We start from the raw sequence: 144,179 nt of genomic DNA, 5'->3' as shown, positions 1-144,179 counted from the left end.
ATTCACAGCTGACTTCTACCAGATGTACAAAGAGATGCTGGTACCTTTCCTTCTGAAATTATTCCAATCAATAGAAAAAAGGAAATCCTTCTTAACTCATTTTATGAGGCCAGCATCATCCTGATACCAAAACCTGGCAGAGACACAATAAAAAAATAAATAAATTTCAGACCAATATCCCTGATGAACATCGATGCGAAAATCCTAAATAAAATACTAGCAAACTGAATCCAGCAGCACATCAAAAAGCTTATCCACCACAATCAAGTTGGCTTCATCCCTGAGATTCAAGGCTGGTTCAACATATGCAAATCAATAAACGTAATTCATCACACAAACAGAACCAATGACAAAAACCAGATGATTATCTCAACAGATGCAGAAAAGGCCTTCAACAAAATTCCCATCAAGCTACCACTGACTTTCTTCATAGAATTGGAAAAAACTACTCTAAATTTCATACGCAACCAAAAAAGAGCTCGCATTGTCATGACAATCGTAAGCAAAAAGAACAAAGCTGGAGGCATTATGTTACCTTACTTCAAACTATACTACAAGGCTACAGTAACCAAAATAGCATGGTACTGGTACCAAAACAGATATATAAACCAATGGAACAGAACAGAGGCCTCAGAAATACTGCCACACATCTGCAACCATCTCATCTTTGACAAACCTGACAAAAACAAGCAATGAGGAAAGGATACCCTATTTAACAAATGGTGTTGGGGAAACTGGCTAGCCATATGCAGAAAACTGAAACTGGACCCCTTCCTTATATCTTATACAAAAATTAACTCAAGATGGATTAAAGATTTAAATGTAAGACCTAAAACCATAAAAACCCTAGAAGAAAACCTAGGCAATACCATTCAGGATATAGGCTTGGGGAAAACCTAGGCAATACCATTCACGATATAGGCTTGGGCAAAGACTTCATGACTAAAGCAACAAAAGCAATGGAAACAAAAGCCAGAATTCACAAATGGGGTCTAATTAAACTAAAGAGCTTCTGCACAGCAAAAGAAACTATCATCAGAGTGAACAGGAAACCTACAGAATGGAAGAAAATTTTTGCAATCTATTCATCTGACAAAGGACTAATATCCAGAATCTACGAAGAACTTAAATAAATTTACAAGAAAAAAACAAACAACTCCATCGAAAACTGGGTGAAGGATATGAATAGACAATTCTCAAAAGAAGACATTTATGCAGCCGAGAGACTTATGAAGAAAATGCTCATCATCACTGGTCATTAGAGAAATGCACATCAAAACCACAATGAGATACATCTCACGCCAGTTAGAACAGTGATCATTAAAAAGTCAGGAAATTACAAATACTGGAGAGGTTGTGGAAAAATAGGAACTCTTTTACACTGTTGGTGGGAGTGTAAACTAGTTCAACCACTGTGGAAGACAGTGTGGCGATTCCTCAAGGATCTAGAACTAGAAATACCATTTGACCTAGTGATCCCATTACTGGGTATATACCCAAAGGATTATAAATCATTCTACTATAAAGACACATGCACACGTATGTTTATTGTGGCACTGTTCATAATAGCAAAGACATGGAACCAATCCAAATGCCCATCAATGATAGACTGGATAAAGAAATGTGGCATATATATACCATGGAATACTATGCAGCCATAAAAAGGAGGAGTTCTTGTCCTTTGCAGGGACATGGATGAAACTGGAAATCATCATTCTCAGCAAACTAACACCAGAACAGAAAACCAAACTAACACAAGAACAGAAAACCACTCACTCACTCATAAGTGGGAGCTGAACAATGAGAACACATGGACACAGGGAGGGGAACATCACATACCGGGTCCTGTCGTGGGGTGGGGGGGTTAGGGGAGGGATAGCATTAGGAGAAATACCTAATGTAGTTGACGGGTTGATGGGTGCAGCAGATCACCATGGCACCATCGCACATATATGTAGCAAACCTCCACATTTGCACATGTAACCCAGAACTTAAAGTATAATTAAAAAAAAAAAGAAAAGAAAGACAACCTATGAAAGGAGAAAAAATATTTGCAAATTATATGTGAGACAAAGGACTTGTATAAAAAATAAATAAAGACAGACTAATAAAAAAAGAAAAGAACCACATAAAATCAGAGATGTAAAAGGAGACATTACAACTCATACCGCAGAAACTCAAAAAGATCATTAGTGACTAGTATTAGTAAATACATGCCAATAACTGGAAAATCTAGGAGAAATGAATAAATTCCTAGACACATACAACTGACCAAGACTGAACCATGAAGAAATCCAAAACTTTAAAAAACGAATAACAAGACCAAAGTCATAATAAAAAGTCTCCCAGGAAAGAAATTCATGGGATCCAATGGCTTCACTCCTGAATTCTACCAAATATTTAAGGAAGACTTCCCACCAGTCTTACTCAAACTATTCTGAAAAATAAATAAGAAGGGAATACTTCCAAACTCATTCTATGAGGCTGGTATTACCCTGATATCAAAACCAGACGAAGTCATATCAATAAAAGAAAACTACAGGTCAATATATCAGATGAGTATTGATGCAAAAATTCTCAACAAAATATTTGCAAACTGATTTCAACAATACATTTAAAAGATCATTTATGATGACCAAGTGGTATTTATCCCTGGGATTCAAGAATGGTTCAACATATGTAAATCAGCCAATTTGATACATCATATCAATGGAACAAAGGAAAAAAACACATAATTACACTGGATGCTGAAAAAGCTTTTAATAAAATTCAACATCACTTTATGATAAAAATTCTCAAAAAAAAAAAAAGATATAGAAGGGACATACCTCAACATAATAAAAGCCATATAAGACCCATAGCTAGTGTCATACTGAATGAGGAAAAACTAAAAGTCTTTCCTCTAGGATCTGGAACATGACAAGGATAGACACTTTGACTAGTGTTATTCAACACAGTACTGGAAGTCCTAGCTAGAGCAATCAGACAAGAGAATAATACAGGGCATCAAAATTAGAAATGAAGAAGTTAAATTACTCTTGTTTGCAGATGATATGATCTTATATTTGGAAAAACCTAAAGACTCCACCAAAAAACTATCAGAACTGATAAATTCAGTAAATTTTCAGAATCAACAAAATCAACATACAAAAATCAGTAGCTTTTCTATATGCCAACAGTGAACAATCTGAAAAAAAAATTTAAAGTAATCCCATTTACAATAGGCACATATAAAATTAAATACCTAGGAATTAACTTAAAGAAGTGAAAGATCTCTATAATAAAAACTTTTAAAATACTGATGAAAGAAATTGAAGAAGACACCAAAAACTGGAAAGATTTTCCATATTCATGGATTGGAAGAAACAATACTAATAAAATGTCCATACTACCCAGAGCAATCTACAGATTCAATGCAGTCCCTATCAAAATACCAATGAAATTCTTCACAGAAATAGAAAAAACAAAGAACAAAACTGATGGAATCAGAGAACCTAATTTCAAATTATACTACAGAGCTATAATAACCAATGCGGCCTGGTATTGGCATAGAGACAGACACATAGATCAATGGAACAGAATAAAGAATTCAGAAACAAATCTACACACCTACAGTGAACTCATTTTCAAAAAAGGTGCCAAGAGCATACACTGGGAAAAAGACATTCTCTTCAATAAATGGTGCTGCAAAAACTGGATATCCATATGCAGAAGAATAAAACTAGACCCCTTGCTCTCACCATAGACACAAATCAAATCAAAATGGATTAAAGACTTCAATCTAAGACCTTACACTATGAAACTATTACAAGAAAACATTGAGGAAGCTCTCCAGGACATTGGTCTGGGCAAAAATTTCTTTGAGTAATACCCCACAATCACAGGCAACCAAAGCCAAAATGGACAAATGGTATCACATCAAGTTAAAAAGCTTCTGCACAGCAAAGGAAATGATCAACAAAGTGAAGAGACAACCCATAGAATGGGAGAAAATATTTGCAAACTACCCATCTGACAAGGCATCAATAACCAGAATACATAAGGAGCTCAGACAACTCTACAGGAAAAAAAAAATCTAATATCTGATTTAAAATGGACAAAAGATCTGAATATGTATTTCCCAAAAGAAGAGATATAAATGCCAAACAGGCATATAAAAGGGTGCTTAACATCACTAATCATCAGAGAAATGCAAATCAAAACTACAGTGAGATATCATCTCACCCTAGTTAAAATGGCTTTTTTCAAAAGACAGGCAATAACCAGTAAGAAATGGGGGTGCCCCTGTGTAAAGAAAGCTACCGAAGCCTTACATTTGCACCTTAGCCTCAATAGCTAGTAACCCTAGAGAAGCAGCTTGTTGGAGCTCATCTGCAACTCCTGACTCTCAGGAGAAAGGTGGGTTTTAACCCAAAATTATGAGTGAGCTGTTGACTCCAAAATGTACTTGGGAGAAAGGCCAAGCAAGAGGTCATGGGTCAACTAAGCATTACCAAGCAGAAAACACAGTGCACTGCTTTTCTTTTAGTTTTTGTCTTTTCTTTGCTACACCTTTTACTATTTCCTTTTGGCTTAGAATGTAAAATCAATTGTTAAAATTTTGTTCTGAATAAATATTTATTTTTTGTATTGCTAAAAAAAATGACAGGCAGTAACAATGCTGGCAAGGATGTGGAGAAAAGGGAACCCTCCTACACCATTGGTGGGAATGTAAATTAGTACAACCACTATGGAGAACAGTTTGGAGGTCCCTCAAATAACTAAAAATAGAACTATCATTTGATCCAGCAATCCCACTGCTGGTTATATACTCACAAAAAGACATCAGTGTACCAAAAAGATATCTGCACTCCCTTGTTTGTTGCAGCACTGTTCACAATAGCTAAAATTTGGAAGCAACCTAAGTGTCCATCAACAGATGAATGAATAAAAAACATGTGGCACTTATACACAATGGAGTACTATTCAGTCATCACAAAGAATGAGATTCTATCATTTGTAGCAACATGGATGGAACTGGAGGTGATTGTGCTAAGTGAAATAAGCCAGGCACAGAAAGCAAATGTCACAAGTTCTCACTTATATGTGGGATCTAAAAGCCAAAACAATTGAACTCATTGACATAGAGGGTAGAAAGATGGTTACCAGAGGCTGGAAAGGGTAGCAGGAGGGTGAGTGGGAGATGAGGATGGTTAATGGGTATTTAAAAAATAGAGGCCGGGCATGGTGGCTCATGCCTGTAATCTCAGCACTTTGGGAGGCCGAGGCAGGTGAGGATCAACTGAGGTCGAGAGTTCGAGACCAGCCTGACCAACATGGAGAAACCCCGTCTCTACTAAAAATACAAAATTAGCCAGGTGTGGAGGCACACGCCTGTAATCCCAGCAACTCCGGAGGCTGAGGCAGGAGAATCGCTTGAACCCAGGAGGTGGAGGTTGCGGTGAGCTGAGATTGCACCACTGCACTCCAGCCTGGGCAACAGGAGTGAAACTCTGTCTCAAAAAAAAAAAAAAATGAAAGAAAGAATTAGACACAGTATTTGATAGCACAACAGGGTAACTATAGACAATAATAATTTAACTGTACATTTAAAAAAACTAAAAGGTTATAATTGGATTGTTTGTAACACAAAGGATACGTGCTTGGTAAATGGATACCTCATTTTACTTGATGTGATTGTTATGCATTGCACGTCTGTACATGTCAGGTACTCCATAAATACATACACCTATTATGTACCCACAGAAATTAAAAATTAGAAAAAGATTACATAAAGAACTCTTACAACTCAACAATAAAAAGGTAAACAATCAAATTTAAAAATGAACAAAGGATTATTTTCTCCAAAGACCATTTCTCCAAAGATATACATATAACCAATAATTATACAAAAATGTGTTCAACATCATTAGTCACTAGGGAAATATAAATCAAAACCACAGTGAGTCAACTGCGTGACATCCCTGAAAGCATAATGTTTCTTTCTCCTCATTTTGTTGCATTTGTACATATTGTATTCACTGTTTAGAGCATCCTTCACCTCACCCCATACTCTGTGTTCCTTGCTATATCCTGCTTGTCTTCAGAATTCATCCCACATGACATCTCCTTATGGAAGCCTTCCCTGACTCACTCCTTATTTAATTTATACTGGGATAGTTCCTCTGAAGTCCCAGAGAAATCTGTATTTACCTTGGTCACATCCCCTAGCATACTATGTTGTTGTTGCCCTAACTTACACACTCCTAGTTAAGAGTCCTTTCCAGCAGAGGCTCTTATTCATTCTGCATCCTTCATACCCAGTACCTGGACTGACAAAGAGTGATGCTTAGTAAATTGTTGTTCAATGACTTATTGAGCCATTAGTCCCATCAAAGTGATAAAAAAAAAAAATGGAGTTGGCACCCCCCAAAAAAACAAAAACAAAACTGACTGCATTAAAAACATTGAGTGAAAAAGTGATTTCCTGGATTATACACTGACCAACCCATCAGATAAATTTCTACAAAAATGGGAGAACAACAAAAATATGGAGGGCCCAGGAAATAACACAGAATATGGACAGAAACACTTGCAGTTCAAAAATGGTGATTAAGAAGCAAGCTGGCTTCATTCCTCCCCCTGTTCACCCCCCAGAAAACAAAAGACAAATATATAGCACCAAGATTGTCACCAGTAATATCTCAGAACCCAAACATGAGGATGAAACAGTTCCCAGGGCCACAGAGAAATGAAAAAATCTCTGAGCAAATGGTAAGAAAATGAGACTTCCCTATCCATGACACTCGTCCTCCCAATCTGCCCAGTACCAAATGCACGGAAAATTTCCCACGACTCACGGTTTCTACACTGGAAAAAAGCGAGATCAAGATGGACAACAGATTCCATACCATCTTGAGTTCCCTGGCAGAACACCTGCCCTGCCTCATCCCACAGGAAGAACCAGGAAAGCCTGAAGTGGGAAATATCCCTGAAGACAGTCAGAGACTAAAAGAGGAGGCAAGACTACCATCTCCAGTCTGGGAAACTTGGCTCTGTAACTCATCCAAAGGAGATGCTAAATCAGAGTGGCTGTTCACCAGTAACATGCTGTAGGAGATTTGTTCCATAAGTGTCCTGGGCACAAACCCCTAACCAGCCTTCCCACACTACTGGGATATACCATTTGATACTGCAATTCAGCACTGGCAGTACTCTGTTTATTTACTAAAACTCAGGCAAACTGGGTTTAAGGCACCATGACTGGTGCCAGAAAAGAGGCAGTGACCTAGAATTAAATAAAGGAAGGGGGAAAAGAGGAAGGAAGGAAGGAAGGGAGGGAGGGAGGGAGGGAGGGAGGGAGGGAGGGAGGGAATTAACAGAAAAATTGCAAAGAATCTCTATGCAAATGTATCTCATAAAAACCAGAACAAGGTGAGAGGTGACAATGTGCTAGCAGCCCTCACTCTCAGCACCCCCTCCGCCTCAGTGTCCACTCTGACGGCGCTTGAGGAGCCCTTCAGCCCGCCATGGCACCCTGGGAGACCCTCTCTGGGCTAGCTGAGGCCGGAGCCCCCTCCCTCTGCTTGCCAGGTGTGGAGGGAGAGGCGCCGGCGGAACCGGGGTGACAATGTGCTAGCAGCCCTCACTCTCAGCGCCCCCTTGGCCTCAGCGTCCACTCTGGCGGCGCCTGAGGAGCCCTTCAGCCCGCCACCGCCATGGCACCATAGCAGCCCCTCTCTGGGCTGGCTGAGGCCGGAGCCCCCTCCCTCTGCTTGCCGGGAGGTGTGGAGGGAGAGGCGGGGGCGGGAACGGGGACTGGGGGCTGCGTGCTGCGCTCGCTGGCCGGTGTTAGTTCCCGCGGGCGCGGGCGTGGGCTCTGCAGGCCCCGCACACAGAGCGGCCGGCGGTGCCGCTTAGCACCCGGGCCAGCAGCTGCGGAGGTTGTGCCGGGTACCCCAGCAGTGCCGGCCTGCCGGCGCCGCACTCAAAGTCTCTCTGGGCCCTAGCTGCCTCCCTGCCTGTGGGGCAGGGCTTGGGACCTGCAGCCCGCCGTGTCTGAGCTCCTCCTGCTCCCGCGCAGCCTGAGCCTCCCCGACAGGCGCCGCCCCCTGCTCCGTGGCACCTGGTCCCATCCACAGCCCATGGGCTGAGGAGAGCAGGCGTTGCTGGGGACTGGCAGGCAGATCCGCCTGCAACCCCCGTGTAGGATCCACTGGGTGAAGTCAGCTGGGCTCCTGAACCGGATGGGGACTTGGAGAACTTTTGTATCTAGCTGGAGGATTGTATGTGCATCAATCAGTACTCTGTGACTCTGTGTCTAGTTCAAGGATTGTAAATGCACCAATCAGCACTCTGTCTACCTCAGGGTTTGTAAACACACCAATCAGCACTCTGTGTCTAGCCCAAGGTTTGTGAATGTACCAATTGGTACTCTGTATCTAGCTAACCTAGTGGAGACTTGGAGAACTAGCACTCTGTGACTCTGTCTAGCTCCAGGATTGTAAATGCACCAATCAGCACTTTGTATCTAGCTCAGGGTTTGTAAATGCACCAATCAGCACTCTGTGTCTAGCTCAAGGTTTGTAAATACACCAACTGGTACCCTGTATCTAGCTAACTAGCACTCTGTGACTCTGTGTCTAGCTCAAAGATTGTAAACGCACCAGTTAGCACTCTGTCAAAACGGACCAATCAGCTCTCTGTAAAGTGGACCAATCAACTCTCTGTAAAATGGACCAATCAGCAGGATGTGGGTAGGGCCAGATAAGGGAATAAAAGCAGGCTGCCCCAGCCAGACAGCGGCAACCCACTGGGGTGGCATTCCACGCTGTGGAAGCTTTGTCCATTTGCTCTGCAATAAATCTTGCTGCTGCTCACTCTTTGGGTCCACGCTGCCTTTATGAACTGTAACACTCACCGCGAAGGTCTGCAGCTTCACTCCTGAAGCCAGCGAGACCATGAACCCACCGGGAAGAACAAACAACTCCAGACATGTTGCTTTTAAGAGCTATAACTCTCACCAGCAGCTTCACTCCTGACAGGGAGATCAGGAACCCACCAGAAGGAAGAAGCTCCAGACACATCTGAATGTCTGAAGGAAAAAACTCTGGACATACCATCTTTAATGAACAGACAGTTCTCAAAAGAAGACATTTATGCAGACAAGAGACACATGAAAAATGCTCATCATCACTCGCCACCAGAGAAATACAAATATCAAAACCACATTGAGATATCATCTCACACCAGTTAGAATGGCAATCATTAAAAAGGCAGGAAACAACAGGTGCTGGAGAGGATGTGGAGAAATAGGAACACTTTTACACTGTTGGTGGGACTGTAAACTAGTTCAACCATTGTAGAAGACAGTATGGCGATTCCTCAAGGATCTAGAACTAGAAAAACCATTTGACCCAGCCATCCCATTACTGGGTATATACCCAAAGAATTATAAATCATGCTGCTATAAAGACACATGCACACGTATGTTTATTGAGGCATTATTCACAATAGCAAAGACTTGGAACCAATCCAAATGTCCATCAATGACAGACTGGACTAAGAAAATGTGGCACATATATACCATGGAATACTATGCAGCCATAAAAAAGAATGAGTTCATGTCCTTTGTAGGGACATGGAAGCAGCTAGAAACCATCATTCTCAGCAAACTATCACAAGAACAGAAAACCAAACACTGCTTGTTCTCACTCATAGGTGGGCATTGAACAATGAGAACACTTGGACACAGGAAGGGGAACATCACACACCAGGGCCGGTTGTGGGGTGGGGGGAGGGGGGAAGGATAGCATTAGGAGATATACCTAATGTACATGACGAGTTACTGGGTGCAGCACACCAACATGGCACATGTATACATATGTAACAAACCTGCACGTTGTGTACACATACCCTAGAACATAAAGTATAATAAATAAAAAGAAAGCTTATTCAAAGAACTAATAATAGAAAATTTTTCAAAACTTAAGAAAGAGATAAATATCCAGGTACTAGAGGATCAGAGAACACCAAAGAGATTCTACTTGAGAAAGACTACTCAAAGGCACATAAAAATCAAACTATCAAGGTCAAGGAGAAAATCCTAAAAATAGCAAGAGAAAATAAACAAATAACATATAAAGAGTCTTCAATTTCTCAGATGACAGATTTCTCAATGGAAACCATATAGGCCAGGAGGACATGAGATATGTTCAGAGTGCTCAAAGAAAAATACTGGTATCCAAGAATATTGTATCCAGCAAACATAACTTTTACATATGAAGGAGAAATAAAAGTCTTTCCCACACAAACAAAATGGAAAGAATTCACAATCAACAAATTCATCTTACAACAAATGTTAAACAGAGGCTAGAAACAGTGGCTTATGCCTGTAATCCCAGCACTTTGGGAGGCCAATGTGGGCTGATCACGAGGTCAGGAGATCAAGACCATCCTGGCCAACATGGTGAAACCCCATCTCCACTAAAAATATAAAAATTAGCCAGGTGTGGTGGTGCACACTTGTAGTCCCAGCTACTCAGGAGGCTGAGGCAGGAGAATCCCTTGAACCCAGGAGGCGGAGGTTGCAGTGAGCCAAGATTGCACCACTGCACTTCAGCCTAGGCAATAAGAGCAGAAAAGAAAGAAAAAAAAAGAAGTAAAGGAATCTCTTCAAACAAGCTGAAAGCACAAAAAGCACTGAAGTCCAAAAAGGAAACACATGAAAATATAAAATCCACTGGTAAAATTAAGGACACAGACAAATCCAGAATACTCCAATACAGTAATTTGGTATACAATCCACTCATAGCTCTTGTATGAAGCCCAGAAGACAAATATATCAAAAATAATAACAGCTACAGCAACCTGTTAAGAGATAGGCAACATAAGAATATGTAAATAAAGACAATATAAAGTCAAAATATAGAGGTCCCCACATTTGCAGTTAACATGTTGGAGAGTTTTTTCATTTTTTCTTGATTTGTTTGTTCCTATTCTTTTCTTTGTAATCTAAGTCGTCATCTCTTTAAAATAACTTGTTATGTCTATAAGATCCTTTTAGTAAGCCTCATGATAACCACAATGTGAAAACCTATAATAGATTCATTTTTTAAAAGAAAAGAAACAAATTAAAACATACTACCAGAGAAAATAACCAAAAAGGAAGACAATAAGAAGAGAAAAGCCACAAAACAACCAGAAAACAAGCAACAAAATGACAGTAGTAAATCCTTACTGCCCAATAAAAATACTGACTTAGACTCCAATTTTCCAATTAAAAGCCATAAAATGGCTAAATGGATAAAGAAACATGACCCAAATATGTGCTAACTACAAGAAACCCACTTCACCTATAATGACATGCATAGACTGACTGAAAGTGAAAGAGTGAAAAAAGATATTGCGTGCTACTTGACACCAAAACAGAACAGGAACAGGTATACTTACATTGTGCAAAACAGACTACAAGTCCAAGAGACAAAGAAGGTCACCATATATGGTAAAAGAGACAATTCAGCAAGAGAATATAAATGGAAAATCTATGTATGATAAAGGAGACAATTCACCAAGAGAATATATCCATGCACCCAACATAGGAGCTCCCAAGTACATAAAGCAAACATTAATAGATCTAAAGGGAGAGATAGATTTCAACACAATAATAGTATACAACTTCAACAACTCACTCTTAGTAATGGACATATCATCCAACGGAAAATCAACAAAGAAAATCAGAGTTAAACTACACACTAGAGCAAATAAGCCTGACAATAACAGATACTTTAACCCAATGACTGCAGGATACACATTCTTTTCATCAGCACAGGGGACATTCTGAAGAACAGACCATATCTTAGGCTACAAAACAAGTCTCAACAAATTCAAAAAAGTAGAAATCATATCAAGTATTTTTTCTTATCTTAATAAAATAAAACTAGAAATCAATAATAAAAGGAACCTCAGTAAATGTACAAACATATGAAAATTAAACAACATGCTCTTGAAGAACAAAAGGTTCAATTACAAAATTTTTTAATTTATTGGAACAATGAAAATGGAAACATAACATATCAAAATTTAGAATGCAGCAAAAGCAATAGCAAGAAGGAATTTTATAGCAATAAAAGCCTATGTCAAAAAAGCAGAAAGACTTCAAATAAATAACCTAACAATGCACTAAAAGAACTAGAAAAGCAAGAGCAAACCAAACTCAAGATTAATAGAAGGGAAAAAATACTAAAGATGAGAGTAAAAAATAAATGAAATTGAGACTAAAAAAACAGAGGACAAACAAAATTAAAAGTCTATTTTTTGAAAAGATAAAAATGACAAACTTTTAGCCAGACTAAGGAAAAAGAAAAGACCCAAATAAATAAAATCATAAATGAAAAAGGAGACATGATAGCTGAGAATACAGAAATACAAAGACCATTAGAGATTATTATGAACTACCGTAGAGTAATAAATTGGAAAACCTAGAAGAACTGGATACACTCCTGGACACATAAAACCTACTAAGATTGAACCATGAAGAAAGAGAAAACCTCAGCAAACTAATAACAAGTAATGAGATAGAAGCCTTAATTTAAAAAAAGGTTTCCCATCAAAGAAAAGCCCAGGCTAGGCATGGTGGCTCATGCATGTTATCCCAGCAGTTTGGGAGGCCAAGGCAGGAGGATCATTTAAGGCCAAGAGCTCAAGACCAGCATGCACAGCACAGCAAGAACCCGTCTCTACAAAAAATAAAAATTAAAAAAAAATTAGCTGTATGTGGTGGTGCATGCCTGTAGTCCTAGCTACTTGGGAAGCTGAGACAGGAGGATCACTTCAACCAAGGAATTCCAGGCTGCAGTGAGCTATAATCACACCACTGCACTCCAGCCTGGGCAAAAGAGCAATGACTTGTCTCTACTTAAAAAAAATTTTTTTTAAAGCCATGACCTGATGGCTTTATTACCAAATTCAACCAAACATTTAAAGAAAATCTAATACCAATTCTATTCAAATTCTTCACAAAATGTCGAAGAGGAGGGAATCCTTCTAAACTCATTCTGTGAGGCCAGCATTACCCTGATACTAAAATGATACTAAAATCAGACAAAGACACAAAAAGAAAGAAAACTGTAGACTAATATTACTGATAAAAATAGATGCAAAAATTCTCAACAAAAACTACCAAACTGAATTCAGCAACTTATCAAAAAGAACATTCACTGTGATCAAGTGGGAGTCATCCCAGGGATACAAGAACGGCTCCACACATGCAAATCAATAAATAAAATACATCACATTAACAGAACCAAGAACTAAAACCATGTAGTCATTTCAATAGATGCTGAAAAAGTATTTAATAAAATTCAGCATCCTTTTATGAGAAAAAACCCACAAACTGGGTATAGAAGGAACATATCTCAAAGTAATTAAGGTCACAGTGACAAATCCACAGTTGACTGATCATACTGAACAGGCAAAAATTGAAAGCCCATACTTTAAGATCTGCAGCAAGTCAAGGATGTCAACTTTCACCACTTTTATTCAACATAGTACTGGAAATCCTGGCCAAAGCAAATAGGCAAAAGATAAAAATAAAGCATATTTAAATTGAGAGAAAGAAGTCACATTAGCCTTGTTGACAGTTGACATAATCTTATACTTAGAAAATCCTAAAGACTCCACCAAAAAAGGATTAACACTGATTAACAAATTCAGTAAAGTTGCAGGATACAAAACCAACATACAAAAATCAGTAGCACTTATATACCCCAGAAATCAAGAAAGTAATTCCATTTACAATAGCTACAAAGAATATAAAATACTTAGGACTCAATCTAATCAAAGAAGTAAAGATCTCTACAAGAAAAACTATAAAATACTGAAGAAAGAAATGGAAAAGGAAATGCAAAAATGGAAAGACATTCCAGTTTATGGGTTGGAAGAATTAGAATTGTTAAAAATGACAATTCTACTCAAAGCAATTTACCAATTCAATGCAATCCCTATCAAAAAATCAATGACATTTTTCACAAAAAATATAAAAAAGAATCCTAAAATTTATATGGACCCACAGAAGACCCCCAATACCCAAAGCAATCCTGAGTGAAAAAACGAAAGCTGGAAGCATCACACTACCTGATTTCAAAATATACTACAAAGCTATAGTAAGTAAATCATCATGGTATTGGCATAAAAACAGGTATGTAGACCAATGGAACAGAATAAAGAACCTAGATATATATTCACTCATTTATGGCCAACTCATTTTCAACAAAAGTGCCCACAATATACAATGAGGCAAGGACAGTTTCTTCAATATATGGTGCTGGGAAAACTGAATAACCATATGTAGAAGAAAAAAACTAGACCCCTATCTCTCCCCATATACAAAACTCAAACAAAATGGATTAAAGACTTAAATCTAAGACTTGAAACTATAAAAATACTCAAAGAAAATATTGGGGAAATGCTCCATGGCATTGATCTGGGCAAAGATTATTTGTGTAAGACCTCAAAAGCACAGGCAACTAAAGCAAAAATCAACAAATAGGATTATCAAGCTAAAAAGCTTCTGCACAGCAAAGGAAATAATCAACAAAGTGAAGACATAACCCACATAATGGGAGAAAATATTTGAAAACTATCCATCTGACAAGGGATTGAATAGCTGGAATATATAAAGACCTCAAACAATACAGTAGCAAAAAAAAAAAAAAAATTCAATTTTTAAATGGGTAAAAGACCTAAACACAAATATCTCAAAAGAAAACATACAAATGGCCAACAGGTATATGAAAAAATGCTTAGCATCCCTAATTATCAGATAAATGCAAACCAAAACCACAATATGATATCATCTCACCCCAGTTAAAATGGCTTTTTTCAAAAATACAAGGAATAATGAATGCTAGCAAGAATGTGGAGAAATGGGAACTCTCATACACTGTGTTTGGAAATGTAAATTAGTACAGCTAGTATAACAATTGTATGGAGTTTCCTCACAAAACTAAAAATAGAACTACTATATGATACAGCAATTCCACTACTGGGTATATATCTAAAAGAAATGAAATCAGTATATTGAAGAGATGTTTGAACTGTTACGTCTATTGCAGCATTATTCACAATAACCAAAATATGGAATCAACCTAAGTGCCCATCAGTGAATGAATGGATAAAAAAAGTGGTATATATAAACAGTGGAATGCTATTCAGCCATAAAAAGAATGAAATTCTGTCATTTGCAGCAACATGGATGGAACTGAAGGTCATTATGTGAAGTGAAGTGAAATCAGTCAAGCACAGAAAGACAAATATCACATGTTCTCATTCATATGTGGGAGCCAAAACAGTGAATTTCATGAAGATAGACAGTAAATTGGTGGTTACCAGAGGCTGGGAAAGGTGGTGAGTAGGAGGGGATGAAGAAAGGTTGATTAATGAGTATAAATAAGCAGTTTGATAGAGGAAATAAGACCTAGTGTTTGATAGGTGAGTAGCGTGACTACAGTTTACAGTAACCCATTGTATATTTCAAAGAGCTATAAGAGAATAATCTGAATGTTGTTAGCATAAAGAAAAGACAAATATTTGAGGTGATGGATACCCTAATTACACTGATTTGGTCTTTACAAATTGTATAAAGGTATTACATTACCACAGGTACATCCATATGTATATCCATTATGTATCCACAAACAAATAAAATATTTTAAAAAGAAGGTGGAAGACCTAGATTCCTTTCCACTTAAGTAAGGAAAGATAAACAGTTGGCAATGTTTTGCCTGATAAGAGGAGTGAAAACTATGCACATGTTTAATAGCCCATTCTACTTGACCATATATTTGAAAAAGTGTCCTGTATGAAAGAGAGTACACTGATTCAGGTTTTGAGATTAGGGGAGTAGCGACAAGGAGTAAGGTAACCATCAATGGAACAAATGAGAGAAAGATAATATGAAAGTAGTTTTTATTCCAGTAAACTTAAAAAAAAAAAACTTTTAACACTAAAGTGAACTTCTGTGATTTTCCTGTCACAAAAAGATATTTAATGGTAAGAATAGCAGCTAAATAGTAATTATTCCAGTACAAGCACTGCATCAAATCCTTTACTTGTGTTGTAATTTAATCCTAGCAATATTTTATGCAAAACACACCAGAAATCATCTTTACTGATACTTTTTTAATTTTTGTTTTTTGAGATGGAGTCTCACTCTGTCTCCCAGGCTGGAGTGTGGTGGTACGATCTCAGCTCACTGCAGCCTTCAATTGCCAGGTTCCAGCGATTCTCCTGCCTCAGCCTCCAGAGTAGCTGGGATTACAGGCATGCACCACCACATCCAGCTAATTTTTGTATTTTTAGCAGAAATGGAGTTTCACCATGTTGGCCAGGCTGGTCTTGAACTCCTGACCTCAGGAGATCCGCCCGCCTTGGCCTCCCAAAGTGCTGGGATTACAGGCGTGAGCCACCACAACTGGCCAATACTTTATTTAAATAAATATTTGACAACATCTATCCAGTTTAATGTATTCTACAAAAGAAATCCCAAGGACACAAAATATTTTCCTTTTAAAATGGTTTAATATATGCACACATAATGTTTTATGTTTTATTTTCTTTTTTATCTTTAATTTTGTTATTGCTATTATTCCTAAGTTGAATGCTTTCATTATTTTTCAATCTTTTATTTTCTAAGAAAAATGCATTTTAAAACTGCAAAATTTCTTCTGAGTATTGCTTTGACTATGTCCCATTTGTTTTGATAAGAGTCCTCATAATTTATTTCTAAATAGTTTTGCTTTGCATTTATACCAAGAACGTAGAGGAATATTTTACACTTCCAAGTGGACAGATTTACATATGTGTGTTTATGTGGCTAGCACTTTTGATAATTTCCATTTTTATTGCATTGCACTCGGAGAATGCAACTTGTATGACCCCATTTACTTTGGAATTTGTTGATATTTTCTCTGTGGCTCAACATATGAACTGATTGTGTAAATTTCGGTATTTTTTTTAAATGTGTTGTCTCTGTTGAATACCAAGTTTTACATATATCTATGAGATATGTGTATGTTATTCAAATGCTATTATTATATAATACCTTCTTTTTGTGATTTAGTCTTAATTTTTATGCATCATTAAGTTCTCCTTATATTTCTATCAGTTTTGTATATTTTGAAGTTGTTAGATTCATGAAGTTAAGTGACTTCTTAGTGAACTCTACTTTTTTTTTTTTTTTTTTTTTTTTTTTTGAGATGGAGTTTCACTCTTGTTGCCCAGGCTGGAGTTCAGTGGCACCATCTCAGCTCACTGCAACCTCTGCCTCCTGTGTTCAAGCGATTCTCCTGCCTTGGCCTCCCGAGTAGCTGGGATTACAGGCACCCACCATGCCCGGCTAATTTTTGTATTTTTAGTAGAGATGGGGGTTTCACCATTTTGGCCAGGCTAGTCTTGAACTCCTGACCTCGTGATCCACCTGCCTTGGCCTCCCAAAGTGCTAGAATTACAGGCGTGAGCCACCACATCTGGCCATGAACTATACTTTTAATCAATATAAATATGTCTCATTTTTCCTTTTATGCATTTGGCCTTAAATTCCATTTTATTTTATATTGATACTCTAATACCGGCTTATTTAAACTTAACTTTAAATTTTTGAATAGTGTTATATTCACAGAGTTCAACCTTGAAAATGTACAAAAGCTATCTAAAGAAGTAGACTTTTCATTCTGGTATCCCCCAGACACAGAATTTCTCTCCCAAGACACAGTGTTATCTGTATGTTGAATATATATCTGGATTGGGGTTTGGGCAGGGAAAGCAGACATGTGCTTGAGCCACCATCTTGATTCAGACTGTGAATATTATTCCAGTGGTGTGAATGCAGCTAGAATACATTCTCTTGCATCAGCCTAGAGTTGCAAATTCACATGTTGGGCCCAAGGAGAATGTCTTGTGGTCTATCTTAGGCCCTGTGGTCTAGGGAAGCCATTCTGTATTCCGCAACCTACGCCATTTTCTAGCTTGGTGATGGGGAAGGGAAGTAGGAAGGCGGGAGTCGCGGTAGAATCCGAGAGGTGTTGACATGGATTTGGGCCCTGAAATTATCCATTTTGAAGAAATTTATTTCTTGAAATACCCACTCATGAGAGACTTCTGATGTTTCAAGACTATTAGGTTCAACAAAAATCAACCAATCAACAGTTTTGACTGATACTATTGTCTCGATGTGGATAAGCCTTATAGACACAAGCTGGTTTCTCCTCCTGAGGAGCTTAAAATTTAGAGGGGGCTAAAAGTATTCAGAAAACAAGTAATAACATGAGGAAACATAAAACCAAATGTATGCCTCAGGATCATCCTTTTGGTCTCAGAAAAGCGGTAAATTCACAGAACTCCTATATACATATGTGAGTAATATATATGCCTATATATCTCTCTCGTTAAATGGAGCATTATTTCCTGCTGGCTGTTCTTTGCACATAGCATTTGAAAAACAGCCCCATGATGTTAAAGGGAATCACACCCAAAGTTTGATTTGTATTAGCTGGCCATGGACAGTTGTACCACAGATGAAGAATTAACTCCTCTCTTTCATTTATCATTTTCTTATTTTTTCCTCATTCTTGATGTGATCCAGTCTTCCTTTTATCTCTCTCCCCATCCCTTTTCTTTCTTTCTTCACTATCCTTCTTCCACTACTTCTGATGAAGTATTCTCAACAAGCATTCTGAACAAACCCTCCTCTGTGGGCCTCCCCCCTGAGAAATTAGGTGGCTGTGTCAATGCCTCTGATGCCTATTTTTACACTCGTGTTTGTCCGGAGTCTGACGTGGTTTATCACAGTCTCTCCAAAGGCCTATTGTTCAGCACTTCAAGAAGAATGTTGTTATATTGACTGTTAGTGCGTCAGCCCGGCTCTCTCTGGAGGAGCTCTTGGATGAAATTAGATAATTTCCATTAGGAGACCGTGCATTATTAGTCCCCGGTGCCAAACTGGAGAATGAGCCAAGATGACTATTTCTGGCCAGGCTCACCCCAGGAAGGAACCTTCTTGGCTTTAATGGGATTTTGCTATTGTTGGTTGCCTTCTGTTTGACACCAGGCCAGCCCAGGGTTGAAAATTGTTTAGAAAGCTGCATGAAATATAATAGAGCCCCAGCCATTTGCTGAGGCACATTCCTGCACAATGTTTATTTTGAAGAAGGGAAAAAAATATATTGTCCTTGGCAGACAACAATTAAAAAAAAAGAAAGAAAGAAAGCAGTAACTTGAATCTCTGACCATATGCTTCTTGTTGCCAGTTGTGTTTAAAAACTCCCTGCTGGTATCAGAGAATTTCACACTAAAGTGATAAATCTTTTGTAATATTTATAAGCATATTCACTACAGACCCAGGAAGATATTTGAAGTCATCAGGACTTTCAAGTTTGAGGCTGTTTTAAATGGGTGGATGATGAGGAGGGGAGGACTGAAAGAATATTCCAGGCTCACAGTGGTCCCAGTCTGGGCCCCAGATGTCGAGTTTACAAAATTCCCTCTGCCCTTCTCTCTGGTAAAAAAAACCTTTCTCACCCAATTCTAGGATCTGAGCCTTTGTGAGCTGGTTGTGTTCTGAGCAGAGTTAATCAATAAAGTGGTGGAGGATGGTAGAAATAAAACTCTTATTCAGTATTAATGACATTCTAAGGATCGGATTTCGATCAGAGTTGTGGTGGGAGTTTTAGGGCTTTTTGATTCAATAAAAGCTGGCTCATCATGAGAGTTGACTATAGGGCAAAAGTTGTCTCTATTTTGGCACTGCTATGGCAAGAAATGCCTAGGAATATTGAAATGTTGGACACCTTTGAATGAGATTGAAAACTGCTTTCCCTAAATTGCTTTCTTACAATCGTGCTTAGTGTTGCAGGCTTAGCCTTCTTTTATTGTCCAGTCCCTTTGGCGCTAAGTGTGCATGCAAGAAAATGGTAAACAGAACAAGACAAAACAAAACCTAAGGTGGGGTCTCAATAGACAATCCTTGAAAAAGCAATTAAAATGTATTTATAAGAATTCCTTCGCTGAATTAAAATGCTGTTTCCCAAGACTGTTTAAAGATATAATCTTCAAGTCAAGAAGCCAATTCCATCAATTGACATTTAGATGTCTTCTGACTTGTTTCCTCTCAATTATTAGGCTTTAGCCTTGGCCGTTTCCTCTTTAGTTCTTTCAATAAATAATATGCACAACTAAGTCTTGACTGTCAACAACAATGGGGGAGAGGGGAAGCAGAGATAATTAAAAGATAATCACCAAAGCTAACCACCAAATCAACTTTAGACATAAATGTCATCCTTTTCCCATGAAATCTTTCATCAGAAATGCTGACCCATGGGCCAAAACTCACTGATGGGTGGTGTGTGACCCCTGCACAAGAGGAAAAGGAGACAGGCAATTCCAAAATGCATGTGGCTCATATATAGACTCTCCTCTGGCCCTGCCTAGATAACTAGGTCCTGTTTTAGCCTAAAGGAGACCAAAGCATCCACGGTGCTAGGAATGAGTTTCACATGGCAGACAGAATTCTAAGATGATTCTCAAATTCTTGCCCCATGGCAGGTGGAATTCTAAGACGATCCTCAAATTCTTGCTCTATGGTGTACTTGCTATACATAATTCCCTCCCTATGAGTGTGGACGAGTCCTATGAATAGGGTGGGATATCATTCCTGTGATTAGTCTACACTATATTTCAAAAAATGAAGAGAGTTTGCAGATGTAATTGAGGTCCCAAATCATTTGATTTTGAGTGAACCAAAAACAAGGTTATCTTGCAAGGGTTTGACTTAATCAAATCAAAGTCAAATCAAATTAAAGGAGGCATGTGTCCTTCCTCAGGAAAGAGGCACTGCCTTAGTCCCTTGGAGCTGTTATGGCAAAGTACCACAGACAGAGTGACTTGTAAACAATAGAAACGTATTTCTCACAGTTCTGGAGTCTGGAAGTCCAAAATCAGAGTGCCAGCATGGTTAGGTTCTGGTGAGGGCTCTCTTCCTGTTTTGTAGACAGCTGCCTTCTCAAATGACAGAAAGAGAGCTAAAGAGCTCTCTGGAGTTCCTTTTATAGAGGCACTAATCCCATTAATGAGGGCTCCATCCTCATGGCCTAATAACCTCTCAAAGGCCCCATCTCCTAATACGATCACATTGAGGGTTAGGATTTCAACATACAGATCTGGGGGAGACCACAAACATTCAGTCCATAACAGATGCTCTCCTGCAGCTCTTAAAAAGCAAACAGCCATGCTGTCAACTGCCTCTGGAGGGAGGCAGCATCTAGGAGTTGAGGACCTTGGTCCTACCCTAGGGAGGAACTGAATTCTGCCAATACCCTACATGAGCTTGGAAGTGGATCCCAAGCTCCAGATGAAAATGCAGCTGACCAGCACGTTGTGCCTTGTGAGATTCTGAGCAGAGGACATAGTTAAGCCATGCCCAGATGCTTGAATGATGAAACCATGAGATGGTAATGTATGTTGTTTTACACCACTAAACTTGCTGTAATTTGTTACACTGCTATGATAGATAACTAATAACAACCACCCTGGGGACAACGTGACCAGTTCCGAAGGTCTGAAAGCTCTGAGTCCGTTGATGCTGCAGGGCTCCAGTTGGCAGTTTATCTGTGGGGTTAAACCTACAGGGGGCTGGAGGCTTTTCAGAGACCGTGCCTGAGATCTCTCAATTGCCTTCAGATGGACATGGCTGGTTGCCTGGGGTTCCTGAGGTCTTGAGGAAGCATTAGCTATTTTCTACCTGAAGCAGCCTTGCAGAGAGTGGAAATGACACACCATGAGGCCACACCAGTCTGGGAAGGAAAGTGCCTTTTGATATTTATTAACCATGTAACTTGGTCAAGTCATTTAAGCTCTTGGAATCTCAGATGTGTCAAAGGGAGATAATATAATTTTTAGAGTTATTTATAGAAGTAAATAAATAATCTGTATGAAACACCTAACCCAGAGACTGGAATATAACATGAATTTTCTTTAAACTTAGCTTAAGTGTTGTCAGACAGCCTTAGTTCAATTCTGCCTCTGCTGCTTGCCAGTATGTTACTTAACTGCTCTCCGCTTCCATATGATCGTGAATAAAATGAAAATCACATTTGTACTTATTGTATACAGTTGTAAGTATTAAATAAAATAATTCAGGTAAAGCACTTATCATCTGCATGGCACATAGTAATGTTAATCTGTGTAGTTATTATCCCTTCGCTCCCAACGCCCAAACTGGAATTCTTCACTTCCTCTTCCATAGTCTCATGAACTTTGAATTTCTAAGATAGCACTTCTCATATTCTCAGATACCTGTATTGTAAGAAGTTGCATGCATTTCTTTCTCTCCCACTCTACCTTTCACTTTATGAGGCAGGAGCCATAACTGATTTATTTCTGCAATCTACCCAGAGCCTTGTCTATTACCTTCCATGTAGCAGATGATCAAAAGCATTAACTTGACTGAAATTTGAATTAAATTGAACAGAGCTAATGGCAGATAGGTGCTGCTTATGCACCCCAAGAAACACCAGTGACCTTGCAGAATCATTTGGTCTTTTCTTCTTGGTAGATCAAGTTGGACCAGATCAATCTGTCCCTAGCTTTGGTTGAAATATCCCTACATAAAGAGTTGTTCATATCATTCATCAATGGACCAAATGAGCATTTATTTTCTGGGAGATATACATCTATAGCATCTAGTACATGCTTTGATGGTACAAACCAAGAGGCAGAAGTCAGATTCCTCTTCTCAGAAACCTCCATGATAATGCAGGGAACAGTCTCCTAGTCCAAAACTCCTTTTGCTCTAATGTTGCCCCTGCCCCAGCTCTGTTCATACCTTCTCCTCTGAACTCAGGAGAGACTCCCCAAAACAGCTGCTCGCCATCCTCAGCCACACGACCCTCACATAATTAAGACCCATTACTGAATCACCCTCAGCCCTTGCCTCACTTAGGTTCTGCCTGGAAAACAAGGATATTGATGATGACCTGCCTGGTAGGGTGACTGTGAGAAATAACTCATTAAAATGGCTGCACAGTGCAATGAAAAGGCCAGAGAGTAAGATCAAGCAGCTCTCCCTGGCACTCCATTCATTTTCAAGGGAAAACAATTCCGGATCAGAGCTATAAAAAGAATGCCAAAGATAAAGCGAGCCTCTCTCCCCACCTCGGGTTATTTGTTTTCAATGAGGACCCAGGCACTTGCCTGCCTCCTTTTCAGCCTTTATCACAGCACATTTCTCATCTGTTCTTTTATTCATGCTGGGTCATTTTCATTGTCTCCTGCTCAGAAATGTTTGATAAGAATCTAGCTGAGTGGCATTAGGAAAATCCGCTGCTCAACAAAGGAACCTGCCATTGTGACCCACGCACTTCAAAGCTCTCACAATATCTTATTTTTATTGTTTCTTTATGTTTTTCAAAAGTACGAACAATGTGGTTTGCGTCCTAGACCATCTGTGAGAAAATATATTTCTCATTAGTTGGATCCTGAACTGCCAGTGACTAAAGAAAATGTATAGTAATTCATGTTAAGGTTTGTAAAAGTGCTTAATAAACTTTTTTCTTCAAAGTACAATAGCACTGATTAGGTACTTGGGTAGAAACCCAAGAGTCAAGATGTCACAGCTAGATTGCTCCTGAGTTAATTTAGCATATCTTTATTAATTCAATATAACTGAGAGTGTAACAAATGCAAAGTATTATGATAGGCCTGAGGAGAGCAGGAAGAGCCTATGCTTTTCATAGGAAGGGCCTGACATGTCTATCAAGTATTACAGAAAAGGGACCAATGAATGGTATGGACAGGCTTCACAATTATGAGGATTACTCTAAACAGTGCACAGGGCTAGTTTAACAGATCAAGTTAGTCAAAACAAAATTGATAATACATTACAGAGAATAGGAATTAAAGGAAATTCTCCAAATAGCAAGGAGGCATAAACTGAAAGGAAATGGTAAAGTGGCTCCTGTGATTTGTTCACAGAAGTAGAATTAATTGGGCAAACTCAGCAAAAGGTAGTTATTCTGAACTTTCCTCAGCTCAAATACCATCCTTGGCCTTCTCCAGTGATATACTAACACTTACTCACTGGGGTTAGTTTCCTGGACTATAAGGTGAGATCAGAGGATGTTCCTAGTTCCTATCTCATTCAAACTATTTTCCCAGCATCTAGCAAGGTGCCTGGTGCACAGGCAAGTATGTGTTTTATGAATGAATCAAATGAAACCCTGAGACTAAATGGCATCTTGAAAGGGACTCCACGTTATGTTTCCTTTCTTCCACCAACTCCTGTTTTTGGGACACCAGTGGCAAATATTTAACTTAATCATATTTTTCTGTCCATGTCATATCGTCATCATCATCCCTTGCAAGGCTCCTTTCTTATGTTATTTTCCTTTATTATTTTCTCCTTTTATTCTTCCAGACTGACTTTCATTCATTTCTCTCCCATAAGCCCCTACTCCTGGTTATCTAATTTATGTTCTTAGTTAGGTCCATACCTGTAAATATCATGATATTATTGCATATATGTGATTAATGTACACAAATAGTATTTACCTGTGGATCTCGTTATATTCATTACTTTTTCATGCAAAAATATATTTTTGAGATTTAGTCATGTTGTCCTTTGCAGATAGATAGATTGATAAGATAGATGACAGATAGATACATACATACATACATACATACATACATAAATACATAAATTTAAAAATTCTGACTCCTGCATTGTATTCCATTATTTGTGCCTGACATCTTATAACTCTTCCTTCCTTGGGAAGAGACTTATGGTTGCCTTTAACTACTCACTATTTCAACTGCCTCTACTAAACAATCTTTTCCCTGTGGATTTTGTTGGTAACTTATAATTTTGATACAATTTCAAATTTAAAGAAAAGTTGAAAGAAGAGTGCAAGAAATGCCCATATACTCTTTACCTAGATTTATTAATCATTTAATATTTTGCCCCATTTACTTCATTACTTCCTATTTCTATCTATTTATATGTATGCACTTTTAATCATTTGAGAGTAAACTGGATATAGCAGCCCCTTTATCCCTAAATATTTCAATGTTTATTTCCTTAAAAACACAAACATTCTTTTATATGTCACAGTTCCATTATCAAAATCTGGATATTTAACACTGACATAATACAATACTATTATGTAATCTACATTGTATATTCAAATGGTAACATTTGTCCAAGTACTGGGCACAGAGCTATTCTGCTCTCCCAAACCAGTATCCAGTCCAGGATTATGCACTGTGCTGTATTGGCTTATCTCTTTAACCTCCTTTAATTTGGAACAGTTTCTAAGCCTTTTTTCTTCACCTTGACTCTTCTGAAGAGGACAGATCAGTTATTTTGTAGAATATTCTTCAGTTTGGGTTTATCTAAAGTTTCTTGATGTAAGGTGACAACTGCCATATTTCTCCACTGTAAGGGTAGTATTTTCGCCTTTGTGACTAATAAGTAATATTTTGCAAGATCCTTTGAGACAATGTAAATGTTCTTTTCTTCCCTAAATTTTCACTCTTCCGTTTTAGCACCCATTGATAATTTTCTAACTCCAACATTCCTTCTATTGTAAGGAAGAGCTTGTTCTTTACCCATTTTTATTTATTTATTCATTGACTGATAATATCAATATAGATTGATGGATTTTCATTTTGTTGAATGAGTTTAATTTATTAGTATTCAATTATAAAATTATAATAGATTTGGTCAGTGACAGCCACTTCAGGTTAGCTCCAATATGGTTTTAACATATCCTCATTACTGGACAAGCACTTCCTGACTTTTTGGCACAAACAAGATGTTCTAGGCTCATTGTTGACCTCTGCCCCAGTCCTGGAATCGGCCTTTTCTCCAAAGAACTCTGATTTCTTTTAATGGAAGGTGGTATTTAGAAACCAAGATCTGGGCATTAGATAGAATCATTGCCACTGATGTGGCATGGCTTTTAGGTCTTTTCAAGTGATGGTGGCTAGGAAATACATATAATATGTAATGTATTTTATTACACTGATGTTCAGACTGATACCACTAATCTCAATTCAACAACACAGGGTACATTCTACTCATCCTTCTTGCTGTGTTTGTAACTCCAACAATGGGAAATCTGGCTCCCGTTATCCTCAATCTTTTTGCTCTTTTGCTAACCATTACTATTTCAATAAGCAAACTTCATAAGTTTAATGTTTGCTTACAGTTCTTTTTCATATACAATCTTTAGAAGTGAAATGCACAGATCTTAAGTGTGCAATCTGATGAGTAAATGAATGTGCAATCTGATGGCAAATGAAATCACCCATCCAACCACACAGCTATCAAGATATAAGGCATTTCCATGATCCCAGAAAGTTCTTTTGTCAACCACCTTCCCACTAGCAGCCATTTCTTATATTTTATTTTTTTCACCGTAGATTTTTGTCTGTTTTCCTGTTCTTGGCCTCATATAAATGGGATCATAAAGTATCTATTCCTTTTTGTTTTGCCTCTTGCTCAGCATGTCTGAGACATTGATCCACGTTGTTGTGTGTGCTAACAGTTCTTTCCTTTGTATTGTTCAGTAGTATACCATTGTATGACCATACCACATTGATCTATCTATTCTTCTATTCATAGACATTGGTTTCCAGTTATTGTCTATTATGAATAAAGTTGCTATAAACATTCTTGTAAAGTCTTTTTGTGGACTTACATTTCACTTCATTAATCTTCCAAAATAACCAATTTTTTATTTTGTTAGTTGTCTCTATTATTTTTCTATTTTCTATGTGATTGATTTCTTCTCTTATCCCTAGCATTTCTTTCTTTATATTTACTCTGGGTTTAATTGTTCTTCTTTTTCTAGTTGCATAAGTAGAAACTTGGGTTTTATATGGCCTCCCAGAGGGCTGGGATTACAGGCATGAACCACCGCACCCGAATGACTGATTGTTTTTTAGCATTCCATTTTATCTCCTCTACTGGCTACTTAGCTTTGCCTCTTTGCAAAAAAATTTGCTAAACAAATTTTTTGTTTAGCAGTTGTTCTAGGGATTGTATATGCATCCTTAACTTATTACTTAGGGCTAATATTGCATGAAATATAAGAGCATTGCAACAGTATAATTCCATATGTCCACTTCCAGCCTTTGTGCTATTGTTACATACATATTATATCTCAATACATTATAAACCCCCAAAAAGAGTACTATAAGTTTTGCTTTAAACAGTCATATATTTTAAAGAAATGAAAGGAAGAAAAAATATTTTCATCCTGCTGAACTCTTTATTTCAACTATTATATTTTTTCTACCCTGTATTTCCATTTGGCTCCTATTCGTAATTTATTATCTGCTTCATGGTTCCAACATCCTTTATTAGAACTTTGAAAATATTTATTACATTTATTTATATTCCTGTTCTTCCCAGACCCTTAATTCTGCTTCCTCTGGTGTATGTCATTCAGTTTTTGGCCTTTCTTTCCTGATGCCTGTGTTCCTCAGAATTCTCTTTTTTTTCCTTCTGAAATCCTATCAGCTACCTTTACGGTTAGTATATACCTTGGAGGAGAGTCAAATGCCTAGATTGTATAGCCTCCAAGTGAGTTGGGAAAGGGGCACGCCTCTAAGCACTTCAGGGTGATGTTGCATTCCGCTGTAATTCCTGGGTATGTAGTCATGCCCAGAACCTCCACTCAGGCACTGCTCTCTTCAGAGGCTGTCTTTCTCGGTGGTAATCTCTAAGCCCAAAGCATCAGCAGGACATTGCTCTCATATGTCATACTGCTCTTATATTTCATGCAATATTAGCTCTAAGTGATAAGTTAAGGATGCATATGCAATCCCTAGAACAACTGCTAAAAAAAAAATAATAATAATACAAAGCGGTAAGTAAAGGAGGTAGAGGAGGTAAAATGGAATGTTAAAAAGGTTTTAGTAAGGGAATCCTCAGAGTGGCCTGTCCAGCAAACCTCTATTTACTATCCTACTCAGGATCTAGGATCTTATTCTGTTGCCTTTGAGAAGCACAACTATTTTCCTGTCCTGTAGGGTCAATGTGGTGGGCAGTGATCCACCCAAATAAACATGAAGGAAAGATAGAAACCAACTGGCAAGCACTTTTCAGGCACAACTCTAGTGTGTTAGTCAAGGTTCTCCAGAGAAACAAAACCAACAGGAGACTAACTGGCTCACAGGATTATAGGGGCTGGCCAAGAAGTCTCAAGGTCAGTAGTCAGCAATTGAAGACCCAGGAGAGCTGAAGTGTCATGAACAGTCTGAGTTCAAAGACCTGAGAACCAGGAGAGTTGATGGCATAAATTCCAGCCTGAAAACTGGCAGGCTCAAAGCCCAGGAAGAGCCGATGTTTTAGTTCAAATCCAAAGGTAGAAAAAGACTGATGTTCCTGCTCAAATAGTCTGGCAGAAGAATTTTCCCCTTTCTCAGTCTTTTTGTTTTAGCCAAGCCTTCAACTGATTAGATGAGGCCCACCATATTAGGAAAGGCAATCTGCATTACTCAGTCTACTAATTCAAATGCCAACCTTATCCAGAAACATCCTCACAGACAAACCCAGGATAATGTTTGATCAAATGTCAGGGCATCCTTGGTCCAGCCAAGCGGACAGAAAATTACTCATCACACCCAAAGTGTCTGTGACATTTTGCCCTCCCCCACTCTCACCCTTACCATGTCTCCCACCCTCACCATGAAAATCTCTACAGTTTTTCTCTTTGTTTTCAGGATCTGGCAACTTCCTCTCACTTTAAGATTGGGCTTTGGGAGGAAGCCAATATCCTGTGCTAGTTCACCACCTTTTTTAAAACTAGAAGCTTTCAAAGCATTTAATTTCTACCTGATATAGGAAACTCCTAATTGTAGGATTACTCTAAGACATTTCTTTAAAAGGTACAGAAGACTCATTAGCAGTTTTCCAACCTCTCTGACCTGAAAGAAATATAAGACGAAAGCACCGACTTGTAATTAATCAAGTTGTGTCTGCCTGGTTTTCTGTGGGTGTGTTTGGTTTTTAATAAATGGCTGCTAATAGTTGAAATTCAATATACTAGCCATAAAAGAAATGTGACAGGTCATGGGCCAAAAGAAGTTAACTATAGGAAGTGGAAATTTTGAATAAGACAATGAGATTCAGTGAGTGATAAATATAGTATATCATGTGAGCTTTTAGTCCCAGAAGAAAATCATTTTATAGACTTAAAAGTTATTGATGGTGCCAGATTTCCCTTCCCCTGAGGGAGCACTTCCCAGCCTTTCATCCAAACCTTCCCTTGCTCCACACCCTCCACTCCTTTTCCTAGTGGGTTTCTGAAGTCCCAGTTAGAGAATGCTGCAGGGTGAACAGGGAGGCGCAGTGTGTCAGCCTAAAAAACAAATCCAGAGAAATCTGCCAAGCATCAAAGTGCTGTTAAAACCTGGAGCTGCACTCTGGTGTGGTCAGTTTGTGTTTTATGTTGCATTTCAAGATGTTTGGAGTCGCCCCTTGGTTCTTGAAGAAGAGGGAAGTAGATGAGATTTCCACTGCACTATTACTCATTCCTTTGTCCTGTGGAGAGCAGAGTTATGGCTACTGTTGCAGAAGGAGGCATGATTATGTTTACTTATATATTTCCTTGTGTTTTTCTTCCTACCAGACCAGGTGGTCTCAGAAGAGGCGACTGGTTGCCAGGATGCACAGTCTGTGAAACCCAGAAGTAACTCTGGAGATCCTCCAATTCTCTCTCACTTTACAGTGGAGGAAACCGAGGCCCAGATGGAGTCAGTAGTTTACTTGAGATCTCACAGTTGCAGAAGTGAACTAGAAGCCAGGTGATCTGATTCCTAAACCAATGGATTTTTCATTACGCTGAGACTTCACTTTAAGATTTTCCTTTAAGTCCTTTAAGACTTTAACCTGTTACATGAGAGTATGTTATTCATCTTGATTTGTTTGGGTTTTTTGTTTGTTTATTTGTTTGTTTTTTTGAGATGGAGTTTTGCTCTTGTTGCCCAGGCTGGAATGTAAATGGCGTGATCTCAACATACTGCAACCTCTGCCTCCCAGGTTCAAGCGATTCTCCTGCCTCAGCCTCCCGAGTAGCTGGGATTACAGGCACCCGCCACCACGCCTGACTAATTTTTTTGTATTTTTAGTAGAGACGGAGTTTCAACACGTTGGTCAGGCTGGTCTCAAACTCCTGACCTCAGGTGATCCGCCCACCTCAGCCTCCCAAAGTGCTGGGATTACAGGCATGAGCCACCATGCCCAGGCTTTGATTTTTTTTTTTTTTTAATGAATTAATGGCCTTGGCTTACAGAAGTAATGCTTTTATTCCTATTTATTTCTACAGTTTGCTCCTTTAAATTATTCCTTTATTGGTGGTGGGGAAGTTACTGGGTAGAAATAAAGTAGCCTAATTTGAAACGACTAGCCTTAGCTTTTATTTTTTGATGCAAGGGTTTATAAAGCCAGAGTTGAGGAAAAGCTAGAGATGGGGCACAGAGACCTGCCTGTGCTTTCCCAACCCTGAACGACACACAGTCAGTGGGCTGTTCACTCAGTTGTCAGCCTATGTGCTTTCCTAGAGCTACTGTAATGTGTCAAGTTGTGTACAATGCTGGGCATATAAAACTAGACTATATGATTTCATTCTTTAGGCAGCTGAGAAGACACAGTCCAAGGCATCAATTTCTTGCCAGCATGTTACATGCCATAATGGAAGTATACACAGGTGCTGTGGAAGCAAAAGAGAGACACCTAGCCCAGGAGACATTGATTATATCACACTATCGTTGTCATTTACACATGTGTTGGGTCTTAGTTATTTATTCTCCCCAGCATCCTACATAATACCAGCTCATGGTAGTTGACAAATAATTGTTAAATGGAAAGAATGTATAGCTAAGCATTACAGATTTTGTAAATTCAGTCTAGAATCAGAAAGGACCCAGTACTTTGCTTACACCCACAGGTAGCCAACCGGCAGCCACAGGCCTGAATCTGATCCACTGTCTTCTGCTCCTGCCATGGTTTCTGTTTTTGTTTTATAATTGAGCCATCTTTAGTTAAAAATGCTAATTTCCAGCTTCTCGTGTAAGATCAGAATATCTGAAAACACTTTACGCTTATTCCAAAATGACTTCAACTGTTGGAGCTAAGTAGAACTTAGAGCCTATAATGATTAATTTTATATGTTGATTTGACTGGGCTAAGGGGTGCCCAGATGGCTGGGAAAACAATATTTCTGGGTGTGTCAGTGAGGGCATTTCTGGAACAGGTGTGAATCAGTAGACTGAGTAAAGATGATCCACCTTCACCAACGTGAATAGGCATCATCCAGCCCATTGGGGGATCAAATAAAGCAAAAAGGCAGAGGAAGGGTGAATTCTGTCTTCCAGAGCTGGGACATCTTCCCTTAGATACCAGAGCTCCTGATTCTCAAGCCTTTGGACTTTGGGACTTATACCATCCATTCTCCTTGATCGTATGCCTTTGGATTCAGACTTAATTACGTCACTGGCTTTCCTGTTTCTCCAGCTTGCAGACAGCAGATAGTGGGTCTTCTAGGCCTCCATAATTGCATGAGCCAACTCCCATAATAAATCTTTTTACATATCTATCCAATGGGTTCCATCTCTCTGGAGAATGCTGACTAACACAGATCCCCTTAGATTAAGCACGAGCCCTGAGTTGGCCATTGTCCTACCTGTCATAATGAGAGAACTCTTCTCATTTGTGTTATGGGTCCTGGAGGCATTTGATTATTGGTCTGGACATTCACAGGAAAGCCATGTAGGAAATGCAAGCATACCCAGGAAAACTAGGAGAGAATTCCTGGAGTTCTAAGGTCTTGTAGAAGTGCAGTGTCAATGAATGCAGAATTGAGCCAAGCTGGAGAGAGGAAGGCTGGCCTGCAGGAGAAGAGATCCTTTACTGGTACCTGAATTGGCTCCTGCCAAGGTTATCTCTCCCAGTGAGGAAGCTATGCCTCTAGTTTCTCTCCTGAAAAGGGAGATTTTCAATCAACCCTGGCTTTTCATAAACGACTTGGGGCTGCTGGCTGAATAGCCTGTTGTTGGGGTTCACCCATGGGGATCTGCAAGGAAGCCTGAATCTTCTGATCCATCCAACCCCTCTTTTTACACTTGAAGAAACTGAGGCTGAGAGAGGGGAAGTGACTTGGCCAAGGCCACACAGCAAGGTCAAGATCCAAGACTAAAACCAATTGTTTCTCTGTTTTGCTTATTACTACAGCACAAAAATAAAGAAAAAGGGAATGGGAGAGAAGAGGTAGGTGTGGGGAGGCGATATGAAAACATGGAACAAGTGCTCTGCTTTTAGAATAACTAGAACCTTGAGCCCAGAAGATTTCTTTTCTTTTAATAAATAAATGTTTTACAGTCTTACTTCTGTGGTTGGTGGGGGAAAAAAGTCCTTCAAGTCCCCAAGGAATGTTAGGAAAAACTCCATTAGATTCTAGTCTTCAAATCTGAGTCATAATAACTATAGTAAACTCTGAGAGTGTTTCCTTGGGGTTTCTCTTTTAGGGTGGCGAGGAGGCAGCAAAAAGAATAGGCAAGTTTTCACAAGAAAAACTTGTAAATAGGCAAGTATAACAAGAAAATGTATAAACTGGGATGGCTTCACCATTAGGCACAGCCCAATTGTGCTTATGTGTCTAGTCAAGAAACTCTATCTCGAGTTCCAGGGGAAGAAGGTGTTGGGGATGAGGGAGTAGGATTGGGTTGGGGGTAGTAGACTACATAAGGCCTCATGCTCCTTCCCATGGAGGGGATGTGTGATGGTTAATATTAGGTGTCAACTTGATTAGATTGAAGGATGCAAACTGTTGTTCCTGGGTGTGTCTGTGAGGGTGTTGCCAAAGGATATTAATTTTGAGTCAGTGGACTAGGAGAGGCAGATCCACCCTCAATCTGGGCGGGCACCATCTAATCAGCTGCCAGCACAGCCAGAATAAAAGCAGGCAGAGGAACATGGAAGGAGTAGATTTGCAGAGTTTTCCGGCTTTCATCGTTCTCTCATGCTGGATGCTTCCTGCTCTTGAACAACAGACTCCAAGTTCTTCAGGTTTTGGACTCTTGGATTTACACTAGCAGTTTGGTGGGGGCTCTGGGGCCTTCAGAAGGCTTCTCCGTCAGTTTCCCTACTTTTGAGGTTTGGGGACTCGGACTGGTTTCCCTGCTCTTCAGCTTGCAGATAGCCTATTGTGGGACTTCACCTTGTGATCATGTAAGTCAATACCACTTAATCAGCTACCCCTCATTTATAATCTGTCCTATTAGTTCTGTCCCTCTAGAGAAACCTGACTAATATAGCATGTATATGTGCTGTTCCCTTTGCTTGGAATGCTTGTCCCCACTCTGACCCTAAGCACCACCGCATGCTTCCTTCCCAGAGCTCAGGCGGTTATCCTCCAGTGCTCTGCTGAAATGTTCCTGGGCACCCCGCACTCTACTTCACAGCACTCATCACATTTGTCACTTGTGTAATTTGTTGCTTATCCCAGGTTTCTGTATTACATGATAAGCTCCATTAATGACCGTGGTGTCTGCCTTGGTTTTGTTCATGATGAGCACAGTGCCTGGCCCACAGTACCAGTTCACTAAGTATTTAGCAAAGCGCTTTATGAGGTCATCCCTGGCTCCAGCACCTCACAATCTTTATGGTGACTGTTTAGAGGGCAGCTAAGCAGAAAAAAAAGTTTTCAACAAGGCTGTTTCTGGCCTGTTTTCCCTCTTAGTACTACATGGCAAGTCACATCTCCAAACTGAGGAGTGTGCCTGAAGAGTCAGGTCTGACAGAGAGAGGACTTATTGCCCTAGGTTTAAACAAGCAATCTCGACACAACTTCCAAAGGCACTGGCTGCTTGGAAGAAGTGAGTCCCTTGGGTCATTCCCTTCACTATTGTGGACTCATGGCTGAGCAGGACAGAAATGTTACACAGGTGGACTGAGAACAAAATGATTTCAGATATGGGAGCCCCAAAGTGGCATCCCAAGGACAGGTGCTCAGAATTACAGGACTTGGTTTTCTGTTGAGCTATTTCTGTCTTGGATAATTATAGCATGAGCTCTTGGCCAGTGGTGGGAATTAATCAATTTTAATTCTCCCATAAAGATTCTGTTAAGTAAAAGAAAACCATTCGCAAACTGGAGTTCTCTGAGTTATCGGTAACAACTTACTTTGCACACACCTCATAGCACACTGGTTAATAGCCCCCACCAAATAACTAATATTTAGGCACTGTGCAAATGTATGCAAAGTGCTTTCACGTATTATGTTATTAAATCTTCACAACATCACAGTTAGGTATTAGCACCATCTTACCTATTTTGTGGATATCCAAACAGAGGTCTTCAAAAGTTAGAAAATCTGCACAGTCACAGAGCCAGTGGAGCCACAGCTGAGGCATGGACAGGCTCCTCTCCTACCACCTGCCAGGCCCCTCTTGCCCAGCTCATGAGGTCCAAAGTTTTCTCAACAAACTGCTTGATGTCGATGTTGGAACCCGGAGCATTGCCCTGCAGCAGAAAGGCAGGCCTGGACATTAGCATGTCAGCATGGGGCCAATCTGATAATTTCCAGTTGGGGTCTAAGAAAAAGAAAAGCTCTCCACATGCCAACAACATTGTTATTAAGCTCTCTTGACCCAGCTACCCAACAGTGACCCTAAACATTTGGTCTCTCCAGTGTGTGTATGGGGGTAGGGGGCAGCTGGGCATGAAGCCTTGTACACTTTGCACTTGGAGAGGTAGGGACAGGGGTCTAAATTAACGGAAACCTTGCCCAGGGGCTGGCTTTGGGAAGCATGCCCTGCAGCCATGTGGAAGTTCACTGCATTAAGGTGAATTACACCAGGAGGGGTGAGTACAGGACAAGGAAGTACAAGTCGGGCCTGCTTTTCAAAATCACCCTGCAGGCTGTTGTCCCCAGAAGAAGAGATCAACCTCAGGGGAGACCAGAGTTCTAGACACAAAACAAAAGAGTAATAAGGGAGGAAGCAAATGAAGTTGCTTATCTCATTTATTTATTTTTCTCTCCCATTTCCGCCTATGTTCCTCCAACTGAACTCCCCCTAGTCTCTGGTTTCCTGGCCGCTATCTGGCCAATAACCTCCACATTAGCATCCCCAGCCCCTCTGTGCCCCCTGTAATCTCTTCTCCAGGCCCTGCTGAGGACTGTATTTACCACCACACAGGATTTCCGTAGGTGATAACAGCAGGGCCTGGTTGGCTTTTCCCTCTGTTCAGAGCCAACCCTCGGCTTCTTGTGGTGTCGTCTTACAGCAAGGGAAGAATCTTAATTTCTCCCAAGAATGTGACTCTCTTTAAATGTCTTACCTACACCCAACAACTAAGCAAGCCTCTTGATGAGCAGCCCCTCACTCTCCCACTCTCAACACTGTGGATTGAGAATTTACATTTTTTTAAAAATGCAGGGCACAGTGGCTCATGCCTATAATCCCAGCACTTTGTGAAGCTGAGATTGGAGAATTGTTTGAGGCCACAAGTTTGAGACCAGCCTGGCCAACACAGGGAGACTCTATCTCCATAAAAAAATTTTAAAAATTAGCCAGGCATGGTGACACGCCCCACGTGCTACTTGGGAGGCTGAGGTGGGGGGATTGCTTAAGCCCAGGAGGTTGAGGCTGCAGTGAGCTTTGGTGACACCACTGCACTGCAGTATCCTGGGCAACAGAGCAGGACCCTGTCTCTTAAAAAAAAAAATAATGAAAGATAAATGTAAAACGCTGGTCTGTTCTGCTCCGTGTGTGTATGGTGCCCCACATGGAGAGCCAAGAGACATAAGAGGTGCTGAGGTGAATTTCCAAGGCGGGTCACTCACTTGCAAACCTCTAGTCTGAGGATCGGATTGTGGGACAGACCTCCAGAATCGACCCCTCCAGGACTCTAACAGGCATCGTCAATCCAGGTCCCCACAGGTAGGGGACCCCTGATGGCCATTCTCACAGAACGTGTCCGCACCCTACCACATTCGCTCACCCCAGGCTGCTAGCTTTTCACTCAAAAACGTATGTGCCTTACAGGGTGATGTGTTCTGTTTTTCAGCTTCCTACTAATGTGTAATGCACATTCAGACAAGTACACAAGTCGCAAGCTCAATACATTTCCACAAAGTGAACAAACTTGGGTCATCAGCACCAGATCAACAACAGAGTATTTCCCATGGCCAGAAGCCCTTGTCTGAACCCTGGCCCCATCACTGCCCACCTCCTTCCCACCCAGTGTAACCACTGTCCCGACTTTGAGCACCACACATCAGGCTTGCCTTCTGGGGATCACTTTTCAGAAACTGATTCCAGAGATGCACAGAAAAGACTTCACTTTTTTGTCATCAACAATGCCTGAGGTTGGGAAGGCTTATGGAGCCTGATCTGGGTGTTCTATGTTACTTTTAACTGTCAAGATCCCTAACTCCTTAACACCACATAAACCAGAGGAATCATAGGGACAGGATTATCTCAGAGAGAAACACAGCGGTGGGCAGCTGGCCAAGTGTGGAGGAAAGTGAGATGAGATCAACAAGGTGAAGGCATTGTCTAGAGGCAGGAGTTGCAAGAGGTCGGGGCCCCCAGGGACAGACTGCAAAGAAGGCAGGAAACTTAAATATATGCTCATATTTTTACCAAAGGGAGAGAGAAAAGAATTCCAACCCCTTCCTGCAGTCTTCATCCCATCATTGTCTCTTTCCATTTCTTCCCCATTCTAGAGACACTAGTGTAAGCAAAGCCACACCCATTGCAAAATAGAAATATAATGTGGGACACATGTAATTTTTTATTGCAGTAAAAGATACATAACATAAAATTTACTATTAGTGGCATGTAGTGCATTCACAATATTGTGTAACTGACACCACTATCTAGTTCCAGAACGTTTTAATCATCACAAAGGAAACCCCGTACCAATTACACAATCATTTTCCATTCTCAAACCATGGTTAGATGCCACAAAGAAGGTGGCAATGCCGAAGTTATATGAGTGTACAGGCCTCCTCCATGCTTGTCAAGGGGAATGCTAACCTTCCCTTCTTTATACAACACTCATATATGTAATTTAAAATTTTTTAGTAACCACATTAACAGGTGAAAAGAGACAGACGAAGTTAATTCTAATGCTTTCTTTAACCCAATATTATACAAGCTATTATCATTTCACATGTAATCATTATAAAAAAATTACTAAAATAGGTAACGTTTTCACTTGTACTGAGTCTTTGAAATCGGGTGTGTATTTTCCACACACAGTGCATCTTAATTTGTACTGGCCATGTGCCAAACACTCAATGACCACACATGGTTAATGGCTACCATGTCAAGACAGTGTAGCTCTAAACAATTCATAAGATGCTATCAACATCCTAAATCATCTAAAGATTCTAGGCTATGGTTTCAATACAAATTTTATCAATTTTAATTAATGACATTTTAAATGGAAAAATTAATATTAATTTTAACATAGGCTGGGCACAGTGGTTCAAACCTGTAATCCCACAGCATTTTGGGAGGCCGAGGCAGGTGGATCACTTGAGCACAGGAGTTCAAGAACAGCCTGGGCAACATAAAAAATCCTCATCTCCACAAAAAATATAAAATTTAGCCAGGCAGGGCTGGGTCCCAGCTACTCATGAGGCTGAGGTGGGAGGATGGCTTGAGTCCTGGAGGCGGAGGTTGCAGTGAGCTGATATTGCACCATGGCACTCCAGCCTGGGTGACAGAGTGAGATCCTGTCTCAGAAAAGAAATTTAATATAAATTTACTTTCTAATGATCAAAAATAAAATATTTGGAAGCTACAGAAAGAAAAAGTAGCTGTAAGTCCTAAAACAAGGGCTAATCACTTTTTAGCACCAGGTGTGTTAGGACTTCTTTGTGGTTCTTTGCTCATCATATAGCAAATAAAAACTAAATCCCAACATAGCCACTCACCCAGAGACAAACATGCAGACGTCCAAAGGGTCATGACTGTCAGCACACAAGGCCAGGCAGGGTGACATCTGAGGACAGTGGCAGGTTTGTCCCATGGCCTGACAACCCTCCTATTTCATCAGCAATTTTCTAGCAAACCAGGAGCTTGCACCGGCCAAATCTAGAAACCTGGACTCAGCCCAGCATCATGGGAAGCTGCCCTGGAAGTTTTAGGGGATGTAGTTGGTCCGTTCCACCAGGGCCTTGTGGAAGATACATCTAGAATGGTCACACCTTTGCGCCTCTGCAACCATGTGCCTAAGTGTCCCAAATCCGCCACCACCAGAGCTCCCTCCCTTGTGCTGCCTGGTGCTTATCGGGGTGTCCATGAAGGCTCCCTTTATCAGGAAGTCTTTAAAAGAAGGGGAAATGTCCCTTTTATTGAGGACTCAGGTGGGAAGAGGAGTGAAGGCAGTGGATGAATTCACTGCCCTTTCAAAACTCTTTCCAACCTCCAGATCTTTCCAGCATCCTCTCTCACACACATTTGGACCTAAGCTTAAAAATATGACCTGGGTAATGAGGAGGTGAGTTAACTAGTTTGTATCTAACAGCCTTTCCAACCCAAACATTCCAGGGTGCTAGGATGCCATTCATTCCTCCACCTAACAGACATACACACATACACACAGAAATCCATACACTTTGCCTGAGTCTCCAGTTTTACCCCATAGAGAAGCACACAAAGGAATGAGAATACGTCTCCTCAGCCCTGCTAACTCACAGGAAACACACAGATGGCTAAAAAGAAGCACTGTTATTTAGCATCCATGCTCAGAAAGAAGGAAATCTAGCAGAAACCAGAGCTGATATCCAAGAATGCAAAAACATTTTTTGGGGGATGCTTCATGCCACAATGCCCCAAGTCGGAAAAAAAAACGCACCATTTCATATGTTTATAACAACATCTGATTTAATATTATACAGTTTTGCTTCATCACAGACCAGAACAAATACTGTCAGATTTATTACATCCTTCTATTCTGAGACTTAAGTAATCATAGTTAGTAATGGAGCCATTCCACAGCTTAAGGAAAAGCTTTACAATTCTTTGGGACCTAGGATTCCTGAGAGGCAGGTTATTTTCTAGAAGAATTTAAGGTTTTAAAGCTCTCAACGGAGCTTGAAATTCATCCTTTCCATTTCACATGAAAAGAGTTTCCTCTGAAGCTTGGCTGGGAGGGAGGAAAAGAGGAAAACGAGTTGGCACAGACTCCCACTGAGCTCTTAGAGAATGGGGCCATCATTCGTCAACATTCTCAGTCTTTACCTTGCCTTTCTTTAAAAAGAAAGAAAGAAGAGGAAAAGAGGAAGAGAGAAAGAAAGAAGAAAGAAAAGAAGAAGGAAGGAAGGAAGGAGAATGAGAGAAAGAAAGAAAGAAAGAAAGAAAGAAAGAAAGAAAGAAAGAAAGAAAGAAAGAAAGAGAAAGAAAGAAAGAAAGAAAGAAAGAAAGAAAGAAAGAAAGAAAGAAAGAAAGAAAGAAAGAAAGAAAGAAAGAAAGAAAGAAAGAAAGAAAGAAAGAAAGATGGAAGGAAGGAAGGAAGGAAGGAAGGAGAAAAAGAAAATACCATTGATACTCATGCTTTTAAAATTGTTAATGCTGTATTTGGGACCCCCTTATTTGTTGATTCACTAAAAGAAACTAATTGATTTTTATAAGGAGATTAAATTTTCTTACAAAAGATGCTTTCTCATTTACTCCCCCACACATGCATGCACACAAGGTCATTTGTTACATGATTTGTGCACAATTGTTAGGCCCCAAGCATTGCCTCTGCTTGATTGACAAATTCAGGATTTGTTAATGATGTGGTCATTGACTCTGTTGCATGGAGGCTCAGATTGTAGGTTTGGTGCCTTCAGAGATTTGTTCCCTTTCAGGCATACACCGTCCTCTGCTGTATCCAAAAGTGGGGCTGTGGTCCCCTGAGGGCTGGGAGCGGTACGTTTGGATCAGTGTGACCCTATCACCCAAAATGAGCACATCTATGCTTAGCCATGAAGTATTCTAATGGGTTCCATTTTTCTCAGAAAGCCAGAATTTGTTACTCCAGTATTCCTTTACATACCACTAAGAAGAATGTTAACATTAATGTGGGATGAGTAGGGGTGATGGAAACTTGGTCTACAGAAAATCAAGTAAAAGTTTAGAACAGCTTAGAGCCTTTATAAAAATGAAAATTTCCAGGTTCCATTGCAGAACTACTAAATCAGGATATCTGAGAATCTACCCATGGTAGATTCTACCCATGGTTCACAGGTGATTCAAATACACACAGCAGTCTTAAAGGTCCTTTCAGTATTTGGGACCCCCTTATTTGTTTCAAATGACCCCCCTTGTTTCAAAACAAGATTGTAGGATCAAACTAGTTTCCGGATGAAGGTACTACCACTCTTTGAATTCATTCTTGCCAACTTATTTTGTAGCATTGCCAGAAGGCAAGAGCCTTGAGTTCTAATTCAAGCCCATCACCTGTAATGTGGACAAGTTACTTAACCTCCCCAAAGCTCAGTGACATGCGTTATGCATTCAGGAGAGTGATGATACGTAAGGAGCTTACAAAAGACTTTCACATCCATCCTATCTCACTGGGTCATCAGTAAGATCTAATCGTGTAGAGTGGATGAAGGTGCACTGCAGGTCATGGCACTTTACAAATGCAAGGTACATTTAGAATATGGTCCTATTGGGTTTTGTTTGTGGGTTTTAGTTTTATTTTGTTTTGTTTTGAGATCAAAATATCTGCTTTATTTCTGATAAAAATTCCATTGCTTTTGTATTCCTAAACTGCATCCTCCAGCCTACGTTTTATCAATAATACTGAATCCCAATACTGAATTTATCTCCCCAGCCTTAGGCAAAACTGGAGAACTACAGGCATCTCCCAACTAGGGAAGGGTCTTTTCTACCAAAATCACCACTTGGACTAAAGGGTCCAGGGTCCTAGAACCTTGAAGGCAGCAAGAGCCCAAGTAGGAAAGAGAAGGAGAAAGAGCAGAGCTCAAACTCCCTACTTCCAAATTTACCAATCAGATCTCCCCGAAACAAGAGAGTGTGAGGGGGCAGAGAGGGGCCAAGACTAAGGAATGTCTCTTCATTTGGACATATTAGGGATAAGTGTGATTATAACACATTTGTTATAGCTAAGTTATCTGTATCCCCAGATTCCTCAACTTTTTGTTCTTTGAGCCCATTGTGCTTACACATTTTGCCCAGTCATATATATATATATATAAAATAGGGATAGCATCTTCAGAGAGGGAATCAACTCCTACCCCCATCTCCAGTGTCAGTTGCATGTAGATCTTTCTAGAAAGGTACTGTTTTTGCCCCATAAGGTTCAGAGATGGGCCAGTACAGTACATTATGTTCTTCAAGGCCTTTCTGTAGTCAAGATAAAAATTGTCGATCCTTTTCTATTTTCCATCGCAAACTATGTCTAGACATCATACTGACCAACAGAACCTATCAGACTGTGCAGCAAAGTCAAGCTATATCACAAAGGTACCTCAACAATAAAATGACAATAAGATGCTCTAGATCTGAACATAAACCCCCTCAACACCAAATTACCAAGGAGTCTGTAGTACAAAATTAAATTCCAAGTTAAGAGCCAAAGAAGGCAAAATGAGAAATTAAAAATCTGAAGTTAAATTATCTCTCAAGTTCAAAAACATTACATTGCAATTTCTTATTCTTTTTGGTGTCAGCAAGAAGAGTTCTGAATGGGCTACGTGGGATTGGTGTTCTTTCAGCAGCAGTAGCCTAGTATGACTTTCCAGGAAGGGACTTTAGAGTTGGGATTAATGCAACTCCAAGTCTCTGAAGTGTTGCACTCTTTTAAATTATTTTTTAACTGTGGTAAAATATACATAACATAAAATGTACCACCATAACTTCTTTTTTTATTCTTTTCAAGAAAGGGCCTCACTCTACCACCCAGGCTGGAGTGCAGTGGTGTGATCATAGCTCACTGTAACCCGTGAACTCCTTGGCTCAAGCTATTCACCCACCTCAGCCTTCCAAGTAGCTAGGGCTAAAGGCATGCACCACCATGCCTGGCTAATACTTTCATTTTTTGTAGACATAGGGTCTCCCTATGTTGCCCAGGCTGGTCTTGAACTCCTGACCTCAAGTGATCCTCTTGCCTTGGCCACCATAACCATTTTTTTTTAAGTGTACAGCTCAGGAGTATTAAGCACATTCACTTTGTTTTGCAACCAATCTCTGGAACTCTTTTCATCTTGCAAAACTGACTCTCTATATCCATGAAACAACTACTCCTTATTCTCCACTCCCCCATCCACTGGCAACTAGCATTCTACTTTTTGTTTCTATTTTATATCTAGAACAGTGTGACTGCTCTAGGTACCTTATATTAGTGGAATCATATAGTATTTGTCTTTATATGACTAGCTTATTTCACTTAGCGTAATGTCCTCAGGGTTCATCCATGTTATAGCATGTGTCAGAATTTTGCTCCTTTTCAAGGCTGAATAATATTCCATTGTATGTATAGGCTACACTTTGTTTATCCATTCATCTGTCAGTGGACCTGGGCTGTTTCTTTTTTTTTTTTTTTTTTTTTTTTTGCTATTGTAAATAATGCTGCTATGAACATGGGTGCATGTACCTCACTTTTTAAACTGCTCAAGAAGTTCAAACAACACAGGAGATGATCACAGCACAAAATTAGAAAATAATCCAGTCCCCAGTCCCAGATAATTTATCCAGGCAAAACTCATTCCTAAAGCCCAATATTTGGTGGTGTCAAAAATGACAGCAGATTCAGAAGGAAAAGTTGCTTTACGAGATTCTTCAAAGGGAAAAAGGGTAAATGGTTTTAATTGAAGTGCTTTTCATTCATTGCCAGGTGACCATAATCCTTGGAGAGGCTAATTATGGCACTATTTTTTTTGTTTTGTTTGTTTGTTTTTTACCATATCTGGGGGAAATGAACTCATTCCTGTAAACAGTCTGCTCTGACAGTAGCATTTGAGACATTGCTGCTTTAAATGCATTTTCATGGTTCAAAATAAAAGCACTATTAAAAAGTAGTTCTTCAATAAGGATTTATTTTCTCCCTAAGAAGCTTAAAATGTGGACACCACGAATAATGACCAAAGCTGCTGAGTATGGCATAACAAAGAGAAAACAAAGCACTCATCCTGTCCTCCAGATCATGCCCAGAACACTGTCTGCCGACATGTGGCTTGCCAACTGGAATGATGCAAATGTCAGACCCACATCTGTGGAAAGGGGGCTTGTCCCACAGGAAGCAAGCTATTGGGGAATGGGGAGAATGATATAATTAGAAATTTAAGACACAGTATAACTCAGAAAAATGTTGGCTGGGCAGCACATTGCTAAGACTTGAAATCTTTATTTTGTTCTCTTTTCAAAAGCCCTGTGAGCATAATGAGAAGAATATGGCTTTAAGAACTGAGATTCACCCCATCAGGCATTAATGGTGTCCAGAAACTATGTGAACAATCTTACTTGACATCCCCAAGACGTTTATATCTGTCCAGTGCAAAATCAGAGGGGGGAACATGTTAATTTTCTCAGCCTTTTGATAGCACATGTACAAGATCTCTTAGCCCAACAAAAAGCTCCAAATATATTCTCTAGGACTTCAACTGCCTTAAAATATAGACTTGCATTTATCTTGGCCACATTAACGAGATCTGTTTGACCAATACATTTATATTTATGATGACTAAGGGCAGATTATGGTTGTTAAAATTTGTCCTTGGGACATGAAAACACTCCTCTGTCATTAATACATTTTGTAATATAAACTATGATGTCAGGTCAACATAAAGGGTAAAAACGTTCCTAAAGTATGCACACATCATTTTTTAAAGCAATTGAGCCTAATGGAATAACAAAGGTCATCATAACAAACCATTACAGCCTTGGTCTTGGCAACTCTGGCCACAGAAGAACCTCCAAGAAACGATCATCATTTCTCCAATGTTATGGCATCCAGACGACAGGAATGGCTCGCAAATGAGTCATACGGGCTCAGATTCGCGGTAGCTATGTGAGCGCTGGACGATCAATTATTCATGTGTTTACAAAGAGCTTTCCTGGTTGATGTTAACCAGAGCTGCCTGCAACGAAGAGCTCTCCAGCTGTCCTTGGCCGTCCTGGGCCTCGGACTAACAAGCGGCTTTAATTGCTGGGCAGGTCATGTGGAAGGTACTCCTCCCCTAGACCCAGTAAATTCAATCTCTCTGAGACTTTATTAGGTGTAAAAATGTTAATCAGAAACAATTATGACAATAATACTTTATTTACAGTACTCCCAGTAAATTCTAAAGAGGGAGACAGAAGTTAGACTTAACTTAGTTCCCACAGGGATCCACCAGGATTGGAGACTGACCAATACCAGGTCAGGGATTGGTAGAAGGCATAACAAATGCCAGGGAAGGGGAGGGACTAGGGGTTGTGGGTTTCACAAGGAAGATAAGAGGAAGAGCAGTCTAGAATGCTCTCTGAAGGTAAAGGGGATGACTGAGGACCAGCAAGGGTGAATGCACTAGATTGGCCAACAAATAGTCAAATGTGAGTGAACTTGACCTGCCCATCAAAACTGGCCTTGGAAGAGGCTGAATGGGAAGTCACTTCTCAGTCCTTTTTGTTACTTTACACAACCTACAGCCTGTCCAGGAAGAATAACAATATAATTAAGGCAATTCTTCTCTCTGAGCCAGGCTATAGTGCATGGGAGCAGGTGCCCCACCACCCAATTCCTCAGCTGTGTTTGGAGGGACAGCAGGATTATCGTCAGAGCTGTGGCCCAAGCCTCTTCCTTTGAAGAGAGTGTGGTCAGAGCAGACTAAGGGATGCCTAAGGGACTTTTTTATTATCCCAATTCCAAGAACATTTGTGGTACTGAGCCAGATTCTTCCTCTTGTTTGAAATTGGGTAACTTTAGATATCATCATAATTCATTTATCCATTCAGAGAAAGTGGTTGAAGCAAACAATCTCTGTTCTTGCAGATAGCAAAGCACAGTAGTGCTTTGTGCAGACATAGGTAGAGTCAGGGCCATAGGACCCCTGAGGTAATTCTGCTTTATATGGTGGAAGGCAACACTAGTTGAGAGGAGTTGCAATAGAAAGGAAGAGCTAGGGCCAGGTGTGGTGGCTTACACCTGTAATCCCAGCACTTTGGGAGGCCGAGGCAGGCAGATCACGAGATCAAGAGATTGAGACCATCCTGAACAACATGGTGAAACTCTGTCTCTACTAAAAATACAAAAATTAGCTAGGTGTGGTGGTGTGCACCTGTAGACCCAGTGAGAGGTGAAGCCAGCTGGACTTCCTGGGTCGAGTGGGGACTTGGAAAACTTTTCCGTCTAGCTAGAGGATTGTAAATGCACCAATCAGCACTCTGTAAAATGGAACAATCAGCACTCTGTAAAATGGACCAATCAGCACTCTGTAAAATGCAGCAATCAGCAGGACAAATAAGGGAATAAAAGGTGGCCACCCCAGCCAGCAGTGGCAACCCATTTGGGTCCCCTTCCATGCTGTGGAAACTTTGTTCTTTCACTCTTCACAATAAATCTTGCTGCTGCTCATTTTGGGTCCATGGCACCTTTAAGAGTTGTAACACTCACTGCGAAGGTCCACAGCTTCATTCTTGAAATCAGCGAGACCAAGAACCCACCAGAAGGAACCAACTCTGGACACACCAGCTACTTGGGAGGCTGAGGCAGGAGAATTGCTTGAACCTGGGAAGCGGAGGCTGCAGTGAGCTGAGATCGCACCACTGCACTCAGCCTGGCAACAGAGTGAGACACTGTTAAAGAAGAGAAGAGAAGAGAAGAGAAGAGAAGAGAAGAGAAGAGAAGAGAAGAGAAGAGAAGAGAAGAGAAGAGAAGAGAAGAGAAGAGAAAGGAAGGAAGGAAAGAAAGAAAGGAGAAGCTAGCAGAAGAGAAACAGGGCACCCCTCCCTGTGAATGAAGCATCCTGGAGCACTTTCATCACGGGTATTGTTGTAATTTACATCACAGGTATTTCTGTAAGAGCAAGATTAGAGAGAGTCTGGGTTCCCTTCCTTCACCCTGATCCACCCTATCCATCCAAAAATGCACGTTTAGAAAATGAACCCAAAGAAAGAGAGTACTTCCCCCAAGGCCTACAACAGGAGAGCTGGTCTAAGACACTTCTCCACACCTTGTTAACCTATCAAGTCCCAGTTCCATCCTTTTACCCCAGCAAGAGGGACAAGGGAGAGGACAAGGGGCAGTGTCCCAAGAGAGAACTCCTTCACATGGCAGGAACTTTTAACTCCTTCAGTCTTCCCATGAGTGCACCCCTCCTGCTAATTGGGATTCCTTGGCTTGCTGGCATTCTGCCTAGAGATCAGAGGATCATTTCTCAAAAGACAGTCAAAACCAGACTTTTGGGAAGGGCAGCATTAAACACAGATGCCTTCACGAAGGTCTCTCCAGAGCCTTCTGCCTCTGAAGAGAAGGGAGGCACAAAGGACTTTCCAAACTTATTGACCCATGAAATTGTTTTTAGGAGCATCCCTAAAGGCAAACTTTCAGAATTCCATGGACCAATAAAACACTGGGAAATGAAGTGTTAGGGTGTGGTAGCAACACTCCGATTATACCCACAAACAAGGTCTGGTCTGAGAGCCACTCTGTCACTTTCTAGGAACTTTAATGTATCTGTTCTCCACCATCATGGGTTGGTTTAATTTGATACACTCTCAGAATGCTGGGAGCACTTGCCTGGAGTTTTAGCCTGCCATCACTGTTGGTGACAGCCTCACAAATGGTTTCCCAAAGTCTCATTTGGCTAATCTAATTTACCTAACCTCCCCCATGCACTCTTACCAAATTGGCAGACCTCCACAAGCTCACCTCTTCACCCTGCCCTGTTATCAGTAACGGGAGAAGGAGGGGATGAGTATTTCTCCCTGTAGGACAACTGCCTAAATTCCATAAGCCCCCCACCAATTTCTTTCTGCCTTCGTGTGTATCAGTTGCTGCTCTGGTCTTTTGGTTGCAAGTTTCTAACATTTTCTGCAGAAGAGTCACAAAAGCAAGCCTTTAGGTAGCCCCTCTCGAGCCTGGCCCACATTGTCCTTTTCAAGACCTCCAGTTCCGAATCTGTGATTCTCTATTGCGGCTGCAGCATAAGTTGCCACACAGAGAAGACGCCTACCGAGGGTGAATATTTTGGCCTGACCACAAACGTCTGTCATTCACTATTGTAAGATGTGAAAGTCTGGGATGGCCTACATTCCTGATCCTACATTTCAAGTGGAATAGTGTGCAAATGCTCAGTATCCAAAATAAATGGGACATCAGCTTTGTCTCTGGCATTAACCAACTCATTAAATATAAAATAAACACAAGTAAATGGCCTTTAAATCTCACTGACAGAAAGCTTGGCAACTACTCTGAGATTCTAGAGGTCACTGGAACTTCTCTCTTCAAACACGAATCTTCCTCACACTGTGAGGCACAGAAGGACAGGTCTGCCTCCTGTGGGTTTCGGGGTGCTCCCTTCCATGTGGGAGCTGCCCTGCAGAGCTAGCTACCCCAAGAGCCTGTCCATGGAGAATGATGGTTACTGCCTGAAGTATGGCCTTTGGCACTGATCAGCCGCGGAGAAATGGCTGTTAGTTCTTACAAGTGATTAGAAATTCAGGACTAAGGCTTTTACTTGCCACTAATTATAAATACCTAGGAAGAGCCACCAAACCTGACCTTGGGTTTCTGATTGCTCCCTACCTATTGGCTATTCCCAGAGAGCCAATATTCACATGGTTTCCTAAATCCTGTGTACACTCACTCTCCCACGGGTCCCCCGGTCCCATTAGTAATGCTACTTGCTGAACACTTCGCTTTGTCTCAATCTGTCTCAACATCAACTGGACTTGTTGGGGAAGGTGATGGCTCAGGTTCTCTGGATAAATGATGTAATTATTCACCTCATGCCAAGCATGCACAAAACAAATTGTAATAACTCTCCAACCAGAAAACAAGCACATGCACCTCTTTGCTCAGAACTTTACTTCAGAGCTCAGCTAGATTTCAGCAATTACTGACCTCTTTTATAAAATCAAAGTGAAAAATGCACTGCTTTTGGTAAAAAGCATGTTGACTTGATAGTCCTTCAAAGGTGGGTGCTTGCCTGGGAGGCTATGGGTGAGCAGCTCCATTATGCAGAAGACGCAGCTGTGGTCAGGCATCAGAATTATTGGCTTTGCCCATTCACCTCAGTCAGCTTTCTTTTTTTTTCCCCTTTTTCTTTCTTAGAGATAGGATCTCACTCTGTCACTCAGGCTGGAGTGTAGTGGTGCAATCATAGCTCACTGCAGCCTCAACCTCCCGCTCCTGGGCTCAACCAATCCTTCTGCCTCATCCTCCCAAGTAGCCATAGCCAGGACCGTAGGCATGCGCCACCACACCCAGTGCATTTTAAAATTTTTTTTGTAGAGACAAGATCCCATTATATTGTCTGGGCTGGTCTCAAACTCCTGGGCTCAAGCCATTCTCTCACCTTGGACTTCCAAAGTGCTGGGATTATAGGCATGAGTCCCTGTGCCCAGCCTCAGTAAGCTTTCACATTCTAACTTTGTGCCAAGAAGTTAGTAAGATCTGAAACTAGTCAAAGTAGCTTCCATTTATTCACAGTTTTAAAAACATTTTTCAAGTTTAGTCAACTTCCCAATACAATCAAAGGACAAAATGGCAATAAAAAATATACTTCATCAGATCTTAGAGTTATGCAATCAGTTAAAAAAGTAGATATTGGGTTTTAAACAACTGACATACGCTTTCCTTTTCCCCCTTTAAAGGTTTTCTGTATCCATTTGAAATCACTGAATCACTTTTCTTCTCCTCCACAGACTTCAGAACTTTTTCACCCAGAACTGGAGAAGGAGCACTCAGTCATTAGCTGAGGGGAATGGCAAGGATCCAGGGGTCCTCCGTGACTACACAACCACCCTCCTGAGCACCTTTAGGAAATCCAATGCTGTCTGAGAAGCAGCGGGGCCAGATCCAGATCTATGGAAAATTAATATCTGAAGTGCTTCCTGAAGGTCACCTCAGTCTTCATGCCATTTCAAAAGCTAGCCCAGGGCTTCAGAAGAAAAGGCAAGTGACATTCCAGCCATATTTGGGGAGCTATTTAATTTTCATTGCATACCTCATGCACAGGGGTAATAACACATTCTAGGACATTCTTCTGGCCTACCCACTCTTCCTCTTTCTCTTCTTCTCTTTCCCTCATGAGTGGTAGTGACAGGATGGAAGTCTGCACTCTTGGTAGATAAATGGCAAAGCAGGAGAAAGAACTATTCCATAATCAGTTAAACAGGGAGTTTTCAGAATCCTGTCTTGTCACTTAAGTGTCTTACTGAAAGCCTACTAAGTTATCAAGACTATATTTCTTTGCTTTGTGCACTGGGACATTGAAGCATTGAGACACGAGAAGTCCAAAAGAGGAAAAATGTGAAAATCACAAATTTAAAGAAAATGTTGAGGTCTCAGTTCTGAAACACCATGCTTCAAGTGTTGTCATTTTTGAGAACATTTTTTAAAGGCATCTAATATTCCAGGACATACAGTTCCCATTACTGGCCCAGCAGGTACACAGGGTCTCCCACTTTGATGGTCCCTGGGTTTTCCAGCACAAAATACTGCCCAAAGAGTGGTGATTTTCCATATAACTTTCGTTCTGAAGGGTCACACTGGCGATAACTGCAATAGGAAAAGATCATGATGAGTCACAGCCAAGCGGACGCAAGAGCTCAACCAGAACGTGGCTTCCATCCCACACAGGGCCTCCACATGCACAGCTTGAGAGGGCACCATCCCGTCAAAGCTCAACAGAACAACGCCTCCTGGAACGGGGCAGTGAACAGCCTGCCCAGCAAACAACTACAGAAGCATAAGCAATGGCCACATCCCCACATCTTTTCTCTACATTCATGTTCCCCCTTTCAGCATCAAGACATTAGATACTTGGCCGGGCGCAGTGGCTCATGCCTGTAATCCCAGCACTTTGGGAGGCTGAGGCGGGCAGATCACAAGGTCAGGAGATCCTGGCTAACACAGTGAAACCCCATCTCTACTAAAACTACAAAAAATTAGCGCGGTGTGGTGGCAGGCGCCTGTGATCCCAGCTACTCAGGAGGCTGAGGCAGGAGAATGCCATGAACCCAGGAGGTGGAGCTTGCAGTGAGCCGAGATTGTGCCACTGTGCTCCAACCTGGGCGACAGAGTGAAATTCCATCTCAAAAAACAAACAAAAAAAATTAGATACTCAATGTGTCTAGACATACTTTATCATCTTTCTTTGCCCTAGGCGTCTTTTCTCCTGTCTCCTCCATGTCTGTCACCTGAACCACTATCCTAGTCATCAGTTGGGCTGGGAGCCCATCCTTTACACCACTGTCCTCCCTTCCCACAGCCTGTCCACAGCTGACCAGTTCCAAGGTTCTTCCTGTACAACATTATTTGACTTGGCTTGCTTTTCCTCATTCCTACCATCAAGATCTTGCTTCCAGCATGCTCAGATTATCGTAATAACTTCTTAACCAATCTTTCTTCCTCGTTCTCTACCTGTTTTCAATTCATTGTTGACACTGCACTATATCACTGTTGTAATTGTATTCTGGTCTTATCATTCCTAGGCTCGAAAACCTTCCATGGCTCCCCAATGCCTAAAGAATAACATTCCAACTATTCAGCCTGGTGTGTAGGGCTCTACCTGGCCCCAGCCTGCTTTTTCCAACCTGTTGCCATCTGCTCCTTACTTGCACCTCTGCAGCTCTCTGCTGGATTTCACCTTGCTCTGCATTTTACTGACTCGGTGAGCCCTCTGTGATTCCTGTGGGATGCCCCTCCTCCAAGTCCCCATGCTTTACAATTATACCTGCGTCAAGGCCCAACTCAAACACTACATCTCCCGGGAAGGAAGCCCAGGTTCCCCCAGCCACGAGTAATTCCCCTCCTCAATTCTCTTTGCCCCTCCAACACTCACATGTCTTGTCCTGTAATGTCAGGGCACAAGTTTGACTCTACAAGGCAGAGTCCCTGGAGAACAGGAACTGTGATTAATGCCCTTGTACTGCTCATGCCCAATGCTGGGCCTCCTACGTCGCCTGTGACCCAGCATTGTTTGCTGGCTGGATTAGTATGCTCACGAGTAAAACCGTCTGTCAGAGACAGTATAAATATGAATATTTTTGTCCAGCAGCAAATGAAAGAAGCCACAGGGAGAGGGCACATGAGCAGATGTGTGGCACTCACATGGCAAGATTCCCCTACCTTCCCCACTGGGAAGAAGTTAACCTTCAGTTTTTTATTTAATCTAACCCTAATTTTACATCATTTTTATATTTAAAACATTTTTAAATATTTTTAAATATTTTATTTATTTTTAAATATTTATTTATTTATTTATTTTTAAATATTTTTAAATATTTTATTCTACCTTGCTTAAAAAAAAGTGACTGCAACAACTTGGTTCTAATGTTGTTCTTCAAATCAGAAACGGCAAAGGAGAAAACAGAGAGTCAAATCTAGAACCTCCTTCTGGAGACCCACAGCTCCTTCCCCAGACTGTAAACATCCTGTGGGCAGCATTGCGTCCACTCTGTTCTCTGTTGCATTCTCATGGCCTGGAACAGTGCCTCATACATATGCTGTAACCACTCAAAAAAAAATGTTGGTTGAACAATGAATGAACAAATGAATGAATGAATGAAAATGACGAGCTGCTGATGCAGGCTTCCCTGCCTTGCCAAGAGAATTTCCTCTCTCTGTAATCAGGTTTCTGCAATGCCTTTGGACCTGACAAACCAGACATATCTCCTAGCCTGGCTCTCCTCTGTCAGCATGCGACACCCATGACATTCTGGGATCTATGTGTCAGAGGGTGACCTCTTCAGGAACAGGCGACACATCAGCTGCTTGTATGGCTTGGGATTTCCGTGGCTGCCAAGCTCTGTAGTCTAGAGTCCAGGCTCTCATTATCTTGGGGAGAAATTGAGAGTTGGAGTTCTGTGCACCACACATGGATAGTCTATAAGGAACTTTACACATGTTATCTCTTTTAATCCTTACAAACTGCCTATGTGCGAATTTGTCTTTTCTCCATTTTACAGTTAAGTCTCAGGGGAGTAACAGACTTGCCTGAGATCACAGATCTAAGGGATCCAGCTGGGGCCAGAGCCCAGGCCTGGCTGACTTCAGAGTCTGGTGGACTCTTCCCACCCAGGATGTAACCCTGCCTGGTCATCAACATCCTCCTGAGTACAACCGCCGGCCTGAGAAGAACTGAGGGGCCTCACAATATAGTCATCTACACCAATTTCTAGCCACTTACAGTTTTCACCTATCCCTTCCTGCCAACCACACACATACACACTCACTCCCTCACCAGGTAATGAGGAGCAGAGGACCATAAAGAGCGGCTGCCCCTCCCGGCACAGCCTCCCTAAACTGCACAGGTCGGGGTGAGGGAGTTGCTTTGTCAAAGTGCAGGTGTGGTCACCGGCTCACAGGTGGCGGTCCACTCCACTGTCTAGGCGTAGAAGCGGGAAGAGCTATGGGAGTGGAGAAGGGGTTCTCGGCGGGCCGGCCTGCCAGGGCTTTCCTACAGCTGCCTGGTTTTGCTGCAGACTCTCACCGCCCCCTGCACCACCTCCTCCTGCTGCTGCCGCTGCTGCTGCTGCTGCTGAAGCCCGCCTCCAGGCTGTGTGAAGACTCAACGAGGTCACTAGCGGCCCCTACTGGCACTAAGAGGTATTGCAAGCAGTCTATGGATTCGTGTGCACACCAAGTTCAACCGACTGAAAGAAAATAGTGTTGTTTCATACATGGGTCTTCTACGATTTTTTTAATATATGACTTTTCATATATGTATTCCTGTTGGTATTAATAAATTAAAACTCATTTAAAATCTTCCTTAGTGCACTTTCTCCTTAAATGAATACAAAACATGACTATTCTAATGAGCAGGAAGCCCAAGACACTTTATTTAGCTTAAACCGAGGTCTCCATTATTTACAAGGTGCAATGTAAATAGAAACAGTTTGTTACCTTTAAAGTGCTGTGCGCCACAGAGGGCTGCTCCTGGTTTACACTGCCTGGTTTACTCATACACTGGTCAACGTCCAGGCCATGACTCCAGGCAGAGTCTCTGGTCACTGCCCAATCCCACCACTGGTGTTCATGGGACCATAAGTCACCAGGGGCAGAAGCCATTCCTGAGGCCTCATGACTGCCTATCTCTACACCAGGTTAAGAATTAAACAGCATTGTTAATCCCAACACTTTGGGAAGCCAAGGCAGACACGTCGGCTGAGGTCAGGACTTTGAGACCAGCCTGGTCGACATGGTGAAACCCTGTCTCTACTAAAAATACAAAAATTAGCCAGGCATAGTGGCGCATGCCTGTAATCCCAGCTACTTGGGAGGCCAAGGCATGAGAATTGCTTGAACCCTGGAGGCGGAGGTTGCAGGGAGCCGAGATTACTCCACTGCACTCCAGCCTGGGTGACAGAGTGAGACTCTGTCTCAAAAAATAAGTAAATAAATAAATAAAATAAAATAAAAGAATTAGCATCGTGAACGTTCCCAGGAGAGGTGCCACACTGAACTTACAGAGGCTGGCTGTTGGGCAAGTTCGTGTTCGGTTTCATTTAAAGCAGCCTCTGAGTATAGGAAGAAGTGTGGTCAAGCTTCTCCTCCTCTCAGAAAGTGTCAAGTTTATAAATGGAGACTCTCAATGAACGCAGCTTACATGGTCATTGTGCACAGTATTCTATCACCTATAAAAATCCTATATCTTACATTATTCCAGTCTACCAGAAGAGGTATTACAAGTCCAGTTTATACCAATAAAGAAACTGTGACTTGAAGAGCCTAAGCAACTTGCCAGTGTCACACAATTAGGAGGTGACAGAGCCAGACAGGTGGAGGGTCTGTCTCCTCCCTTGGAGTTACCACTGCTATATCTTCCGTGTTTTGCTCAGCAGAGCACAGCCTGACACAAGTGGCTGCTGGCAAATGTCAATGCAGTCACAGTATTCGTGCATCCAGCAAAACCTTTTTGTTTTTTTTTTTTTTTGAGTCCCCATGCAGTAATTGTGCTATATTCTTTCCATTAGGGGCAAGATGTCATGGAAGCAACAATGGCAGACTCCAGCCATTCCTTCAACCATGGGGATTAGTGTGTACGTCACTTTCCCTTAAGCAAGAAAAGAAAAATTCCATTTTCCTATTTTCCTGTTAGCAGACAGGCCTCCACTGTGCCGCCCACTGTGAGCATTTTACAGACAAAGGCTCCCCTATGCCTCTGTATTTCTTTTTCTCGCACTGCTGTGCCACCCCGGGCTCTGCCTGTGGATGACTAACATCAGGAGGCAGGGCTGGGCAGGCAGAGAGGTCTCCCAGCTGAGCGCTTGCATTCCAGAAGCAACCCCAGCCATGGGACCATGAGTACCCAGAGGCAGAAAGCGGTGTGGCTCTGAGCAACCTGCCCAACAGCGGAGAGGCTGTGGACACCACTGTTTGCTTCCCTTCCCATGATTTATGCGATGCGGCCAGGCCTTTCTCTTCCCGATTTATGACCACCTGTCTTGGGAAGAACATAAATTAAACATCCATGGCAATTTAAATCTCAGTAAGAGATAGGAGAAGACACCTAGGCTGGCCGCACTGTCTCCTGGGGTATTAGAAGCAATTAGGGCTGGATTGTTGGGCTGCACAAAGCCTGTAGAAGATCAGGGGGGTGTGCTGGCTCCTTACGCCCCCCGCCTTCCCACCCTCACTCTGTGTTTAGGGTCAATTATCCTCCTTCTATAAACACAGGCTCCCAATGGAGGAAGGGGGGCCCTGAAGATGCAGAGAACGAGCCCAAACACGTGAAGTGCTTTGCGGAGGCCGTTTCTGCAAGAGCATAAACCTTCTAAATCCAGAGGGAAGGATGCCCCACACCGAGCAACTGGGGGGAGAGAGAGAACAAGATGGACAAAAAAGGATGACAGCCAATTCCCCAAACCACTTGGCTGATTTACACAGAACCATCTATTTCTGTCTTGCCTCCCTTATTTTATAGGGAAGAACACTCAGGGCCTGAGTGGGGGTGGGGGCAGGAGCACAGCAGTTGGTGTGCTGCAGATCCTGGTCTCCTGACTCCCAGCCCAGGATCTTCCCTCTGGCCCTCCCTGCTTTCTGCCCCTAGTAGCTCCTCTGTGGCCATGGAAAACAGGAAGACTGAGTTCTGGTTTGTTCTGATGGTTAGTGTGCACATTTCACAGAATAGCTATAACCCTGCTCTTCTCATCAATGTTCTGTCACACATAGTGACATTTCCCCCAAAATTTTACTATGAAAATTCTCAAACAGGCAATTGGTAAAATAATTTTACAGCAAATACCCATTTACTCACTGCTTGAATTCTGAGCTTAACACTTGACTCTATATATATATATATATATTCTTGACTATATTTATTCTTGACTATATATATATATATAAAACACTTGACTATATATATCTGTCATCCAAACTGGAGTGCAGTGGCACAGTCTCAGCTCACTACAACCTCCACCTCTCGGGTTCAAATGATTCTCCTGCCTCAGCCTCCTGAGTAGCTGCAACTACAAGTGACTGCCACCATGCCCAGCTAAGTTTTGTATTTTTAGCAGAGACAGGGTTTCACTATGTTGCCCAGGTCTCGAACTCCTGACCTCAAGTGATCCACCAGCCTCAGCCTCCCAAAGTGCTGGGATTACAGGCATGAGCCATCGTGCCTGGCCTTGACTATACTTTCTTTATCACATATATATCTATTCATCAATCCACTGTATTCTCTCAGGCTGGTCTGTAGCCCTCCTCTTTGAAAGTTGCTGTAAATCACACCCAACGCTGTTAGAGTCAGGTAGAGACCAGCCACTTGCTATCCACCTCAAAGATTCCTTGAGTCCCACAAACCCCCTTCTCCGTAACTCCCTCCACCCACCCTGTTTGACTTCCCTGCTGACCACTGTATCCCTGCCAGGTGACTTAGGCCCTCAAGGCCACCTGCTAACCTTGCTGCAGCCTGGCCCACACCCTGGGACTCATCTCCTATAGGATGACAGGTGCTAGCAGAGAAGTCAGGCCATAGCCTCATGCTGAGGAGTGAGGTGACAGCAGGGATGACACCCCTCCAGCCCAGGGCTTCAGCTTGCCCAGAGAGGGGGTCAGATCTGGGACAGTAGAATTGTCAGGGAGGGATTGGGGCTGATCAAAGAAGACTGAATCGTTGTCCCCCAAAAAGGCATGAGGTTGGTGAAAAGTGGAAGGAAAGGGAGGCAGGGAGCCTCACGTTATAGAGAATGAGTCCTGCTCCACAAAGGCCAGTGCAACCTCTCTGTCATGCGCTCGTTCACGATGGTTTTGATACAAGATAGTCGCGTCTCAACTGCATTCCTTCTTCGAGGTTCCCAGGGCCCTCCCTTCTACAAGTTATACCTGGGGATGCCAAGTTAGGACCAAAGCCAAAGAAGGGTCTCAGGGACTGTAGAGATGAGGCCTGACACCTGGCCTGTAACTCAGTATTCAATGTCAAAGGAACCAATAAAGAGAAGCACCCTTAGTTCATTTTCAGTTTCAGCAATTTCCTGGGTCCCAAATTTGGCAGATAACAGCACTGAAGTGCTTGGATACTAAACTGTTATTGGTGTTGTTTTCACAAAAGTAATGCAGAGTAATTATAGAAAGTTTAGAGACTACATATAAGAATAACCCTTTTCCATAATTCTATCACTGAACCAAAACAGCATCTCCATTTTGCTTCATCTCCTTTCAGCCTTTTATCTACTCATGTGCATTTATGTTTTTTAAAAAGTAAAATCAAATAAAAATAAAAAGTAAATAGTGCTATTTTATAATCAACTTTGTAAAATCAACATGGCATCCTGACTATATATACAATTTAAAATGATTCTCGGTACTGTGCCTTTCACTTAAAATTTACCCTTAAGAAATTTTAAAGTAAACATAAAAGTAGAATAGTGCAATAAACCTCCCCATAATTATCACTCAGATTCTATTTATGAAGATTGTGACACATTTTTAAAATGTACTCATCTATCCTTTTTTTCTTTTTGCTAAAATAATATATAGCATATAGCAAGTTCCAGATGTCACATCACTTCACTCCTACACACATACTTCAAGCAGCGTCTCTAAAATATATTGACATTTCTAATATAACCACAATGCCACTAGGACACCTAGTACATTTTTTGGTATCATCTAATACTCAGCCCATAATAAAATTTGTCAAAATACATAAGCAATTTTTAAACATTGATTTATTTGACTTATGATTTCTAAATGAAAGATAAAAGTATTTATTTAAGCACACATGTTGGTGCTCAAAACACCAGCGAATGTTTCCCAAATCATCTCTTTGATGGGACCCCCTTGAGCTTCAAGACTGTGTGTGGTGTTTTCACTGCTTCCTCTTATAAACATTAAGCAACAAATATTGCTTCTGTTCCAGGCACCTAAACCCGAGGATGAGCCCCGTCTGCCCAGTCCTACCTCTTCAGTGTTTCCAGCGGCTCCTTCCTGCTCATGACGCCGGTGTCTGGGTCCACTGTGGTTAAAATGCATCTGGAGACACACACAGAACATCATAAGGGGGACAGAGCAGAGTGGCCTTATCCCCACCCCCACCCCACAGGGACAGGAAAGCGCCTTACCTGGAACAAGCCATCAACCTTTTCAGTTCCACGTCACCAATAAGAAGCTCGTCCCAAGAATCCTAGGAAACAAAGCGCAAACTCCCATGAGCACCTCCAGGCCCCGCCCCTGACACGTGTGTAGAGACTTCCCAGGAGCGCCCGCACCTAACGATGTCACCCACATCAGCGATGGCAGCCTTCTGTTCTCACCCAGCCCTGCTCTGCCAAGCCATACCCACACACCTTCGCGTTCCCTCTCTCTGGCTTTCACATGCCAGTTCATTCCCCTGAGATGAGATTTCTCTCTCCTCTCACTTGTAACTGTCGTGGAAACTCACCTCGCTCAGGGAGGCTCCCTGATGATCCCACTTGACTCCTGGTGGGGGTTGGGGTGCACAAAGTGGATGGGGTGGGTGAAAGTGGGGAGGGGGACAGAAGGGGACATTACTCATTACTTCAGTTCGTATCAGATCCCTTCGTGCCTGCCTGAAGTTATATGGCTCAAGAGCCTGAAGTCATTGAGTACGTGCATGTCTCGCCGGCCAGATACGGACACATCAGGAGCAGGGCCAGCAGCCTCATTCCTCTTTGATTTTTGCTGGAGCATTTACGAAGCACTGAAGCCAGGGGAGCTCTGCAGGCATCGCCTGTGGGCTGGGTCAGCGGAGCCTACTTTCCACGACAAACCGCATTAGTGGACCAAGGCCCTCCAATCTAGCAGCCGAGATAGGCCATCCATACATGGAATTCTAAAGATCAATATTCTGTTTTTAAATGCCACAAATATTCACAAAAAGCACTCCAAGGCAGCATGTTGTGTGTTGGTTTCACTGTGCAGGCAATACTCACTGTGGGGATTTAGAGGCACAGCTCTCCGGGCTGGTCTGGTTAGAGGAAGTTTTATGGAATAGGTAAGATAAGTGCTGAGTCTAAAAGGGCAGAGAATTTGAGAGGCACAAAAGAAGGGTAAGGGGACTCCAGGCAGAGGGGACAGCAATAAGAAGGAAGGGCGCTGAGGAGGCAAAGTTCATTTGATTATAGTCCTGACCTTCTTACCCTCGGAGAGAATTGCCCGCCACACAAGGGCGAAAGGCAAAGACCTGGAGTTAGAAAGCAAACTGCCTTGTCCTTGGTTGATGATGAGCTGAGGGACAGAGTTTCAAGCTCAGAATTTTAACTCCAATAGTGTGTGTTATTCTTGATATATATGACACCGGGGTTTTGTTCTGTCATAAATCATAAAACGCGTCTCAGGTGCATATTTTCAACAGTCCAGAAAACTGGGCACAGCGGATTAGCACAGCCACAGCCTGTCCTGTGAACATTTCTCCACAAGGAGGCACTGTGGTCACAAAAAAACACATAAAAAGAGTATAAAAGGAGAAAAACAAGGGTTCCACTTAGGAAATTAAGTTCTTATTAATTAAAGAAATATTTCCAGAGCCCCTTCTATGTCCAGTAAAAACTACTGGGGATTGAGTCATAAGCACTGATGAGCCCAGGAAAGTCTTCCTACAGCACCTGGAGGTGACCAGTTCAAACAGGACAAGCATGGCATGGGAGAGGCTCAGAGCACACCATAGCTTCAGAGACGGGAGGGAGCTCTTTGAGGTCCTGCCATCACAGCAGGCTTCCCGGGGGAGAGGGCTTTTAATCCAGGCTTTCAGAGAATGTCAAGAGTTTTAAGTAGGGAAGGGAGTAAGAGTCTCAGTGACCAGGAGACATCAGTTTGCAGTTTGGAGCTTTCACTGGTGATATGGTTTGGTTGTGTCCCCATCCAAATCTCATCTTGAATTGTAGCTCCCATAATCTCCATATGTCATGGGAGGGATCCAGTGGGAGATAATTGAATCATGGGGGTGGGTCTTTCCAGTGCTTTTCTTGTGATAGTGAATAAATCTCACAAGATCTGATGGTTTTATAAAGGGCAGTTCCCCTGCACGCATTCTCTCGCCTGCCACCATGTGAGACATGCCTTTGCTTCTCCTCTGACTTTTGCCATGATTGTGAGGCCTCCCCAGCCATGTGGAACTGAGTCCATTAAGCCTCTCTATCTTTATAAATTACCCAGTCTCGGGTATTTCTTCATAGCAGTATGAAAATGAACTAATACAGTTGGTAATAAAGGCTGGAAAAGCAGACTGTGGCAAGGTTACAGAGGAATGTAATGATTGAGTGGGAAGTGTGGACCTTTGTGACATGGAGAACCACTAAAGCCTTCTGAGCAAGGCAGCAACACTGATGTTTTGTCACAAACTTTTAGAGAGGGAGAGATCACGCTGATCAGCTCTGGGAGGCTTGGCTGTGGCAATATTCAGGAGGGAGCACTTAGTGGTCCAAACTTAAGGTAACAAACGTTGGATCTGGCTGGTGGTTGAGAATAGAAAGGGGAGCCGATGTGGCTGGGGCTGGGAGGAACACAGCAGAGGGAGGAGCCAGGGCTGACTGTCACCTTCCCAGACTGGGTGAAAGAAAAAAATGAGCTGCCTGGATAGAAACAGAGAAGTTAACAGAAGGAGTTTGGGGACCAGGCACGGTGGCTCATGCCTGTAATCCTAGCACTTTGTGAGGCCAAGGCGGGTGGATCACCTGAGGTCAGGAGTTCAAGACCAGCCTGGCCAACATGGCAAAACTCCTTCTATATTAAAAATACAAAAATTAGCTGGGCGTGGTGGCACATGCCTGTAATCCCAGCTACTCAGGAGGCTGAGGCAGGAGAATCGCTTGAACCCAGGAGGCAGAGGTTGCAGTGAGCTGAGATCACACCACTGCACTCCGGCCTGGGTGACAGAGCAAGACTCTGTTTCAAAAAAGAAAGAAAGAATGAGTTTGGGGAGGTGGGGTGAGGGTGTAGGGGCTGGAGTGTGAGCACCTAAGTCTGAGTTTCTCTGTCAACCAACAGAGAGTTGGAACTGTGACACGGCACTCCAGAGGGGGTCCGGGTGGACATTTGAGGGACCTACATCAGGTGACAGAGGGTGATGCTGCAGGAGAGTGTGATCACCAAGGAGGGGAGAGAAAAGGGTCAAGGCCAGAACTTTTGGAAGTAAGGAATGAGGACAAACAGCAGAGAAGTAAGGGCAGTGCAGCCAAAGGAGAAACGTTTCAGTAAGTAGTGCCCATGGGTCCTCAGGGTGGGGTGGCAGCGACTGAAAAAGTCACTGACTGTGGCAGGTGGGGTGGATGTCTCCACTGTGGCTCTGGGGAGAAATGAGGTATAAGAAATGAGTGTGGGGAGTGCCGATGACGAAGGGAGGCAGAGAAAAGCCACAGTTGCTGAGAAAGTAGGTTCTGAGATGCACTGTGGGTCTGCTTTCCAGAAACTTCCGTGCAGGTCCTCAGCCTTCCTCCATGCTAGCCTGCTCTCTCAGCTGCACCCTGGCCCCACCTGCTCTAATCCTTCTCCAGGCTCCTGGCAGAAGCAAATATGTACCATGCAAATCAGATTCAGTCACTCTCTGGCTAAAAATTCTTCCCAGACTCCCCAAAACCAGACACCACATACCTGTGCTCTCAGCTCCCCTCCTCTCCTGAGCCCCAGTGCTGCGAGATGACCATTCTCTCACACCTTCATAGCCCTGTGTATGCACCCCTGCCTCAGTGCTCCCCCTTCTCCTGGATAATACTTATCCGGTCATTCATTTAACAGATAAGTAGTGCACACCTACTGTGTGCCAGGGGCTCTCCTAGGGGCTGGAGATAAAGAGCTTGCATAGGGGAAACAGACAATACACTAAAACCTGAGTACACACGGCTTGTTAGGTGGGGTGTGTGCTGTGAGGGGCTGGATGAGTGGGGTCAGTGAAGACTGCAGCAGGGGACTGAAAGAGGCACTGGAGTGAGCCATGAGGCCTGTGAGGGAAGGTATGCCAGGCAGAGGACCCAGCCAGGACACAGAGAAAAGGCCAGTATGGCTGGGGCAGAATGAGACAGCAGAGGGGAGTGAGAGGAGAAGGGGCTGGGAGCTGGCGGGGTGTCATGTTGGGCCTTCAAGGCCATCCATAAGGATCCCATCTTTTACTTGAAGAAAAGTGGAGAACTGTGAGAGGGCTTTGAGCTGAAGAATCACATGATGTTACTTACATCAACAGGGTTACTTTGACAGATGTGCTGAGAACAGCCCATGGATGGTGGCAGGGCTGGGTCAAGAGTGGGGCAGGAAGGCCAGTGAACCCAGGCTATTGCAGCACCAGTGGTGACTACATCCAGGCAGGGAGGGGTGTGGGGAGGAGGGCCCAGCCATAAAGATTTGTCAACTGTAGGAACTTGGGATATGAGACAAAGAGAAGAACAAAGGGTGGTTCGCAGTTTGGGGCCTGAGCCAGCAGAAGTCAGGGCTGCTGTGTGCTGAGATGGGCGAGACTGGGCACAGCAGGCTTTAGGGTGGAAACCTGACCCTCAATTTCAGACATCCTGACATTGGATTAGACATCCACATGGAGCTATGGAGAAGCAGGGGAAAGCTCTGGCAGAAGGATATAGTTAGGAGTCCTCAGGGCAGATGAGGTTTTGAAAATGAAAGAAAGAAAGAAAAGAAAGGAAAGAAAGAAAGAAAAGAAAGAAAAGAAAGAAAGGAAGGAAGGAAGGAAGGAAGGAAGGAAGGAAGGAAGGAAGGAAGGAAGGAAGGAAGGAAGGAAGGAAGGAAGGAAGGAAGGAAGGAAGGAAGGGAGGAAGGGAGAAAGGGAGGGAGGGAGGGAGGGGAGGGAGGGGAGGGAGGGGAGGGAAGGGAGGGAAGGGAGGGAAGGGAAGGAAGGGAAGGAAGGGAAGGAAGGGAAGGAAGGAAAAAGGAAGGAAGGAAAGAAGGAAGGAAGGAAGGAACAGATCAGAAAAGTGAGTGCAGACAAATGAGAAAGGTTCTGAGACCAGAGCCCTGGGTGCCCCATGCTTCAGCTCACCCCACAATGCAGGTGTTAGTCACGTCCCCAGGTCTAGCTGCTCACCACCCTCCTGGCCATGTCTTACTGGACTGTGACTGCTTGTTCACTATCTGACCACCCTGAGCTCCTCAGGAGAAGCAAATGCATTTCTTCAACCCTTGTTCTCAGGTGTCTATTCACAGCGCACACCACACAGGGGCAGCAACCCACTAGATGATGGGTGAATTACTAGATACAAGGCCGGCTCAGCCACCATTGTGTTACCGCCCAACTTCACATACAGAATGTTCTCAATTAGGAAACACTCAGAGATAGAGAGAGAGATGCGGGTTTTTAAAGTAAGATTCAATTGAAAGAAATCTCCGAGATCTGAAGTTCTACTCTGGGCTGTCTCCTCCTCTCCTCTCATCCGAATCTTACTGTCACAGAATTTTGGAGTGGAAATGGCTTCAGTATGACCCTTGGTGCACAGATCACACCAGGGGAAAGAAAGCTTAAAGCCGATCATAGGGAGAAAGCTGGGGGGTCTGAGCCAAACTCCCAGGAATGAAACTCTTCCTTACCTTTCTGTGGTACTTAATGTCCTAGAACTTTTCCACAAATTGTCATCGACCTTGATTCTCACAGCTCCCATCAGGCGAGGGAGTCATTGGAATTGCCCATGTTTTACAACTGCAAGAAGCAGAGGCCTCGGCAGGTTCGGTGACCTGTTCAGGCTTGTGTGGTCACTTGCTGAAGCATGCAGAGTGGAATCCAGCTGTCCCAGCCCCACGGATATGCCCTAGAATTCTCAGGGTTCCTCTGGCCTTGTACAATTGGGGTTCAAAACCCAGCCCCTCCTTGCTGTGGTATAGCCTAGGGCAGGCCACCTCACCTCCCCAAGCCTCTCTCTTCTCTCCTGTAAGATAGGAATGATAGCTTTACCCTGCTGGGCTCTGTGAGGCATAGAAGAGACAACATACTTAAGTGAAACACAAGTGTTTATTCAAAACCCTCCCCACTCATTTCTCTTTTCCTGAGAAGGAATGTTCTCAGGAAAAATGACTCTCCTAGCCATAGCTAGTGGAAGATGAATATCAAGGACATGGTCAAAGGCAACCAAACAGAGATTATTTTCCTGTTGTCTGAGTCAGGCTGGCCCATTGTGCACAGGAGCAGGACAGGCAGCGCTCCCTTGTCACAAAGAAGCACTGAGAGACGCCCAACCCAGGACCGTGGGGGATATGCACACAGTCCACCTGCCTCACACTAGGAAGTTCTCTGCCATCTTTAGAAGAAACGCTACCCTTGGAAGGTGGGAGCCAAGAGTATTTTATATAAAGCATTAGCAGTGGATTTGGGAGTACTTTCATTATCCTCCATCGATTGATATTGCATTTATACACCTCATAAATTACATTATCCAAATTGATCCTTCAACAGACCTTTAAGGTAACCCTAGGCAGAAATACGATTATCTCATCATTCAGGCAAGGTAAGTGGGACATAGCAGTGCTGCTCAAAGTCAAGCAGAAGCCAGCACAGAAGCTGAAACCAGCCCTCACATCCTCTTGTTTGAATGTGGGAACCAAATTCATATATTATTTCTCTTTCAGCACAGCTTTGCCTCCGTACAGCAAAAGTGAAGAACAGAATTGGTTCCTCTGAGTACAAAAGGTTAAAACTCAATTGCTTTGACTCCATTTTTCCCTGTTATGGAGGAAATGGGCAAACGTAAGAACCACTGTATTGTCCCTTTTACCTCTCCCTTCTCAACATAAACATGAGGCACAACAAGAGCTCCTGAATTCCTAGCTGGGGGTCAGGGCTTCTGTTGAGTATCCACAGCTGGTGGCCACTCCCCAAGCCTCTAGGCCACCAACCTCTGCCTTCATGGAAGCCCAGGGAGAGAATCAGGTTAAACAGCCAAAGCTATTTATTACAAAGTAAATTTTCTGCCATAATCCTGCGGAATCCCGGACACCAAGCCTCAGGGCTATTCAAGCTAAGTCACCACGCAGACATCTGAGGGCAGATGGAAGGTGGCACTGCAGGCATTTTAGGGCAGTGCCATCAAGCCCAGGGGCAACAACCTCTCCCAACCCTCACCCAGCAGCCTTGCGGTAAATGCCTGTCTTCTCCAAGAGAGCCATCTACTAAACAGGAAGACCATCCTTCGACAAGACAGGAGCACACACTTTCTTTGTTCCACGGCCCACACAGATCATGTAGTCTGTGCAAGAAAATTTGACTCAACCACGAACCTGTCAACTCAGAATTCTCCTTAGAAGCCACAGATACTGAACTGCTTCCTTGATGACAGTCTCTGACCCATCAATATTTGTATCCTCCACACAGAAGTCTGCACTTATTAGGTGAATAAATCTAAAAATCAAATTGTTATGTATTACAGAGTTGATAAACAATGCACCCTTCAGAATAATCTAATCCAATGTCAAAGACTTTCATACCTTAAAAAAGAAGTCAAATCCAAGGAAAGATGCAAAGGGGCATAGCGTTACCTCTGCATAGACATCGCATCCTGAAATTACAATATTGGGCCTGAAGTTGGTTGCTTTAACTTTCTTCTCTAGCCTGGAGTTGAGATCCGCTAGCGACGCCTCAGAAAGGATCATGAATGGGCTGGTGTCTGAGTAAGCAATCTGATAGGGAAATACACATTGTTATAACACGTGGCACACCAACTTTTCAGTGGCTAGGTGTGCCTAGCTCCTAGACATACCCTCCGTGCTCCACCCCACCCCACACACAATCTTTCAAAGTAGTTCTCTTATTCTTTTAATAGAAGTCACAGTGACTCAGAAGCTTTAAATAGCCTTGAGACAGCAGAAACTGCATGGTGGAATGAAGGGAACAAGGACTCAGAATCCATCCTAAGCTGCCACAAGGCCTGTGCCCTTGGGGACATCACTGCACCTTTCTAAGTCTCCAATTTCTCGAATGTTTAATAAGTTGGTTGAGTTTGATGACCTCATTATGTTTGATTTAAATGCTCACTAATTCCATGAACACTTATTTTTATGCAACTTACAAATTAATATTTATGTTGACCATAATTTATGCATTTGCTTGTTTATTTATTTATATATTTTGAGACAGGGTCTCTTTGTAGCCCGGGCTGCAATGCAATGGCGCCACCACAGGTCACTGCAGCCTCAACTCTCTGGGCTCAAGCAATCCTCCCACCTCAGCCTCCTTAGCAGCAAGGACTACAGCATAATTTCTTTTTTATGCGCATGGTAAAAGCAGTATATGGTGCTACCAACCCTGCTTTTATGATGAATCCTTAGAGCTTTATGCCATTAAGGCTGATCATTTGAGTCTGTGTATCTCCACACCCATGCCAACTCACATAGCTGGAATCTGACATACAACTGCAAACTAAAAATTCTGGACTCCACGTGCAATTACAGAATGGAATGAAAAAAAAAAAAAAAACACTGGTGCAGGACAGTTTTGAAACCCTACTGGCATCAGAATGCTTACACAAATAGGAAGGTAGATGCTCAAGGGCAAAAATTCAAGAGTCCCCCAAATGAAGAAACAAATGATGCTTCCAAGGGAAGGGCTTTATTTCTGCCTACTGCTTGTGGTCTAAGCTACCAGAGGGCTGCCCCGAAAACAAGAGAGCCGAGGTCATCAGAGATGCCACCTGAGCCCGCCGGGCTGGGGGTGACTGCTTTCTACCAATAGAGGCAGCAGAACCTCTCACCTGGTCCTTGGGTCGGAACAAGTCTGCTATTTGGTGAGGATGTCTCGGTCGCATGTGAGGCTCGAAGTGCACCAGGCGGTAGGACTGTGACTTCAGGAAGCTGGTTATCCACTGGGCGGCGGCCTCACCACAGTCTCTGCCCTCAATCTCCAGGCCATGGACTCTGCAGGGGTGGCAGGAACAAAGGGCAGACATGTCTTTGAAAATCCACGCACCCTAATATGTGCCAGTTATATCAGAAAAGCTGCTTCTAGCTGTAACATTACTGTCATATCTTAATTACCAGAAGATGTAATTTTAGTGCTGGCTCTGACTCCGAACCTGCGTCAGCCCACATGAAAGTGAAAGCACCCCTTTAAGCTTTGCTTTCCCCATTTTAAAAAATCAAGTTTTGTACAACTGTGTCTCCCTACCTGGAAGGAATGCAGGGAGGATGAAATGAAATCATATATTTGAAAATGTACTGAGTTCTCCAGAAGAAAACTAATGTATCAGTGTAAACTTAGAATTACTGCAAAATCTAGTTCACCCAGCTGAATAGCGACCAGAAATCTTTATTCACAGGCCTGGCTATACTTTGCCAGTATAGTAACAGCAACAATATGAAAATGTTCTATAAAGTCTAAAACATTACAGATAATAACTTTATATATAACAAACATTAACAGTAATAGTCTATTTATTTTATAATAACAATAATAATCTACTAGATTTGATTGCAAGTTATAACTTTGTAGGATTTGAAGTTCCTACTCTCCAGCACATAGCCATGTGCAGGGCTGTTCGGCATTATATGAATTTCACAGCTATAGAGAGGAAAATAAATGCTATGGTGTAGGCCAGCGTTTCACAAAGTGCAGGACCATTACCACTGCTGGCATTCAAGATAACTGCAGATGGCACCTGGGTATAGCATTAAATAACAGTGAATTGCACAGAGAGAAATTTCAGTTTAGTGGTAATAAATCTTTACGTTTTAGCAGCACTTGATAATCACCTCTTCTAACAAAGAAAGAACACACCTTAGGTCCAGAGACCTCTGTAGGCAACAGTTTCTAGCTAGAATTTAGTAATGTTTTAGCATATTGAGTGTTTGTTAATTTCTGGCAAATTATATAGGTAGCAATATAAAATTTGTATACAGGTAGCCATATAAGGTTTATAGGTAGCCACATAAATTTATATATAAACCCATATATATAAATTATATAGGTAGCCATATAAAGCCATATACCTGGCAAATGATATAGGTAGCTATATAAAGTTTCTTTTTTAAATAAATGTGTTTAAGATTAGTTTTTAAGCTGAATCAATTTAAAGAAAAACATTAAATAAATAAGAGCACAGGTGGTTTATGGTTTGGCCTACTGTCATGGTGGTGTTATGCAAATGCTGGAAGTTTGAGAAAGCTTAGTGGATCAAGTAAATCTACTTGGCTGGGCATTCCATTTCCACAAATGACTAGCTCCATGACCTTGGTGATAGTTTCTTATTCTGAGACTCAGTTTCTTCATCAATAAAATGGGGGTAGGAGCACAACTTTGTTGTGAGGATTAGGAACAATCTGTAAGAAGCCCCCAAACAATTCTTAGGACTGGGATGTGCTCAGTAGGCAGTAATGACCTAGGGTCCTCCAACCAAGTTATTTCAAGCTATCTTTGTATAGTTAGTCCACAAATCAAACATTTAATCAAACAAAAGCATCCATTCTCTAATAATAATGTACAAATGGATTTTTATATTGTGAAATAATATTGAGTATAGTATCCTATATGTTTTTATATAATTTTATTTTATTGCTTTATATCTAAAATGAGAAATCATTACTAACAGTGTCTGGGTTACATAAAGCAGTGGGATTAGTGTATTCAAAGGTTTCATAAATTTTTAAAAACTTCAGAAGTGTAACACTCATGTAGAAAAGTGCACTGCTGTAGTATATGACTTGATACCTTTTCGCACACTGTCACCCCACCCATTCTAAATTAACTTCCTGAGAATCAGAGGGCTGAAATATGCACCCAAGGTCTATGAAGTAATGAGAACATTTACAAAGACCAGGAGTGTTTGTGTTACTCTTTTCTGGATCAAGATGAAAAATAAATAAAATGAATAAAATAAATGTACCCAAATATACACCCAAATGGATATTACCTTTCAGAGCAGTCACCTTGGGAAGTAATCATTCTAACCTATTATTAATCATATCTACTTATTACTACTTTTAAGCCTAACCTCACTTTTTAACCAAAAAAAAAAAAAAAAAAAAAATGGTCCTATCATTTTCTTATTCACAGGGTTTAGCTCCAAACAATTTTTTACTTTTCCCCAAAAATCAAATTCACCAGTTCTAGAACTGAGTGTATGTGAAGGGCTTAGCGTCTGTGTGTGTGTGCAGTTTAATGTCTGAAATGCTGATTTCAGAAGCATCTTGTGAAATGCCAGCATTATCAAATATCTAGGTATGGAGACAGCCTTGAAGGTCATTGCCTTGTTAGATGCCTCTTTGCTGGTGCCTAAGAAAAAAAAAAAATCAACCTCCTTTCTCCAGAGTCAAACTCTTACAGCTCACCAAGGTACCCTTTCAGTCTCAACTTGCCATTCGGCAGCCCAGGGCTTCCCTTAGTTGCTTTTACAGGAGGGTGGGAGGGCGCACAGCAGAGGATGTAAACAGGAAGGCTGCTTTGACTCCTCAGGGCTTCAGTTCGCAATAATTATTTTTACAAAGTCAAAACATTTGCATCTATCTTGGGCCATTTAGGCATCTGCCCTGTTAATCTGACACTGATTTCCATTGCAACCTCTATTTCTAGATCCTGGGGTTCAGGTTCATAATCACCCAGAACTTGAGGCCTTTCAGCGAGTAGAATTTGTTCTGCCTTCTTCCTGCTCCTCCCATGTTTCTCCTGAGTTCTCACTGGCCTCTGCTGTATCTTGGCCCCAGCACTCCACCTGTACACTGTCCCAAAGAGTGCAAGCAAAGAATTAAAATAAAATTCCAGATGCTTCTATAACCTTTGACCCTTTGACAAAGATAATGTAGGCATGGCTTGCGATGGTTTGAGGTTTGAGGCTGTTTGCCTGAATAATCCACAGCAAAAGTCCCTAATTCTCTGTATCTTATTAGTAGCAGGCAAGGCACGTGAGAAGATCAAGTAACATCTTCAACCATGAAAACAGGTGTACTGCCTGTGATCACGACCTTCTGAAAGTGACCCCAGAGCCCCAAGAACTCATCAGAAATCTTTAAGAAACTGTGGGCTGAGGTTACAACTTCCTCATAAGAGAATAGGTTGGGCTGTCAAAAGAAACCTGAGTCCAGAAGATCCTTGGAATCTTTGGATGAAGAGTCTGTATACTACCGTAGCATGTCTAAGCCTTTTCAGTTTACAATTTCCAAGCATGCCCTTGTTTAGTCTTTTGGGCATGGACCAAATGCCCATATGGGACTGTGAAAAAAGTTTCGAAACAATTTCAAATGAATTGAAAATTAAACAAAAAATTAACTGTAAGAAAATATGGGTAAATATCTAACCATGGCAAATAAACACAAATCATGACATGGATAAACATGAAATACAAATTGCAATATAAATATTTAAAATCTTACCTCATTCAGGGAAAAATGCAAATTAAAGTAACAAGAAATTATCGTTTTTGCTCATAAAAATGGCAAAATATTTTTTAATATAATGGTTACAATGGAATTGGTGAAACTACTCTGCAAACAATTTAGCAAGATGTATCAAAAGCCTGCAGGATCCATATTCTTATTTCAAACAAAACCACTGCTAGAATTTTTTCCTAAGAAAACAACAAATGATATAAACAAAGATTTATGCCAAGATACTCATCACATTCTTCTTAATATCTGGAAAAAAATTAAGACAATCAAAATGTTTAATCATGGGGCATGTTAAAATGCATTAGATGACACCCACACAATGAAATATTATGCCAACATGAAAAATGGTATCCTTAAAGATTTTTTAACAATATGAAAAAATACTCAACATTATCAGTTTAAGTATATAAACAATATGAAAGGATTTTCTGTATTATTTCAATTTGTTTTCTAAGTAACAGGCATAGAGACAGAAAGAAAATATGCCACAATATTAATTACAGTTATCACAGATTTTGTTTCTTTTTTTTTTGGTATTTCCCAATTTTTCAACAATGAATATGTACCACTTTTTTTAATCTGAAAAACCACCAATTTCAATAAAAGTATATCATCATATTTAAAACTAAAATGTAGAAATTATATCAGTATTGCATTTTGTGAACTTTTCTGGGTCTTTAGACATTTTTCAGATAACTACATTTTTTGAGGTGATACTACTTTTTTATGATAGGCTATAAACTACATGTAACATTCACAGTGCATTTTTATTCCAAATGCAGAAACTATAACAAGAATATAACTAGACCAACTTTAATTTTGCCGTAATGAGATAAGAAATCAACTCTAGACATGACTGCTTAGAGGCAAAGCTAGTTTTCCTAGAAGAATTGCTTCGCTGCAGCCCTTCTGATGTTGAGGGAAGGGCTTCTGTACACAACACCCTCCTGGGCTGCATCCCCAGCCTCATTCTGACACTGACCGCTGAGCAGCCACTGGCTGGATCACTCTTCTAGCTAGAGCTGTTCTTTTCTATTTTGGTTCTTTCATTAGAACTAAATCTTATGGGTCACATAGCCATTTGCAACTCCTTTCCTAACTCAGATTTGGAAGGTACCCAGTTTTTCCAAGCCAAGTAGAAAAAGTTCTATGAGAATACGTAGATCGAATCTCACCTCTGCTAGGATACTCGCCCCCACCACTCCTACCCCATTTTTGTGCTTGATCTTTGGGTGCTGTTATTTTTCTCTTGTTGACATGACAATATGCTTTTGTTCTCATGGGTTTCTACATAGCACTTTCAATGTGTTGTTGTCATCTCAACAACACAAGTTTCTGAAGCTGCTTCCTTCTTTCTCCTTCTTTTAGATCTTCATAATGTTGAAGACTTGGTTTTACATATGGTACACACGCAATCAACAGTTCATTATTGATATGTTTCTCAGGATTCCCTCTAGAGTTTACGCTTTCTCAAAATTGCATGACTATTCATTCATGCAAGGGCTACGACCTGCCCTTTCCTTACCTGCACTTGCGCACTGCATTTGTGGTGGGCGTTTTGATGGGCAGTAGTAGATCCTTTGTGTAGGCTGCACTGAGAGTCAGGGTGTCACCATCACAGGTCAGGGAAATCAGGACCAGGCGAGGTTCCTGGCGAGCGGTAACCATGTTTCCCTCCTGGTTGATCACAAGCCAAAACCTGCCATTTTCAAAACACAGGATATATGTGAACTAGTATGACAGGAAGCCAGACTCTGGAGGAGCTCCAATTAGACACTGTTGTCATCTTTGACTTCTTCCCCATAAGCCTGGTGTGTGTGAGTTTGAGAGTGTGTGTCTGTCTGTCTTAAACATCAGCACACAGGACTCAGTCTGTCACTTAATTTCAAAGGGTTTAATAACCACTCAAGCATCCAACATATCTAGAGAACAGTTTGAGCTCTTTGATGGCACAGAAATCAAAGATGTTAATTATATTTTCATCTCAATCTCTAGAAAGCCTGAACGCTTTCATTAAACATGCTCCAAGCAGATGACAAGAATCTATTTTACAGAAAGACTTTAAGGGCAGGAGGAAACGCAGTGCCTGGCATCCGGTAGGCAATGGGCTCTCATCGGCGGAAACAGGAGGGCTGTTGCTCATATTGTTCACAGAGCATGCAGTTTAGCTAAGCAACATGCAGTGCCACTTATACTCTGCCAGTTCCAGCCCCCCACCTTTAAAAACTTTTTATGTTCCAATATTCAGTGCTGTCCATTCTGCAATTTGCTAAACTAGACAGTATTTTTTTCTCTGGCCCAGTATTCCTGGTCTACAGGTACTTCCTAGAAAAAAAGATAAATGGAGAAATAAGGGCAATAGAAAGAGCCATTTCCAGAACAAGAACAATACGTTTTTGTAGGTTGTCTCTCAGCTACCAAAGAAACAAAACATATTGTCATTTCAATCCTTTCAGTACATGCTAATCAAATGATTACAGTTATAGAAGTGAGCATGTGCTTTTGAGATTTCCAGACATAAGAAAAAAATATGGCCGGTACTTTAGGTCGTTCAATATATTTCTTGCATCACTTCCAGCAGGTTATCATGGCTGAGCTGTTCAGCTACACTAGAAAAATATGCTCAGTATAAGCCCTTTCCCTAACTGCCCTTTTATCAGACTTCGTTTCTGCACAGACAGAGGCCTGCCCTGCCCCAAATCCTTGGGACCAGCAGGTGAATATTCTCCCTAATATTCTTCCTGGTAATGGCAGTTTAGATCTTTCTAAAATGCAAATCTAACTTTAAGACCCCCTCATTCAAAATCCCTCCACGGTTCCTGCTTTCAGGATAAAGCCAACTCCCAAGCAAGGGCATGCACAGCCCTTCATGATCCAGCTGCTGCTCCAGCCATTCTTACCTCCCGAGGTCTTCACACAGGCCAGTCTTTTATACATTTTTTTTAATTGCAGTAAAATAGATATAAAACATAAAATACCTAGCATACTCCTATGTACAGACCCAAAAGAACTGAAAACAGGAACTCAAACAGATATTTGTGTATCAATCTTTATTGCAGCTTTATTCAAAATGCTAAAAAAGTAGTAACAGCCCAAGTGTCCATCAACAGAGAATGGAATTTTTTAAATGTGATTGTAACCATTTTGAAGTATGCGATTCAGTGGCAGGAAGTACATTCACAGTGTTGTGCAACCATCAGCACTATTTGCAAAACCTTTTCATCACCCCAAACAGAAACTCTGTACCAGTTAAGCAATAACTCCTCATTTTCCCCTTCCCCCTGCCCCCAGTAACATCTAATCCACTTTGTCTCTATAAATTTATCTACTAGACATTTCATATAATCAGAATCATGCAATATTTGTCCTTTTGTGTCTAGCTTATTTCAATTAGCGTTATGTTTTCCAGGGCCATCCATGTTGTAGCACATATCAGAACTTCATTCCTTTTCATGGCTGAATAGTATTCCATTGCATGTATATATCACATTTTGTTTATCCACTCATCCATCAATGGACACTTAGTTGTTTCCACCTTTTGACTACTGTGAGTAACATCATAATGAAGGTTCCACACTCAATGCTGCAAAGAACATTCACCCTATTTATGTCACAGTTCCTTTTGGTAAATACCTTAGAGTAAGTTTGTCCAACCCATGGCCCGTGGGCCACATGTGGCCTAAGATAGCTTTGAATGCAGCCCAACACAAATTGATAAACTTTCTTAAAACATTATGAGATTTTTTTGTGATTTTTTTTTTTTTTAACTCATCAGCTATTGTTAGTGTTAGTGTATTTTGTGTGTGGCCCAAGACAATTCTTCTTCCGATGTGGCCCAGGGAAATTTAAAGATTGGACAACCCGGCACAGACTGTGCCAGCCTTTCCCCAGCATACATCATCCTCTCAAGCCAAGTGCCTTTGCCCAGCTTATTCTCTCTCTGGAAAGTTCTTCTCCCAACTTACTTGCCCAGCAAGTTCTGAATTATTTTCCGGTTTTCAGTTCAAGCTGTTACTTCCTTTCTGAAGTTGTCCCTGATGGCTCCAGCCAGCTTCCAGCACTGCAACCTCTATGCTGGCACGCTGGCACGTGTCACAACCTCTGTTTAGTTGGTTATCACCTAGGACTGTAAGCCAGTGTTGGCTTCTCTTGATCACACTTCCTGGGAGTGTGTGTTGAATGAAAATAAAGAATTTATCATAGTGTCTGGTACAAAGGCCAGCTCTTCTTATCATCTATTGTAATATGAGCTCAAAAACTGCTTTTTGAATCTACGTAGTAAAATTCCAGGGCCCTTTGCCTCTCGGGCCTACAAAAACTAATTCAGTAAATTCTACCACTTTTCAGAGTCTACTATACAAAACATGGATTTTTTTTTTTTTTTTTAGACGGAGTGTTTCTGTCGCCCAGGCTGGAGTGCAGTGATGCGATCTCCGCTCACTGCAAGCTCCTCCTCCCAGATTCACGCCATTCTCCTGTTTCAGCCTCCCGAGTAGCTGGGACTACAGGAGCCTGCCACCAAGCCTAGCTAATTTTTTGTATTTTTTAGTAGAGACGGAGTTTCACCGTGTTAGCCAGGATGGTCTCGATCTCCCGACCTCGTGATCTGCCCACCTCGGCCCCCCAAAGTGCTAGGATTACAGGCCTGAGCCACCGCGGCTGGCCCAAAACATGGAATATTTAGGATCCTTGGTTTTCTTCCTGAAGCAAAGATGCATGTATCACTAACGTTTCAACTATGTCATGAATTGCCCTCTGTCTTGGGAGCTGGTAGGAGAAAGGTTACAGCTCCCATGAGTCCTGTGTTACTTGCTGAGCTGCGAGGGCTTCTCTGGAAAGGAGTTTCAAGTGCAGCCTCACAATGAGACCCGGGGCTGGCCTGAAGCCAGACCCTAAAGAGGACAAAGCCGCCGGCTCCCGGGTTTTGCAGCCTTTGCTGAACCCCAGGAATCCACGCAGCTCTCAGAACCCAGACAGAACATTAACAAGATCACTCTTTACAAAGCCCCAGTGTGCTAAAGAAAATAAGAGTCCTGGTTCCGCTGCTGTGTGGCTCTGAACTCAGCTTCTTTATCCACAAGGGTGCTTGAGACAATTGGGGAAAATAGCATCTGCAATGCCACCCCCGCCTTTTTTTTTTTTTTTTTTTTTTTTTTTTTTTTTTAACTTAGTCTCCCTCTGTCGCCCAGGCAGGAGTGCAGTGGCATAATCTTGGCTCACTGCAACCTCCACCTCCCGGGTTCAAGCGATTCTCCTGCCTCAGCCTCCTGAGTAACTGGGATTACAGGTGCGCGCCACCATGCCCGGCTAATTTTTTTTTTTCCCCTTAGTAGAGATGGGGTTTCACCATGTTGGTCAGGCTGGTCTCGAACTCCTGACCTCAGGTGATCCACCCGCCTCGGCCTCCCGAAGTGCTGGGATTACAGGCGTGAGCCACCGCGCCTGAAGGTATTCCTTGAACTGCAGTCATTACTATTATGAGCCCCGCCTTGGTGCGCTCTTGGAGGGCTGGACTCTACAGTTTCAGCTTTCCCCAAGATCTCAAGAAAGTCACTGAAAATAAAGCTACTGGGAACCAATCTCTTTAAGCTAGCCACCTCCACTAAATGGAGATTAAGAAGTTTGCTCACTGGCAGACACCTGGGAGCGATACCACACCTCAGCAGGAGCACATGACGCCAAAGAGCCAGTGGGAGGTGGAAATCCGCCCAACCCGGGAAAACGGGTCCATGTGCTCAGAGTCCCAGAGCCCCGGGATCTGATGCTGGGGGCTGAGGGTTCCTTTTTCTCTTTGGCCTTTTCTCATCCAACTCCCAGTTTCTTTGTAATAGGAGGAAGGACCTGTTAGCAGACTCTGCAGTCCTCCCCTGCACTCCTCCCTTCTCAGACCCTTGCCCGAGGCGGATCAGCGCTGCCCCGCGCCCGCGCTCGGCCGTACCTGTCCCGCAGGTTGCCGCTGCGCAGCCCCATGGCCGTGCACTCGGCCTCGCTCACTGGCACCCCCTTGCAGGATTTCACAGGGTAGATCCAGAGCTGCGCCACTGTGCCCACCTGCTGCAGCAGCCGCCGGCGCTGCGTGGGCCATGCGCGGCGCCAGGCGACAGCCCCCAGCGCCACCGCGGTCAGTCCCAGCACGGCGACTCCGAGCCACCCGGGCCGGGGCTGCGCGAGGAGGACAAAGCCGGCCAGCGCGGAGGAACCGGCGGCGCCCATGGCTGGCTTCTCCGCGAGGTGCCGGCGGCAAGGCCGGAGCGCGCTGGTAGCCCCGGGCAGCTGGGGGAAGGTGCGGCCTTTGGCCCTGAGCCCAAAGGGTGGGCAGTTCCCAAACCCTTCCGGGCCAATCAGAGCAGTGCGTCCTTTTGGGGGGCGGCGCGGGGAGTGGGAGGTGGCGGCTCAGCTTCCACTTGGTCTGCGCCCCATGGCTTCTGCAACCTTCCGTCGCCTGCAGCTCAGGGCGCCGTGCCCTCCCCCACGATCTCTGCAAGTGACCAGTTTATTTACTTACGTATTTATGGGGTTATTTGACCTAAAATAAACAATAGACAACATTTGCAGGACAAAGCGTGATTTTGAAATTAAAAATCAGACAGCGGGCAGCAGCTTCTCCTAGGAATAGTAGAGAGCGGGTTGGCCCTGCCTGGCCTGCGCAGTGTCCAGCTCTCTGCTGCGGCCGCCGTCCCCGCAGGCTGCCCAGGGTTTAGGGAGGTTCCAAAGAGTGGGGGTCTGGTGGAGGAGGATGCTACCAGGCCCTCTGCGCCAGCGAGACAAGGCCAGAGTTCTCCCAGCGGCAGTTCGGAGCGGCAATGGGCGTCTGAGAGCGCCTTCTACGCTCCCGGCGGGGAGCCTCAGCTGCAGCTGCATTGGCAAGGCCTTGGCTCAGAAGTTCAGCACTGCACAAGGTCCCCAGGCTGCTTCTGGCGGGAGGGAATGTCACCTGGTCCTGCAGGCACTCACCTCAGTCACTTGTCACTTCCAAATCAGGTTATATTCCAGTCAACAATATCAGCACACCCGAACAGCATGGTTTAGGAGTCAGGCTCCTGTTTGATGTACCAAGCTATCAAAGGAAAAAATTACTCAAACGCTTATTAAAAAGGTAAGGAAGACTATTCACGGCTATTGTAACAGGGGCATCACAATAGGGGAAAGAGATTAGGCTCAGCTCTGTATTACAGCGAAGACTGCTGGGGGTTTATAGCCAAAGAGCAAAGTTCCTGGGGGTCAGTGAATGAAAAATCACTAAGAGGAGACATCAAGTGTAGAGGATTCTTGATAAACCCACTTAACAGGATTCTACTGAACTAGGCAAGGACTTACACACTGAAGGTGACAGATGAGGAATCTGAGCAGATATCAAGGATGATCAGATATCAAGGATGGGAGAATACTCTGGAAACTGACTAAGCAGGATTCTTGCTAAACTGGGCTCTGCAGGGAGTAGGGTGGCAAGGTCAAGGCCTCATGAAGAAAAGGGCTCAGAGGAGACTGAAGTTTGGTCGAGAGCCTGTGTCATCCGCAGCTCAGCCATGGTCCCCTGAGCCAGGAGTGTACATTTCAAGACTCAGCCAGAATTGTCCATGCAGGGCAAGGGTGCCTTGGAAGAGAGAAGCGGGAGTTCGCCAAGAGAAAAGAACAACCCTCTCCTCCAGATGGCAACTCACTGCAGAGCAGTTCCGTGCTCAGGGAGGCTCTGTCTTTACTGGCCTGAACACTTATCTGTCCTGCTTTTCTGCTCTCTTCTCTTCTCTTCCAACCCCAGGTCACACCCTGTCTGTAAAGGACACAGCTCCGCAGGACGTACCACTTGATCCTCCTCGGAAAGGCAGCTCCGGGGCACCAAATATGTGTTTCTGTTTATCTCCCTCCTGAATTCCTCTTTGAAAATTTAAGAGGAAAAAATGGCTCCCCTATTTTAATGGTTGACTTTAAAGTTCTGATTCTTCCATTTCATCACTTCCAGAATTTACCCAGGGCTACAGCTCACTTACCACTTTTACCTCACAGGGTGCGGAGGATGGTGGTGAATTTCAGTCCCAGAACCCAGCAAAGGAAAATGGAGGAGGAGGGAACAACCACTCCTCACTGACCACTAGGAAGGCCCCTTGCGGACACTGGCCATCCTGCCACAGACAGGACACCGGTGTGCCTGCAGCTCACAATGCCCTCGCCCCCTGCCAATGACAGAAGCCAGTGTTTGTGGAGTCAGATTGTGTCTCTGGAGGCAATCAGAAAGGGTAAGGAAAAATAAATTGCAGTGACTCAAATTCTAATATAAAGAGAGAAGCCCAGGAAGAAGACTCATAAATACCAAAGATAAAGCAGGATTGAGATTCACGTTTATTAGTTACAAAGAAACCATAAAATTGTAAGTAGGTGAATTCATCCATATACTATTTCAGTGAATATTTTTGCTTAAGATCATACAAAGTAGTTCGTTTTTTTGTTGCAAAAAAATTATTTGCATTGAAAAAAATACGTTCATGCTGTCTTCCTTGCGATCCTACCCTCAAAATTCCATCCTCTTTTAAAGGTCCTCTTCTTTATCTTACTTGGAATTCCAGGTGGTGTATCTGGCAGTTACACACAAACAGATTACTTTTATATGGCTTAACAAAGGTGTAATAGAATATTAAAACTAAGTCTATAAGAGAATTTCCATACTCAAGTACAGCCCAGATTCCATAATGCTAGAGCACATGAGTGAAAAGTCAACAGGACTCAATGGCCACGTAAAGACCAATATTAGGCATTTGTGAGTGTGGTATCATGTGTCCTGCACATCAGGTAATCCTGATAGGTAATAAAAGGAACACATTTTAAAAACATTTTTGCAGTTTTTTAGTTGATTCATTAAACTTACTTAATCATCAAAAAGTCAGGAAGTAAAAGCATAATAGCCATGATAACATTCAAAATAGCATTTTTGATGATGTTAATTATTTTTAAAGCCTTCAGTACCTAAAATTTATACATATACCTTCATATTCCCACCTTTAATACTTTCCTTGCATTAACCTGGAGCATACACAACTTTGAAAAGTCAAAAATCGAGATTGTTTTCCAGGGTAAAAATAGTTGAAGGCTGGATAATAAGGATTTGCTGAGGTATTGCTGCCGCTGTTGTTAAGATCTCAGTCAATCCCTCCTGGGTGCTGAAGCCTGAATAAATAATAAGAATCTCTGGTTATTTGGTTATTTATCCTACTGTTCATAAATAATTCAAACTCCCACAAAACAGTCACTTATTGAGGTTATACATATAAATGTATGGTGCAGTGCTGTGCAGAAAGCATGGCCTATTAGCTCTAATTCACATCAGCTCCCAGACCGTACATCAGCTGACTTAGCTGAGCCTTTGTTTCTCATTCATAAAATGCCTATTATCATATCTATCTCACAGAGATCCTCTCACAGATAAAGATTACACAAGGCCTTCTGGGAAGCAGAGACAATTGGAAATTGAGGCTGAGTAAACCACAGATGTTCGTTGCCTCCATCCACTGCAAAACAGGATCTGGTTAGATGAGTTTGTGACCAAGTGACATGGAAAACCCTCAGTTGTTAAGGTATCTCACAGCCACTGGGCTCCCTCAGATGCAGAGAACACGTGAAAGCCCTTGGCTCACACATTGATCCAGGTCCAGTCAATCATGACTGGAACAGCAGGACACAGGATCAGTTTCACTCAAGCTAGATGGCTCAGGCTTGGGTCCACTCTTCCCAAATGGGGCTTTTAGAAATGCCAGGCACTTAGGAGCTTCACAGTTTCCTCTCTAGTATTAATACTTATTATATTTCATCAAATCCAAGATATACCAATTGTAAAATGCACCATTATTTTATGCATCACTGATTCACTGATAATTTTATGCATCACTGATATTTTTCAAAAGGCACCCTGAATGTTATAAGAAGCTGACTGATTTCAGAGATGTTAGAATAGGATCTCAGAACTGATGAAATATGGTAATGGTTATGCAAATACCTAGTCATAATAGTAGTCAATAGAGGTGTAGTTCCTTTTTGCCCACTTCAAGGGAAAAGCCTGTGTCATGTTTATATCCACTATGGAACCTAAGACTGGATCATGATGGAATGATGGCAATAAAAAACATAACTAATATTTACTGAGCACTTTATTTGTGTTGCAATGCTGAAACTTTATACGAATTAATACTCAAGATAACTTGTGTTGGTTGTTTTGGTAAGTGCTATTATTCCCACTTTGCAGATAAGGGTACTGAGACTTAAAGAGAAGTTAAACATCTCATTCAACTTAGGAAGATGCTTGGATTACCAACCCAAGTCTATCTAATGCTACATCTAGACCTTCTAAGCCACTATGTTACCCTGTCCTTGAGGACGGTCAGGTTGTGGATGTCAGGACTGCAAGGGCAAGTAACACACGTGAGAAGCTCAGGCCAGAAACAGAGAGAAGGATGGTCAAGAGTTTTGGAGATGAGGTGACCTTAAGAACTGGGTCATGGATTTTATGAGAGAACTTGCTTAAAATCTCCAACTTGAGGTCTTCTGACCAACTTTCTCATTCCTTTAATTTGGGAGTTAGGCTTTTGCCTCCAGGAGTCAGGGCTGTATTGGACACGATGAAATCAATGTGAGAACATTATTGTCTAACTCATGATTCAGGACCCAGTCACCTTGATGCACTGATTTTTTTTTTCAAACTTCAATTATACTTTAAAAATACATTTGATAAAAAGCATCCAATTTAAACATTTTCCCAAGTTGATGTTGAATAATTTAAACATTTCCTCTTCTGAGACAGAAAAAATAAATACAAAACTCTTGAGAATCAGTCACCTTCATTTCCCTATTCCTTAATGATGTTCTGTAATAAGCTGTGAACATATACCTGTCTTTCTGCTGAGCCTCTTCCATCAGCATTTTACCATTAAATGGGAAATAGGGGTGGAGAAGGCTGAGGTAGGAGTACACAGATTACTGCAGGGAACAGAAATTAAGGGCATTGTCCAACTCCAAAGATCAGAATACAAAACTGCTTATTCTCTCAAGAATTAAAGCAGCATAACATTAAAAAAAAAAACAAACAAAAAAACACATACACAAGAAAATGCAGCAATGGCTCCAAGACAGTGTATTCAGAAGCAAAGCTGACCTTTTACCATATCACCCTAGTGGATCCGTCACTACACCATCCGATACACGGGGTCACCAACTCTCAGGCTTCCAATTTTTTCCACTGAATAATAGATCCCAAAAAGCGGAGACAACTTGTATAATTCCCTCTCAGAAGGATCGCACAGGCGGTAGCTGAAACAAGCAAAAATTCAATCATCAGACACAAGAAGGAAATAATAATCAAAATATTCTCAATAGAACTCAAGTTTGCCTTCCAATTTATTTATAAATACACAGCAAACCTTTTCTAAAATGTTGACAGAGAAGTCTGTGGACAATTAGTCAAACTGCAAATAATTCTAGCTTTTCTAGAAGTATCCTGAAAGTCTATGCAATTTCTCCATGGCTTCAGTTTCAGGCCAAAAAGAAAAAACGTATGTGTACGTATAAAATAAATACTTCGTCTATATGGGTACCTTCGACTTCACAACTCATTGAAACAAATGCCCCTGAAAACACAAAATGGAATGGCCCTGAACTCTACAAATCTTCTGTTTAGTACATTTAAGCACCATGCTTTCAACCCCCTCCCGGTTTATAAGCCCAAAGCTGTGGTTCACTGGTGAGCAAAATTTCAGACAGACATGCAGTTGTCAGGTGGGTCTGGACTACTGCAGAAGTTAGTCTTTTCCCATTGTCCTGTCTAAAAAAAAACAATAAATTTCACAGCATCTTAAATAATTATCACTACATCTAATAGAATTGTAAATCTGAAAGCATCATGAAATAACCTCTTCTCTAAGCTAAACCCATTGGAAACAATCCACAAAACAGAGGAAAGAGAAACAAAATAGAATATAGCTCCAAAGAATGTTAAGCCTAAATTACTATCTTCATTGGGAACTAAAGTCAGCCAAACTTCTTTAAATAACAAAACAAGAGAAATCCTTAGCATAAAAAAAGCTCCTCAATAAAAAATCTCTGACAATTCATTACATTCATTTTTTTCTAATATTTCATTATGCAGTTTCAATTATTCTCATATTCCTTGATATTGATTCTAATGAAGGAATTTGAGTTGCAATAAACATGATTAAATAAAGTGTTTGAGGCCTAAATTTGGAAAGGCACATATAAATATTATTAAAAATTGATATGAGAGATATTAAAATTTCAAAATGTAGTATTATACAATTAAAAGTTTATCAAAGCTGGGCACGGTGGCTCATGCCTGTAATCCCAGCATGTTGGGAGGCAGGCGAATCACTGAGGCAAGGAGTTTGAGACTAGCCTGGCCAAAATGGTGAAACCCTGTCTCTACTAAAAATACAATAATCACCCAGGCATGGTGGCACACACCTGTCGTCCCAGCTACTCAGGAGGCTGAGGTTGGAGAATCACTTGAACCCAGAAAGCAGAGGTTGCAGTGAGCTAAAACCAAGCCACCGCACTCCAGCCTGGGGGAAAGAATGAGATTCCTCTCAAAAAAAAAAAAAAAAAAAAAAAAAAAAGAGTTTATCCAAGGCACTAGAGTATCCATCCGCGAAAAGAGAGAAAGCAACAGTGCTCTCATTAACCAATAGACATAATTCAGTCAGAAGGTAGAGTGGAAGGTGCTCCAGAGAGAAAGGTCATATCTTCCCTAAAGCAGACATAGGTAGTTCTTCCCTAAACCCATAGGTAGTTCTGGGGTGGAGATAATATTTAAAATACACTGGCCGTGGTGGTATTCTACCTCTTCAGGGTGTCCAGTGGCTCTTTCCTGTCTATGACTCCAGTGTCTGGGTCCACCGTGGTCAAAATACACCTGTCATGCAATAACCAAGGGTTAGGTGATGGTTAGGAACCAATGGGTAGGCCACACCACAGTCCTGGGGTCTAGCAAGGTTCATTACCTGGGGCATGCCATTATCTTTTTCACTTCTACACTGCCAATTAGGAGTTCATCCCAGGTATCCTAAAAGAGAAAGTTATCTTTTAAATGGAGGCTTCATTAGTCTCTGAGTCTGTTTATTCTTTGGCTCATATTAAGTATGAAACTATTATAGCAGAAGAAAGCAGCACAAGGTGACACCAAGAAATATCTCCCAGAAGACTCAAAGGGAGGCAGCATACTGGCAAGCTCAGGTCCACCTCTTGACTCCCAGTCTCAAAATCCTGATTCCATCATCACAGGCATGATAGATCTTCTATACGGTGCAGTTTGCCATGAGAGTCATAAATTAACAGAAAAGTCAATGTGTGGATATACAATGAGAAATGTATAACTTGCAAGACAAGCCCACACTTTCCTTATAGCTAAGCTGCAGTGGAACCCAAGTTACAATCTGAAGGTTCTTTGAAGAGTGGGGACATCACCCAAGAGAAGGCAGTCATGATTCACACATTCAATGCTGCCACCTCCACAGACAGGCAGCCTGCTAATGGGGTCTTGATCCCACTGCCACTGACTGTGCCTTGCCTTCCCACCCTTGAATGTGGGCACCGCCAACACTTGCCTCAGGGATGAACTCAATCCTCACAACTTTGAGGGAGGCGCTATCATGAGCCCCATTTTACCCAAAGAAATGGAGAACTAGAGAGAGACAAAATTATCTCAAGGTCACACCAGAGGATGTAAAGCAGCTGGGTTTGAAATCTTTCTGATTCCGAAGGTAGGACTTTGAACCACCTAGCTTTTAACCATATATATTTTTATATGTGCACACACACATATACAGAAATATATATGAGGGATACGGAGATTGTATTATATATATAATATGATTTCTTTTTATACACACACACACACATACATATACATATATAAGGTGGTTATGTGGATTATATTGTAGGGAGGCAAAATAGCACCTCTACCCTCTTAGGGTTTTTCGGCTGGGCCTGATAATTGAATTGACATAAGACAGATCAACAGGAGAAATGTACACATATTTGTTGAATATAACCTTTATGTGGCACAGGAACCTTCATGACAAAATGAAGATGCAATTAGAGTTGAACACTTATATACAGAACTGGGCAAAGATGTGGCAGGACTAGGGTACTTAACGGAGTAGAGAGGGACAGGGAAGATGAGGATTGGTTTGACAGAGTTTGTACAGATTTCCCTCGGCCTCAACTTTCTGTCCTTGATAATAAGCATGACATTTTCCTTCTGGTACTGGGAGACACCTTTTACACAGGAATTTCATCTCCTGCTTGTAAGAAACAGAAGGAAGGGCAGAGGGATCCTCTTGCGCCTCTTTTTTTCAAGTGTCCTTAACTCAAAAAAGTCAATATGCTGGAGCGGCATGTTGGGGGTCATGTGATCTTAACTCCTTCAATATTACATATACATATATAATATGATACATGATATGGTTTGGGTCTGTGTCCCCACCAAATCTTATGTCAGATTGTAATCCCTTTTGTTGGAGGTGGGACCTGGCAGGAGGGAATTCAGTTATGGGGGTGGATCTTTCATGAATGGTTTAGCTCCATCGCCTTGGTGCTGTTCGTTCTCGCAATAGTGAGCGAGCTCTTGCGAGATCCGGTTGCTTAAAAGTGTCTGGCACGTCCCCTTAGCTCTCTTGCTCCTGCTTCTGCCATGTAGGAAGCTGGACCCCGTTTGTTTTCCACCATGACTGGAAGCTTTCTGAGTCCTCCCCAGAAGCAGAAGCTGCTCTGTACCCTGTACAGACTGCAGAACCATGAACCGCTTTTCTTTCTTTTTTTTTTTTTGAGGCAGAGTCTCACTCTGTTGACCAGGCTGGAGTTCAGTGATTCAATCTCGGCTCTCCGCCTCCCAGATTTAAGCGATTCAAGTGCCTCAGCCTCCTGAGCAGCTGGGCTTACAGGCACGTACCACCGCGCCCGGCTAATTTTTGTATTTTTAGTACAGATGGGGTTTTGTCATGTTGGCCAGGCTGGTCTCGAACTCCTAACCTCAGGTGATCTGCTCCCCTCGGCCTCCCAAACTGCTGGGATTACAGGGTGTAAACTACCGCGCCCAGCCTAAACCTCTTTTCTTCATAAATTATCCAGTCTCAGGTATTTTTTTATAGCAATGTGAGAACAGACTAATACATATATCCAGGCAGATTACAACTTTTTGATTTTACGATGCGTTTATTGGGAGGTAACCCCATGGTAAGTCAAGAAGCATCTGCACACACAGGAGGGGTGTATGTAGAGCTATATAAAGGTTGCAGGCCCCTCCGTGAATAGGGAGGCCATCTGTATTCTTTATCTGTAAGGCACCATGCCTGTCTCTGCTGATACCTACTGATTTAAGGTTTGAATTTCACAGAGCAATCCTCTGTCCAGGTCTCAAGGTAGGAGGCATCGGGATACGGGGCCTCACTGCTGCCTCCGTAAATCAACAGCATAGACTGTGAGTCTAAGGAATTTGGAGAAAAAATCGTCTCAAGTTAGGAACCAAAGAAACCTATTCCTACTTACCTGGCTGCTTCACTTGTGCAGGAGGCATAAGAAGTCTGAAGTCTCTGCAGGAGGCAGAGCAGGGCGGCGGGTAGGGACTAACCCCATAACTTTTCCCCTTATACCACTGATGACTAGGCCATGTCTGGTCCTCCTTTAGCGGCAAGCCAGCCCTTCCAACCCCCTCCCGTGCCTACAGTGGTGCTTCAGCAATGCAAATGGTTCTCTAGTACCTACTGGGTCTTCAAAACTCAGAAATCTCCTACAGGGCATGACCACAGGTACAGACTGAAGTAAGGAGGTCTCCATGGATGCACTGGGTTCTAAATCGTCCTTTAGAAAACTGCTGCTTTGTGGAAATAAACGCCACGTTCCAACTAACCAGTTGAGGATAACTGTGTGTACACATCGTGGGTAAGGAATGGAATCGCCATGTCCTACTCAGGACTTATTACAAGCACTCCTAGCCAGTAACTTATTGCGCAAAACTGCAAGACAACCACAGCTGGTGGCTAACCTCCTGGCAGATCGTGACCTCCGATGGAGTGTGACCCAGGAAGGCAGCTGCTGTACTGGAAAGTGAGGACTCATGGGAACGCTGGCCTAAAAGGCGGCCAGGAAGCCTGAACACCTTTCACCACACGAGGGCGCTGCGGACACAGGAATGGAAGCCGACCCAGCCGCCTTGTGCTGAAAGCACCCAGGCTCTCCAAGTATCTTCGGTTCACTTTTTGTTTTTTTCTTTCATGAGTGCTGATGAATTTAAGATTTCCAAGCCACATAACGGTGGCAATTCGGCGTCGTTATTATGATAGAAAGCAGGCACAAATTCAGTTAGTCATCTATTCTCACTGTTAGACAACCGCAAGGCCCCGTTTAGAAGAGCAAATTGTCTGGGTTCGTTAAGAATCGTCTGCAGCACCCACAGATGCCAGCTCTAGTTACTTCCTAAAATAGTAATCACCACATATAATCATATATATTCTAACCCTAATCTGATCATTGTCAGCATTTTGGCGTAAAGCATTATTTGCAATTTTAAAAAAACCCTATGCTAATTAAGTTTTAATGCAATTATTAATTCAGTTATTAAAAATGATACATTTTATACTATTAAAATAAATTTAATAACGCATGGAGTTAAAATTTCCATTATATTCTACTAGACATACATAACAGTGAAATAAGCTGTTTGGTAAGTTCCAGTGTTTCCTCAAAGGAAGACACACACGTGACCAACAAGCATATGAAAAAATGCTCAATATCACTGATCACTAGGGAAATGCAAATCAAAACCACAATGAGCTACCATCTCACACCAGTCAGAATGGCTATTACTAAAAAATCAAAAAATAACAGGTGCTGGCGAGGCTGTGGAGAAAAGGGAAGGTTTACATACTGTTGGTGGGAATGTAAATTGGTTCAACCACCGTGGAAAGCAATCTGGGGATTTCTCAAAGAACTTAAAACAGAAACGTCATTCAACCCAGCAATCCCATTATTGGGTATACACCCAAAGCAATACAAAGCATTCTACCACAAAGACACACGCACACGTATATTCATCACAGCACTGTTCACAACAGCAAACACATGGAATCAACCTATCAACAGTGGACTGGATAAAGAAAATGTGGTATACATACACTATGGAATACTATGCAGCCATTTAAAAAAAAAAAAAAAACACGAGATTATGTCCTTTGCAGCAACATACATAGAGCTGGAGGCCATTATTCTGAAAGAATTACTGCAGGAACAGAAAACCAAATACCACATGTTCTCACCTATAAATGGAGGCTAAATATTGAATACACATGGATACAAAGAAAGGAACAACAGACACGCGGGCCTACTGGAAGGTGGAGGGTAGGAAGGGGTGAGAATTGAAACACTCTCGGGTACTATGCTTATTACCTGGCTGACAAAACAGCCTGTACACCAAACCCCCAGCAACACACAATTTACCTATATAAAAAACCTGCACCCGTACCCCTGCACCTAAAACAAATGTTGGAAAGAGAAAAATAAATAAGTAAATAGGTAAAGAAAAAGATTCCAGGGTCTTCCCTAAACACAAAATCAGCTCGAGACGCTTAGTGCGCCCCCTGCTGGTAACCAAACTTTCCGCAGTCTGCCGAAATCCAGGTCCCAATGACATTTACTTAGAGCGATGGGATAAAACCATGGAGTTTCCCAGATGAAAGAAGCAAGGAAAGGAAGAGGAAAATGCAAGGAGGAGGGGGAGTACTATACATAAGGGGCTCAGCCCTGAGGAAATAATCCTGAGAATTTGCTATGAATGAATGTGTGCACATTTTGTAAATACTAAATTAAGACTAGAGGGTTTTCCATCACAAGCAGCACCCAGAGAGCGAAGTGAAATAAGGGTGGGGCGGGTGGGTGTTGTGGAACACACAAATGAGGGTGCTTGTCTGTTTGAAACCTTCATTAGAATCCATATAGGCATTTGCCAAGCAAAAAATTAGATGTATGAAACTTAAAAGGTGACTACTAACGGAGAGTCTCCCTTCCTCTTTTCCTGTCTCTCTCTCCATAAATGCATATGTATGCGTATACACACACACACACACACACACACAGGTCTATATAGACACACAGATGCATGGCTATATCCATAGAGAGGAAGTAGATACAGATGTAGAGAATATATATCTCTACCTATATAGTCCATCTCTCTATGTATAGCCAGAGAGAGAGAGTGCAGAGTCAGGTGAAAATAGAGGCCAAGGCAAGTTCTCAAATACCAGCTGGCACAGAAGGCCAAGACCTCTGAGAGTGAGGTGGAAAGAGCCTGCATGGTCTGCCGTGGCGATGGGCGATGAAAGAAATCACTTGGAAGAGCACAGATCAGAGCAGCAGTTCAAATTAGATCCATGGCCACCAAGCCTCCGGGAGCCTGTTCCTGGAGCCTCCTGCCACCGCCGTCCAGGCCCCTTCATCTGCTTCATCTCAGTCGCAGGATTGGCGCCTCCCTTTTGCTGCTCCTGGTTTTCTACGCATGTGTTTATGATATTGTGTTGTACACACAATTGTTAGAAGCAACTTTAAACTATTTTGTGATAAATCGAGGGAGTAATAAACAAGACTGTTCTGTTTCTAAATCCATAGCAATTTTTCTGACTTGGTATCAATGACTCTACATGATTATAGAAAGCTCAAAGTCACCTACTGGAGAGTCGCTAAATATGCATGGGACACATGTGCAATAATCATTATTCAGGTATTTCAAAAGGGTGTGCCCAGTCTAAACAACACGATATAACCTCGTCTCTACCGAAATTACACAAATTAGCCAGGTGTGGTGGTGTGTGCCTGTGGTCCTAGCTACTCAGGAGACTTGAGGCAGGAGGATGGCTTCAGCCTGGGAGGCAGAGGTTGCAGTGAGCCGAGATCACGTCACTGCACTCCAGCCTGGGCGACAGGGTGAGACCCTGTCTGGAAAAGAAACGAGAATGTGAGTCTATATCTATTAACACTGAATACTTTTCAAGGTGTCACTGAGTGAAAAAAGCACAAGGCACATTTTAGGTGTGTGTGTTTATGTATAACAGAGAACGATTCCATTCACATAAAAAATCTGTGTACATAGTTATGTGTACACATTTATAGCAATAAATCTGGAAGGCTCCTCACCAACACCTAAACATTGTTTTTCATAATAAATCTTGATTTTTTCTTTTGCCTTTTTTGCTTTATTTTTTATAAGAGGTATAAACCCAACAGCACATCTTAAAAATAACTTTTGTCTAGATAGTTTATCAGGTTCTCTCTGACATCAAATACATGATGTCTTTTCCAACACCAATTCTGCAATTCTCTGATACCAACTGGGTGTCCAACAATTCAACCCAATTCTGACACTCACTACTAGAAACAAGTAGAGATCCCTTGGGTAAGTCCTACAAGACTGCCCCCCATCCCAGATGCCAGACAAGTACAGGCCAACCATGCTTCTCACCAACCGGCTATAAATTGAGGGTTCCCACAACCCCCTCCTAAGGTTTGACAAGTTTCTAGAATGACTCCCAGAACTCAAAAAAGGCTTTACTGTTGTTCCCGACTTATTATAAAGGATGCAACTCAGGAACAGCCCAGTGGAAACGCTGTCTAGGGCAAGGGATGGGGACGGGGGCTCTCTGAGTTTTCATGCCCTCTCTGGGTGCACCACCTTCCTAGAACTTCAATGTGTTCTCCAACTTGGAAGCTCTCCAAACGCCATCTTTCAGGGGTTTTGGGAAGTTTTATTTCATGTAAATGATTGGCAAAATCATTGGCCATTGGTAACCAAACTCAACCTCCAGCCCCTCTCCCTTCCCCTGAGGTTAGGGCTGGGTAGGGCTGAAAGTCCCAACCCTCTAATCACGGCTTAGTCTTTCTGAGAACTAGCTCCCATACCAAAGCTGTCTAGGGACACCCCTCTTTCCCCAAGAGTCATCTCACTAGCATAAAGTCAGGTGTGATTGAAAGGGGCTTGCTGTGAATGACAAAAGAAACTCCTCTCACCCCTGTCACTCAGGAAATTCCAAGGGCTTAGGAGCTCGTGCCAGGAACCAGAGACAAAGACCAAATATATACTTCCTATTACACCAGAGTTAAATGATCTCAAACCAAAAGTTATTTTTTTCTATTCTTAAGACATACAAGCTAATGAATATTCCTTAATGTCATATTTCAAAATTTAATCACTCTTCTTACAAAGAAACACCATGCCATGGTTCCTGCATTTGGATCCAGTTCATATCAAGCAAGTCTTCAGCATCCACTGCCCCCAAACACACACACACCCATGCACACGCACACACACACACACACACACACACGCCCTATCCAGAGTGCCTCTTTCTCACTGGGATCCTGCAAGTCTGATGTCCTGACCTCAGCTGCAGCCCTCTACCTACTGAAGCCTTGATCCCACTTGGCCCTGAGACCCTTGCAGGCAGACACAGTGAGGTCGTCTCTGTTGTCTTAGCATCTATCTCAGAGATTAGCACTAAGGAAACAAACATTTGCTGCAAATATGAATATTTCAGAATTTGGGGACTAAGACAGGATGCCATACACTAAGAATTACCAACTTAAATAAGACATTACTTTTCACTTAACAAATTAGTAAAAATTATAGCGATGTCGGCAAGAGGACAATGAAAAGGGCACGTTTATGCTCACCTTGAGGGAATATAAATTGGTACAAGGTTTCTGGAAAGCAATTTGGCAATATATACAGAGAGCCTTTAAAATGCTGCATTAGCATTTCCTAAGAATACTTTTGGAAATGTAGATACCGACCATTTTACAAAGCTGCTCATTATTTATGTAAGAGAAAATGGAAAACAACCTAAATGCTCAATCCTAAGGGAATGGTTAAACAAGTTATTGCAGAGTCAGTCACAGAATGGACTCATATGGAACCACTGGAACCACGCGAATGAAGGGTTTGCAAAGACAGCTGATTGCCATATGCCATTAAATGAAAATGGTGGAATTTAATACTATTTATACAATATCGCATAAACCATACAGGAAACACAACAAAATGTTACCACAGACTACATTTTAATAGTACGATGATGAAGAATTTTTTAATTTCACTTTAAGCTCTGGGATACGTGTGCAGAATGCACAGGTTTGTTACATAGGTGTACCCGTGCCATGGTGGTCTGCTGCACCTGTCAACCCATCATCTAGGTTTTAAGCCCCGCATGCATTCCGTATTTGTCCTATTGCTCTCCCACCCCTTAACCCCCACCCGCCGAGAGGCCCTGGTGTGTGTTGCTCCTCAGTGAGGAATTTTTATGTGTTTCTTCAATCTCTACTGTGTTTTTCAAGCTGTGCAAAGAAGATGAATTACTTTTAAAAATGTCTTTTATAATCAGAAAAAAATTAACTATCTGAAAAGTTTCTTGAAATTCGTCATTAAAATGTTTTCCACACCCCTGGTTCCAGACTCCCTGGGCTTTCTCATGACCCCATGTTTGAACGGCACTGTGTGGAGACCCAGTGTGCTTTATCCTTCAAGGATAAGTATCCTCACATTACACAATAGCTGGTGTATGCTCCTATGGAATCGCATGAGACACATTTCTGTAAACCAATAATGTGCCTGGACTGCTTTTCAGCACGCTTAGGCATATTAAATGTGCCTGGAGGCATCTGCTGTTTGGGACACTTGGACCTGGAAAATCCTAGCAGAAGAGAAAGACAGAAGCCTAAGGCTTTTTTTTTTTCTTTGAGACAGAGTCTCACTCTGTCGCCCAGGCTAAAGTGCAATGGCACGATCTTGGCTCACTGCAACCTCTGCCTCCCAGGTTCAAGCAATTCTCCTGCCTCAGCCTCCCAAGTAGCTGGGATTACAGGCATCCACCACCATGCCCAGCTAATTTTTGTATTTTTAATATAGATTGGGGTTTCACCATAGTTGTCAGGCTAGTCTCGAACTCCTGACCTCAGGTGATCTGACTGCCTCGGCCTCCCAAAGTGCTGGGATTATAGGCGTGAGCCATGGTGACTGGACTGCCTAAGGCTTTTTTAGAAGCTGGCTTCTGTTCTCTGGAGACCACCTACTCTTAAAAACACCAGCAACAGGCTACAAAAAGGGAATCAGAGCTCGAGATGTGGCTGTGTTGCTCTGAAGTGTATTCACTGGTTGGGACATTCTGCAGGACTGATGTGGGTCTGTGTGTTCCACTCACATAGCAGTTTCCTCTCAGGGGAGGTTATGGCCACGAGAATTTTAGTGGCTAATGGACATCACACATCCTAGTCTCCCACTCCGGGCTTGACTGGGTGTCCCACATGACCAACGGCGGAGGTTGGGAGGGGCAGCTACCAATTGAATTGCCAAAGGCAGTAGCCTGGGCTGTGCTGGATTGCTTTTCAGCACGCTAAGTCCATGCAGTGACTCACAGTCCTCCAGAGGACAGCGAGAGAAAGGTATGGGGGGGTCATGGTCTCTGAGATCACTCCTGCCTACCTCCACTCTGCCATGTCTACTCCAATATCTGTATTTGAAGGGCTTGTCTCTGGGGTAGCATTGTAAAGTGAATGACCACTCCTTACAAGTGATTGATAAGTGTGAGTTCATGTATCACACACACTCGAGGGGAATACCATGAACTACCGTCACTGAAGACACACTTCCTCTTTGTTCTGAAATATAATGTATTTAGAGTAGATGAGACCTGATAAACACAATTCAATGGCCAAATTCTTGCCTTGAATTCAGTTCAACAAGGTCTCACACAAAGCCTTCTTCACTCAGGACCAGGAATAAACTAGAAAAAGCATGGTGAAGGAAATCTCGAGAAATAGACTTTAAGAGACTGTTAATATTAAACAAGCTCACTTACAAAAAAGCTAGAACACAGCATGTGCAATATGAGTTTTTTTTTGTTTGTTTTGTTTTTGTTTTTGTTTTTGTGAGACGGAGTCTTGATCTGTCACCCAGGCTGGAGTGCAGTGGCGCGATCTCGGCTCACTGCAAGCTCTGCCTCCCGGATTCACGCCATTCTCCTGCCTCAGCCTCCTGAGTAGCTGAGACTACAGGCGCCCGCCACCATGCCTAGCTAATTTTTTTATTATTATTATTATTTTATTTTTAGTAAAGGTGGAGTTTCACGGTGTTAGTCAAGATGGTCTCGATCTCCTGACCTAATGATCCGCCCGCCCCCCAAAAAAAAAAAAAGCCAATGCAGTGGCTCTATCAGAGAGGGGGTTCTGAGAGACATTTGTGATAAAGTGCCTTTACCGACCACACACACACACACACACACACACACACACAGAAAGAGAGAGAGAGAGAAGAAAGTGCCCAGGGAATTAAACAACTTGAGCGCTGCAAAGAGCCTTTAAAGTCCCTTGGTAGAACCTGTTAACTTTAAGATCAGAAAATCATGCTCAGGGAGGTTAAGGCCAAGCTCATGATGATTTAAGGGCCACGCTGGTCTCCAGGCACATCTGTAACTCCTGCCAGTTACGACTTTGTTCCCCAGGAAAACCCTAGCCCAGAGGTTCCCACCACTGGCTGCACACTAGAAACCCCAGGGGAGCTTCAAAAGCTCCCTCTGCCCAAGCTGCACCTGAGATGGAGCCACTAGTGTTGTTTAAGGTTGTCTGGTGGCCCGATGTGCAGCCAGAGGGAGACCCACGGGCCCAGGCAGATCTCACTGCATATCTGCTCTTAATCTGTCTTCCGCTGACTGCCTTAGCTGCGGACTTTCCAGTGGTGTCTCGCTTACTCACTGGGTGTAGTCATGAAGAAAGCTGTGTGAGGCTGTGTGGAAGGTACCCCCAGAAGCATCTCCTCCTTCTCCTTGATGAGAAAGAGGCGAAAGCCCTGTAGTACTTGGCTGTGCCGTCTTCCACTCCCTCTTGCCCAACTCCTAAAAGCCCCTCTGGAAAATATTTCAGATGACTCAGGTGTAATCAAAACAGCAAATGTAGAAGGAGATCTCCTTAAGTAAAGGAGTTCTGTTGGCAAATTCTTCAGAAATGTGAATGTATTCCTACTCCATCCACTCCTGATCTCTATCCTCCTGTTTTAATCATTGGTGCTTTTCCTAATCAAGGCAAACCTATCCAAGACTCCTGCTGAAGTCCGCTAACAATATATGCATGTCAGGAGCTCCCCAGATGAGGACATGGAACTTTTACCTTGAAAGGCATGCCACAAACGTCCGCAGGGAGGGGACACCTGCAGTCCCCAGGCCCCTGCTTGGTTCTTTTCGTTAAGAAAGAAAAATGACTTTCAGACGCTTTCAGCTTGCTTCTAACAGAGATAATGAACATGAAATTCAGGCTAATCTTCATTATGCCAAAGCTGATACCTGTTCTTCTTTGTTTTTACAACTGAGCACAATTGTCCTGCTTCTTTCAGAGGGCAGCCCGTGACACCCATGACCCCAGTCCACCCACAGTGACTGGGGCCCAATACAGGTTTGCCAAATGACCTGAAAATGACTTTAACAAGGTTGCAGAGCTGATATTCATGGACTTTTGATAGCCAGCCAGAGTGCAAGTCCTCACTTGGCCACACACTGGCTATGCAACCTCGAGAGCAAGTGACTCAACTCCTCTGAGGCTCAGTTTCCTCATCTGAAAAAGAAGGATCAAAACATGACCCGCCTCAATGGCTATCAAACATTTTCCACCATGGCCCACAGTAAAAATTACATTTTACATTGTTTCCTAATACTCTCTCATGTGTACACATGAGAGAGTTTTGCAAGACAATTCTTAACCCTTCTATATATAGTTTACTCTGATATCTTTTATTCCATCCTATTCTTCTTTTAAAAGTGTTAGTCAGGACCCACTACACTGATATTAGAACCCAATAATGGGTTGTGACCCACAGTCTGGAAAGGGAACTAGAATTAAATGTGATAATGCATGTAAAGGGTCTGGCACGGTGCCTGCGACCTAGTAAGTGTTCAATAGCAATGAGTCATGATTCTTGCTGTTATTTTTGTATATTGTTATCATTACTGCTGCTTCAAGAAATCCCTGAAGCCTGGTAGAGACTGCTGTTCTTATGCCAGAAAAGAGACTCGTTATCTCATATCCTAACCCATCCAAACTCAGGTTCTGCGGACTGAAAAGTCTAGTGATCATGATTTACAAAAACTGTGTTTACAAAAACTGTGTTTACAAAAACAGCTGGAAAGGGTAAGACTGGGAGGACCCAATCCACACAGCCAGTACGCAGTGAGGCTCAGAGTCCAACCACAGCTGTCCAGCTTCAAAATCTCCCTCTCTGGAAGTTTCCTGGAGAAGCACTTCCTGAGTGAAAGATAACACACCAAGAGTTTTCTGTAAGCTTCTCCACAATTCTTTCATAATGTGGAGTGAGGACTGATACAAACAAGACATTCCATTAAAAACATCAAGTTTAGCTCATCAGGACAGTGAGCAAAGTTCAGTAAACACTGACCCCACAATGGCCAACTACAGAGATAGGAAGCATTGGTCGATTTTATTATTTCTAAACTTCGTCGTGCTGCATTCCCAGAACTCAAGCACACCACACTGACCCAAGGAAGCAGCCTTCCAAAAATTGCTTAACATTCTCAGCCACATGGACAAAGTACAGAGTACTTTAGGCCACAAACAGTAAATGTTACACAATACATTCTCCTATTACTCTGTGTTTTTGCAGTAAATGATGGCCTGAATTTCATGTTGAGGTTTGCTAATTTTTAATGATTAATTGGCATATTAAATATGTACAGGTTCTATCATTTTACAAGAATATTTAACAGAGTCCTACTCATTGAAAGAGTTACAGTTTTGTGAGGTACCAGGTAGACAGGTTAATGCCTTAGGCCTTTAACTAATGGGCTTCCTAATTTCAGGAAGAATACATCAGCAACATTAGCATCATTTAATAAGAATGATTTTTTTTATGCGCATGGCCAGAGGACTGTTTCAGAAAAATCAGAGTATTCTGTCTTATTTGCTATTTCTGTAAGCCCATCATAGTGCAGGAATAAAATGACAAATGGACTTGGAGGCACAAATTCATTTAAGAGTTTATTTTTCTCACTTTTAATTAATTATTTTTTTGTAAAGGTGGGGTTTCACCTTGTTGCCCAGGCTGGTCTCAAACTCCTGGACTCTCACACAACCTGCCCGCCTTGGCCTCCCAAAGTTCTAGGCCACGCCTGGCCTGTTTTTGTTTGTACTTTTATTTTCAGTTTATTATAAAAAGAAGAAGAAGAAGAAGAAGAAGAAGAAGAAGAAGAAGAAGAAGAAGAAGAAGGAGAAGGAGAAGGAGAAGGAGAAGGAGAAGGAGAAGGAGAAGGAGAAGGAGAAGGAGAAGGAGAAGGAGAAGGAGAAGGAGAAGGAGAAGGAGAAGGAGAAGGAGAAGGAGAAGGAGAAGGAGAAGGAGAAGGAGAAGGAGAAGGAGAAGGAGAAGGAGAAGGAGAAGGAGAAGGAGAAGGAGAAGGAGAAGGAGAAGGAGAAGAAGAAGAAGAAGAAGAAGAAGACTCCACTCTGCCTAAGAAAGCAGGATTAGGTTTTCATTAGCCTTAGGTTAAGTTTGACAAGTTATAGGAGAACAAAAATTAGAGGTTGGCAAGGTATACAGGAAAGCAAAATCGCTTCAGCCAAGGACAAGAGTGTCTTTTTTTCTTATTTCCTTGGCTCAAGATCTTAAACTAAAATTAATACCAAAATAATCTGTTCTTTAGTGGAAACAAATCAAGAAGCATTTTATTCCCTAAAAGAAAGTTTCTCAGAAAATAATGGAAGAATTACAGGATTCCTGTGGAAGAACTGTTGCTTCATGGACTAATTTCTATTCCCCGAACTATTTCCATTCCAATCTTCAGTAACATACGTTCTTAAAACAGAGCATGAATTTCATTTGTTGTTTACCAAGCATTTAATGAATCCGATTGTATGTACATCCTACTAGACAATGTGGGAAACTAGAACTGGGAGGGGCAGGTGGGTGTACTAGGAAACCAGTGAGGCTTGAGCCTTAGGCCCCTTATTTGCACAGAACCTTTCAAGGCCTTGAACCTAATTTTATTTTTGTTAATTTTATATATTTTTGTTAATAATTTTATTTTTTTCTTAAAGGGACCCCCAAGTTGTATAAACTTCAGGTCCCACCAAGTCTAGATTCATTAGTTCCTTCCATCAAGAAACCAGTCTCCTGAGTATATCAGGGGCCTCTTCCTCTCTGGCATTCTCCATTGCCCTCCCAGCCCCAATCCCATATCATCTCTGACCCCTATGGTCCCTGCACTCTCCTAACTCCGCGCTTCTCCAGACACTGTGGGCATGAGATTCACCTGGGATGATGCTGCCAGTGCAGAGGTGCAGGCCTTGTCACAATGCTCATGTAGATTTCAGGTAAGGCCTACTAATCTGCACTTTAGAAAAAAGACTCTTAGCCAGGTGAGGTGGCTTATGACTATAATCCCAGCCCTTTGGGAAGCTAAGGTAGGCAGATTGCTTGAGTCCAGGAGTTCAAGACCAGCCTGGGCAACATAGGGAGACCTTGTCTCTACAAAAAAATACAAAAATTAGCCAGGCATGATGGCATATGCCTGTAGTCCCAGCTAGCTGGGAAGCTGGAAGGCTAAGGTGGGAGGATCACCTGAGCTGGGGAGTTTGAGGCTGCAGTGAGCCGTGTTCGCACCACTGTCCTCCAGTTTGGGTGACAGAGACCTTGTCTCAAAAAAGAAAAAAAAAAAAAAAGACTCTCTAGTGATTGGACCTGGCCTTGGTATTTCTGTCTCAGGCTTCCCTGCCTTTCAATGAGCATTCAAGAGAGTTGCCAGAATAATATGCGCCTGGCACGCTATACAGGCATTCAGCAGATATTTGTTGGAAGAATGCAAATCATAATTACTCCCTTGCTCAGAATCATTGCCAGCTCCTCAATATCCACAGTATAAAATCCAAACTCTTTGGTGTGGTGGCCTCCAGCCAGCTCCAGTCCAGCCGCCCTGACATTTCTCCTTTACCCCCATGCTCCTGTGATGCTAAAACGCTCCCAAGCACCCCTTTATTCATGGCCTCTCATGCTTCTAGGCCTCCCAACCACCTGTCGCCTTTACCCATAAAGACCCTCCTCTGACGCTGGCCTGCACACGGTCCACACAAGTACCGGGTGAACAGCATTGCTTCCGGGGAGCTGGACGTGACCCCTCCCCATGCCCAGGCCTCCCTTCTCCAGGCAGAGTTAGGCAGTTCTACTTCTATACATCTCTGGTAGCTTCTAAGTACGTACACAAAAGCACTTCTGACACTGGGCTGTCATTGTCTCCTGGCCGTGCCCCTCATATTGGAACATTCTGAAGAGCAAGATCCATGCCCCTCATATTGGAACATTCTGAAGAGCAAGAGCCTGTATCCGGGCTCCTACAAACCATGCCTGACCCATAATAGATTACTGAATTTTTTTTTTCTTTTTTTTTTTTTTTTTTTGAGACAGAGTCTCGCTCTGTCGCCCAGGTTGGAGTGCAGTGGCCGGATCTCAGCTCACTGCAAGCTCCGCCTCCCGGGTTTACGCCATTCTCCTGCCTCAGCCTCCCGAGTAGCTGGGACTACAGGCGCCCACCACCTCGCCCGGCTAGTTTTTTGTATTTTTAGTAGAGACGGGGTTTCACCATGTTAGCCAGGATGGTCTCGATCTCCTGACCTTGTGATCCGCCCGTCTCGGCCTCCCAAAGTGCTGAGATTACAGGTTTGAGCCACCACGCCCAGCTACTGAATTTTTAAAATTAACAAAGGCACAGAGGAATTCAACTAGATAACAAATGACAAGACAACATCATCAAGTAGACAACTTCTGTATACATTGCTATTGCTCTTTCCCTTTTTCTTTTTTCTTTTTTAATAGACAGGTTCTCATTCTATCACCCAGACCGGAGTGTAGTGGCACAATCTCCGACCCCGGACTCAAGCCATACTCCCACCTCAGCCTCCCAAGTAGCTGGGACTACAGGCACGCACCACCATAAGTGGCTAATTTTTGTATTCTTTTAGTAGAGATGGGGTTTTGCCATGTTATCCAAGCTGGTCTCAAACTCCTAGGCTCAAGCAATCTTCCTGCCTTGGCCCAAAGTGCTGGGACTATAGGCATGAGCGCCTACAGCGCCTGGCAGCTATTTTTCAAATTATCAGATAATACAGAGTGCCTACATGTATGATGATTTATACTAGGCTCAGCGCAAAGGTTTATCCTAAAGAACAGTGTTTATCAACAAATCCAAGGGCTGGGCACAGTGACTTATGCCTGTCATCCAAGCACTTTGGGAGCCTGAGGCGGGTGGATCACCTGAGGTCAGGAGCTCAAGACTGGCCTGGCCAACATGGAGAAATCCCATCTCTACTAAAAGTACAAAAATTAGCCAAGTGTGGTGACATGTGCCTGTAGTCTCAGCTACCCTGGAGGCTGACGCAGGAGAACCACACAAACCTGGGAGGTGGAGGTTACAGTAAGCCGAGATTGTGCCACTGAACTCCAACCTGGGTGACACAGTGAGACTCTGTCTCAAAAAAAAAAAAAAAAAAAAAAAAAGGGCACATTTTACTCACACAAAAGGAAGTACGGTCATTCAGGGGAGCAAAGAATTGAGAGGGTGTTTAAGAGCCTCTCCTCTCAGAGTTAACTACTTGGGATCTCTAAATTAGAATTGTCACCCCAGCTCTACAGATGCTGGAGTTACAAGTTTTGTGTTCTAATGCCAGCCACCATTTACCTGCTAGGCAAAGTGTATAACACCTCTGAGCTTCATTTTCCTTATAAAAAGGAGACAGTAACACAAATTTCACAGGGTTATTGTAAAGATCAAATAAAGTAATTTATCTCAAATGTTTATTTAGCTTAATGCCTAGCACCCAGTAAACACCCAATAAATGGTATTTGTCACTGAACTTCCACTACTTGGAAAGTTTAGCTTACCCCTCAGGCTTAATATGATGGCTAATGCTTCTTATTATAAAGCAACACCCAGCTATATGTATATTACGTACAGAGTTCAAGGTTTCTACTGGGTTCTGATGCAGTTTTCCCTTAAGACCACAAAGGTGTGTCCTTGAAAAGGGTGGAAATTTCTGGCTCCAACCCCATAAAAGAGCATGTACATGCCGTGGGAGAGAACTCGGGCCACAGCATGGTATGTCTCCAGGGGCAGATTGCCTGTGTCCTCTTGGTCTGCACTTTGGGGCATGGGGCTTCTAAAGGTCTCAAATCTTTGAGAGCACTGCTGAGTGATAGAGAAGTGGAAAATGGCTTTATCTTTCTCCTTTATCTTTGCTTCCCTCAGTTATCTCTGAGCTATGATTACATATTCCAACCTCAGACTTGCTACGATTTCAAGTTTTGACTATTTGCTTTGGGGCCCAAGCATTAACGGGTGAGAGCAACGTGCCCCCGCAAGGCCGAGGCCGGCGCGTTGATGGCACAAGCAATGAGTGATGGCAGCAGCAATGAATGAACGACTCGACCTTGGCGGATCTGAGTTGGCTCTGGCTACAGCAGAGTTACCTTAGCACCGCGAGCAGCATATCTGAGCACGATGCACAAAAGCAGTAGGTCACTTACCTCCTCAAAAGCATCACAGCCGGTCACCACGATATTTGGCCTGAAATTCTCCATTTTCATTTTCTTCTCTATCCTGGTATTCAGATCTACCAGGGAGGCATCTGTCATGATCAGGAGCGGGCTGCAGTCTGGGTAGGCCACCTTGCCAAGAACACAGGATAGTCAGGCCCCCCCCACTCCACAAAATGGCCTAGACCAACTGCAAAGCTAAGTAATGTCCAGAAGCAAAATCACTTCAGTGCAGAAGAGGGGAGCGGTGTTCAGGAAGGAGAGAGATGTGACTTTGGGCTTGCAAGTGGCCAGGAACTGGAGCAGTCCATGTCCACACACAGGAACAGGGCTGCAGCCAGGGCCAGCTCTGGGCCAATGTCACCCACCACGCTTCCTCTTCCTGGGTTCCCACTCCCACTCCAGCAGCGACCCCTTCCCACATCATCCTCAAACAGCGAGGACCTACTGCCAATCAGCTATACTCCAGTAATAATTTCCTCAACAACACCATTCACTCACTAAGCATTTACTGAGCACTACCAGGCACTGTTCTAGTAGGGAAACAGCAGTAAAGAAAGCAGATAAAAACCCCTGCCCTCAAGGAGCTTGTAGTTTAGGGGCTACTGAGAGAAACTCCCTGAGGTCCTTGTATTTTAAACCTTAGCTCATGGCAGAATCAGAGGCTTTGGTCTTTGGCTCAGGGGACAGTTTTCCTTACGGGGAGGCGCCTTGCCAGCACCTGAAATAAGCACACCTCACAGATTGTGAGGGGCAGGTCAGAACAAAGCCTGCTCCTGTAATTCCAGGAAACTTGGATTTAGTCTCGAACAAACTTCTCACTTTTGTTTCTCCAGCCAGTTTTCTCTTGCATCTCCATCTACCTGGGAGTCACCCCGGCTCCCCGCTCCACAATATCTCTCATATTCAATCCTCCATATACCCTAGAGATCCCACTTTTGAGACATCTCTCATATCCACCTTCTTTTCCATCCCCCGGTACCTCTGCCCAGGCTGTGCCCTCATTATCACTTACCAAGGCCATTATCATATTTTGTTAACTGAGGTCCCAAGAGAGGCTCTTTGCCGACCGTGAAGGAAGTCAGAAAGAGAAGGGTGACTAGTAGGAGTGAAGGTAAACTCTCTGTAAGCTCACCTGGTAATTCTGATCAAGAGTAGGGAGAAGTTTTCTTGAGGTTCTTCCCTTCATATTTGTCTCAAATTGAACCAATCTATACACTTCTGTTTTCAAGAAGTTGGTGAACCACTGAGCTGCCTCATTGCCACAGTCTCTGCCTTTAATGTCAAGGCCAAATATCCTGGAAAGGTCACAAAAGAACACCAGGTGACTTACTTATTTTCAATACACTGAGGGATGGTGTCAAAAATGAACAGCTGGACTGTTGGGACCTGACCAGCCCAGAGGGCTGTTAAGTGTTCCTTGGGTCAAAGCTGAGCAAAAGCACAGGAGAAAGGAGTAGAATGTGCTCTGGGGAAGAGCTACCCAAACCTTAATGTATGTGCAAATCCTCCAGGATCTTGTTTGGATGCAGATTCTGGTTCAGTAAGTCTGGGTTGGAGTCTGAGATTCTACATTCCCAACAAGCTTCTGGATACCTAAGCTGCAGTGTCCATGAACACAAGGATTTAGGACACTTTCACAAGAGGAGAGGGGTTGTCCTGTGGCAGATGTACCCTGAGCTTAGAATCCAACAGACCTGGGTCAAATTGGAACTCGGCCATTCTCTAGTTCTGTGGCCATAAGCAAATCATTTAACTTCTCTGACCTGTCTCCAGTTGTAAATTGGAGAAAATTATATGGTATCTACCTATGTCACTTGGTGGCAACAGATAACTTTACATAACACAGTGGCCCTCAAGGTTTTCTTGCTTAAATTCCCCAAAGGAGTTTTAAAAAGCTATGGACCCTTCACAGAACTATAAGTTGACAGGTAAACTTTTTCATCATAAGTTTAATTTGTTCTGAACGATATCATTTCCACTGAATTTTAAACATTGACATTTAAAATAAAATGATTGCAGTATGCTTTTAAAAGCATGTAATGAGATCTAAAGGCCATGTTGGTTTGATATCCACCATTATCCATTTAAACATTTTTGTGTTATTCCTCTTTTTATTCATGAACACATATGCATATTATTTTATTCATGTAACTTTATCCTAATATATTTTTATGGCTATCGATCACTTACTGTATTTCTTTTGAAGCAATTAAATTTGCTTTGTTTCTTAAGCTTTCAAGTGTGAAGAAATGTTTTCAGGATTGAGTTATCATTACAATTATGATTTATATATCATAACAAAATAGATATGCTATATATTTTGATAATTACTGAACATTAAAAATCAGATTTTATTGGAAATTAAATGCTTAATGAACCCTATAGAGCATCCATAAAACTCTGAATGAATCTCACATATTGCTAGAATAAGACAAGGTTCAGTATTAATTTTAAATCTTTCCTTTAAATAAGCCCTGAGGAATTTTTCACACAAATAAAGAGACAGAAATGGGAGTTATAGTAATTTCACTTATTCCTTGATCCTCTAGGCAATGTATGTCACATAGCGATTTGTCATCAACAAGTATTTTTCATGATTTATCAGCAACAATTTGATTGGAGGCCTCTTCATTTTCATGTAAGACAAAGAGTTGGAACCACTGATTTGTACAACAAGTTTACCCTGTCATTAACATCACCCTCTTTATCAACACCAGCATTTTTCATTGTTTGGGACCCTGTATGATTTTCCCTCCACGGACAATGCCCCTAGTAAGACGTGGGGTGGACAGACAAAAGCCTTTCCTCTGTACAAAGAGGAAAGGTTTGTGGTGAGACAGAAGAACTTGACGACTGTAGATATGATTCACAGGATCTGGAAATTGATTCCCCTACCCTCATCTACCATGGGAAGGGCTTGCCCCTCCCCGTGGGAAGGCTCACACCAGTGTGAGGACTCCTGAGGCAATGCACGTGAAGGAATTCAATGTGGACACCTGAGGTGCTCCCAGTTAGATGAACCCCTGTATACCTTGCCACTCACAATCCTGGTCTGAGGGTAGAGACTCCCTACCCTCTTACCTCCTCTCCCATCTACTGTCAAATCTCAATGCTGCTCCTTTCACATTGCTTGGGCCTATTCCTTCTCTCTAAACTCCCTTCTTGAAGCTCCACTGTTTCACCTCTGATTAATTCTTGGCTCTACGGACATCTCATGATCCTCTCCTGGCCTTCTGTCTTTCCCCTAAAACTGATTCCATCCCACTGTTCAGCAGTTCCCTAAGTATATGCTCCTCGATGGAGCTCTTCCCTTATCCCCTTAGCACAGCACTTGTACGTAAGTGCACACGTATTACCCACAGCATCCACCCACCTGGGGAAGCTTATGGGTGGCACTTTGAAAAGTAGAAAAGCCGCCAACAGGGCAAAGGAATATTGATCAACCAGGATCCCTTACCCCCCCATGGAAGGCATCCCTCCACCGGCCCTGTCTCCCATCCCTGCACCGGCTGGTATCGTTCCCTCTGCCATGGCATCTTCTCCAATTCTTGCAGAATTTTCTGCAGAATACATTCTCTTCTACATTTTGACACAAAATGTCTCATCAGCAACATTCCATAGAAAAAAACTGACCCTTGCTCTGTGGGTTCAATAAAACTTCATGAGTAAGCAATCTCTTAACTCACAAATCAAAAGCAACTCACTAAAAATTATGTAAGAGGGCATAAAAATTTGAATAGACTCTTACAAAGAAAATCCAGATACTTTTACTGGTAGGTTCTACTAATAATTAAAGAATAAATAATACCAATCTTAAACAGCAAACAAAAAATGTGTTTTTAAGACTTGCCATGTAAAAGTGGAAGAAAGGAGTAAATGTTTAGTACTAAATCTAACACGGGATTTTACTAAATGTAAAATCCCATTACAGATAAAATTATAAAACTTTATTAAAGAGATAAAATAAGACATAAAGAAGTGAAGAAAAATAATATTTATAGATAAGGTGGATTAATACAATAAAGATAATAGCTATTTAAGAGCTAATATCTAGTTAAGTGCTTACTGTGTACCAGGTCCTCTTGCAGGTGCTTTAATACACACACACACACACACACACCCCAAGACGCACATACATATTTTCACATCAATTTTCTCTAAATTGAGCCAAAAATTCAATATAGGGTTGAAGTCATGTCTTACTTCCCCTTACTTAAAAGGAAACATTAGCGTCACCTTTTAAGACAATAATCAGGCTGGGGATGCTGGCTCACGCCTGTAATCCCAGCATTTTCGGAGGCCAAGGCAGGTGGATCCCTTGAGGTCAGGAGTTCAAGAACAGCCTGGCTAACATGGTAAAACCCCACTTCTACTAAAATACAAAAATTATCCCGGTGTGGTGGTGCCTGCCTGTAGTCCCAGCTACTCAGGAGGCTGAAGCAGGAGAATCACTTGAGCCCAGGAGTTGGAGGTTGCAGTGAGCCGAGATCGTGCCATCACACTCCAGCCTGGGCAACAAGAGTGAAACTCCATTTCAAAAAAAAAAAAAGACACTAATTATTCATAAATCCTTGTGATAATCAAGAAGCCATACTGGTCTATAATTAGTCTAAAAAAACTTCACACAAGGTGAACAGGGAAAGCTGATTCAAAACACTAACAGTGAAAGTTTAAAATAAAATAAGTGGCGAGGCGCAGTGGCTCACACCTGTAATCCCAGCACTTTGGGAAGCTGAGGGGGGTGGATAACGAGGTAAGGAGATCGAGACCATCATAGCCAACATGGTGAAACTCCGTCTCTGCTAAAAATACAAAAATTAGTCTGTGTGGTGGTAGGCGCCTGTAGTCCCAGCTACCCAGGAGGCTGAGACAGGAGAATTGCTTGAACCCGGGAGGCAGATGTTGCAGTGAGTTGAGATGGCGCCACTTCACTCCAGCCTGGGCGACAGAACAAGACTCCGTCTCAAAAAAAAAAAAAATTAATACAATAAAATAAGTGTAGAATAATATAAAATTCATGACACTTCATTCAGCCTTGTCCAAACAGCTGTGAAGGGACTTCCTTTTCTTTTTACTAACTTGAGGTTGTTAGTTTATGTTATTTGATTCTGAGCTCTGGTGGGCTGGCTGTGGTAATCACTCTGTCACTTACCACCTGTTAGGGGTCAAATGTTTGTGTCTCCCCAAAGTTCCTTCGTTGACACCCTCAGCCCCAATGTGGGGCCTATGGGAGGTAATTGGGTTTAGATGAGGTGGAGCCCTCATGCTGGGATTTGTACCCTTATAAGAAGAGGAAGAAACACAAGAATGCTCTCTCTCTTCATGCAGGCACCAGGAAAGGTCATGTGAGGACATAACGAGAAGTGGCCATCTACAACCCTGAAAAGCTACCTCACCAATCTACCAGCACCTCGACCTTGGACTTCCCATCTTCCCAAACTATGAGAAATTAATGTCTGTTGTTTAAGCCACCCAGACTATGGTATTTTGTCATAGCAGCTGGCACTAACTAAGCACACTATCTATGTTATTTCTTCAGTTTTTAGCAGTTCCCTTGGCAACCAATCCATTACAAATAGCTTATAAATATAGGCTGAACTAGTTACAGCATGTCTAACCAGCTAGAGAGGGCAGTACACTGATTACACCTCTGTGTCAATCCAAATGCACAGCTCTCAATCATTTTCACCTAACTGCCAGGGTTCCAGGCTCTCTATCCCCACCTCATCCAGATCTACAATTGATGCATGGAACAGAATGACATAAGAAAAGGCTGCAGGCCGGGCGTGGTGGCTCATGCCTGTAATCCCAGCAGTTTGGGAGGCCAAGGCAGGTGGATCACCTGAGGTCAGGAGTTCTAAAGGCAGACTGGCCAACATGGTGAAACCCCATCTCTACTAAAAAAAAAAAAAAAAATTGGCCGGGTGTGGTGGCATATGCCTCTAATCCCAGCTACTGAGGAGGCTGGGGCAGGAGAATCATTTGAACCTGGGAGATGGAGATTGCAGTGAGCCAAGATCGTGCCATTGCACTCCAGCCTTGGCAACAAGAGCAAAACTCCGTCTCAAAAAATAAATAAATAAAAAAGAACAGGCTGCAATTGGTGTCTTTTTCAGACCCAGGCAACTCACCTACAAGGTCTTGCTCTTTCCCTCTTTCCATCCAGGAAGGTGTGCGTGTCCCTAGATTTCGGCCTATTTAGCTGGTAAAGAGACTTGGCGGAAAAGCTTGCTCACTGTCGGCGACATAGTGAGTCTACAGAGCAACACCTATATTACTCATGTGACACATGTCAGCCACGTATTTACCCATTGCCTTCACATGTCTTCCCATTAAGTCGAGATGGCTACACTCTTCCTCTTCAAAAAATTAATGGGCTCAAAACCTGTCATTTATGGAAAAGCATTTCTTCTCATTACACATACACGTTAAAGGCAAAAGCCTTAGGAGGCAAGTGGGTTCAAACCCCAGCTCTGTGTTTTCATGGCAGTGATCTAAGGCTTGGTTTCCTCGTTTGTAAAGTGGAATTAAGGACCCCCCTCACGGGCTTGCTAAGATAATTACCTGAAGTGCTGAATTCAGTGAATTATTGCTTCAGACTTTTGAAAATTGGGAACCATGAGTGGTGGATTTCAGCTTAGACACTTTGCTTGAAAAAACATAAGATGAGAGTTCAGGGAGTGATCCGAGGCTCTCCGCTGAGCCCTAGGACCTTGGACAAAACCAACTTCCATACACTTAAAAAGCTCAGTTGGTGACAAGGGATCCAGATCATCTCATGACAAGCATCTAAGTCTTCTTAATGAGGAAGGACAAGACCCCAGCAAACCATGGAACTTGACAACCCAACAGAAGTCCCACAGGCCAAAAGGAAGCCAAGGCCTGAGGTATGCCTTTGGCCAGAAGTGGAAATCCCTTACACCCAAGGAATGTGCCTTCATCTCAACCACACACTTCAGAGGCTGTAGAGTCCATTTGAAAAGCTCTGGAAACTCCAGCATCCTTCTCACCCAGCCCTGAGATACAGCTGTTAAGTCTCCACTAACTCCCTTGTCTGCCTGGTTGGAGAGTTGACAATTCTGAATGAAGATTTGAACAAAAGGAGAAAAGCCCTAAAGATGAGCACATTGTACCACCTTTATACTTGTGGGAATCTTGCTTTCAATTTTCTGCATGTTTTATGCTTTGACATCTTTGAGTCTTGTTGACACTGAAGAAACTACTTCTCCCAGGGCCGACCAATTCCTAGAAATAATAGACTGATGACCTGCAAGTGTGCCTGTAATAGGAATACCAACCCATCCAGAGTCTGCACTCCCAGTCACCTCCTTTATTTGGTGCTTACATGCCGGGCCACTAGTCCCCTGCCCTAGTCAACCCCAGAGCCAAGTACCAGACAACCTGTGTCCCAGAGCCTGCTGAAGTTATTCAAACTAGCGAGACCTAAGCCTGCCACCCCTGCCTTGCTTCTCCTTTCCTGTGGAAACCACAATAAAAGCCCTTGCCCCCATGTTCCCCCTGCTCCCTCTGCCTCCTGACCCACCCTGGTGCTTCTCCACTCGGCCTTGTGTGGCTTGGCGTGCCTCCAATTTCTAAGGAATCTGTAGGTATAAACATCTTCTTTTTTCAGGACAGTCATTTCTATGTCTGCGTGTCTAACCATACCTGATTAAAACAAATCCTAGGTACCCTTAAAACAATACCCTGCATTGGCCGGGCGCGGTGGCTCAAGCCTGTAATCCTAGCACTTTGGGAGGCCGAAATGGGCGGATCACAAGGTCAGGAGATCGAGACCATCCTGTCTAACCTGGTGAAACCCCGTCTCTACTAAAAAATACAAAAAATTAGCCGGGCGCGGTGGTGGGCGCCTGTAGTCCCAGCTACTCGGGAGGCTGAGGCAGGAGAATGGCGTAAACCCGGGAGGCGGAGCTTGCAGTGAGCTGAGATCCGGCCACTGCACTCCAGCCTGGGCGACAGAGCGAGACTCCGTCTCAAAAAAAAAAAAAAAACAATACCCTGCATCATCCACTCGCGCCCAATCCCAACCCAAACTGCACTTCTATTAAATATTTCCTTTACTGATGTCATCCTCTACTGTAGAAACTATAGCAAGACAGAATGCAGCGAGAAGCCTGAAGGGAAATCAAGCCTGTTGCAGTTCCCCAGATGCCCCCAGGCAGAACACCTGCAGTTGTGGAGTTTGTTTGAGGAAGGCTGCTTGCTAGGCAAAACCAGCTGGTCCATATCTGGAGCCTTGAAGATCAGGCAGTTGTTCTCATAAGTGATGGAGACCAGCACCAGGCGAGGCTCCTGCCGGGCAGTGACCATGTGTCCATCTTCCTTAATCACCAGCCAAAACCTGCAGAGAAACAAACCAGGGCACACTCAGAAAATCCTCCTCCACCTCCCAACAGCTTCCCTCCAGCTTTCTACTTCCTCAAAACTCTCCACCCGCCCCGACTTGGGACCTAACGTCATTTTCCAGACAATTATCCAGGTCTGGCCAAATGATTTGAGTCTAAAAGTTGGTGACCCCAAAAAGAGCTTATTTGGCAGAAAGAGTTCTAGGAGAGCTTCTGGCTGATGTTTGGCAATCTCCAGTTTCAAAAACGACAACAGGAGGCTGGCTCAGACACTTCCCCCTCACTGCTTAGGCAACCCTGCTGCCTGTGCGGGGGCTCTGCTTTGGTTAGAAGCTTCTGTAGGTCTGCCATATATGTCTCTGTGGCCCTGGGAGAAGTAAAATAGCTTTCAGGCCCTTTTGTTGTAGAACAAGATGAGGCTGGCCAAGTGAATTGGAGTCTGAGACAAAGGTCTTGCAATGTTGCTGCCTCCAAGAAGAACCAGGCTGGCCTCTGCTCTGTTTAACTTGCTGTGGCATGTGGGGGTCCTACATCAGGAAACCTCCCAAACAGCCTTTCCTTTTCATGCACACATTCTGACATAGAGAACAAAGACTCACAGAAGTACACATTAGATAAGAATCCCACTTATTTCCTAGAGAGCCCACTGTGCTGGCCTTGGTTTTCATACTTTGTATTTCTACGGGATGAGCTGAAGAGTGACGGAAAGCTGGCCAGGCCCAGTTTGTTAGACTTTTACCTACAACCTAGCATATAGGTTGGGCCTACACCACACAAAACACTGTGTTGCCAAAAAGAAAAAATCTTCCACTCCTAGGAAAAATAAATGTCAATATCACAGTTTGGTTCCTTTAGTTTAGTTGTTTTGTTTCATTTTCTTTATTTTGAGACAGAGTCTCACTCTGTCAGCCGGGCTGGAGTGCAGTGGCACAATCTTAGCTCACTGCAACCTCCGCCTCCTTGGTTCATGTGATTCTCTTGCCTTAGCCTCTCGGGTAGCTGGGATTACAGGCGTGCACCACCATGCCCAGCTATTTTTGTATTTTTAGTAGAGACGGGGTTTCGCTATGTTGACTGGGCTGGTCTCAAACTCCTGGCCTCAAGTGATCTGCCGCCTTGGCCCCCCAAAGTACTGGGTTTACAGGTGTGAGCCACTGTGCCCAGCCCAGTATCACTATTTTAGAAAGAAGATAGAATCTGCAAACAAGCAGGTGAGGAAAATGTGGGCACTGGTGAGTAAAAAGTGCCTGAAAGCCAGAGCCTTTCAAATGTGAGGAGGATAAAAAGCACAGCCCCTTCCAGAAGCAGGGATGGCTCTTCCCAGGAAGACATTCCAAAATATGACCAGAGTCATCAGGGAAAGCCTGAGGAGACCTCAGGAGGACATCCGGTAGCAGAGCACAGGGAGATCCGTCTCTGCCCTGTCCTGACCCTGACAGTCTTGCATCCGCAACCTCCTCATCAGTAGAGTCCTTTCCAGGTGCTGGCTAAACTGTCCCTTCCCTGCAACCATACCGGAAGACAATGGCTGGCAGCCTGTGCCCTGCTAGCTGGCATGACGATGGCGTGGCAGTGTAAAGGCATTCCCGTAACTGTCTTGGCTACCCCCTTCCAAAAGGCTGGCGACACTGGGTAGCAGCAAGTCCCCACCCCTCTGAGGAGACCACCTTTTCCTTTCTAAGTGTATAAATGCATATGTGTATTATTTATTCATATATATATTTATATTTAATTGATTTCGAGAGAGGAGACAGGGTCTCACTCTATCACCCAGGCTCTAGAGTGCAGAGGCATGATCTTAGCTCATGGCAGCCTTGAACTGCTGGGTTCAAGCGATCCTCCTGCCTCAGTCTCCTGAGTAGCTGGGACTACAGGCAAACATCACCACGCCCAACTGATTTTTTTATTTTTTGTAGAGATGGGGTCCCACTGTGGTCTGGACCTCCTGGCTGGTCTAGAACTCCTGGCTCAATTAATCCTCCCTCCTTGGCCTCCCAAAGTGCTGAGATTACAGATGCGAGCTATCCTGCCTGGTCAAAGATGTCTTTAGATCCCACAGTTCTCTGGCTCACTCAGCCTGGGGCTGGGTTCTGTAAATCAGAGGATGTCTGCCCAGAGAACGGGGCTACAATGAAATAGGCAGGCATCCTCTGATTTAGATGCCTAATAGGGCTGGGCCCTATTCCCTATCTCCAGCCTTGTCCCTTGGTGCACAGTTCTTTGGTTAACCTCACCAAAGCCTTCACCCTTAACTTCCAACATGCCCCATCCCCAGACAAGACTCCCTTTGAGATCTGCACACAACCAGAGCCATGTTCAAACAGGAGTGGCAAATCTGTTTGCATGTTATTTCTGACATTATTTCTCCATGGGCTGAATCTTCTCATCTCCCATTCATCCCTTACTAATGTTGCCCTTCACTGTGGCTCACAGCCTGGCCCCGTGGCTCCAGCCTATTGTATAATAACACAGGCATTAACTGCTGGGGTTAACAGTGGGAAGTAGTCGCTAGAGGTTTCCCACTCATCACTGTCATTGAAAAAGCAAGTGGCAACTTGCCGGGAGTCCAATTTTGGGTCGGGATAATGACAGTAATCATAGGTTAAAAGGTTGCCATTTGTAACATACCCCAACCATCTCATTTCCCTGTCAACCTGGGCAATATTATTTTTCACCTCTTGTGCACAAAATGATGCCCAGTGAAAGAATAACTAGTTCTATTCTGCCAGATCTGAAAGAAGAGTTAAGTCTGGAGTATGGATTTCATCATGACCAAGTTACTTCAACCTAGTCTGCAACATAAAAGCTGGTGCCTTGAATTTACAGGTAAAACATGGATCAGTGTAGAAGCCTGGAGCCCCAATTCCCCAAAAGAGCTACAGTGCCCTGATCAACAGCAACGAGTAAGTGGAGCCCAAAACAATGGAAAAAAATCTCATTTCTCAATTACAAACTGGCCTGGGGAGCAGGAAGGACTGAAAAGTGAGGGAAAGCAGGAAGCCTACCACTGAGTATGGGACGAGAAAGACAGCAGGAATTGGGCAGGGAACAACATCTTGGATAATAACCTCAAGGGATTCCTTTCTCCAACAGTTAATCATTTGCGCAGAAGAAATAAAAAGCTGACTTCAGTAAGGGTTTGGACAGAAAAAACTGATCAACTCACATATGGCTGCTAAGGACAGCAGAGATTTCCAAGGTCAGGGAGAACAAGCACGCCCTCCCAGCAACTGCACCAGGCAGCCAATGCCAGCATTCTGCTAGGTGGGCTTTAACCACTCAATGCTTAGCGTGCTCAAGCCAAGTGTTCACAAGTATACTAAGAGCTTTGAATAAAATACCTTCAGAAATTTGAGACCCAGAGCACTTCCAGAGGAAAATCCCAGCTCCTTCAAACAGTTAGTTCCAAAGACACAGGTTCAGAATGGAATTCATTAAATGAGGCCTTTCCCTGAATTCTAGGAACATTTGTAGTAGTGTTATTAAATTATCAGGTGGAGAGAAGAGCAGTCATTGAACAGAGTTCTCTCCAGCAAGCCTGCTTTCAAATTGTTAATTAACCTTTGATAAATAAAACGTAGTTAAAATGGGGCTTTAGAGACCATGAAGTTCAACCTCATTCTTTTGCAAATAAGAAAACTTTGTAAACGTTCGTCCCAAGTCTCCTGATCCTCAGTGCAATCCTTATACTTTTATATCATGCACTGGTTTCATACAAACAGCGTAAGTACTGTACTCACACAGATCTGAGTTCAAATCCCCACAGCATACACTGATTTTCTGGACTTGGATGAGATACTCATTCTTTCTGATACTGTTTCCTTATTTGCATAGTGATAATTATACCAAGCCCACAAGATTGTTATGAGGCTTAAATATGCTAATCTATGCGACAGGATTTAGCTCAGTGTCTGCTGCATTTTACCACTGAATTAACATTAATTTCATTGCCTTTCTCTCCACCCCAGGCTTCACATCACCCCACCCCATCCTAAGCGTTTATTGTTTAAAACAAGGGAACGGTAATATAGTTGTATTTATGTTAGGATGCCAATGGGAGCAAAAAGCACAGGCAAAGGACACGTATTTTCTTTCCATGGTTGCAGTAGTCAGGGCAAAGCAGTGACAAAGAGAAGTGGGAAAGAAACAGTTTTTCAGGTGATCAGAGGAAACGCAGATTAGAACTGGAAACTGTCTGTGAAACCAATCCTTCAAGTGAGGAAGGAAGTAGTGCAACCTAGTCTGCAACACTGATTTTCTCCGGACATGCATCGTGAGAACTTGGTTCTCCCAGTTTTTTGGAAGGTGTCCAGTCCCACAGAGCCTGAAGTCTCTCCAGCAATAGGAAGACTTTTCTCATCCTTCATATTTAAATAAGCTCTAAACATCCTCTTCTTCATGGTCTCAGATAAAACCCTTTAATTATAGCATCAAAATCACCAGGGGGAGATTTAAACATTCTACACGAGTTGGCCCCACTCTTGGTGATTCTGCTTCAGTAGTCCTGGGATGGGAATCTCAAGAAATTGTAGTTGAAAAAGCTCTCCAGGATAAGAAATTTGGGGTGGCGGTGGGAGAATGAAAATCCTCCCATGATTCATATGGTCTGTGTACACAACACTTCTCTAAGACTCACTGAAGTTTTCCAATACCATGGAAGCCCACATTTCTTTAAGAAGGCAGCAGTCTTCAGAAAACAGTGCATCTGTGTGTGCTGGAGTGAACACAGGGATGCAGATGGCTCTCTGCTAGAGGAATCCTTGAATGATCAACTTGCAAACCTCCCTCCCCTTGGACACAGGCCACAGCTAAACCATCTCAGCCAGATAAGAAGGCATCTTGGCTGGGCACAGTGGCTCACACCTGTAATCCCAGCATTTTAGGAGGCCAAGGCAGGTGGATCACCTGAGGTCAGGAGTTTGAGACCAGCCTGGTCAACATGGTGAAACCCCGTTTCTACTAAAAATACAAAAATTAGCCAGGTGTGGTGGTGTACACCTGTAATCCCAGCTTCTTGGGAGGCAGAGGCAGGAGAATTGCCTGAACCTGGGAGGTGGAGGTTGCAGTGAGCTGAGATAGCGCGACTGAACTCCAGCCTGAGCCACAAAGTGAGATTCTGTCTCAAAAAAAAAAAAAAAAAAAAGAAGAAGAAGAAGGCATCTTAATCCTAAGTATGAAATGTCTATGTGTCAGACCCAAAAGTCTCAAAGTTCCAGGCTGTGAACAATTCTGCCTATGGGAGAAGGGGGGACACTATTCCCTTAATGGCAAGTAAGGGACCCCTGCCCCAGAGTCCCCATGCCACTTGCTCATCCTTAGTCAAAGTGTATCAGGCCCCTCTGGTACCCCCAGGATTGGAGAAATGTGAGGAACAAGGCCCAGCGACGCCTAAGCCAATGCCCTTGAACAACATTTGGTTTCCTTCTTGCTGCTTTCTAGTGCCAATAGCTTTATTTTTCTACTTTAGTATAATAAGATAGAATCACAAACTTTAGAGCTAAGGAGGCTTGGAGATACAGGTCAGACTCCCTCCTGTTACAGAGGAGGACTCTCTCGTCTAGGGAAGGGCAAGGGATTGCCCCTACATACTTCACCAAAAATAAATCTGACATGAACTTGGCTTTCCCAGCTAAACGACCAACGACTCAACAGTCAGCCCAGAAACTCAGGCGGCAAACCTCTATAGTCCTTCCCAGATAGGCCGGGTCCCACCTGCCTCCCCCTCCTCATCCCAGGCAGGCTCCGCGCTGCCCCGCGCCCGCGCTCGGCCGTACCTGTCCCGCAGGTTGCCACTGCGCAGCCCCATGGCCGTGCACTCCGCCTCGCTCACCGGCACCCCCTTGCAGGATTTCACCGGATAGATCCAGAGCTTCGCCACGGTGCCCACCTGCTGCAGCCGCCGGCGCCGCCTGGGCCATGCTCGGCGCCAGGCGACAGCCCCCAGCGCCACCGCGGCCAGTCCCAGCACCGCGACCCCGAGCCACCGGGGCCGGGCCTGGGCTGGGAGGCCGAGGCGGGCCAGCGCGGAGGAACTGGAGGCGCCCATGGCAGAACGAGGGCGGTCGCGGACCTGCGCACAGACCCCGCAGCGACCGGAGCCCTGGAAGACGAGGAGGCCCTTAACGATCCGGGGGAACGAGGAGGCCCTTAAGGATCCGGGCGGGTGGGAGGAGTCAAAGTTGACCCAAACACTGGCCCTCTCACCCTTTCACCGCCGAGATGGCAGAGCGGTTCCGCGGAGAGCGGGAATGCCTTAATGCGGTGACAAAGCCTGCGTGGTAATGGGGGAAGACAGGAAGAGAGCCACTGGGGTACCCTGGGCGCTGTGGGAACGACGACGTCCAAAGCCAGCGAGCTCCGGGGTGGTCAGTGTCTCCTCCCTCTTCACCGCCCCTACACCGCGACAGTTACCCGTGCAGCGTGACCTTTAGCGCCAGCACTCTGCCACCCCCTTCTCTGCTAATATGGCGCGTTTTCTCGCACAACAAGATCACCGCAGAACGTGAAGGCGGGTTGCAGAACGGAGGATTTACAAACATTTGGGAACGACTTTTTCTGGCAGGTCTCTGTGAGAACTGCAGGACTTTCTGCACACAAAGACAGTCTAAACCTCTGCACTCAAAGACGAGGAACTCTAGCGTGGCTTATAGGAGTATGACTCAAAGTCCTCCACTCTCCACTGCCCTCTAACCTCGACCCCAGGAAAATGTCTTCCCGAGAAAGCTCAAGGCAGCCAGGAGAATTTTCCGTTTATTCTAGCCAACACCCGATGGTAAGGCCTCTGACCTCCCTTTTTTAGGGTATTCCTTTCTCTGTTGTTTTGAGATGTGTATGTATCGCCTACACCTCAGAAGTGTCTTTCTCAAGGAGCTGAAAGCCATTGCTTTGAAATGCAATCATGGGGAGGATAGGCCTCTGTCCCCCAGTCTCTGTGGGATGGTACAATCCCAGCTTCATAACTGCCAGCTCCAGGCACAGCTGCCCGGTCATTGATACTGACCACCCCTTCGTGATTTTTCACTTGAGCCCCTGCTAGCTTCCCCCGCCCTACTCTCTCCTTCACCCTTTAAAACGCCCAGTCTCCTCTTCCAAATGAGAATGAGCAGCTTTTTCTCCTACTGTAAGTAGTTACTGAGTCAAATCTGTTTTCATGCTTTCACTAATGTCCAGCTTTTGTTGATCTTTAACAACTCCATTCAAGCAAGCTGTTGGGTTAACAGTGGATTTTCTTAGACAAATAAAGGTTTGAAGTCTTTCAAGTTTTTTGTGGTTGTTTTTGTTTTTCAAAAGTTTGTCCCTTAAACTGTGGCACAGTTCTAGGGAAGTTTAAGGAGGCCAACCAGTGTGCCACCTACCAAATCTGGGCTGGCCACCCCCTGGGAAAGGGGTGCCCTCTGGAGCGTGGGAAGAGACTCTGGGAGGGATGGAGAACCAGAGGAGCCAGGCTCCCTTTGGCTGTTCCTTGTGAAAAATGAAAGACAAAAAGGGCCTGAATCTCTCCCCACCCAGGGAAAAGCCTCAGGCCAGCAGAATTAGTCCCTCAATCCCCATATATTTACATCACGCTTGGCAGCTGAGACTTACAGATTTGTTTTTTAAGCAAGGTGTGGTGAATGTGATGTGTGTACACTTGGAGCTGACCCCCTTTGCCTCTCCCAACTCCTGAGGAGGGTCAGAGCCCTCGCTGCCCACAAGCCTGCTGTCAGAGTGAGGGGCTTACAAAGCCATCGTCTCGCTGTACGTGAGCTCCCAGACAGGGCAAATGTCTTATTGATTAATCGTCTGTTTCTTTCACCACATAGGTATTGATCATTCACCAGGCTTTGTCCTAGATTGGCACTGGAGATTTAAAGTTTAGAAGAAGCTGCCCCTCCATCCAGTTCACTGACTCCCTGGAAGACTGACACCTCCCCCTGCAAGTCTAGAGGATAATGGCAGAAGAGAAGCAAGGTCAAGATACAGAGGAAGTGGAAGCAAAAGAGCAGCTGAATCTCAGGACAGTGCTGTTTTCAGAGCAGAGAGCTTTGGAGCTGAGACTTGAACATGAGGAGGGGCTTGGAGATGGGTAGAGGAGAGGATTCTGGGTAAAAGGAGCAGCATGTGCAATAGCCTAAAAAAAAATGGAAGGAACAAGACAGTGTGGCATGTTTGGGCAACCACCAGCAATCCAGCTGTATTAGGATGTACCTGTACATGCAGCAGGTGGCGGAAGCTGAGGCAGGACAGGTGGGCAGAAGTCAGATCAACATGCATCTTATCTCTAATTAATGTGGAGACACCTCAGAATTCTGAACAGCAGTCTGGCATGATAAGACTTGGGTGCTAGGAAAGCCACTCTGGCTGCTCTGAGAAAGAATAACACCACAGATGGTAAGATGAGTTGCAAATGCCCTAGTTCAGGCTGATGTAATTCCAAATCAAGGAAAAATAACAGTGGAGCTGGAGATAGACATGTGGTTAGGAGAGATGGTCAGGGGACAGAATTAACAAGAGATAGTGATGACAGAACACAGAGCCAGAGAGAGAGGAAGAGCCCACAGGGTCTCCCAGCTCTGTGGCATAAAAGTCTGGGGTGGGGTGGGGATACCGTTCTCAGAGATTAGGAATTCAAGAGAAAAAGATAGTCTGGGAAAAAAGATGACGAGCCTGTTGTAGACAGTGAGTGGGAGGTATCTATGGGACATCGAAGGGGAAATAGTTACCTAGATAGATGGGTAACTTGACCTTTCCATGCTTCCACCTCCTCATGCGCAAAATGATGGGGATAGATAGCAAGTGAGGAACTTTGCCATGGTGAGTGCTGCCGAGTCTTTGCTGTCTTCACCAGCCATTACCTATCATAGCCTGCCCTGTTTGAAGATTCACCAATGCTGGGATTGGGGGTGCCTTCAAGGGAGCAGGGAAATTCCTTATCAATAATGTGTGCATTTGCAGCCCAGCATCTTCATTTGTAGAATTAGTGAGGGGTGATGAGAGGCTGTATTAGTCCATTCTCGTACTGTTATAATGAAATACTCGAAACTGGGTCATTTATAAAGAAAAAAGGTTTAATTGGCTCATGGTTCTGCAGGTTGTATAGGAAGAATGGCGGCATCTGCTTCTGGGAGACCTCAGGGAGCTTTTACTCATGGTGGAAGGCAAAGCAGCAGTGGATGTCTTACATGGTAGGAGCAGGACCCAGAGAGAGGGAGAGGTTCCACATGCTTTTAAACAGCCAGATCTCACGAGAACTCACTCTCAGGATGACAGCACCAAGGGGAATGGTATTAAACCATGAGAAACCACCCCCATGATCCAATCACCTCCCACCAGGCCTCAACTCCAACACTGAGGGTTACAATTGAACATGAGATTTGGGTGGGGACACAGATCCAAACCATATCAAAGATTGAGGATTCATTAGTCTAATTGGCTGTTTGCATATTTTTTTTCCCTTCTGATTTGAATCACCTTATCTATTTTTTTGGTTAATTTATAAGATCCTTTTGTAAATTAAGAAAATTACCCTTTAACCATGCCTTCCCGAGTCATAACTTTTTTCCCTAGTTTGTCATATTTTGGCAACTTCTGCTTAGGTAGAATCTCTCTTTCTAGTGAATAAGACATCATTGTCTGCCTAGAGGCACTGATATAGATAAAGAAAATTCTGTCAATTAAAATATAAACCAAGAAACCAGAGAAAAAAAGAAGCCTAAAGCCCAAATATTGCCTTGCCCAACCAGGCCTTCTTCAGGAAGGTGAGTACCCAGCAGCCAATGGAAGTGTTCATTAGGGTCATGCAGCAGTTTGTCTTTCCTGAGGAGATGAGCACATCAGATTATCAGGCTGTGAGGACAGTCAACCTTCAACTCATATAAAAAATCTCATGACTCAGGCTAAGCTAAAGTATTGTAACAACCTCAACATCTCAATGCTCTAACAAAATAAAAGTTTATTTCTCACTTACATCCTAGTTTGATGCAGGTCAAACATTAATCAAAGGTCCCCTTAGGCCAGGCTCAGTGGCACACACCTATAATCCTAGTGCTTTAGGCAACTGAGGCAGGAGGATCACTTGAGCCCAGAGTTCAAGACCAGCCTGGGCAACATAATGAGACCCTGTTTCTACAAAAAATTAAGACAAAACAAAAGAGAGAACGAGTCAGGCATGGTAGTGCATGCTTATAATACTAGCTACTCTGGACACTGAGGCAGAAGGGCCACTTAAACTCAGCAGTTTGAATGGATATTAAGCATATACATAGTGGAAGAAGAACCATGGCTAGGAAGTCAAAGTGCCTGAGTGACTATGAAAATCCAGTCACATGACCAAGGTTCAAAGCACCAGATTACAAACTGAAGCTTGATAGTCAGTACGTTCAGCTTTGAAAGGAAGATGGCATTGGATCTCTCACCTACTTTCCCTTCAACGCATAAACCAAGTGGTAGGGACAGAGCAAGATGGCTGATTAGAGGCCTCCACTGATCATCCTCCATGCAGGGACACCAATTTAACGACTATCTATATTACAAAGTATCTTCATAAGAACAAAAATCAGGTGAGCAATCAAAGTACCTGATTTTAACTTCATATCACTGAAAGAGGCACTGAAGAGGGTTGGAAAGATAGCCTTGAATTGCCAATACCACCCTCCCTAATCTCCCAGCAGTGGCCAAGACAGAATCTGTGCTCTTGGGGGAGGGAGAGCACAGCAATTGTGGAACTTTGCATTGGAACTCAGTGCTTTCCTATCATAGCAGAAAGCAATACAGGCAGAACTCGGCTGACACCCATGGAAGGAGCACTTAGAACAGCCCTAACCAGAGGGGAATCACCCATCCCAGCAGTCACAACTTGAGTTTCAGCAAGCCTTGCTTCCCCAGGCTAATGGGCTCTGGGGTACTAAATAAACTCAAAACGCAGTGAAAGTCACAAAGACTGCAACTTCTAAGCAAGTCCTGGTGCTGTGCTGGGCTCAGATCCAGTGGACTCGGGGGCCATGCAACCTAGTGAGACACCAGCCAGCGCATCTAAGGGAGTTCTTGACCCACCTTTCTCCCAACCCCAGGCAGCACAGATCACAGCTCCAAAAGTTTCTTACTTGAGTGGAAAAGGAGAGTAAAGAGGACTTTGTCTTGCTACTTGGATACCAGCTCAGTTACAGGAGAATAGGACACCAGGCAGAGGTATGAAGCCCCATTCCAGGCCCTATGTCCTAGATGACATTTCCAAATGTACTCTAGGGCAGAAGGGAACCTGCTGCCTTGAAGGGAAGGATTCAGTCCTGGCAGAATTCATCACCTGCTGACTAAAGAGCCCTAGAACCCTGAATAATCAGCAACGGTACCCAGGTAGTATATGCTGTGGATATACTACACAGCATATACCAGGTTGTAAACGTAGATTACAACACCCAAGTCCCTTTGAATACCTTGAAAGCTTTCCCAAGAAGGAAGAGTACAAACAAGCCCAGACTCTGAAGACTACAATAAATACCTAACTCTTCAATGCCCAGATGCTGACAAGCACCCAAAAGCATCAAGACCATCCAGGAAAATATGACCTCACCAAATGAACTAAATAAGGCACTAAAGACCAAGTCTCAGCTTGGGTGAGACTCTGAAACATGCTAGCTTCAGATGTGACCCAGCACATTCCCAACAGTGGTGGCTACAAGGGGAGACTCTTTCAAGCAAAGGGAAGAGTAAATAGGATTTTGTCTTACAGCTTAGGTACCAGCGTGGCCACAGTAGAGTAGCACACCAAGTGGGCTCTTGGGGTCCTTGGTTCCAAGTTGGGCTGTTGGATGGCACTTCTGGACCTGTCCTGGGCCAGAAGGGAGCCAAATGCCCTGAAGGGTGAGTACCAGGCCTGGCAGTATTCACCACAAGCTGACTGAACAGCCCTTGAGCCTTAAGCGAACATCAGCAGTAGCTTTGCAATACTCCTGTGGGCCTATGGTGATGGTGGCATGGAAAGAAGCTCCTCTGCCTGTGGAAAGGGGAGGTGATTTGAGTGCCAGCTCAGCTGCAGCAGAATAGAATACCAGGTAGATTTCTAATGTTTCTGACTCCAGGCCCTGGCGCCCTGACGGCATCTCTGAACCCACCTGGGGCCTGGGGGAACTCGCAACCTTGAAGGGAAGGACGTAAGACTGGCTGGCTTTGCCACCTGCTGATTGTAGAGGCCTTGAGCAAACATAGGTAGGAGCCAGATAGTGGTCACAGCAGGCCTAGGGCAAGACCCAGTGCTGCGCTGGCTTCAAGTGTGGCCCAGCAAAGTCCTATGGAGGGATGGTATCACCCCTCCCCCAACTCCAAGCAGCTCAGCACAGAGAGAGAAACTCCATTTGTTTGGGAGAATATGAGAGAAGAGAACAAGAATCTCTGCCTGCTAACCAGAGGGTTCTTTAAAATCTTATCCGAGACCACCAAGGAAGTACCTCTACAAGTCTGCAAGAGGCACAGAATTACCAGAATTAGTGTGCCCCCTAGTGCAGATACAGCTGCAGGGACTGAAACCTAGATTACAACACCGAAGTCCCTTTGAATACCTAGAAAGCTTGCCCAAGAAGGATGGCTGCAAACAAGCTCAGACTGTGAAGACTACAATGAAAACCTAAATCTTCAATTCCCAGATACTGACAAACATCCTTGAGCATCAGGACTATCCAGGAAAACATGACCTCACCAGATGAACTAAATAAGGCACAAGGGATCAATCCTGGAGAGAGAGAGCTATGTGACTTTTCAGACGGTAATTCAAAATAGCTGTTATGAGGAAACCCAATGAAATTCAAGGTTACAAAGAGAACGAATTCAATATCCAATCAGATAAATTTAACAAAGAGATTGAAATAATTAAAAATTCAAGCGGAAATTCCAGAGTTGAAAAATGCAACTGACGTACCGAAGAATGCAGAGTCTCTTAACAGCAGAATTGAGCAAGCAGAAGAAAGAATTAGTGACTTCAAGACAGGCTATTTGAAAATACACAGAGGAAACAAAAGAAAAGAGATTAAAAAGGAATGAAGCACACCTACAAGATTTAGAAAACAGCCTCGAAAGGGCAAATATAAGTTATTGGCCTTAAAGAGGAGGTAGAGAGAAAGATAGGAATAGAAAGTTTGTTCAAAGGAATAATAACAGAATTTCCCAATCCTAGAGAAATATATCAATATTCATGTACAAGAAGGTTATAAAGAACACCAAAGAGATTTAACTGAAAGAAGATTACCTTGAGGCATTTAATAATCCAACTCCCATGAAGAAAGGATCCTAAAAGCAGCAAGAAAAAAGAAACAAATAAGGCACAGTGGCACTCCAATACATCCAGCAGCAGCCTTTCAGTGGAAACCTCACAGACCAGGACAGAGGGGCATAACATATTTAAAGTGCTGAAGGACCCTAGAATAGTACATCCAGTGAAAATATTCTTTCAACATGAAAGAGAAATAAAGACTTTCAAACAAAAGCCGAGGGATTTCATCAACACCAGACCTGTCCTACAGGAAATGCTGAAGTAAGTTCTTCAGTCTGAAAGAAAAAGACATTAATGAGTAATAAGAAATTATCTCAAAGTGCAAATTCAGAGTTAATAGTAAGTACACAGAAAAACACAGACTATCATACCACTATTATTGTGGTGTATAAACTACTTATATTTTAAATTTCTACTTAAACATGACAAGACTGAAAAGTGAACTGATCAAAAATAATAACTACAACAACTTTTAGATATAATAGAAACAACAAAAAGTTAAAAAAACAAGGGTACTAAGTTAAAGTGTAGAGTTGTTTTTTTTTTTCTTTTGCTTGTTACTTTGTTTAATCAGTGTTGTCATCAGTTTAAAATAATGGGTTATGAAATAATACTTGCAACCCTCATGGTATCCTCAAATCAAAAAACATATAATGGATACACAAAAAATAAAAAATGAGAAGTTAAAACATACAACCAGAGAAAATCTTCACTAAAAGAAAAACAGGAAGAGGAGAGCACAAAACAGTCAGAAAACAAACAACAAAATGACAGGAGTAATTCCTTGCTTATCAGTAATAACACTGAAATTAAATGGACTAAACTCTCCAATCAAAAGACACAAAGTGACTGAATGGATTTAAAAAAAAAAAAAAAAAAAGACCCAACAATCTCTTGCCTACAAGAAGCACACTTTACCTATAAAAACACAAATGGACTGAAAATAAAGGGATGGAAAAAGATATTCCATGCAAATGGAAACCAACAAAGAGCAGGATTAACTATACTTACATCAGACAAAATAGATTTCAAGACAAAAACTATAAAAAGAGACAAGGAAGATCATAATGATAAAGAAGGGGTCAATTCAGCAAGAGGATATGAAAATATAAATGTGTATCCACCCAACACTGGAGTGTCAAGGTGTATAAAACAAATATTATTTGAACTAAAGGGAGGGATAGACCCCAATACAGTAATAGCTGGACTTCAACACCCTGCTTTCAGCATCGGACAGATCTCCCAGACAGAAATATCAACAAAGAAATGTCAAACTTCATATGCACTACAGACCAAATGGATCTAATAGATACTTACAGAACATTTTATCCATTTGCTGCAGAGTACACATTCTTATCGGCAGCACATGGAATTTTCTCAAGGATAGACCTTATATTAGACCACAAAACAAGTCTTAAAACATTCAAAGAATTGAAATGATGTAAAATATCTTTTCTGACCACGATAGAATAAAACTAGAAATCAATAACAAGAGGAATTTTGGAAACTATACAAATACATAGAAATTGAACAATATGCTCCTGAATGGCCAGCGGGTCAATGAAGAAATTAAGGAATTTGAGTAATTTCTTAGATGATAAGGGAAACACTGTATACCAAAACCTATGGGATACAACAAAAGTAGTACTAAGAGGGAATTTTATAGCTATACGTATAAAAAAGTATAAAAGTAAGCCAGGCGCGGTGGCTCACGCCTGTAATCCCAGCACTTTGGGAGGCTGATGCGGACGGATCACGAGGTCAGGAGATCGAGACCATCCTGGCTAACACAGTGAAACCCTGTGTCTACTAAAAAATACAAAAAAATTAGCTGAGCATGGTGGTGGGCACCTGTAGTCCCAGCTACTTGGGAGGCTGAGGCAGGAGAATGGGGTGAACCTGGGAGGTGAAGCTTGCAGTGAACCAAGATCGCACCACTGCACTCCAGCCTGGGTGATATAGTGAGACTCCATCTCACCAAAAAAAAAAAGTGTGAAAGTATAGAAGTAAAAAAAATTATAAAACTGCAAATAAACTATATAACACTACATCTTAAAGAACTAGAAACGTGAGAGCAAAGCAAACCTCAAATTAGTAGAAGAAAAGAAACAATAAAGATCAGAGCAGAATAAATGAGTTTGAAATGAAGAAAACAATACAAAAGATCAACGAAATGAAAAATTGGTTTTTTGAAAAGATAACACAATTGACAAGCATTTAGTTACACTAATTAAGAAAAAAAGACAGAAGACTTGCCATGATGTGATTACTACACATTGCATGCCTGTATCACAACATTTCATGGATCCCATAAATATATACACCTACTATGTACCCACAAAAGTTAAAAATAAGAATTATAAAAGAGAAAATCCAAATGAATAAAATCAGAGATGAAAAGGAGATCTTACAACTGATACCACAGAAATTCAAAGGATAAGTAAAGCTACTATGAGTAAGTATATGCCAATAAATTGGAAAACCTAGAAGAAATAGATAAATTTCTAGACACATATAACCTACCAAGATTAAACTATGAAGAAATTCAAAATTTGAACAGACCAATAACAAGTAATGCAATCAAACCTGTAATAAAAAGTCTCTCAGCAAAGAAAAGCCTGGGATCTGATGGCTTCACTGCTAAATTTTACCAAACTTTTAATAAAGAAGTAATACTAATCCTAGTCAAACTATTTTAGAAAATAGATGAGGACGGAATACTTCCAAATTCATTCTACAAAACCAGTATTACCCTGATACCTAAACCAGAAAGACACATCAGAAAAAGAAAACTATAGACCAATATCCTCAATGAACATTGACACAAAAATCCTCAACAAAATACTAGCAAACCAAATTCAACAACATGTTAAAAAGACCATTCATCATGACCAAGTGCAATTTATCCCAGGGATACAAGTATGGTTCAACATATGCAAATCAATCGATGTGATGCGTCATATCAACAGAATGAAGGACAAAAACCATATGATCATTTCTTTTTTTTTTTTTTTTTTTTTGAGACGGAGTCTCGCTCTGCCGCCCAGGCTGGAGTGCAGTGGCCAGATCTCAGCTCACTGCAAGCTCCGCCTCCCGGGTTCACGCCATTCTCCTGCCTCAGCCTCCCGAGTAGCTGGGACTACAGGCGCCGCCACCTCGCCCGGCTAGTTTTTTGTATTTTTTAAAGTAGAGACGGGGTTTCACCGTGTCAGCCAGGATGGTCTCGATCTCCTGACCTCGTGATCCGCCCGTCTCGGCCTCCCAAAGTGCTGGGATTACAGGCTTGAGCCACCACGCCCGGCCTGATCATTTCAATTGATGCAGAAAAGACATTTGATAAAATTCAATATCCCTTCATGATAAAAACTCTCAAAAACTGAAAATAGAAGGCACATACCTCAAGAAAATAAAAGCCATATATGACAGACCCACAGCTAATATACTGAATGGGGGAAAACTGAAAGCCTTTCCTCCAAGATCTGGGACACAACAAGGATGCCCAATACTGTGTTATTTAACACAGTATTGGAAGGCTGAACTAAAGCAATCAGACAAGAGAAAGAAATAAAGGGAATCCAAATTGGAAAGAAGTCAAATTATCCTTGTTTGCAGATAATATAATCTTATATTTCAAAACACCTAAGGACACAACCAATAAAACTCCTTGAACTGATCAACAGATTCAGTAAAGTTGCAGGATAGCAAAAATCAAAAATCAGTAGCATATCTACATGCCAACAGCAAACAATCTTAAAAGGAAATCAAAAAAAGTAATTCCCTTTACAACAGCTACAAATAAAATTAAATACCTAGGAATTAACCAAAGAAATGAAAGATCTCTGCAATGAAAACTATAGAACATTAATGAAAGAAACTGAAGAAGACACAAAGAAGTGGCATGATATTCCACATTCATGGATTGGAAGAATCAATGTTGTTAAAATGTCCACACTACTCAAAGCAATCTGCAGATTCAATGCAATCTCTATCAAAATATCAGTGACATTCTTCCCAGAAATAGAAGAAACAATCCTAAAATTTATATGGACCCACAAAATACCCAGAATACCCAAAGCTATCCTCAGCAAAAAAATAAAACTGAAGGAATCACTTTACCTCATCTCAAATTATATTACAGAGCTATAGTAACCAATTCAGCATGGTACTGGCATAGAAATGGACACATAGACTAACAGAACAGAATAGAGAACCCACAAATAAATTTATATATCCATGGTGAGCTTATTTTCACAAAGGCACCAAGAATATACATTGGGGAAAGAACAATCTCTTCAATAAGTGGAACTGGGAAAACTGGATATCTATATGCAGAAGAAAAAAACTAGACCTCTACATCTCACCATATACAAAAATCAAATCAAAATGGACTAAAGACTTCAATATAAGACCTCAAACTATGAAACGACTAAACGAAAACTTTGAGGAAACTATCCAGGACATTGGACTGGGAAAAGATTTCTTGAGTAACACCCCACAAGCGCAGGCAACCAAAGCAAAAATGGACAAATGGGATCACATCCAGTTAAAAAGCTTCTGGACAGCAAAGGAAACAATCAACAACGTGAAGAGATAACCCACAAAATGGGAGAAAGCATTTGCAAACTACTTGTTTGACAAGGGATTAATAACAAGAATGTATAAGGAGCTTAAACAACTCTGTAGGAAAAAAATCTAATCTGATTTTAAAATGGGTAAAAAAGGCCGGGCGCGGTGGCTCAAGCCTGTAATCCCAGCACTTTGGGAGGCCGAGACGGGCGGATCACGAGGTCAGGAGTTCGAGACCATCCTGGCTAACACCGTGAAACCCCGTCTCTACTAAAAATACAAAAAACTAGTCGGGCGAGGTGGCGGGCGCCTGTAGTCCCAGCTACTCCGGAGGCTGAGGCAGGAGAATGGCGTAAACCCGGGAGGCGGAGCTTGCAGTGAGCTGAGATCCGGCCACTGCACTCCAGCCCGGGCTACAGAGCAAGACTCCGTCTCAAAAAAAATAAAAAGGCCGGGCACGGTGGCTCAAGCCTGTAATCCCAGCACTTTGGGAGGCCGAGGCGGGTGGATCACGAGATCAGGAGATCGAGACTATCCTGGCTAACATTGTGAAACCCCGTCTCTACTAAAAATACAAAAAACTAGCCGGACGTGGTGGCGGGCGCCTGTAGTCTCAGCTACTTGGGAGGCTGAGGCAGGAGAATGGCGTGAACCCGGGAGGCGGAGCTTGCAGTGAGCCGAGATCACGCCACTGCACTCCAGCCTGGGAGACACAGCGAGACTCCGTCTCAAAAATAAAAAATAAAAAAATAAATAAATAAATAAATAAATAAATAAATAAAAATAAAAATAAAAAAATAAAAAATAAAAAATAAATAAAATGGGTAAAAAATCTGATCAGACATTTCTCAAAAGAAGACATACAAATGGCAAACAGGCATATGAAAAGGTACTTGACATCACTGATCATCAAAGACCTGCAAATCAATACTATAATAAGATACTGCCTCAGCTCAGTTAAGATGGCTTTTATCCAAGATAGGCAGTAACAAATGCTGGTAAGGATGTGGAGAAAAGGCAACCCTGGCACACTGTTGGTGGGAATATAAATTGGTATAGCCACAATGGAGAACAGTTTGGAGGTTCTTCAAAAAACTAAAAATAGAGCAACCATAAGATCCAGCAATCTCACTGGTGGGTACATACCCAAAAGAAAGGAAATCAGTATGTAAAAGAGATATCTACACTCCCATGTTTATTGCAGCACTATTCACAATAACCAAGATTTGAAAGAAACTTACTACATGTCCATCAACAGATTAATGGATAAAGAAAATGCGACACATATACACAATGCAGTACTATTCAGCCATAGAAAAGAATGAGATCCTGTCATTTGCAACAACATAGATGGTACCAGAGGTCACTGCATTAAGTGAAATAAGTCGGGCATAGAAATACAAACTTCACAGGTTCTTACTTATTTCTGAGATCTAAAAATCAAAACAATTGAACTCATAGAGATAGAGAGTAGAAATATTGTTATTGGAGGCTGGGAAGAGTTGGGAGTTGGGGTAGTGGGGATGGTTAATGGGTACAAAAATTAGAAAGAATGAATAAGGTCAACTATTTGATAGCGCAACTGGGTGACTATAATCAATACTAATTTAATTGTACACTTTAACTAAAAGAGTATAACTGGATTTTTTTGTAACACAAAGGATAAATGCTTGATGTGATGGATACTCCATTTACCCTGATGTAATTTTTTTTTTTTTTTTTTTTTTTTGAGATGGAGTCTCCCTCTGCTGCCCAGGCTGGAGTGCAATGGCGCGATCTCGGCTCACTGTAACCTCCACCTACCGGGTTGAAGCAATTCTCCCAACTCAGCTTCCCGAGTAGCTGGGACTACAGGAGCCCGCCACCACGCCTGGCTAATTTTTGTATTTTTAGTAGAGGAGGGGTTTCACCGCGTTGGCCAGACTGCTCCGACCTCCTGACCCCAAGTGATCCACCCATCTCCGCCTCCCAAAGTGCTGGGATTACAGGCATGAGCCACTGCACTCGGCCTTTTTTTTGAGACAGAGCCTCGCTCTGTCACCAGGCTGGAGTGCAGTGGCACAATCTCGGCAGGCTGCAACCTCCACCTCCCGGGTTCAAGCGATTCTCCTGCCTCAGTCTCCTGAGTAGCTGGGACTACAGGCGCGTGCCACCATGCCCAGCTAATTTTTGTATTTTTAGTAGAGACGGGGTTTCACCATGTTGGCCAGGATGGTCTGGATCTCTTGACTTCGTGATCCACCCACCTCGGCCTCCCAAAGTGCTGGGATTACAGGTGCGAGCCACAGCACCCGGCCCCTGAAGATTATTAAGCATTGCATGCCTGTATCAAAATATCTCTTGTATCCCATAAAAATACACACCTACTGTGTACCCACAAAAATTAAAAATTAAAATAAAAACAGGAGTTTGAGGCTTTAGTGAAGGATGATCATGCCACTGCACTCCAGCCTGGGTGACAAAGCAAGACCGTGTCTCTAAAAGACAACCCAAAAGTCCCCTTAAAAAAGTGATTGAAAACAAGAAAGGAAGGAAGGAAGGGGGAGAATGAAATGATAAGCTATGTATAGTGATCTTCAAAGTTAAAGAATATTTTTTAACTTGAAACATTAGTAAGTAAAATGTTAATTTTTAAAAATCAATATAGCCTTTTGTAGGGCCTTTAGGGCCTTGTACCAAAAAAATATATATACACATACACACATATATATTTATGTACAATACTTATATTAATATATTATATATAATACATATGTATAATATCTATAAGATATATATTTATATTTATATAATATGTAAGATAAAATTTGTAGAATGTACAGCCATCTGATCTTTGACAAACCTGAGAGAAACAAGAAATGGGGAAAGGATTCCCTATTTAATAAATGGTGCTGGGAAAATTGGCTAGCCATAAGTAAAAAGCTGAAACTGGATCCTTTCCTTACTCCTTACACAAAAATTAATTCAAGATGGATTAGAGACTTAAATGTTAGACCTAATACCATAAAAACCCTAGAGGAAAACCTAGGTAGTACTATTCAGGACATAGGCATGGGCAAAGACTTCATGTCTAAAACACCAAAAGCAACGGCAGCAAAAGCCAAAATTGACAAATGGGATCTCATTAAACTAAAGAGCTTCTGCACAGCAAAAGAAACTACCATCAGAGTGAACAGGCAACCTACAGAATGGGAGAAAATTTTTGCAATCTACTCATCTGACAAAGGGCTAATATCCAGAACCTACAAAGAACTCAAACAAATTTACAAGAAAAAAACAAACAACCCCATCAAAAAGTGGGCAAAGGATATGAACAGACATTTCTCAAAAGAAGACATTCATACAGCCAACAGACACATGAAAAAATGCTCATCATCACTGGCCATCAGAGAAATGCAAATCAAAACCACAATGAGATACCATCTCACACCAGTTAGAATGGCGATCATTAAAAAGTCGGGAAACAACAGGTGCTGGAAAGGATGTGGAGAAATAGGAACACTTTTACACTGTTGGTGGGATTGTAAACTAGTTCAACCATTACGGAAAACAGTATGGCGATTCCTCAAGGATCTAGAACTAGAGGTACCATATGACCCAGCCATTCCATTACTGGGTATATACCCAAAGGATTATAAATCATGCTGCTCTAAAGACACATGCACATGTATGTTTATTGCGGCACTATTCACAATAGCAAAGACTTGGAATCAACCCAAATGTCCATCAGTGACAGACTGAATTAAGAAAATGTGGCACATATACACCATGGAATACTATGCAGCCATCAAAAAGGATGAGTTTGTGTCCTTTGTAGGGACATGGATGCAGCTGGAAACCATCATTCTTAGCAAACTATCACAAGAACAGAAAACCAAACACCGCATGTTCTCACTCATAGGTGGGAACTGAACAATGAGATCACTTGGACTAGGGAAGGGGAACATCACACACCAGGGCCTATCATGGGGAGGGGGGAGGGGGGAGGGATTGCATTGGGAGTTATACCTGATGTAAATGACGAGTTGATGGGTGCTGACGAGTTGATGGGTGCAGCACAGCAACATGGCACAAGTATACATATGTAACAAACCTGCACGTTATGCACATGTACCCTAGAACTTAAAGTATAATAATAATAAAAAATAAAAAAATTTAAAAAAATTTTTTAAAAATTTGTAGAATGTAAATATATACTATAAATTATGTATATTCTAAATATATTTTATAAATAATTAATAATTAATAAGCCATATTGTATAACAATGTAATTATATAATATATTTATATAATTTTATAGTTATTTAATATTTTATGAATATTTTATATTGTTTATATTTATTTAATATATATGATTACATAGTTATAGCTAATTAATTAGTAATTAATTATAAATGTATATTTAGAATATACATAATTTACAGTATACATTTACCTACTATAAATTATATCTTACATATTATATAAATATAAATATATATCTTATACATATTATACATATGTATAATATGTATCCCTGTGCCATTTTATCCATTCATAGCGACAAACATCTCTGCATGTCCACAAGTTTCTCTTCCTCCCTGTGAGGATTTGAACGGGGAGAACAAACCAGCTCAGCTCAAGGAGTTACTTGTGTGTTAGGCACCTCCTTCAGATTGCAAGGAGACACATATTCAGATTAGGTTAGGGTTGGGGATTGTCATCAGGATACCCAGAGAAGTAATGCCTCAACGGCCAAACGTGTGTCCCAGAACATCTGAGGCTAAGAGCTCAGAAAGGTTCCAGGAGAACAAGCACAGGGCCAGTTGTTGTTCAAGTGTGAGCAACTTTCATTCACGCCCTGCTATATGCCAGATGCTAGTATGTAGTCTTTAATAATGATAGAGGAAGATAGAGTGTCTGATCTCAAGAAGCCAGTAAATTGCTAAGGTCACATATCAGGAAACAGCCACTTCAGTCCTGGCTGGAAAGTAGAGAGCAAAAGCCAGGTGAGAGGAGCGAACTAGGAAGGTAAACAAGCACAGATGGTAGAAAAAAAATTATACTGCATGCAGAGGAATGTGGACTTCATTCCACATAAGTGAGTAACATTATGTACCAATAAGAGAAACTAGGTGGCTGGAAACATGGACGTAATGGAAACTTTTCACTTGTATACTTACACTTTTTGAATTTTGAACTGTAAAAAGTATTACTTATTCAAAAAATTCAAAAATAAAATTATTTTAAAATATGATGCATTGAGCCTAGTGGTGTACTAGGCTCTGGGAGAGCAAAACAGCAAATATTCCTTATCAGCCTACAATCTACTAGATAATTTTAAAGTTTTATGGCTCATCGGTGACACAACACAGCTTTGGGTAGATTCCCAATGTCAAAACATGTGTAAACAAATAATTATAAGAAAATAATTATAAGAAAAATAGTAATTGTTTTCCTAAAGATATGGGCTAAGAGCTTTGAAAGTGCACATTGGGGACTGGGCAGCTTATTCTGCTGGAAGATTAGTGGGAGGTAACATGTAAACTGGGATATGAAGAACGCATGGGAGTTTCAAAAATGGAAAAGAGAGTAAAAGCAATTAATCAACGAGAAATACACTTTTCTGAAAAAAAAAACAATGAAATGTTCGTGCAGGAAAATAGTTTGGTATGATGATCGGAGCAGCAAAGGGAATGACAGGAGGTGAGGCTAAGAGTCAGGATGAAGCCAAATTGTGCAGGCTTTGCCTGTTGTCTTAAGAACTATGAATTTCTACCCCAGAAAGTTCAAAAAACCCTTCATGGACATTGGTATTCTGGAAGTTGGTGAATATGTACCTTTAGGAAAATGGATTTTATCTCCAAATAGTGGGGAAAAAAATTAACGGGAATTTCTTTTTCTATTTTGAGTTTTTTTCCCCATAATTTTTACTGAAACCTTCTGGTTTTATTCCGGTTAATATAGGAAGTTAAGAAAATCAGTATATAGTCAGCAAATATAGATGGGAAAACTCAGAAGCAAGTATGTTAAGTATGTTTGTTCTTTTTTTCTCCTTGTCAAATATGTTCACAGTTGTGATTTTTATATATCATATAAGATATATTCTGTTACCAGGATCGCTCCTTGTCAATGTGTTGGGATTAACTATCATCAATGTTTCATCTTTTCCACAAGAAATCAAAGCTTCCTGACGGTTTGCAGCCCCCCACAGCCTGGCCCATAGCTTGTTTTATTTGGCTTACACAGTTGTTTTAATCGGGAAGTGTCTAGCTTGTCTTTTAAAATCAAAATATCTGGCAATATAAGGTCTATATTCAGCATAACGAGAAACAAACGGACCTGACTGGAGCCTGAGCCCTGTAGGCATCGCCGCCCTGCAGGAGCCCCAGTTCCCGCCCACCCAGAGTTCAACCGCACCCCCTCCTTCAGCCTTTGACTTTGGCCAGGGTTAGGCGGGGGATTTCCCGGGCAGTTGTCCGGATTTACACGAGGGGGCGCTGTGATCAGGGTTTTGGACGGAAGGGTGGGGAGGAAATGCTTGGAGCTGGTTCTAACGGGAAGTGAAAGGAAACCCTCCTTTCCTTTCTGGTGAGCAAGTCCTAAGGAACAACTTCCTGTGACCCAACTCAGTTAAGAGTCGGGACTAAGAGTATTTTGAAATAGGAGGAATACTATATTTGAAATGTCAGAAGTCATAGAAAAGTGTGGGAGAAACAATGCCACACTTTTCTATTTTCACTTCCATTTGAATAATACTTTGCAGTCAATAAAACTGTCGGAAGCAGAAAGCTATTTGGTCCTCACAGCAATCCTATGTCTGAAGTAGGATAAGGTACCTGCTCCTGCAGTAGCCGAGCCACTCAGAGTTCCTCGTCTCACCTAGGAGTGCCTACCCAGCCAGAAAGGGGCAGGTCCCATGGCTGCTTCCTCACACTTCACTTTTTAGGTGAGGAGGAGGAGGGGGAAAGGCCCTGGAGAAAGACAGGATGCCAAGAATATGTGGCGAGAAGAAGGGACAGGCCAGAAGAAAGAAGTTGAGAGATCAGTCCCAGGAAACTTCCTAACTGGAAGATGCCCTTCCTTGGCTAGGACTTGTGCCTCTCCCTGTGTATCTCAGGCACAGTAAATCTCAGTTTATATTTGTTAAATAAATAAATTGTCCAAGGCATCTGTTGGGCTTTAATCTGCATATGGGAAGGACCCTGTTATTCCATCAATATTAGTTACAAAATTATGGGGGCTTGGGCTGATGACACTGAGGGTCCAGGGACCTTCTCAACTCTGGTTAACCCTGCCCTAGATGGCCCCTAAGCTCCATCAGTGGCCATGGCTGTGTGTCTTTGTGGCTTTGATTTTGACGATGTTATCAGGCAGGATGCAGAATCCTGCTTGCTCTCCCAGTTTTCAGTTGCTTTTTTTCTGTGTTTGTTTTCTTTGGCTGCTACAGGGAGATTTGCTTTTCATCTTGGCAGCACGTGCCCCACTCAGAGTGGAAGAAGGCTATGGCAGGATACAGTGTTTTGGGAAGGGAAGAGAATCTCCTTGCTTGGGGACATCCTTTCCAAAACAAGGTCCCTGTAAAGTCAAGTCCTGCTAATGTTTCCCTCCAACTTCTCCGTTTTCTACTACTCGCTCCCAAAAAAAGAAAAAAAAAAAATTGTACGAAGTGTCTCCTCTCCCAGAGGAGGTCACAAAAGATCTGTTTCCCAGGCAACCTTTCATTCTACTTATTCATCAGTTCATCAACTGATTCATTCATTCATTCTGTGACAGTCTTTACTCTTTTCTAAGTATGACCAGAAAATAATGATGTAAGTATGATCTACTCTACAGCATGTAGGTTGTAAGCATTGTTATGATCTTTTTTTAAATTAAGATAAAACTCATAAAAGATAAAATGTACCACTTTAAAATGTATAATTGTATTTGTCCATTTTCATGCTGCTGATAAAGACATACCCTAGACTGGGTAATTTATAAAGAAGAAGAGGATTGATGGACTCACAGTTCCATGTGGCTGGAGAGGCCTCACAAACATGGTGGAAGGTGAAAGGCATGTCTTACATGGCAGCAGGCAAGAGAGAATGAGAGCCAAGCAAAAGGGGAAACCCCTTATAAAACCATCATATTTTGTGAGACTTATTCACTACCACAAGAACAGTATGGGGGAAACTGCCCCCATGATTCGATTATCTCCCACCGAGTCCCTCCCACAACACGTGGGAATTATGGGAGCTACAATTCAAGATGAGATTTGGGTGGGGACACAACAAAACCATATCAACCATCCATTGGTTTGTAGTATATTCACCCTATTATGCAGCCATCACTTCTCATTCCAGAACATTTCTATCACCACAGAAAGAAACCTCATACCTATTAGCAGTCAGTCCCAGCTCTCCTCCCCTTATCCCCTGGCAACCACTAATTTGCTTTCTGTCTCTGAGGATTTGCCTATTCTGGACATTTCATATAAATGGAATGATACAATATGTGGCTTTCTGTGTTTGGCTTATTTTATTTAGCATAATGTTTCCATGTTTCATCCCTGAACATACAACATATAACAGTGCATTCCTTTTTATAGCTGAATAATATTTCATTGTATGGATAGGCCACATTTTGTTTATCTAGTCATCAGTTGATGAACTTTGTTCTGGCTATTATTAATAATATTACTATGAATACTCATGTACATATTTTCTTTTCTTTTCTTTTCTTTTCTTTTTTTTTTTTTTTTTGAGTAGGCCTTGTTCTGTTGCCCAAGCTGGAGTGCAGTGGTGCAATCACAGTTCACTGCAGCCGTGACCTCCTGGTCTAAGCAGTCCTTCCACCTCAGCCTCCTGAGTAGCTGGGTCTACAGGCACATACCACCACACCTGGCTAATTCTTGTAAGATAATATATTTTCAATACTCATGGGTTTATATTGGAGTGGATTCATTGGGTCCTGTGCTAATTCTATGTTTAACTTTTTGAAGAACTACCAAATTTTTTTTTTTTTTTTTTTTTTTTTTTGAGACGGAGTCTCGCTCTGTCACCCAGGCTGGAGTGCAGTGGCCAGATCTCAGCTCACTGCAAGCTCCGCCTCCCGGGTTCCCGCCATTCTCCTGCCTCAGCCTCCCGAGTAGCTGGGACCACAGGCGCCGCCACCTCGCCCGGCTAATTTTTTGTGTTTTTAGTAGAGACGGGGTTTCGCCGTGTTAGCCAGGATGGTCTCAATCTCCTGACCTAGTGATCCGCCCGTCTCGGCCTCCCAAAGTGCTGGGATTACAGGCTTGAGCCACCGCGCCCGGCTAGAACTACCAAATTATTTTTTACAGTGACTGTACCATTTTAAATTCCCTCCAGCAATGTTGAAGTTCACTTTCTTTCTTAACACAAGCAATTTAAGGGATTGCTTAAATGGTCTTAGATGAATCTGTCATCAAGGAGGGGGAGGGCATGAATTGATATTTGCACAGAGCCTGTGCAGAGACACCTGACAGTAGCCCTCAGGATGCTGGATAATTTATCCCAAGCCATGGTGAGGAAAATGGGAAGGAATAGAGCAGTCAGTAACATGGAGCAGATTTGCCAATCTCTTACCCTCATCAATTTAGGGATTGTGTTGGTCTTTAACAGATGAAGAAGAGGTCTGAGAATGTTTAATACATGTCCACTGTTGAAGGGGCAAAGACTGCAGGCCTCATTTTGCCTCTCTCCTGTAAGATTTCTGAGGTGCCTTGAACCCAAGCCTCAGAGAATGAACAGCAGTGGCAAAGACAATGCCTTTTATAAGTGTATAGAGGGGGTTGAGGAAATGGTTGGAGGGGAGGCTTTTCTGTAGAACTGCCCTCTTTTCATGTTCCCTTCAAAGGGTACAGTGAAACAGAATACTGTATTGTCAACTAATTTATTAAAAAAGTGGCCTCAATACATCCTGCTATAGAAATTCCATCAATGTACTAGAAAATTTACATTTACCAGAGCTCATCTATTGAACAGCAGCTGGAGTTGTGTGTGTTCATGGATGTGGAATGAGAATACAGATGTTCAATCTTTATAAGCACAGAGCAGAAACACTGTAGGTAGAGGGGTCAATTTGAGACCATCCCAGCCCATCTTTGATTGGCCTGTGAAACACAACAGGAAACTAATTCATCTGAAAGATGTGCTAAAAACTCTTGTTGGCTTTAACAAAGGGAAACTTGGCTGATTTTACATTAAAACTTCTAACAAAGGAAAATAAATGCTCTTGGGTGGAGAACATGTCTTTATAACCAAACTCCACAACTGTTACCATATAAATAATTTTTCTTTATAAAAGAATAAAAATATATATGTACCCACATATATGTGTGTGTATATGTAAAAGACAAATACAAAACTTCAAATAAATTATTTTGCTTTGGATAAGTCACTTGAGCCTTTGACAGTGTGAGAATGTTTTTTTTGGCCAGGCGTGGTGGCTCACGCTTGTAATCTCAGCACTTTGGGAGGCCTAGGTGGGTGGATCACTTGAGACCAGGAATTTGAGACCAGCCTGGCCAACATGGTGAAACCCGTCTCTACTAAAAATACAAAACTTAGCTGGGTGTAGTGGCACGCATCTGCAATCCCAGCTACTAGGGAAGCTGAGACCAGAGAATCGTTTGAACCTGGGATGCGGAGGTTTCAGGGAACCAAGATGACACCACTACACTCCAGCTTGGGTGACAGAGCAAGACGCTTTCTCAAAAAAAGAAGAAGAAGAAGGAGGAGAAGGAGAGAAAATGTCTTTCTTTGTCTCTCCGTAATTAAAATGGGGAACCAGTAGATTTAGTAACGCTTACCCCTCCGGGCCTCATCAGCATCTTCCCTACGATTATCTCTTCTAGTGTTGTTTGCTCATCATAAGCTGTAATATTGACACATATGAATTATGACTGAGCATCTATTACATGCAAGACTCTTACGTTTGCAAAACAAATTTGGGAGCATTCTTCTCCCTACAATCTTAGAATCAAGTGTATAAAATATACATATACATAAATGTATAAATAAATAAATAAATATAATATAAGGTGGAAAGTGATGAAGGTCATGTGGGAGATTGGAACCTAGTGATAAAGAAATTCAAAGGGAGGAAAAATAACTTTTGGTGTGGAGTCAAGAGAAATATTCTATTCTTGTTGAGAAAGGCTGAAAAGCATATTTTGAATGGGAACTCACTCTGGTACCAGGGCAGCTATTAAGAGAAGTTTTAAAAGGAAATGCCCAATTAGACTTGGGGTGATTATGCTAGATACTCAGTTAAAAGAAGAGAGAATTTGTACATGTGCTTCATTTAGGCCTTTTTCCCTTCCTTTTGCTGTATGAATAATTAGTTTTTGAGATAAATTAGTTAGAAAAAAAGTGCATCTTCCACCCAATTAGTTCCTCTAATTAAAAGCCATCATGATGATAAATGTTTTCTCTCACATCCTGCATTTTTCCAAATCTAAATGCACAGCTTCTAGAGGTTCTCTTCCAGTTCAACGTTTTTACAATTTGTTTTAATATTTGAGAATAATGAAAAAAGGACCAGCTTTCCCTAATCACATATATAGGAACGTGTGTACCTTAGGATTTTGATAGTCCTTGAGGAAGGCTATGTGGATTTCAAGTGTCATACAGAAAGCCCAAGTCTACAGCTTGGAATGTTCCTAGTCATTATTAGTCTGACTAATAAAAAAATTCTAAAAGCCCATGTGGACTCAGATTAGAAGCATCAAAAACTCCCAACTCTGGCTCACTTTATCGTGACCCTGCTGAGCATGTGGTATAATAAAGACAGTGGGTTAATTAGGAGAGACTATTATAGTAAGGAAATATAGGTCTCACCTACAGAAACTTCAGGAAAGGTTTACTGCTTTTGCGTGGCTTGACATGGTACAAAGCCCACTTCCATAATTCACTCATGGAACAAACTATGTCTGGTAGGTACTGAGGATCTAATGGTAAACAAGACAAAAACAATCCTGCCTTCAAAGCCGCCACAATGAAATCATTAATGTTTCCCAGATTTCTTTGGACCAAGCTGACTGCTTTCTTTTGCAATATCCAAAGCCCTGAGGAAGCAATGACTAAAAGGAGGAGCCTTTGGCAATGATAACAGCAATCATTATAAAAACAGAGGCCTGATTTCCAGTAATATTAAATAGTAGACTAGAAAAGTGAGACACGTACAAGAATGTTTTGGGCAGCATTATGGGTAATAGACAAAACCAACGCAAATGTCCATCAACAGCACGATAGATAAGTTGTGGTGTATTTATACAGAAAATGAATGTACAGCAAATAAAAATGAACAAACTATAGCTACACACACACACACACACACACACACACACACACACAGGAGTTAACCTTTCTAAAAAAATGAGCCAAAGAATCCAGACAAAAAATAATACATACTGTGTGATTCCATCCCTATAAAGTTCAAAACCATGAAAAACTAAAACACGATATCAAGGAATACGCAAGAAGGTGATAAAACCACAAAAAAGATGCAATCAGGTAATAACCATAAAACCAGACTGTGGTTTCCTGTAGAAGGGAGAACAGGTGATGTGACTGGGAAGCAGCAGGGGGAAACTTCTGGGGCCTGGAGCATTCTTTTTTGTGGCTTGTTCAGGGGTTACAGAGGTGTTCACTTTATAATGATCTGTCCACTATTACATTATGTTTCCTGCACTCTCAACATGTGTACTGTTGGGAGAATGACAAAATAAGGAGAATGACAAGCCAATACCCACATCAGGACAGCAGAAGGGGGTCCCACTATCCATCATGTTCTGGGGCAATGCACAGCGATCTAACAGAGTGGAAAACAGACACCTAGAGTGGGACTTTGGTCCCTGGGCTCTGGGGCTTTTAGGCTGCATGAATGGGAGAAGAACTAGCTCCTCTCTGTCATGATCAGTAGCTGAGAGTCAATTATAAGATGAAAAGAGAGCCCCTGGGTTTCCAGCCCAATTCTAGCACCTCAGTGTTTATGGCTGGGGGAGCAGCAGCCCCCTCCCTGCATAACCAGGAACTACAGGCAAATCCTTGCAGTTGCAGCTCTGCATCTATCAGGTAGTGAGTTCTACCAGGATTGATTGCCTTCATTCAGCCTACCCTACAGCCGGTGTTCTTGGAGGTCTGCAGAAGACCAGTGCTTTCTCTGGGAGAGCTGTCTACAGGGATCAGCCTCAGCTCTCGTGTGTTATATTGCACAGTAAAGAAGGAAAAGAAGATAGGGTAGGCAGAAGTATAACTGATCAAAGATGTCCACATCGTAATTCTCAGAACCTGTGAATATGTTACCTTACATGGCAAAAGAGACTTCACAGGTGTGATTAAGTTAAAGATTTTGAGATGGGAAAATTGTTCTGGATTATCCCGGTTGGCCCAATGTAATCATGTCTCCTTATGAGGGAGAAGAAGGGGCAAGAGAGTCAGAGAAGGAGATGTAATGATAGCAGAAGTTGGAGTGATGTAGATGGGAGAGGGCATGAGCCCAAGAATGTGGCAGCCTCTGGAAGCTGGAAAGACAATACCAGAAAGAAATTTACAACATTCGCAAATGTGTGAAAATCAAGCACACTCCTAAATCATCAAGGGGCAAACAAGAAATCACAAGGGAAATTAGAAAATACCTTCAGAAGAATGAAAATGGAACCACAACATACCAAAACTTTAGGAGATAAAGCTAAAGCAGTGTTTAGCAGGAAGCTTAGATGTAAATGCCCCAAAATCCCAACTCAGTAGCCTAATGTTCTACCTTAACAAAAAGCAAGAAGAGCAAACTAAACCTAAAAGAAGGAGAAGAAAGGCATTAATAAAGATTAGAGCAGAAATAAATAATACAGAGAATAGAAACGCAATAGAGAAAAATGATGAAACCCAAAAAAAGCTTTCTCTTTGAAAAGATCAGCACAATCGACAAACCTTTAGCTAGACTAACAAGAGAAAAAGAGAGAAGACTCAAATTTATAAAATCAGGAATGAAAGATGGGAAATCACTACCAATCTTACAAAACTTAAAAGGTTATTAGGGAGTATTATGAAAACTGTGTCCCAACAAGTTAGATAAACTAGTTTAAACTGACTGATTCCTAGAAAGATATCAATTATCAAAACTAACTCAGACCTGGCAACATGGCAAGACCTTGTCTCTATTAAAAATTGAAAAATTAGCTGGGCATGGTGGCATACACCTGTGGTCTTAGCTACTTGGGAGTCCAGGAGGTTGAGGATGCTGTGAGCCATGTTTCTGCCACTGCATTCCAGACTGGAATACAGAGCAAGACTGTCTCACTATATTTCAAAAAAAAGAGTGACCTGTAACAAGATATTAAATTAGTAATTAACTACTTCCCACAAAGAAAAACCCGGGCTGGCCGGGTGAGGTGGCTCACACCTATAATCCTAGCACTTTGGAAGGCCGAGGTGGGTGGATTACTTGAGGCCAGGTGTTTGAGACTAGCCTGGCCAACATGGTGAAACCCCATTTCTACTAAAAATACAAAAAGCTGGGTGTGGTGGCACGCACCTGTAATCCCAGCTACTTGGGAGGCTGAGGCAGGAGAATCACTTGAACCTGGCAGATGGAGGTTGCAGTAAGCTGAAATTAGGCCACTGCACTCCAACCTGGGCAATAGACTGTGACTCAGAAAGAAAGAAAAGAAGGAGGGAAGGAAGGAAGGAAGGAAGGAAGGAAGGAAGGAAGGAAGGAAGGAAGGAAGGAAGGAAGGAAGGAAGGAAGGAAGGAAGGAAGGAAGGAAAGAGAGAGAGGGAGAGAGACAGAAAGAAAGAGAGAAAGAGAGAAAGAGGCCGGGCGCGGTGGCTCAAGCCTGTAATCCCAGCACTTTGGGAGGCCGAGACGGGCGGATCACGAGGTCAGGAGATTGAGACCATCCTGGTTAACACGGTGAAACCCCGTCTCTACTAAAAAATACAAAAAACTAGCCGGGCGAGGTGGCGGGCGCCTGTGGTCCCAGCTACTCGGGAGGCTGAGGCAGGAGAATGGCGTGAACCCGGGAGGCGGAGCTTGCAGTGAGCTGAGATCCGGCCACTGCACTCCAGCCTGGGTGACAGAGCGAGACTCCGTCTCAAAAAAAAAAAAAAAAAAAGAAAGAGAGAAAGAGAGAAAGAAGGGAAAGAAGGGAAAGAAGGAAGGAAGGTGTCAGGCCTCTGAGCCCAAGCTAAGCCATCATATCCCCAGTAACCTGCATGTATACATCCAGATGGCCTGAAGCAACTGAAGATCCAGAGAAGTGAAAATAGCTTAACTGATGACATTCCACCATTGTGACTTGTTTCTACCCCACCCTAACTGATCAATGTTCTTTATAATCTCCCCCACCCTTAAGAAGGTTCTTTGTAATTCTCCCCACCCTTGAAAATGTACTTTGTGAGATCCACCCCCTGCCCCCAAAACTCCACCACCTATCCCAAAACCTATAAGAGCTAATGATAATCCTACCACCCTTTGCTGACTCCTTTTTCGGACTCAGCCTGCCTGCACGCAGGTGAAATAAACAGCCATGTTGCTCACACAAAGCCTGTTTGGTGATGTCTTCACACGGACATGTGGAACAGAAGTGAAGGAGGGAGGGAAGACCCAAACTCAGAGAGCTTCAAAAAAGAAAGAAAAACCCAGGCCCAAAGGGCTTCACTGCTGAATTCTGTTACACACTTAAAGAAGATCTAAAACCAATTTTGACAAGCTCTTTTAAAAATTGAAAAGGATGAAACACTTCTCAACTGATTCTACGGGGCCAGTGTTACCCTGATACCAAAACTAGACAAAGACACCACCAGAAACGAAAACTGTTTTAAAAAAGATAAAGAAAACTATAGACCACTATATCTTATGAACGTAGGTGCAAAACTCTTCAATAAAATACTAACAAACTAAGTTAAGCAACATATGGCCAAGTGGGTCTCTCCCAGGAATGCAGTTGGTTTAAAATCCAAAAATCAATGAATGTTGAGAGAAGAGATACAGATCCTCTCATATTGTTTTATATTGTTTTATACTCAGAAAGGAAAAGAAGAGCATAACAAAAGGCAGGTAGCCCAGCGCCTAGGAACCAGATCCAAAACCAGGCCTGGGCCTGCCTGACCTAAGCCTGGTAGTTAAAGATCGACCCCTGACCTAACCGGTTATGTTATCTATAAATTCCAGATATTGTATAGAAAAAGCACTGTGGAACTTCCCGGCCTATTCTGTTTCACTCTGACCACTGGTGCACGCAGCCCCTGTCATGTACCCCCTGCTTGCTCAATCGATCACCACCCTCTCATGCAGACCCCCTTACAGTTGTGAGCCCTTAAAAGGGACAGGAATTGCTCACTTGGGGAGCTCAGCTCTTGAGACAGGAGTCTTGCCCGATGCTACCAGCCGAATAAACCACTTCTTTCTTTAACTCGGTGTCTGAGGAGTTTTGTCTGAGGCTCGTCCTGCTACAATGTAATATACAATATCAATAGAAAAACCACAAGAAGACAAAAAATCCCACATTATTATCTCAGTAGATATAGAAAATGCATTGGACAAAACCCCTAGCATCTTTCCATGGTAAATATACTGAACAAATTAGAAACAGAAGGGAACTTCCCTAATCTGAAAAAGACTATCTAAGAAAAACTCACATCATACCTAATGGTGCAAGACAGAATGGAATATTTCCTCCTAAAATCAAGAGCAAGGCAAGGATGTCTGCTTTCACTCCTTCAATTCAACATTGTATTGGAGTCTCTTGCCGGAGCAACTAGACAAGACAAAGAAAAAATAGGATTTATATTGAAAAAGAAGTAAAACCATCTCTACTCATCGATATCATAGTCTTATATACAGAAAATCCTAAGTAATCACTAAAAAAAACTATTAAGTCCAGTAAATAAATTTAGCAAGAGAACAGAATACAAGATCAATATCCAAAAATCAATTGTACTTCTATACACTAGCAAATGAACAATCTGAAAAGGAAATTTAAAAAATAATTCTACTTACAGTAGCATCAAAAAGAATAAAATACTTAAAAATAAATTTAACAAAAGAAATGCAAAACTCATATTCTGAACACTACACAACATTGTTAAAAGAAATTAAAGAATATTTAAATAAATAGAAAGACATCTCATCTTCATGGATTGAATGACAATATTAACATGACAGCATTCCCCAAATCTATAGGTTCAATGCAGTCCTGTCAAAAATTTCATCTGGCTTTTCTTTTCATGAAAATCGATGAGTTAATAATAAAATTTATATAGAAATGCAAGGAACCAGGAAGAGTAAAACAATTAAAAAAAAAAACCCCACAAAGGTAGAGAACTCACACTTTCAAAACTTACTACAAAACTAGAAATATTAGGACATTTTTTATACTGTCACACAGTCAGGCATGTAGCTCATTGGAACAGAATTAAAAGCCCAGAAACAAACTCTTATATGTAC

At 42.5% G+C, this 144,179-nt stretch overlaps 2 protein-coding genes, 1 long non-coding RNA gene and 1 pseudogene across 6 annotated transcripts; 1 reads left to right on the top strand and 3 right to left on the bottom strand.

The window, feature by feature from the left end:
* Nucleotides 1-34,361: 34,361 nt before the first annotated feature.
* MTARC1 (mitochondrial amidoxime reducing component 1) lies at nt 34,362-76,245 on the bottom strand. Of its 4 annotated transcripts, none has more exons than XM_011761155.3 (7): nt 75,903-76,216; nt 71,490-71,663; nt 66,340-66,502; nt 65,129-65,269; nt 57,769-57,830; nt 57,608-57,679; nt 34,362-34,555 (listed from the first exon to the last, which is right to left on the bottom strand). In XM_011761155.3, the coding sequence occupies exons 1-7, from the start codon at nt 76,175-76,177 to the stop codon at nt 34,492-34,494; spliced, it is 951 nt and encodes a 316-aa protein (XP_011759457.1). In that variant the 5' UTR covers nt 76,178-76,216; the 3' UTR covers nt 34,362-34,491. The 4 variants fall into 4 exon arrangements, 2 of the variants coding, with proteins under 2 accessions (XP_011759457.1, XP_011759456.1); XM_011761154.2 differs by lacking the exon at nt 34,362-34,555 and adding an exon at nt 48,666-49,762 and having other exon boundaries at nt 75,903-76,198; XR_011614448.1 differs by lacking the exons at nt 34,362-34,555; nt 57,608-57,679 and adding exons at nt 63,191-63,525; nt 64,871-64,991 and having other exon boundaries at nt 65,078-65,269; nt 75,903-76,245.
* On the bottom strand, nt 36,987-37,098 carry LOC112428877 (U6atac minor spliceosomal RNA; annotated as a pseudogene).
* Nucleotides 76,246-78,278: 2,033 nt separating the features above from the next.
* On the bottom strand, nt 78,279-115,264 carry MTARC2 (mitochondrial amidoxime reducing component 2). The gene is made up of 8 exons (XM_011761158.3): nt 114,715-115,264; nt 108,763-108,936; nt 101,710-101,872; nt 100,566-100,706; nt 82,960-83,021; nt 82,800-82,871; nt 81,102-81,256; nt 78,279-79,123 (listed from the first exon to the last, which is right to left on the bottom strand). The coding sequence occupies exons 1-7, from the start codon at nt 114,984-114,986 to the stop codon at nt 81,133-81,135; spliced, it is 1,008 nt and encodes a 335-aa protein (XP_011759460.2). The 5' UTR covers nt 114,987-115,264; the 3' UTR covers nt 78,279-79,123; nt 81,102-81,132.
* A 202-nt stretch (nt 115,265-115,466) lies between these two features.
* Nucleotides 115,467-121,948, top strand: LOC139358962 (uncharacterized). Its single transcript, XR_011614456.1, has 2 exons — nt 115,467-115,712; nt 116,743-121,948. It is a non-coding gene; the product is annotated as an uncharacterized lncRNA (long non-coding RNA).
* Nucleotides 121,949-144,179: the final 22,231 nt, after the last annotated feature.

The sequence above is a fragment of the Macaca nemestrina genome, chromosome 1 (genome assembly GCF_043159975.1).
Source record: "Macaca nemestrina isolate mMacNem1 chromosome 1, mMacNem.hap1, whole genome shotgun sequence".
In the NCBI taxonomy this organism is placed as follows: Eukaryota; Metazoa; Chordata; class Mammalia; order Primates; family Cercopithecidae; genus Macaca; species Macaca nemestrina.
This window is presented reverse-complemented; position numbering and strand designations above follow the sequence as displayed.

Coding starts and splice junctions, on each gene's coding strand:
- MTARC1 (XM_011761154.2), bottom strand. CDS start 76,177: ATGGGCGCCGCCGGTTCCTCCGCGCTGGCCGGCTTTGTCCTCCTCGCG. Junction 71,664..75,902: donor AGCGGCAACCTGCGGGACAG/GTACGGCCGAGC, acceptor TGAAAATGGCAG/GTTTTGGCTTGTGATCAACC. Junction 57,680..57,768: donor AGGTTGATGGCTTGTTCCAG/GTAAGGCGCTTT, acceptor GTGTGTCTCCAG/ATGCATTTTAACCACAGTGG.
- MTARC2 (XM_011761158.3), bottom strand. CDS start 114,986: ATGGGCGCCTCCAGTTCCTCCGCGCTGGCCCGCCTCGGCCTCCCAGCC. Junction 100,707..101,709: donor CTCTTGATCAGAATTACCAG/GTGAGCTTACAG, acceptor GTTCTTGGCAAG/GTGGCCTACCCAGACTGCAG. Junction 82,872..82,959: donor AAGATAATGGCATGCCCCAG/GTAATGAACCTT, acceptor ATTGCATGACAG/GTGTATTTTGACCACGGTGG.